Source organism: Lontra canadensis, unplaced genomic scaffold (assembly GCF_010015895.1).
Source record: "Lontra canadensis isolate GAN:19392208 unplaced genomic scaffold, GSC_riverotter_1.0 scaffold4, whole genome shotgun sequence".
Classification (NCBI taxonomy): Eukaryota; Metazoa; Chordata; class Mammalia; order Carnivora; family Mustelidae; genus Lontra; species Lontra canadensis.
The window spans coordinates 37,177,209-37,291,318 of NW_022630998.1; the positions used below are offsets into that span (position 1 = coordinate 37,177,209).

The following is a 114,110-nucleotide window of genomic DNA, read 5'->3' on the forward strand; positions in this document are numbered from 1 at the left end:
GGGGGGAGGAGAGCAGGCTCCCTGCTGAGCAAAGAGCCTGAGGTGGGGCTTGATCCCAAGGACCCTGAGATCAGGACTTGAGCTGACCTGAGCTGAAGGCGGAAGCCTAACCCACTGAGCCACCCAGGTGCCCCAAAATACTGGAACTCTTGACAGTGTTTAAGTATCACTGAATTATCAAGCTTTTATGAAGCTTTCAAAGAAGCTTCATTTAAAAAAAAAAAACAAAAAAAAAACCACTATATTTGCTTTTACCTACTCCTCTAAAGATAAAAGTGAAGGATTAATTTTTAAGAAGGGGTTGCTTTTGGGGCACCTGGGTGGCTCAATGGGTGAAAGCCTCTGCCTTCAGCTCAGGTCATGATCCCAGGGTCCTGGGATCGAACCCCACGTTGGGCTTTCTGCTCAGCAGGAAGCCTGTTTCCTCCTCTCTTTCTGTCTTCCTCTCCACCTACTTGCGATCCCTCTCTGTCAAATAAATAAATAAAATCTTAAAAAAAAAAAAAAGAAGGGGTTGCTTTTGAAAATACAAAGCACCATGTAAATCTCTCAAAATCATAAGTATGGATGGGCCGCCTGGGTGGCTTAGTCTGATAAGGAGCTCACTATTAATTTTGGCTCAGGTCATGATCTCAGGGTCTTGGGATGGAGCCCTGCGCTCAGTAGGGAGTCTGCTTCTCTCCCTCTGCCCCTCCCCCAGCTCGTGCTCTCTTTCTCTCTCTCTAAAATAAATACATTATGTTTTGTTTTGTTTTGTGTTTTGACAGAGTGAGAAAGAGAGAGCACAAAGGGGGAGTGGCAGGCAGATGGAGAGGGAGAAGCAGCCTCCCTGCTGAACATGGGAACCCTGATATGGGACTCAAATACAAGACCCCAGGATCATGACCTGAGATGCTTAACCCACTGAGCCACCTGGGCACCCTAAATAAATCTTTAAATAAATATATACATATATATTTGACCGCTGAAGAGTAACTTGAAAACTATATAAAAGGAATTGCAGACTTGCTATGACTGATTTAAGTATTTTTATTTTTTTATTTTATTTATTTATTTGTCAGAGAGCGAAGGAGAGAGTACACAAGCAGAGGGAGTACGAGAGCAAGAAGCAGGCTCCCCCGAGCAGGGAGCCTGATATAGGACTTGATCCCAGGACCCTGGGATCATGACCTGACCTGAAGGCAGAGGCCCAGCCCACTGAGCCACCCAGGCATCCCGCTACCTGATTTTTTTTTTTTTTAAGATTTTAGGGGTGCCTGGGTGGCTCAGTGGGTTGGGCCTCCACCTTCGGCTTGGGTCATGGTCTCAGGGTCCTGGGATCGAGCCCCACATCTGGCTCTCTGCTCAGCAGGGAGCCTGTTTCCCCTTCTCTCTGTGCCTGCCTCTCTGCCTACTCGTGATCTCTGTATGTTCAATAAATGAATAAAATCTTTTCTTTTTTTTTAAGATTTTATTTATTTATTTATTTATTTATCTGAGAGCGAGAGAGCAAGCGAGGTGAGGGAAAGGAACAAGCAGACTCTGCGCTCAGCCGAGTGCAGAGTCTAAGGCAGGCCTCTAAGCAGGGCTCAAACTCAGGACCCTGAGATCATGGCCTGAGTTGAAATCAAGAGTCAGACACTTAATTGACTGAGCCTCCCAGGCGTCCCTAAAATCTACCTGAATTCTTTGAGAGGAGCTCCAACTTCTTTATTATTATTGAGAGGAGCTTTCATCTTCTTGATGAAAATGCATCAAATAATACATCTTTTGTTACAAGTTGCAACCATACTGCTTGAGGTTTATCCAACCTTCTCATTTAAGGAACTCTGTGAACCCTGGCTCCAACTTTCCAGCTTCATGAGGCTGAGCCTAAGCAAGGTGGGAGAGTTGACCAAAGTCCCTGCAGAGATGAGCAGAGGCGCCCAGCTCGCTCTCCAGGCGGTGCCCCTCGTTCTAAGGTACAATCTCAGATTCTCGCTAGAGAGGAAACGGCTGACCTCATCAAAGTTGTCGTATCCTCTTCGGTGGGACTCGATACTTCCCCTGAAAGGATGTGTGTGAAACTGAACTACAGCAACAAATACATTTCAGTTTAAAATAAGGACCCTTTTCTCAAAATAAAAATTAATATTCATTCACAGGAGTTTGAGCTATAGTTACTAGCATAGAAGTATCTCCAAAATATACAATGAAAAAAGCAAATTTTTTGTTTTTTAAGATATTTATTTATTTATTTGACAGAGGGAGAGAGTAGCAGGCAGAGGGAGAGGGAGAAGCAGGCTCCCCGTTGAGGGGCTCCATTTCAGAACGCTGGGATCATGACCCGAGCCAAGGGCAGTCACCTAATCAACTGAGCCACCCAGGTGCCCTCAAAAAAGCAAATTTTAATACAATAGATACATTATGGCTGTGAGTTAAAAAATTTAAAGTCCAAGTTAATGTTATATAATAAGAATATATCTGTATGACTTGTATAATTTTTGATGTATTGTTCATTGTCTAGATTTTGGTAAAAATAGAAAATTTTATGGAAAGAAATTGCAAATAAACTACAACACTTCCCCCACAGAATAATTCCTGTCACCGTATCTGTAGATTTCCTTCCAGCTTCTCTCTTTCATCTGTCCTATGTGTGTGTGGATAGAGATATAGATATTGCAGTTGTAATTCTGCTTCACTCTCTTAGCATTGTATTATAAGCGTTTTCCATGTCAAAAATTGTACTTGAAAACACATTTTTAAGTGTTAAGTAATATTCCTTTATATTGAAATAGCATAATTTCTTTAGCTATCTTCCTATTTTTGCTCATTTCCTTTTTCCTGCTCTGTATCTTGAAGAATAGCCTGATATGCAAAACGTGTCTGTACTTTTCATCATTTACACTGGAAAATTTTCTAGCAGTAGGATTAGTTGTTCAGTAATTGTGAAAATTTTAAAGAAACATTAGGCCTTATTTCTCTCCTAAAAGGGGTTGTACTAACCACTGTGTCAGTGTACACTCCTACCAAGCCTATAGGTGTGCTTGATGTCTCTTTCCCTTCTTCTAACACTGGATATAACTCTCTTTAAAATTCTATACACAGGGGGCATCTGGGTGGCTCGGTCATTTGGGCATCTACCTTCGGTTCATGTGGTAGTCTCAAGGGTCTGGGATCGAGCCCCATGTTCAGGCACCCTACTCAGCAGGAAGCCTGCCTTCTCCCTCTCCCTTTGCCCTTCCCACCCCCACCCTCCTGCTCATGCTGTCTCTCTGTCAAATAAATAAATAGTCTTTTAAAAATAAAAAATAATAATAATAATAAAATAAAATTCTGTACTAGGAGCATCTGGCTGGCTCAGTTGGTAGAGCACACTAATCCTGATCTTGGGGTTGTGAGTTCAAGCCCCATGTTGGGTGTAGAGATTACTTTAAAATGAAATCTTTAAAAAATAATAATAATAAAATTCAGTACTAAACACACATGCACACACATCATCCTTTAATTTAAATTTCTTTAAATACTAGAGATATTGAAAAAGGTTTAGATGTTTACTGACTGTCTGTATTGCTACGTTGTTAACATTCAAGATTTGTATCTATTTCCCAAAAAAGAACAGTTAATTTCCCTCTGAGCATATGGGTGTTTTCCAGGCGCTAAGAGACCAATTACACAGAGTTACCACAAGAGGTCGCTAGCACACAAATGATATTGAAATCTGAAGCTTGTTGGGCTTAAGTCCCAACACTCAGCATCTTCATGAATGAACAGGTTCATTAATTCTGATTTTAAGGGCCTCCAAACAATTGTTTTGGCCTGTTAAGAACAGGCCTCTGCCATAGACAAAAATTGCTGAAGAGACAAGAGGCAGTAGCTTAGTAATTCAGAAAGCTAGATGCCGCATACTTGAACTTCTCTGCACACCACCTGCCCCAATCTCCTACAAATTGACATTTCTTGTTCGATATGGTCACTCTCAAATCTCAAAAGAAATATAGTCACTTTAAGTTTGAGATGCCCATCAGTCATTCATTTGATTGTTCAGCAATTCTCTTTGTGCTTAACTAGAAGAATGATGTCTTTTTTTTTTTTTTTAACTCAACAAATAATAATTGTACCACTGTCCTAGGTACTGGGAATATAATGATGAGCAAAACCGGACACTACCCCTCGGCTTGCAGAGCTCATACCTGCAACACCAGTCCTCGCGAGCAGCTCTGAGCAGACTCTAGAAATTTACCCGCAGATGCTTCAGCTTTGATAGGAGACCCTATGCACAGTCCATGCAGGCAGTGTCTGCTGCTCTGAGGTTCAGAATGTTGTCTCCATGACCTATGATTATATCCTGGTCTGTTCTGAGTATCAAACCATTTGGCTCTGTATGACATATGATTTAAATGGCTTCTTCAAAATTTTGCAATATTGGGGCACCTGGCTGGCTCATGCCAGCATGCAACTTTCTTTTTTTTTTTTTTAAGATTTTTTATTTATTTGACAGAGAGAGACACAGAGAGAGAGGGAACACAAACAGGGGGAATGGGGGAGGGAGAAGCTGAGCAGGGAGCCCGATTTAGGGCTCAATCCCAGGACCCTGGGATCATGACCTGAGCCGAAGGCAGACGCTTAATGACTGAGCCACCCAGTTGCCCCGAGCATGCAACTCTTGATCTTGAGGTCATGAGTTCAAGCCCCACATGGGGGGCAGATTATACTCAAAATGAAAACAAAGCCTAAAAAAATAAATAAATAAAACTTTGCAGTATAATAGACAAGTACCTTAAAGAATTCAAATTATACAGAAATATGTGTGAGAAAAATGAAAATCACCCATAATCACAATCTTCACAGATAGCTATTTTTATATTCTTTTATATATAAATCATTATATACATACATATTCAACAAACAATTGATGACTCACCTTGTAGAAAGCACATTCCAGGGGCTGTGTCAGAGTCAGCCTGGGCTTCCATTACCAAATACCATAGACTGGGTGGTTTAAATCATAGAAGTTAATTTTGTCACAGTTCTGGAGGCTAGAAGTCTAACAGATTTGGTGTCTGGTGAGAACTCTCTTCCTGACTTATATAGAAGGCTACCCTCCTTCTATGCTCTCACATGACCTTCCTCACGGTGTATGGGTTTTGGGTGTGGACAGGGTTCGCTGTTGCCTCTTCTTATAGGGACACTAATTCTATTGAACCAGAGCCCCATCTTTACAACCTCATCTAACATTAATTACTTCCTTACTCCAAATACGGCCACACTGGGAGTTAGGGCTTCGATAGATCAATTTGGAAGAGGGAAGTGATGGGTATTACACAAACATTCCCCGGTAACAGGCTATGAATAAGGCATGGTCTTTGCTCACATCTCACTAGTGCAGGAGTTAATAAACCCCATGTGTCTGCTTCATTGTGTTTTGTTTACTTTATCATCTTCTGGAACTTCCACTGAGTATATGAAGTAAATAAGGAGAGAAAATGAGACTCAAGAAAATTTTATTTCCCTCCCGATTTGGAAAATATTCTCTGGGAAAGGAGGTCGACACTCTCAGCTACTCCGAAAATCTGAAATAGAAGTCCACACTGAAGCATCGATCACAGCTTCGTCTCTCCTTTTCTGCTTCTCCTCTAAGGAAGGAGGTATTAACTGTATAATATGGGGGCCCCTCTGTACATTGGTCCACTCTACAAAGGAGAAATTGTTCCAAATGGGGCCAGATTCATGTGTTCAGAGCGTATTTACTGACGACTCACACCGAAATAGGGTCTCCACCCTTGGGGAGCTCATGGTTCCAGGGAGCCCGTAACAAGAGTGCAGGTTGAGAAGTGCCACCTACGATGGAAGGGAACCCCAGGAAACTAGAGGAGAGAGAAGAAACCCAGAAAGATTTGAGAAGAACCTGCACCCCCACAGAAGTCTGAAGAACGCTGGACTTGAGCTGGGAAGGGCAGGGGACAGGCAGTTCAGGTAAGGCAGCAGGTACAAGTGTGTGCACTGGTGACACCGTCAGTTCTGGGATGTGCAGGGGTGGCTGGAGCCGCCGGTGCTTGCAGGAGACGGAGATGCAAGGAGAGAGACATGGGGCCAGACCCCAAAGGGCTTTGTGTGCTGAGCCAGGAACTGGAATTTTATCCCGAAAGCCATGGTTACCGCTAAAATAAGCAAGAGAGTGACAGGATCTGATTTTAGAATGATGCCTCTAGCGGGCACCTGGAGAAGGCTTTGGAGAAAGGGGCGGGATTAGCAACAGTGGAACCAGCTGGGGGGCAGCATGGACGTTGACGGTGACCTAACCTTCATGCATCCTCCATGTCTTCTCTGTGAACAACAAGGAAAAGAACACTCTGCTACGTATCTACTTCCTATCGTCCCCTGCAACTGCTGTGACAAGTGTTGTGGCAAAAGTGGAAATCTGCTGGGAATTTCTAGAAATGTTTTACTTCTCTGATCAAGGAGCTGCCTTCCCTTCTCTCCACTTCTTCCCACCTGGAACGCGGAGATGAATCTGGAGGTCAGTCCTTTCTAACTTCTTAAGATACTGTACCAACTAGGTACTATTAACTTCTGTTTGGTTAGTCATAGAAGTAACCAAACTTCTGTTGGGTTTCTGTTACATGCAGCCAAATAGAGTCCTGATACGATTGGGATTTTTTTTTTTTAATTTCCAACTTTTATTTAAATTCTGGTTAGTTAACATGTATGGTAATACTGGACGCACATGTAGAATTTAATGGTTCATCACTTACGTGGAACACCCAGTGCTCATCACTCCAAGTGCCCTCCCAAATGCCCATCCACCATCTAGCCCATCCCCCGTCCTGATACGATTGTTATTACAGCAGTTCAGTTAAAGAAGTAATGAGACCCCAATCACCAATTTGACCTGAAGCAGGGAAATGAAGCTAGAGGTGATGGGGTTAATTCACAAGCTATTAAGGAAGCAGAATCAATAGCACTTGCTGACTAATTAGATATGCCTCCTGGGGATTTTCATCAGAGAGGTGACTTTTCTCTCCCTGAGTTGTAGGACCATGAACCACACTGTCCTCCTCCTTTTCCACCACCCCCGTCCCCCACCCACTGTCTTTTTCTTCCCCAGCATTTTCCCTTCTCCACTTCAAGAAGCTAACCAGGATTTTATGTGTCTTTGTTCAGGGGTTTATGTATAGTTTGGCCCTAAAAAAGATGTTCCATAAGACAGCCGCCTTTCCTGGCTTTTGTTAAAAAATCTCTATTCCTTTTGGGATCATGCTGCTCAAGGAAGGAAAAGGAGACTGACCAATCTCGCCCTTCAATGCGAAAAAATCAAACCCCCAAGAGCAGCTGGAGAGATTTCCTGAGGCTGAAAAGGGGTTGGGGGGTGGGGGGCGGAGGGGTGTTCTCCTCTGGTATTCCCTGCCTCAGGGAAGGACCCTACCCAGTAGTGCAATCTGCTGACTGACCTAGAAGTCATCTTTGACTCATCTCTCCTGCATTCTCTCTCATATTTGGCCCATCACCTCGTACTCTCTAGTTTATTCTCTAAATATCACCTGTGTCCCTCTGTTACCCAGAGCTGGGTTTGCCTCTTTGTGGGTATCCAACCAAGAGACCCAACAGGGCCAAAGAACAGGAAAAGGAAGGATTTCTATTTGCAACAAGTAAAGAAGAACACCGAAAATATTTCCCAAGACAGTGTCTCCTCAAACAGCAAACACAACAAAACTGAGGCAGTTTTAAGCTAAGGGTACATATGCATTCATGAGAAGGGTTGCGCAGTGGGGAACTCAGTGTGTAGTTGAGGCAAAAGTCATCTTAAGGTGGTTTTAGTCATCCAAGTCCTGAGGGCCAGACAGGGTCAGCATCATCAACTCCAGCCCTAGCTGGTCCGGGCTCTGAGTGGTCCCGGGAGTTTGGATCCCGCAAAGATAACTCAAGAATGTGCGTCAGGTTAATCTTTACTTTTTGAACCAGCACTGGGAGTTTTACCACTGATTTATTGTCCCTGATATGATTACGCTCTTTGCCGGCCTGACAGTGGCCAAGTGTTCTACATTCCTTTGTCCGCTTAAAATCATTAACTCCTGACATCTGTCCTTGCGCAGTTTCAACATCTCCCAAGACATTCTGCACGGAATTTGCTTTGTGTAAGTAGTGCAGATCAGGTAGAGATCACAAGATGGCCCAGGGGCCTACAGGGACTTTGTTAAGTCGAGAAAGCTATGTCTCATCTTTCTTTTTCCAGGGACCTCCAACTCTTTCTGCTTATACCTCCATTTCTTTTCAGGTGCACTGCCACGGTTCTAATCCGAACAAACATTTCAACCCTGGCCTGCTGCAAAGTTCATCATGTCACCTGACCGTAGTCCCTAAAATGATCTTTTCCAATTTAGAGTATTTTAGAAAGGATACAGATCTTTTCTAAAGGATTTTATTTTAAAGTAATGTCTACACCCGACTTGGAGCTCAAACTTAAAACCCTGAGATCAAGAGTTGCTCCACCAACTGAGCCAGCCAGGTGCCCTAGGATACAAATATTTAAACATCTTCCTTTTGCTCTTAAAATAAATAAAATACCTTTACCTGTCCTCCAGCAACTGACTTCCCTTGATCACAAGCCTCATATATTTACCCTCTACTCTCTGCCTGAACTCCCACCCTGGTGACCTGACATCACCTAGAACATTCTTTCCCTCCTCAAAAACTTAGCCTTTTCTGCTGTCTAGTAGGGACTGCTTAACTGCCACACACGTGAAAACACACACACACACACACACACACACACACACACATATACACCTCCTACCTAACTTCTATTCAACTTCAGACTTCTGTCCAAATGTCATTTCTTCCAAGAAGCTTCCCCTGACCCCACCTCACTGCCCAGCCAGACTAGGAGCCCTGTTTTAAGTCATGGGGTTTTTTCATAGCATGTTTTCAGTATGTATTTGTATGATTATATAAGAATCACAAGTTCCACAGAAGTAGGGACAGCATCCATGCTTGCCATCTCTCCAGGTTTGGTAGCGTGCCTGCCCAGAGTGGACACAGGATGGCTATTTTTGAAAACAAAAAATAAAGAAAGGAAAAGAGGGCATCCATGGGAACCGCTGGGCTTCCAGCACAAGCGAGTAGTGAATTGTGAAATTCAGTTCAGTGTAAAACAGTTTAATTCTTACAAAATAAAGCATGAGGATATGTGCATGTGTGATAGAGACTGGGAAGAGGCACTTTCTCCTCAAGCTCTCTGAGGATCCCGCAGGCTTCTCTGTGGATGGAATTTGCCATCATGTTATAACTTGTAGTACACTTGGGCAGAAATAAACTGTGTGAAAGCAGTGTTCTGAAAGGCCGTTTGCTCATTTAGGGGACCTATTCTGGACTCTATCTAGACAATATGATACATTGGAAGGTTATCTTGAGATTTTTATAAAGATGACACTTATTGATGATTGGAAAACATGTTATATAGACTTGGGATGATAATGGGGTATCACTGTAGGTTCCTGAAGTAATAAATGAATCACTGGTGTCTGATGTTGATAGTTGCTAGTAGTTGATAGCTGTGCATGTATATGGGGACACTGTAGTTGCTGCTCAGTTTTGCTGTGAACCTGAAACTGCTCTAAAAAAAAAAGTCTGGGGTGCCTGGGTGGCTCAGTGGGTTAAGGTCTCTGCCTTCGGCTCAGGTCATGATCTCAGGGTCCTGGGATCGAGCCCTGCGCCGGGCTCTCTGCTCAGCAGGGAGCCTGCTTCCCTTCCTCTCTCTCTGCCTGCCTCTCTGCCTACTTGTGATCTCTCTGTCAAATAAATAAATAAAATCTAAAAAAAAAAAAAAAACATAAGATAATAAAAAAAATTTTTTTTAAGTCTATTAGGGAGCCTAGGTGGCCCAGTCAGTTAAGCATCTGTCTTTGGCTCAGGTCATGATTCCAGAGTCCTGGGATGGAGCCCCATGTCAGGTTCCCTACATCTGCTTCTCTCTCTACCCTTGCCCCTAGCTCCTGCTTGTGCTCACTCTTGCTCTCAAATAAATAAATAAAATATTTTAAAAATACATGCTAAAGATAACTTACAAAAAAGATAAAATCATGATTCTCATTCAGAAATAAAATGTACACGTTTGGTTCCCCCCACCCCGCCAAATTAGGGAATCTGGCAGATGTTAAAACTGGAGAAGTCAAAGAACCAACACAACCAGGAAGCAGGAATGGTGCAATGAATGTGCAAATGGAGGGAAAATGAGCTTCCTCCACAGTCGGGGTGGAAGTCAGTTGAGCTTCTGTTGAACAGGGCAGAATTTGCATGTTCTGTTATCTATAAGGTGAAGAGTTACAAAATAGCTCCCAGAGAATCAGTATCTGTGAAGTGTAAGGGTGTATTATTATAGTCTGCCATCGAAGCCCATGTTCTTCCAACACAGACATACAACAAACCATTCATGTATAAGGCCCCACGGGGAAGGGTGACCCACTGTGTCGACACAGGCTGTGTTTAGTCCACTTGGATTGCTTCTTGGGGACCCCACAGAATTTCTATCTCACATGGTGGTAGTAGATGTAGGAAAAAATAGCAGCCAGACATTTCTTCTGAAATATCATATTCATCCCTCAGGAGGTAACAAGGCACTGACTTCCTTATTCCAGACTTTCTTCCTCTTACTCACCTGAGAGAGAGAAAGAGAGAGGGAGCACGCACAGGTGTGCCTGTGAGTAGGGGGAGGCGCAGAGGGAGAGGGAGAGAGAGAATCTCAAGCAGACTCCTCCTTTAGTGTGGTACCCACTGTGGGACTCCATCCCACGACCCTGAGATCATGATCTCAGCCAAAATCAAGAGTAAGTTGCTCAACTGACTGAACCACCCAGGCACCCCCAGACTTAATAACTTTTTAAAAACAGTTTTTTGGGGGCACCTGGGTGGCTCAGTGGGTTAAAGCCTCTGCCTTCGGCTCAGGTCATGGTCCCAGGGTCCTGGGATCGAGCCCCGCATTGGGCTCTCTGCTCCGCGGGGAGCTTGCTTCCTCCTTTCTCTCTCTCTGACTGCCTCTCTGCCTGCTTGTGATCTTTGTCTGTCAAATAAATAAAATCTTAAAAAAAAAATAAAAACAGTTTTTTTTGAGGAATAAATTTATATACTGTAAAATTCACTTGTTTTAAGCACACAATTCAATGATGATGAGTGAATTTATATAGTCATTCATCCATTTGCACAATCCAGTTTTAGAATATTTTCATGAACCCAAAGAGAACTTCCATGCCCATTTGCGGTCGATCTCTGTTCCAACCCAGTCCCTGGCAGTTAGAAATACATATATGTATTTTTTTATAAATTGTTTTTTCTGGACATTTTTGTAAAAGGAATTATAACAACATGTGTTCTTTCATGGCCGGCTTCTTTCCCTTGGTATGATTATATTTAGTATTGTCATGTTTTAGCATCTTTCAATAGTTCAGACTTTATTTCTGAGCATTCCATTGTATGGATATAACACATTTTATTTATTCATCCGTTTATGCGTTTGGGGGTTATTTCCACTTTTTGACTATTATGAATACTGCTGAGAACATCCATGTGATAATATTTGTGTGGAAATAAGTTTCATTTCACTTGGGGAAATACCTAGGAACGGAATTGCTGGATCCTGTGGTAAACAGATTGTTTTCAAATGTTGATTTTATTTTTTTTTAAGATTTTATTTATTTATTTGACAGAGAGAAAGAGAGATCACAAATAGGCAGAGAGGCAGGCAGAGAGAGAGGGGAAAGCAGGCTCCTTGCTGAGCAGAGACCCTGATGCGGGGCTCCATCCCAGGACCCTGAGATCAGGACTTGAGCCGAAGGCAGAGGCTTTAACCCACTGAGCCACCCAAGCACCCTGTTGGTCTTATTTTTATTCACAAATGGTAAGGCCAACAGATCGAGAGGTGATTTCCACTGAAAAGTTATTAGATTGCTTTTAGTTCCTAGAATAAGGGATCACTCCATGCCATAATGGGCCACCCGGGAAGCACCAAGCTGGTCTGGAGCCAGAAAGGAGAATACATGGACAGAAGAATTTATTACTGGATCTGCAGGAAGGTACCGGAGAGGCATGGTAAACAGGTTTAGGATTGGCTAGTTTGAATAATTTCAGGGAGCTCTGGGGCATTGGGACTGTTTCAAGTCGTCCTGTACTTACCTTGAGGTGATTAGGGCAGAGAAATAATGGCTTTTAGAAGTGAGAGTTCCACAAAGGAAATAGTTGGAGCACTGGCTTTGGATTGGTTGGTTTGCATATGAAAGGCACCTTGTTGTTTACTATCTCTAGGAATTCGCTAGACCTGATGGGGCAGCAGTCACTCTAGAGTCTGCAAAGCCACAGCTATTAAAACATTAGACTAAAAAGACATGTGTGATACACGTCTGTTTAACTCTTTAAGAAACTGCCAGACTGTTTTCCAAAGTGGTTACCTCATTTTACATTCAACTCAGCAACGTACTAAGGTTCCATTTTCTCTGCTTTGTCCCCAACAGTAATTTTTGTCTGTCTTTTTGATTATAGCCATTCTGGCAGGTATACAGTAATAGCTCATCGTGGTTTTAAGTTGCATTTCTCAAATAACTGACAATGTTGAGCATCTTTTTATGTGTTCGTTGGCCATTTCTATATCTTCTTTGGTGAAATTTGCCTGTTCAGAAATTTGCCTGTTTTTAAATTGGGTTTTTGTTTCCTTATTATTCAGTTTTAAGAGTTCTTTATATGTTCTGCTATCAGATATAGGATTTCCTTCCTCACAGCATGACCACTGGGTTCCAAGAGAGAGCATTCCAAAAGACACAAAGTAGAAGCTACTGATCCCTCTCTGTCCCGGGGTTTAACTCCCAGGATGTCCCTCCTGCCTCATTCTCTTGGTCAGAGTTAGTTACAAGGCAGCCCAGATTAAAAGGGAGGAGAAGCAAGTTCTTCTTCTTATAAGGAGCAAAGTGCATGCACAGTGAGGAACACGAATTGATTGTGTCTGTCTTTAGAGACTGGCTCTTCCTTTTTCATGTACTTTCATAATTCTCATATTTGTAATAAATTAAACATATGGGTATAATAAATGAAACATATGAATGTGGTGGATGTTATTTTCGAATAATCCGAAGTAATTTTCAAACTTACTAAAACCCATACCTCTTAAGTCAAAATTTCAAATCTAAGTCAATTATTCACTCATTTTATTTTTTAAAAAGATTTTACTTATTTATTTGACAGAGAGAGAGAGTGCAAGCAGGAGGGTGCAGCAGGCAGAGGGAGTTAGAAGCAGGCTCCCACTGAGCAGGGAGCCCAATGTGGGGCTCGACCCCTGGACCCTGGGATTGTGACCCCAGGGGAAGGCAGATATTTAACCACCTGAGCCACCCAGGCGCCCCTATTCACTCATTTTAAATTGAAATCACAAAGCTCATCAGTTAGATCCTCTAATTTGCCCAATTTTCTTAATGTTCCTAATACTTTAAATATCAAGCATATATAGATTGTTCCTGTGGTAGACAGACCCAAAAGTGAGCCCCAATATATTCCAATCTCCTGGTGTGCATTCTTTAGTTTAATCCCCACCCCTTGGGTGTGGGCAAGACCCATGACTTGGTTTTAATAGATAGCTTTAACAGATATGTCAGTCCTTTGATTAGGTCATAGTAATATGGAAAGGGATGGGACATCACTCCCATGATTATGTCATGTTGTAAAAGACTCTGTTACAGCAGAGTGGAATGAGACATTTTCCTTGGGTTTAATGAAGTAAACAGCCATGTTGGACTAGCCTGCTGTGGACTGAATATTTTTGTCACCCCTAATATTCCTATGTTGAATCCCAACCCCCAATGTGATGGTATTAGGCAGTAATTAAGTCATGAGCAGGAGCTCTCATGAGTGGGATTAGTGGAAGCCCAGAGAGCTCTCATGCCCTTTCTCTGCCATGTGAAGTTATGAGTGAGTAGAAGTCATCAGTGTGCAACCTGGAAGAGGGTCCCCACCACACCTCCACCATGCTGGTACCCTGCTCTCTGATTTCCAGCCTCCAGAACTCTGGGAAACCCATTTCTGTTGTCATAAGCCACGTGGCATATAGTCAGTATCAAAATAGCTGGAGATAAAGGGGTAATGCTTTTTTATTATTTATTTATTTATTTAAAGATTTTATTTATTTATTTGACAGACAGAGATCACAAGTAGGCAGAGAGGCAGGCGGAGAGAAATGAGGAAGCAGGCTCCCTGCTGAGGGATGCAGGGTTCGGTCCCAGGACCCTGAGATCATGACCTGAGCCAAAGGCAGAGGCTTAACCCACTGAGCCACCCAGGAGGCTGGGGTAATGCTTTTTTAAATTACCCTGTCAAGCCATGATCAGGTATAGGGGTGGATTAAGACACTCTCCTTTCTTAACACCTGCCAGAAATTGTGCTTCAGCAAATACAGAGAGCAAACCAGGGAAGAGGGTATCACTGGATCCAGGAAGAGGAAACACAGCAGAAGAGAAATAGTTTGATGGAGAAGGGAATTCTCAGGGTGATAGCTGAGAGTAAACAACCCACACAGACTGCAGTAGGGGGGTGGAGTGCCATGACGGGAGGCCTCCAAAAAAAAAAAAAAAAAAGAAATAGATTATCTAATATGCTTGTTCATTGTGGGGAAGAAAAAAAAGTCTTACTGAGAGTATTTGAAGACAGATGGACCACTTGGGAAAACATTAAAGATAGGTATTTAGAAAACAGCATTTTAAAGATTATTAATTCCAGGAAAGATAAAAAAAATTGTGAAAATACAACATGTAATTAATAGGACCATCATTAAAGTGTATTTACACAACCATAATAATACACTGACTGTCTTTTTAAAATGTATTTTATTTTATTTATGAGAGAGAGAGAGAGAGAGGCAGAAAGAGAAGCAGGCTCCCCACTGAGCAGGGAGCCCATTGTAGGACTTGATCCCAGGACCCTGTGATCATGACCTGAGCCGAAGGCAGATGCCCAGCTATCTGAGCCACCCAGATGCCCCTTCACTGTCTTTTTCAAGTTTACTTTTTTAAGTTTACTGAACATGAGGCTCAAACTCACAACCCCAAGACCAAAAATCTCATGTTCTTCTGTCTGGGCCAGCCAGGTGCCCCAATACTTTGACTATTGATTAATCTAGAATTTCTTATCCTGAAGGAGAAGGGGAGTAGGAAGTGGTAATGTAATAGATCAATTCATCATCTACCTAAGAGGAAGTTAACTGATACCAAATTGATAAATTAAAAAATAGCAGTATTAAAAAAAAGAACTAGAAGTATAAATATATTGGTTGGGAATACAAGGATAAATCCTAGATTAAAGAAAAAAAAACTAAATTAGTTCAGATTAGGTACCTCCAGGGACTAAGGGATGGAGATTTTCCTTAAGATCTCTTAATACTATTTTGAGCACCTAATATATGCCAGGCATACACCTCCTTCTCCTCAAGACCCCAGTCATCAGAGTCAGTGGTCTCCCAAAGACCCGTATGACCAGGCCTTTCATTGCTTCTTCCAAGACCCCGTTCCATTCATGACTGCTTTCATTTCGGTCATGAGTCAGTCTCTCCCTCTCCATTGGCTCCTTTCCCTTTGTTTATAACAGTATCCAAGAACTTCCAGCTTGGCAAACTGACTGGCCAACTTTGGCTTCTTTCCCTGGACTCCGATCTCATCTCTTGGCATAGAGTATTGTTGGAATGCTATCCACTACCGATGAGCCCTCGCTGGGCCTGCTCCAGGACCTCCCATGTACGGGTACTTGGCAGGTACTCTGTACACCGCAGCGTGGGGCACATAAAGCCAGCCCTACCTGCAGTGATGGGCATTTAGAAGTCAGAAGTACACTCACCATGGAAATAACTGGAAACAAGAAAGGAGGGAGAAAAAAGAGTCAAGGGTGACACCAGAAGATGACAGGGCCATTACTGACTTTGGGAACTCAAGAGCAGAACATCTGGTAAGAGAGGTAAAGAATATGATGCATTTGGCTTGAAACAAGTGGAGTTTGAAGTTTGTCGAATTGAGGAGTAATCAGAGTATTGCGGACAGATTAATCATGATCCAGAAGCAGTGACATACAGTGCGTAAGGTTTTAGAAGTAATGTATGCTAGATTCATATTCTGGCTTTACCAGTTACTAACTGAATGACAAAGCTGAGGAAATTACTTTGCTTCTCTGAAGCTCAGGTTTTTTTCATCTGCAAAATGGGGATGATATCTTGATGAGACAGCAGGCATGACAAGTTTGAGATGTAACCAGGGAAAGGCCATATGAATCAGAAAGAACAATCTGGCTATGGTTGGAAGACTAGATGAGAGATGTCAAGACGACAGGTCAGTATCCTGACTGCAGCACTGCAGAAGGTCAAGGATGACAGGCTCGAGGGGTGATGGAGGGAGGGGGCAACTGGGGGTAGAGAGAAATGAGACAATTGAGGAAATACTTGGGAGATAGAACCAGTAGGATGCACTGATTTATCGGCTTGGTGGGGGATGCGGGGTGGAAGAGGATGTCAGGGCTCCACCTGTACGTTTCCCAGATCCCTTTGCCTTTTTCAGGTTGTGCTTTCACTTCCAATAGCCAACAGGGGCAAGGAGAGCCAGAACTACCCAGGATTTACAGCTCCCTGAGGGGAACCCTAGCAAATGACCCCTAGTGCAGAAGTAGAACCACTCCAGATTCCGTGCTCCTGGTCCAGACTGCTCTGAGTCTAAATTGCCCTTCACGGGATTTTATTTGATGTCAAATACTTCCTTTGCTTCCTTCTCTTCCATGTCTCTCCTTCCCACCCTCATACCATTTTTTTCTTGGCAACACTTCCTGATTCATCATTTTCACATGAATCCTCATCCCAAGGTCTGCTTCTGGGGAGTCCATCCTAAGACAGTGTGGTAGTCATTCATGCTGCTTGTGAATTTTTCTTCTATCTTTCGGACACACAGTAGGGTTTTGCTTCCTGGCCTCCTGCGGTCCGGTGAGAGAGCCAAGCGAGGTGGGTGGGGGAGCGCTAGCAGAGGTGACATGGGTTGCTTCTGAGCTGAGAGCATCATATTGCCAGGAGGAAACGCCTCGGAGCTCTTTTTCCTCTGTTGTGTTGACCAAAACGGTTCCAGGGAGTGACTACTTTATCACCCTGGAACCCAGAGTCAGTGTGACAAAAGGGTGCAGAGCTCTAGCTCTGCCTCAGTAGTCAGAGTGAAAAATAAACTTTCATTGTGTTAAGCCTCTGAGAGGTGGGAGGTATTCACTGTACAGCAGTATGACCCAGCAAGTCTTTTTTTTTTTTAAGATTTTATTTATTTATTTATTTGTCAGAGAGAGAGGGAGAGAGCGAGAGAGAGCACAAGCAGGCAGAGTGGCAGGCAGAGAGAGAAGCAGGCTCCCCGCTGAGCAAGGAGCCCAATGTGGGACTCCATCCCAGGACCCTGGGACCATGACCTGAGCCAAAGGCAGCACCTCAACCAGCTGAGCCACCCAGGCGTCCTTGACCCAGCAAGTCTTAACAGAGGAATGTGATAAAGAGAAGAATTGAGGATGACAAGGATTTCTGACTTGGGCTATTGACTGGATGGGGTTAACATTCTTTGGGGTTGGGAAAAGCAAGGAGAATGAACTTTCTTTTCTTTCTTTCTTTTCTTCTTCTTCTTCTTCTTCTTCTTCTTCTTCTTCTTCTTCTTCTTCTTCTTCTTCTTCTTCTTCTTTTTGGTTGGGAAATTAAGTGCAGTATTAAACTTTCTGAGTTAGAGATTCTTGTGGAAATCCAAATTGAGATGTTGAGAAAAATGGTTGGTTTTGAGTCTCTGGATCATGATGCGGGCTTGAAGACAGAACCTTGGGACATAAGTAGTAAATGAGGAAATAGAGATAGAAAATCAAGACCAAGGGGAGAATGGAATGTATCTGCATTAATGATAAAAATTAACAAACATGCTACGATTGGAATTTAAACTGGTCATTGAGCTTCCCAACCCCGGAAACAGGGAACACATATTCTAACACATGGTTTCACTGTTGGAAAGAAAGAAGGAATATGCGTTCCTTCAAGAAACTCAAGTTCTGAGTGTCTCCCTCCCACTAACCAGAGTAGCTTCTGAATAATTTGTCTAGAGTAAGGATTTCATGACCAAAGAAACTTGGGAAACTATAGATGATCTCCCCTGAGTATCAATTCTTTGGGCTAGATCTCTGATGCAAATTGAATGGCATTAAACTCAGTATAACTTCTCTGAGGAATTCCAAATAGAAAAGAGTCCTGAGGGGTATCTAGGCAAAGCCAACTTTTCTCTGGGAAGAAGCTTTGGAACTTTCCCACCATTCACTTCAGCTATCTGAGTTGTCCTGTGAAGTGGAGTTCTGTGGCTTGTAGCCTATCTTGATCTCCCCAGGTTTGGACAGTGCTGCTCTGTGTTAGCCAGCATCTCCCCTGATTAGTAACTGCTCCTGCTTTTGTCACCATGAAACTTTCCCCACGAGTATTATAATGTCTTCAACAGAGCAGAAGGAAATAATCGACCACAAGAGGGGCTGGAAGTGATTTTAATCACTGAGAATGACATTGCAAAATGACTACAATACTTAGTTAATGTGATGGGTAAGGTTTGATTTCACAGAACAGCAAATCAACTCAGTTCACTGAACAGACACGGTCTTTGGTAAAACACTTGTAGACTTGTTTGGATATAGTAAGTTTTATGAGACCAAAAAGAGAATTCTGTCATGTATAAAAATATCAGCATTTGAAAAAAACCAATCATATGAAAGAAAAATGGGGAAGAGTCACAAAAAAAGTAGAGATTTTAAATTTAAATACCATACAAGAGCACCTGTATAAGCTCACTGTGACACCATGATTAAAAGTCTTGTTTTAGGGGTGCCTGGGTGGTTCAGTCATTAAGCATCTGCCTTCAGCTCAGGTCATGATGCTAGGGTCCTGGGATCCAGCCCCGAATCAGGCTTCCTGTTCAGCGGGAAACCTGCTTCTCCCCCTCCCACTCCCCCTGCTTGTGTTCCCTCTCTTGCTGTCTCACTTTCTCTGTCAAATTTAAAAAATCTTAAAAAAAAAAAAAAGATTAAAAAAAAGTCTTGTTTTATAGAGTCAATTCAGTGGACTAATGCATATTTTTGATCTTCATGACAATGTCCAGAAAAGCAGACATCATCTTTTGAAACACGGAAGAAATGATCCTCCTCCCCTAACATGCAGTATTTAGGAGATTTTTTTACTATTTATTCAGACTCCTGGTTATTTATTGCAGACTCTGTAAATGCTAGTTTTGTTGATGTAGGGTGGGGCTGGGAAGGTAAAAAGCAGTTGGAGACATAGTCTTCCTGAACTTCAAGGTCAGAGTCAGCATCCTCTCCACCACCTCTGGGACCTTCCTGATTCTCCAACAGGTGCCAGCTGGGCATGCTCTGAGCTCTGTACTGGAACTGAGTGGGAGGGAGACAAGAAGGCTGGTATCCTTGCAGGACTCTAAGACCAAGCGTGGCAGGCTCAGAGATACACTGCTCCCCAACAGCCTGGCTCAGCCTCTTCCCAGAACTTGTCAACTGGTGGTTAGTTCCCAGTTTGGAACCCTTTCCGGTGTGAAGTTTGGGCCACAGCTTGGGACCAAGCAGACCCTGCCCAGGACACTTGATGCATTCCTTCTTGCTTGTCCCCCTTCCCTCCTGGGGCCATACTGCTTGAATTATTGAGTTTAATCTGCCTCAGTTGCAGGCTTGGTTCCAGTGCCCTCTCCTTGATGCTGGGATGAACATCACAGGTGTAGAGATCATGTCAAGATTAGACTGAGCTCCCCAGTGGGGAACTGCCTGAGGAAAGGACCAGCCTTTGGTGATTTCTCCTCCCCAGACTCTCAAGGAAGGAGCCCGGAGAGCCTGAGTACCTGAGGCTTCCTGCTTGAGAAGCTGTCCCCAGGACTTGGGACTACAGACCAGGCTATGTGAATTCAGCAGGTCTCACTCCAGGGTCAGAATGTGAGTCTGCTTTTGTTTTTTCATCAGTTTTATTCCTTAAATCAGTGTTTTTGATAGCAAGCGGTCTTTAATGAGTCACATACAGTCTGCAAAAAAACAAAAACACGGAAGCAAAGAGTTAAGTGTTCTCCTTATTCTCCCAATTATAATGGGTTCCAGAGTGCTCGATGGAAAAGTTTTCAGCTGTAAACACACTCACAGAATTGGCAAAGCATGGAACAAGAATAAAAGGCTGGTGTTAGACACAAAATACATAAGCCATGGAGAATAAAATTAATAAATTTAGGCATTTTAAAAAAGATTTTATTTATTTGTCAGAGAGAGAGATAGAACATAAGCAGGGGGAGTGGCAGGCAGAGGGAGAAGCAGGCTTCCAACTGACCAAGGAGCCCGATGCAGGACTCGATTCCAGGACACTGGGATAATGACCTGAGCCAAAAGCAGATGCTTAACCCAGTGAGCTTCCTGGTGTCCCAATAAATTTAGACATTTTAACAAAAAATTTCCATTCACTAAGGAATACTATAAAAATAAATCTTTTTATCCAAAGACACTACTACTACTAATAATAATAATGATAAATGGTTATACAGTGTTTCCTATATGCTAGGCACTGTTCTTTTTTCAAAACATTTTTTATTTTTTTAATAATTTTTTTAAAAGATTTTATTTATTTATTTGACAGAGAGATCACAAGGAGGCAGGGAGGCAGGCAGAGAGAGGGGGAGGCAGACTCCCTGCTGAGCAGAGAGCCCGATTCAGGGGTTGAACTCACAGCCCTGAGATCAAGACCTGAGCTGAGATGAAGAGTGAGATGCTTAACCAACTGAGCAACTCAGACTCATTGTTCTAAGTATGTTACATAGATTAACTTGTTTAATAATAGTCTTTCCATTTTATTTTATTTTATTTTTATTTATTTATTTGACAGACAGAGATCACAAGTAGGCAGAGAGAGAGAGATGGGGAAGCAGGCTCCCTGCTGAGCAGAGAGCCCAATGCGGGGCTTGAGCCCAGGACCTTGGGACCATGACCTGAGCCGAGGCTTTAACCCACTGAGCCACCCAGGCGGCCCTAGTCTTTCCATTTTACACATGAGGAAATTGAGGCATAGAAATTGTTTTTAAGTGAAAAGCCATGGACCAGGAGAACATATCCAAAGTGTGTATGTGCACTCAACACACACACGGAATTCCTGAAAAACAATAAATACAATAAAAATAACAGAAAACTGGGCAAAGGATGGGAACAGAAGTGGGGACTCAAATCTTCCCTTGAAATGTAAAAGATGGAGCACCCAGGTGGCTCAGTCAGTTAAGAGACTGACTTTGGCTCAGGTTATGATCTCAGGGTCCTGGGATTGACACCCAGTTGGACGCCATGCTCAGCTGGAAGTCCACTGGTCCCTCTGGCTCTCCCCCTACCCATTCTCTCTCTCGCTCAAATAATTTTTTTTTAAATGTAAAAGATATGTAGTGTGCGTCAGTGGCCCAGTTGGTTAAGCATTAGACTCCTGATTTTGGCTCAGGTTGTGATCTCAGGGTCATGAGATCGAGCTCTGTATAGTGGGAGTCTGCTTGAGATTCCCTGCTTCTCCCTCTCCTTCCCTCTCCCCATGCTCACTCTCTCTCTGCCCCTCTCTAAAATGAATAATTCTTTAATAGAATAAGAAAAATGTAAAAGATGTGCAATGTCAGTAGCAATCTGAGAAGTGCTTATAAAATAATGCATTAACATTTCCATTGCATCCACTCGACCAGTGTTTAAGACTAACGACACCTAGGGGGCGCCTGGGTGGCTCAGTGGGTTAAAGCCTCTGCCTTAGGCTCAGGTCATGATCCCAGGGTCCTGGGATGGAGCCCCGCATCGGGCTTTCTGCTCAGCAGGGAACCTGCTTCCTCATCTCTTCTGCCTGCCTCTCTGCCTACTTGTTATCTCCGTCTGTCAAATAAATAAATAAAATCTTAAAAAAAAAAAAAAGACTAACAACACCTAGTGTTGGTCAAGAATGTAGAACGATCAGAATAAGTAATATAAATATATTCCTGGCAGCAGCATAAACTGCACAAACAGGTGAAAGAAAATCTGACCTTACATAGTATGAAGTCAAACAGCCTCACCCCTTACGATACAGTAATCCCATTCCTAAACATACACTCCAGAAAGTACAAATTCATGAAGGCAGACACATGGATGAGAATATCCATGGAGAAGGTTACAATGGCTGGTCTTGGAAACCATCTTAGTTTCTATCAATAGGAGACAAATTGTAATTGATTCATATGCTAGACAAATATACAGCAGTGAAAATGACTGACACCCACCCGCTAAGTTGTGTCTCTGTGCCCCTCCCCAATGCCCTTCCTCCACTGCTTCCTGGGTTTACCAGCCCCTTCTCTTTGCATGGTCTTACTGTGAACAAGGCAAACACATCTTTTAAAAAATATTTTATTTATTTATTTATTTATTTGAGAGAGAGAGAGAAAGCTTGAGAGAAAGATCACAAGGAGGGCCGAGGGGTAGAGGGAGAAGCAGATTCCCTGCTGAGCAGGGAGCAGCAGATCCCCTGCTGAGCAGGGAGCCCAATGTGGGGCTCGATCCCCAGGACCCTGAGGTCATGATCTGAGCTGAATGCAAATGCTTAACCAACTGAGTCACCCAGGCAACCGGCAATCAGAATTAATTGTGTTTCAGTCTATTATAGCTCTTCTTCATATTTTCTCTTTGAGTTTTCCCAATACTATTGTCTCCTTTTTTATGAATTCTTTAGAATTCTTCTGTCACATATTTATACACAGTTGGTTGTTTTTCTCGGGGGCTAACCACATCCATAGTTTATGTGGCTTACTTGTTTAATTCTGTGGCAGCCTTATTTCTAAATCACTGGGTGGGGGACATCTCACTGTGGTCTCCATGTAGGAGAAAACAACCTTGCACAATATGCTGAGTTTTGAAAGAGGATTCGAGTTTGCCTCATGCATGGTGGCAGGTGAGGGTATCCCAGCTTGAAGAAGGAAAAACACGTAAAAGCACAGAGAAGTGAAGCAGCTGGGTTTGTTCATGGACAGACGAGCAGTTTACAAAGCTCTCAGTGTGTCTGAAGCAGTGTTGAGCTTAAGTCCTCCCATGGGGTGTCAGTCAAAAAGAGGGAGGGCTTTGTCTCTTGGGAGTTGGGGAGAGAGCACGTAACACCAGCCATTGGACTTCGTCTCCGCATGTTTCTGGGCTGGCTCTCATTCTGCTTCCCCTAAGGTCTTTCCTTTATCGCCATAACAAGTCATGTCAACATAGTGATCTTGAAGACAGTTGCTGAAAGGACCCCAGTTTTGAAGAATGTACTCAGGAGGAAAACTATTCCTTTTCTCCCCAACTATTGACCCTTCTAGAAAGTAGCCAGGATGGCTGAAGAGGGGGCCAGAGCTGGGGATGGGGGCAGGCAGCCGCCTGACCACGTAGGGCTTGGAACAACGAGCGAACTGCTTGCACGTAGCAGGTATGTGAGGGGCAGTCAGCTAAAGGTTCCTGAGTTTGAGAGGAACACATACTTCCCCTCACACATAAACATATATGTGCATGTTTAGACAGACACTCTATATGTAGAGACATTACGTTCTCTATAAATGTACTAAGTACATACATAAGTATACATAGAATTGTTTAGTTTACTATACTCATACACACATATGGTGTGTATACACATATATACACAGACCTATACATATGTGTGTATACATATGTACAGTCTCATATGAACATTTAAAGAATATTATATGTGTATTACATATGTTTGTGTATATACATGTGTGTGTGTGTGTGTGTGTGTGTGGAGAGAGAAAGAGAAACAGAGAGACAAGGAGAGATAAACAGAGAAACTGGATGAATGCCCACACCCAGTGCTTACCTCTGAGGGATGAATTGTAAGAAGGAATTTCACTTCCTATTTTATATCCTGCAGTGTTATTTGATTTTGAAACAACAGCATACATTGGTTTGGTAATACAAAAATCTTAAAAGCATAAATATTTAGGGACCCTTATGAAGCTACAGGCTAATAAAAAAAAATGGTCATTTTTTTAATGAGTTGCCCAGTGTTCTGTGGAAATACAAGAGCTGTGGCTCCCTCAGATGGCAAGAGGCCTGCGCCACAGGAGGGTGGAGGTTGGAGCTGCCCAGGCTGGAGATCAGTCAGGACCCATCGAGGTAGATCCGGAGAAGAATGAGGTGTGAATTATGTGCACTTTTTCATTGCTGAGGTTTTGCTCCTACTCTTCCCCAAATGAGGAATCTGTCCTCTTACCGCATTTCTCCACCTACTGAGACTCTGTTCATCCTTCAAGGCTGAGTTCAAATCTTGGTTTCTGTGGAAAGTCTCTGCATTCCCACTGCTTGGTAGAGTGACCTCCTTAGTGTTTCCACGGCACTCCGTTTCTTCAAGTATGGTATTTCTTTCGCCTTGTTCTATCACTTGTCATTTATATCTCCTAACCAGACTCTAATAACTTTGGGGATAAGAGCCCTTTCTTAGCATTAAGGAAAAAAAAAAAAACAACTCACAGTTTTAGTGCAAGGCTTTGTACATCATAGATTCTCAACAAATGCTCATTGAATGAAAATCATTTAAAATAAAAAACATATTGAGGGGTACCTGGGTGGCTCAGTCAGTTTAGGTTTAGGGCATTGGCCTTTGGCTCAGGTCAGCATCATGACCCTGACCCTCGTCAGGCTACCTGCTCAGCAGGGAGTCTGCTTCTCTTTCTGCTCCTCTGCCTGCTTGTGCTAGCTTGCTCTCTCTCTCTCTCTGTCAGATAAATAGAGTTTTTAAAAATCTAAAAAAAAAAAAAACCCATATATGGAGATAGAAACCTTTTTAAAGCTATAATTTCATTTTTTCTCTGTTGATGTCACTTACCATAAATCCTTTGTTCCTAATTTTATTACACTTCAATTAAAAAGAAACTGATCATAATAACCATATCCCAAAATAAAAGCCTATTTTCCCAAACACTGTAGTTCAGTGTTATGCATATCAGCATCAACTTCGTGGGATTTCAAACTCTTGACCATAAAAATCACCTAGGGAGGGAGCCTATACACACACACACTCTCTCTCTCTCTCTTCCCCAGAGCCGCTTTCAGATATTTTGGTTCCATTGGTCTGAGGTGGCCCTTAATTTTAAGTTCCTCAGATGATGCTATCTTGTAGCCTGGTGAAGTTTTACTGCTTCGGTGGATTGACTTATGACCCAAGGGCATTTCGTTTGAAATCCTCTACCACAGAGAGATCAAAGATTTGACTTAGATTCACTTGAGATCAATCTCACTTGGCCTTCTGGCTGATTCTCTGGATCCTCCTCTGTCACCAAATTCTAGCAAGGTTTAAACTTCCTTTCACTGCCCCCACAGCACATGCATAGGTCGGTAGCTTTATTCTCACTTCACTTTTTACACTTTTTTTAAACTTCCCTCATAATTTGACAAATTATAATGAATTTTGTCTTTTTGCTTTTGTAGTTCACTATAGATGTCTTTTATTTTTTTTTTAAGATTTTATTTATTTGTTTGAGAGAGAGACTGTGAGAGAGAGCAGAAGTTCAGAGGGAGAAGCAGACTCCCCATGGAGCTGAGAGCCTGATGCGTGGGACTTGATCCTGGTCCTCCAGGATCATGACTTGAGCCGAAGGCAATTGCTTAACCAACTGAGCCACCCAGGTACCCTATAATTCTTCCAACTTTATTGTTTCATGTTTTTTCAAAAGCATACTGGGCATATTAAAACTTAGATACGCATGTACTGCATACATGCAAACACACATAGACACATATGTGTGTATCTGTCTAGCCTTATATTTTTCTGCACCTTGCTTTGCTTTTTTAAAACTTGTTCTGAAGTTTTTCAAACATATAGATGAGTATATAAAAAAGGAACAGTTAATAAACAGAGCTATACATTAAAATGGCCAGTAAATGTATGAAAATACTCTCAATCTCACTAGTAATTAGGAAACTGCATGTTCAAACTAGAGTCAGAATGCATTTTACATCAATCAGCCTAAAACTTTAAAAGTCTGACAAGAAGAGCTGTGAAGCAATGGAATCCCCAAATACTGTCAATTTGAGTATAAGTGAGTACAACTATTTTGGACAACAAGTTGGCAGTATCCAATGTATTAGTCAGCCATTGCCATAATAATGCTACAGGGGAGGGGGAGGAAACCACCTTTCCAAGTCAGCAAAGATTTTTTTTTTTTTTAAGATTTTATTTATTTATTTGACAGAGAGAGATCACAAGTAGGCAGAGAGGCAGGCAGAGAGAGAGAGACAGAGGGAAGCAGGCTCCCTGCTGAGCAGAGAGACCGATACGGGGCTCGATCCCAGGACCCTGGGATCATGACCTGAGCCGAAGGCAGTGGCTTAACCCGCTGAGCCACCCAGGCGCCCCAGCAAAGATTTTTTTTTAAAGAAAAATTTCCTTTATTTATTTGAGAGAGAGTGAGAAGAAGCCAGGGGAAGCAGACTCTGCACTTAGCTCAGAGCCTGATGGGGGAGGGGTTCCATCTCAAGACCCTGAGACCATGACCTAAGCTGAAACCAGGGCTTGGACACCTAGCTGACTGAGCCACCCAAGCACCCCAGCAAAGATGACTTAAGTAGGACAGAAAATGAAAAAATAAGTGAAAGAAAACTGTGCTAAGTTAAACTCCATTAACTCCTCATTAGGACTATTGAAAGAATGAAAAGAGAATCTACAGACTAGGAAAAGGCATTTGCTGTAATATGTTCCACAAAGGACTTGTATCTAGAGCATATAAAGAACTATAAGTCAATAAGAATAAGACAAAAAATTAAAATTAAAGATAGGCAAAGATTTAAACAGTCACAAAAGAGGATAGTCAAGAGACCAATAAGCATATAAAAGGATGTTGGTCATAAATAGGTTGAAAGTAAAAAAAAAATAGGAAAAGATATACCATACAAATAATAAAGGAGAACTGGAGTGCTTCTACTAATATCAAAGTAGATGTCAATACAAAAGTTAGCAAAGATAAACGGGATATTTTGTAATGATAAAAGGATCAGGAAGATATAATAATTTACCTACAACTGAGCCCCAAAACACATGAAGGAAAACTTCACAGAATTGAAGAATTGAGAAATAGGCAATTCAGTGATAATAGTTGGACTTGAATATGCAGCTTCCAGTAATGGATAGAGCAGCTAGAAAGAAAGGCAGCAAGGGAAGTGCCCGAGTGGGTCAGTCTGTTAAGTGTCTGCCTTGGGCTCAGGTCATTATCCCGGGGTCCTGGGATCGAGCCCCATGTTAGGCTCACTACTCAGTGGGGAGTCTGCTTCTCCCTCTACCTCTCCTTCTGCTCATGCTCTCTTTTCCTTTCTCTTTCAAATAAACAAATAAATAAAATGTTAGAAAGGAAGGAAGGAAGGCAGGAAGCAAGGAAATAGAAGACTTTTTTTTTAAGATTTTATTTGACAGACAGAGATCTCAAGTAGGCAGAGAGGCAGGCAGAGAGAAAGAGAGGGAGAGGAAGAAGCAGGCTCCCTGCTGAGCAGAAAGCCTGATGCGGGGCTTGATCCCAGGGTTTGATCCCAGGACCCTGGAGCCCCAGAAATAGAAGACTCTTAAAGACTACTCACCAACTCATAGACCTCATGGATATGCAAAGAACAGTCCTCGCCACAATGGCAGAATACACATTTTCTTAGGTACACATGAAATATTCTCCAGGATGGACTTTGTTGTAGACCATAAAACAAGTTGCAGCAAATTTTAGAAGATTAAAATCATGCAAGGTATGTTCTCTGATAACAGTGAAATGAAATTAGAAATTAATAACAGAAATTTGGAAAATTTACAAGGACGTGAAAATTAAACAATATGCCCTGAATAACAAATGGAGCCCAAGAAGAAACACCAACAGAATTTAAAAAGTACTTCGAAGTGAATGAGAACAAAGATACAACATAGCAAAACTTACGGGAAGCAACAAAAATAGTGCCAAGAGGGAAATTTATACCTGTAAACAGATCAACAAAGAAGAAAGATGTCAAATCAATAACCTAATCTCCCACCTAAAGAGACAGGAAAAAAAAAAAAGAGCATACTAAATGCAAAGCATGGACAAATGAAGTTAATAATTAATATTAGAGTGGAAACAAATGAAATAGAGAAGAGAGGAACAAAAGGGAGAAGTTCAACAAAGCCAAAAATTGATTCTTTGAAAAAACTGACAAAATTGAAAAGCCTTTAGATAGACTGACCATGACAAAAACAGAAGACCCAAATTACTAAAATCAGAAGTAAAAGGGGGCCACTAGGGGCGCCTGGGTGGCTCAGTGGGTTAATGCCTCTGCCTTTGGCTTGGGTCATGATCCCAGGGTCCTGGGAGGGAGCCCCGCATCAAGCCCTGCATCAAGCCCTACATCGGGCTCTCTGCTTCCCCCTCTCTGCCTGCCTCTCTGCCTATTTGTGATCTATGTCAAATAAATAAATAAAATCTTTTTTAAAAAGGGGGGTCACTACTATTCATCTTATAGAAATCAAAAACAGTATAAGGGAATACTATGAACAAATGCATGTCAACAAATTAAATAATCTACATGAAAAGGACAAATTCCTAAAACCACACAAATACTCAGAACTGATTCAAGAAAAAAATAGGGGGCACTTGGGTGATTAAGTGGCCGACTCTTGTCATGGTCTTATGGGTCATGGGATCAAGCCATGAAAGGAAAGAAGGAAGGAAGGAAGGAAGCAAATTCTTCTCAAAGTCTACCAAAAAACAGGAGTACTTCCTAACTCATTCTATGAGTTCAGAATAATGTGATAATAAAGACGGACATCACAAAAAAAGAAAACTACAGACCAGTATTACTTATGAACACAGGTGCAAAATTCCTCTGCAAATACTGGAAAACTAAATCTCACATCATATAAAAAGGATTATACACCGTGATGAAGTGGGATTTATTCTCAAGAGTGGCAGGGTTGGCCCAATATATGAAAGAGTCAATGGAATAAGCATATTACTAGAATAAAGAAAAAACATATGATCTTCTAAACAGAGGAAAAACATTTGACAAAATCCAACACCCTTTCATAATGAAAACAATCAACAAAATAGGAAAAAGGAAACTTCCTCAGCCTGATAAAGATCATGCATGAGAAACCCATAGCTAAAATCATAGTTACTGGTAAAATACTGAAAACTTTCCCTAAGATCAGAAACAAGACAGAGATGTCTGTTCGCATTGCTTCTGTTTAGCATTGTACTGGAGTTTCAGGCCAAGCAATTAGGTAAAAACAAACAGAAAAAAGAATCAAGATGAGAAAAGAGGAAATGAAACTACTTTTGTTCCTGAACCCCAAAGTTTGCCTGTCACTCAAGACCAGTACTCAAGAGACAAGTTTTTTTTATTTTGTTTTGTTTTTTAAAGATTGTATTTATATATTTGACAGTGAGACTGCGCAAGCAGTGGGAATAGTAGAGGGAGAAGGAGAAGCAGGCTCCCCGCTCAGCAGGGAGCCCGATGCAGAACTCAGTCCCAGGACCCCAAGATCATGACCTGAGCCAAAGGCAGACGCTTAGCCCAGATCCACCCAGGCGTCCCTCAAAAGACAGGTTTTGACTGGAAAGGAATTTGAGCTTTCTTTGGGAGGCCAGCCACGTGGGGAGAGGGCAGACTGTTGTCCCCAAACCAACTCCAAGCTTTCTGCCCAGCCCAGGGGTTTGTTTGTAAGGGGGTTTTGGGTGGTTAATTAGCAAAGGGAGCACAGTGGCCTGCAGCGTGTCTTGATCATGTGCGGACTGCATGATGCCAGTGACAGACGTTACCTCAGTACTTGGGGGATGTGCCAGGAGGTGCAGTTCCTGTTCTGTGATGTGTAGGAGTATTTTGTTCTCTCCACAAAGGAGGGCAAGGTCTACAGACACAGAAAGGGAGGTTAGTCTGATCATTTGTGTGACCTAAAAAAGAAAAACATTTTGCTAGAAAATTGCCAGGCTAATTAGAAAGCCAAGGCAGCTTTGGATGGGAACATCGGGTCCTTCCCTCCTCAAGACCCATGGTCTGTCTGCTATGGATCCAGGAATTTAGGTCAGCATGTAAAGAGTGCATTAGCCTGAAGCAGGTTCATCCTTAAGACCAGCTGGAGTGCTGTTACACTTCTATCTGCAGATGACATGATCTCATATGTAGAAAACCCTTAAGAATCCACCAAAAAACTATTAAAGCTGATAAACAAGTTAATTCAAGTAGCAGGAAACAAGATCAGTATGGAAAGTCCGTTGAATTTCTATATACTAGCAACGAACAATCTGAAAATTAAGAAAACAATTTCACGTATCGTAGCATCAGAAAGAATAAAATAGGAATAAATGTAACTAAGGAAGTGCAAGACTTGGATACTGCAAACAACACATTATTAAAAGAAACAAAACAAAACAAAGAAGATCTAAATAAATGAAAAGAGGGGTGCATGGGTGGCTCAGTGGGTTAAAGCCTCTGCTTTCGGCTCGGGTCCTAATTCCAGGGTCCTGGGATCGAGCCCCGTGTCAGGCTCTCTGCTCAGCGGGGAGCCTGCTTGCCTTCCTCTCTTCTGCCTCTCTGCCTACCTGTGATCTCTGTCTGTCAAATAAATAAATAAAATCTTTAAAAAAAAATAAATGAAAAGACAACCAGTGTTTATGTATCAGAAGACATGATATTTTTAAGATGACAGTACTTCGCGAATTGAACTATGGATTCAGTGGGATCAGTACAGGAATTCAGCTGCCTTTTTTGCAGAAACAGACTAGCCGATCCTAAAATTCATATAGAAATGCCAAATGATTTTGAAGTGATTAATGTCCATCTGTATGAGAAGGGGAGAATAAATCATGGCATTTTTTTAGTAATCTTTTTGAAAGATTATTTATTTATTTATTTGACAGAGAAAGAGAGACAGAGAGGGAACACAATCCGGGAGTGAGAGAGAGAGAAGTAGACTTCCCTCCAAGCAGGATGCCCAATGTGGGCGTCAATTCCAGGACCCTGGGATCATGACCTGAGCCGAAGGCAGACACTTAATGACTGACCCACCCAGGTCCTCCAAATCATGGCGTTTTTATACAATGGGATACTACACAGAAATTTAAAAAAAATTCTTCAACATTCAACAACACAGTTGATTCTTACACATGGGGTTGAACAAAGTAGCCAGACAAAAAAGTTCATAATATAAGTCACTAAGTTCTGTTTACATAAAGTTCAAAAACGCAAATCTATGATGTCAGATGTCAGAAGAAGGGTCACTTTAGGGAGAGGTTTTGACTGGAAGGGGGAATGAGGGAGCCTGCTGACATGTTGGAAATGTCTCATATTGTGATTTGGCTGATAGTTATCTGTCTACGTATTAAAAATTCATTAAACTATACATTTAGTGATAAAGACCATATGTACTATACTATAAATGTTAGACCTTAATACAAAAGAAAAAATCAGAAGTTTAAAGCCCTTCACTTTGCCATACATCTATGACATTCTGTCTCATCTCATTTTCTTTCTCTATTGTGTGAGTTAATCTCACCATCTGTAAAGCGTTTTGATAAAGATTATAGCTATGGTACTTATTTAAAATGTGGACTCTTGGGACACCTGGGTGGCTCGGTCGGTTAGGTGTCTGTCCTAAGGAACTGAGGGATCCATTGAGTCCCACACGGGGCTCCTTGCTCAGCAGGGAGCCTGCTTCTCCCTCTGCTGCCACTCCCCCCTGCTTGTGCTCTCTTTCTCTCTGACAAATAAATAAATGAAATATTTATTTAAAAAAATAAAATGTGAAATCTTGGGGCGACTGGGTGGCTCAGTAAGTTAAGCATCTGACTCAATTTCAGATCAAGATCTCAGAGCTTGGGGCGCCTGGGTGGCTCAGTGGGTTAAAGCCTCTGCCTTCGGCTCAGGTCATGATCCCAGGGTCCTGGGATCGAGCCCCGCATCGGGCTCTCTGCTCCGCGGGGGGCCTGCTTCCTCCTCTCTCTGCCTGCCTCCCTGCCTGCTTGTGATCTCTCTCTCTGTCAAGTGAATAAATAAAATCTTAAAAAAAAAAAAAAAAGATCTCAGAGCTTGATTTCAGAGCTCAGGTCATGAATTCAGGGTTATGAGATCGAGCCCTGTATCTGGCTCTGTTCTCAGCACAGAGTCTGCTTGAGATTCTCCCCTTTCCCTCCCTCTCTGTGCCTCCCTCTACTTGTGCTTTCTCTTTCTCTCTCTGAAACAAATAAATAAATCTTTAAGAATAATAATAAAAATTAAAGGGTGCCTGGGTGGCTCAGTCAGTTGGGTGTCTGCCTTTGGCTCAAGTCAAGATCTCATGGTACTGGGATTGAGTCCTGCATCAGGAGCCTTCTTCTCTGCCTTTCTTTTTTCTCTCTCTCTTTCTCTCTGTGTCTCTCATGAATAAATAAAATCTTAAAAAAAAAAAAGAGTAAAAAATTAAAAATAAAATGTGGATTCTTTGGTCCCATTTTGGATCCTGGATTGAAATCTTTAGGGAAGAGCCTTGGAGGATTCTGTATTTTTAGCCCAGGAAGGTGGAGAAGAGCTGCAACAGGGAGAGCGGGAGGGAGCCTTCAGGACACTGAAGGCCTAGTCCGCCCCATCCCCCGCCCAGCTCGAATCGGCTCCACTGCAGCATTTTTCAAACCAACGCCAGGCAGAAAAATTGAGTGACATTGTGTATTGTGTATTGTATCTGCAGAGGAAGCAGAAGACTGTCCCTCTTCTAAGCCTTGGCAGGCCAAGCCTTTCTCTGTCGGATGTGTCTTTGTTAGGGTTGAAAGTTCCATCCCTTTTGCTCCTTTCCAGCATAAAGGAGTTCAAGTATTGTGCTTGTTTTTGTTTTTCTCCCTCATCGTCCTAGTTGAGCTGGACGTTTGTTCGTTTAATTTTGAGTTTTGAAGGTGGAGGAAAGGAGTTTTTGCTTTATGTTTTTCTTAATTACAGTATCTGTACCTTCCTTATGTAAATCTTTGCTTGGAAAGCATTTTATTAGTTCTAGCGTTATCTGCAGGACAGAATATAGTCATTAATCGAGTCTCTTGTGTGGGTAGCTGACTTGAGGAAAGCCAATCAGTAACGTTGCCACTTTCTATTTTGCTGTATTTTTCTAAATCCGTAAATGAAGCTGGTGATGGGGTGTTGAACAGGTGCGTAGGAAGGTAAATGGGGATGGGTGAGATTAGAATGCCTGTATCTTTAGTAAACACAAGTGTAAGTACCGTATCCATTTTATTTATTTATTTATTTTTAAAGATTTTATTTATTTGACAGACAGAGATCACAAGTAGACAGAGAGACAGGTAGAGAGAGAGGAGGAAGCAGGCTCCCTGCTGAGTAGAGAGCCTGATGCGGGGCTCAATCCCAGGACCCTGGGATCATGACCTGAGCCGAAGGCAGAGGCTTTAACCCACTGAGCCACCCAGGCGCCCCACTGTATCCATTTTAGATAGTGGAGTGTTTGCATTTCAGTGTTCTTGGAGTGTGGAATGTGCCACCAAAACCCAGAATAAAGTGCTAGAAACCTATTTTCATTTAAAATGAGTTACACCAGGGCGCCTGGGGGCTCAGTGGGTTAAAGCCTCTGCCTTTGGCTCAGGTCATGATCTCAGGGTCCTGGGATCAAGCCGTGCATCGAGCCCTACATCGGGCTCTCTGCTCCGCGGGGAGCCTGCCTCTCCCTCTCTCTCTGCCTGCTGCTCTGCCTACTTGTAATTTCTGTCTGTCAGATAAATAAATCAAATCTTTAAAAAAATAAATTAATTAATTCATAAAATGAGTTACACCTTCTTGAGGGGCCCCATAAAGGGGGATCCCAAATTATCTTGAATCTCCTTTCCTGTGTTCACAATTCTTCACCTAATATAGTTAGGATCACCTCAGTGTAGAAAAACACTTCGTGTTGTTCAAAAAAAGCGCTCCTTCAGGATAGACAAATTAGAAAAAGGCACCCCGCTTTTGGGCCCAGGAAGCTTAGAGTTTAGAGTTAGGGGGCTTGGTCTGGCACACAGAACCCCAGCAGGGGGTCAGCTTTTTTCCTGTGCCCTCTCCAGTGTGTGGCCTTGTGCAAGGCCTGGCTGTGTATGGAGCCAATGGAATGATGACAACATGGCATGCATTCCCAGAAACTCTCTTTATCCATATACTGATTCTGCTAGGGCAAGAACTAAAGTGCAGGAATTCACTTATTATGATACTAATGGGTCAGAGGCCTTTACCCACTTGTGCATGAAGAGAACCTTCTCAGCCTCTTCTGAATCTGTTCCCACTTTTTGATTTTGGACACGTTGGTCCTGAGAACTACAAAAATTCTGGGCATGAATGACTCCATCCAGACCCCTGCATTAGAACTGACCAAACTCTAGCATGCCTTCTAGCAGCCCAAGGCCCTGGGATGATCTGGCCTGGCTGTCTGGAAAGGCTCACAGGGGCCAAGAGAACAGCTGTTTGTTCCAGCCAATACCTGACCAAAGACCTTGACCTCTGTTTCTTAGAGCATTTATTTAAAACAAAACAAAACAAAACAACTTCCAGGCACCTGGCTGACTCAGTCAGAAGAGGACGAGACTCTTAATCACGGGCTCATGAGTTTGAGGCCCACGTTGGCTGTACAGATGGCTAAAACAAATAAACTTGAAAAAATAAAAATAAAAAAGTTTCCAGCTATAAATGCTTCCTCTGTGAGATGTCTGTATATCTCCTGTAACCCAGGAGTGTCTTTATCAAAGACCTGAAAACCATTTATTTGAAATGTAATAATCTGGTTAATAAGGCCTCTGTCTCCCAGTCCACGGGAAGTAGAAGCCTAACTTGGATAAATTCCAGTTAGCAGACATAGATGGCTGAATCACATTGACATTAAGCACACTCTTGCCCACTTTCTGTAACTTTCCACATCTCCAGCTCTGATCAAAACACCCTTAGTCCTCCTTCCTACTCCCTCATTCTGTAACTAAATGGTGAGTTCTTTATTTGCAGCAAATTATCTTGGGGAATAACTTCCAAAGTCATGACTTCCTAAGCAGGGATGGGTGGATACTTTTTATTTAGGGTTTAGGATGAATATTCGAAAAGGGGAGCTTTGTCATTGCATGGAAAGGTGGGCATAAGGCTGTTCAGGCGTACTTAGAAAACGTGCCTTGCGGCATGTGGGTGGCTCAGTCGGTTTAAGCGTTGGCCTTCAGCTCAGGTCAAGATCTCAGGGTCCCAGTGAGCCGCTCATTGGGCTTCCTGCTCAGCAGGGATCTGCTTCCCCTTCTGTCCCCCACTCCTCTCTCTCAAATAAATGAATAAAATCTTAAAAACAAAAATGTACTTAAAAATAAATAAAAATGACTACTATCAGCAGAGAAATTGTTAATTGCATGTGTATGGTTAATAGCTCAAAGAAAGAGACCTCAGGCTTTACAAACAGGCACTGAAATGCTTACAGATGAAGTGATGTGATGTTTGAGATTTGCTTCAGAATACTCAGTGTCAGGTGAGTAGGTACAGGTATAGATAAAATCAGATGGATTCTGTATTTATGATTGTTGAAGCTCAGCGACAAGTACATGGGTTAATAATTCATTTCATTTTCTTTGGGTTTAAAATTTTTCGTAAGAAAATGATTATTTTTGGTTCATCTACAATAGGGTCCCAATTTTATGAAAGCACTTTTCTGTATTCTTCTATCCATACATATGATGGAAATATACCTGGGATAATACTCAGTTAGTGTTTATGATGCTTATGTCTGGGTAGTGAGATTTGGGATGGCTTCATTACTCACATCCTTGAATTTTCCACAAAACCTGAATTCATAATAATAATCATGTTATTTCCACCCCCCCCCCAAACAATGACCACTATCAGGATTCATTGAGAAAAAAGAAAACGTGCCTACACGCAAATCCTTTATTATGTTAATGAAGGTTTTTACTCCTCCTAGGGTGGAGACTTCAGTGTTCTGGTGAAGCTGAGGTAACCTTCCAGCCCGGGGAAGGGGCTGTGGCCACGCTCTGAGAGCTGGTAGAAACTGGATGGGGTCTTGGGCTCCTTATCTACAGTAAGGAATGCAGGGCGTTGCTTACTTTTGGAAAAAGCACTGGGAGTTTTACCATTGATTTATTGTGTCTGATGCGGTTAGGCTATTTCCTGACCTTGTAGAGACTTGTTAATTTTTGCATTCCCTTTGTTCCCTTGAAATCCTAACTAGTGATGGTTTTGCATTTCTTTGTAATTCTGATACCTCCTAGAACTTCCTAGTTCTGCTAGGGTGAGAAGAGCCTGCAAGTCATCTGGAAAATAGCTGGGGACCTAAAATGATTTGTCTTGTGCCACAAAATCTATGCCTGGTCTTTTTGTTTGTTTTGTTTTTCTTTTTCCAGGGACCATTAACTCTTTCTGCTTACAGTTCTCTTTTTAAAAACATCCAGTCGGGGCACCTGGGTGGCTCAGTGGTTAAGTCTCTGCCTTCGGCTCAGGTCATGATCTCAGGGTCCTGGGATCGAGCACCACATCGAGCCCCACATCGAGCGCCACATTGGGCTCTCTGCTCGGCAGGGAGCCTGCTTCCTCCTCTTTCTCTGCCTGCCTCTCTGCCTACTTGTGATCGATCTCTCTTTCTGTCAAATAAATAAATAAAATTTTAGAAAAAAAAAAAAAAGATTGTCTCTCTCCCTTTAAAAAGAAAAAAACGTCTAGTCAGGGCCTCCTGGGTGGCTCAGTCGATTAAGCTTCTGCCTTTAGCTCAGGTCATGATCCTGGGGTCCTGGGATCGAGCTCCTCATCGGGCTCCCTGCTCAGTGAGAAGTCTGCTTCTCCCTCTCCCTCTGCCTTCAGCTTCCCCTGCTTGTGCTCTCTCTCTAATAAGTAAAATCTTTAAAAAACAAAATAAAACATCCAGTGACCTCTGTGCGCATCAGAACTGAGCTCAGCTCTTTCCCTTCCTGTCTTTCCCCTCCTATACTAGTTACTGAGTAAAATCTGTCTTTACCCTTTTTAACCAGTGTGCATTTTTATCTTTTTTGTTGTTGTTGTTGTTGTTGTTGCAATTTTATCTTTGATAGTTCTACTGATCCTTAATCCTGGTTCTTTCTAAGTAATGTAACTTGCTGTAACTTAATGTTCTAGCACTCATAGTGTTGCAGGATTTTTTCTCCTTCACTGCCCGCGGTTCTTGGCCACGCCACTTCGAAGACTCAAGAGTAAACCAGGCAGAGGGGTGGGCAGAAAAGCAAGTTATTGAGTGACAGCAAAGTGATAGTTCAAAGCTTCCAAGGAGGGAGGGGACCTGAAGGGGTTGCTGTGGGAGTTGCTAAGTCAAAGGGTTTTTATGGGCTTGTTGGCAGGCTGTTTTAGTCTGATTAACCCTCCCTGTGCCTGTCATCCCGTCAGATTTTTGTCATGATCTATTGTGGGAAAGGGTGGAGGACTCCTTCCAGGGTGGTGTAAAATCCTCCTAAGGGTGGTTTCCTCTTTGGCTGGGGGGGCAAGGGAGGGAGCCCTTGTCCCGGCTGCCTGCCTTCCAACTATCCTTCATCAGTCGTTTTCCCATTGCTGTCTAGTTTTCATAAATATAGTACTTATTTTAAAAAGTTTTACTTATTAAAGAAATCTCTGCATCCAACATGGTGCTCGAATTCATGACCTCAAGATCAAGATCAAGAGTCACATGCTCTTCCAACTGGGCCAGCCAGGCCCCACCCCCTGTAAAGATAATACCTAATCACTGCCCAGTATGGGTTTTGTATTATAAATTTCTTAACCAAAAACCCATTCAGTTTTTTTATTATAAAAGGACACTATGTTCATCATGCAAAATGAGAAAATACCACAAGCAAATAGAAATCACCTATCCAGTAATCCTACTACCCTGTTTTTCCTTTTTCTAATCCATTTTCCAACCTTTGCTATTAACCTTTCATTATGTATCCTTATGGTCTGTATATTCTCTGAATATAATTGTATGATTAAGCATAATTCTAAGAGCAAAAGTGAGAATTGCACTTTTTAAATAGATGTCTTTTCTACTTAATATTTTCTAAGTAATTAAATACTGTTCAGAAATGCAATTTTAAAATGACACAACATTCCATTGTTGGTACATTGGATGTCCCATCACTTATTTAGCACCTTCTTGATGGACTTTCCAGCCTTTTCCCCACCACCAGTATTTCCTTTTTACAAACAATATTGGAATAGTCTTTTATAGGCAAATCTTTGTGCTCATCCTTAGTTAGTACCTTTGGATAAATTCTAAAGGGAGCATTTAACTCAGCTCCCTCTCTCTTTTGGCTTCTATGACCATAAATCTTCATTTCCTCTCTAGACATCTCTTTTTCCCATGTAGGATCTTTTTACGAAGACTTAGATCTTCAGAATTTAAATCCTATTCAGTTTTGGCTGGGCATGTGCTTTTTTCTCCCACTCTTCCTCAGCAAGCTCCCTCATCCCATGGCTTCAGAGACCATACCTGGGTTTGTGACTTCCCGTCTATACCTGTAGTCTAGATATGTCTTTAGAGCTCCGGTCCCTAAAGACCTATTTCATATGTCTCCACTTGGATGTCTCACAGCACATGAAACTCAGTGTAGCCAAAATGGAATTCATGATTTTACCTCCAAAATCCTCATTCTCCAGTGATTCCTATTTTAGTGAGCAGCCCCACCATCCACCCAATGCTTCAAGCCAAAATCCTGGTGGTCTCACTTGTCTTCTCTAGTACATTGCACATTTTCCCATGTCCCATTGACTTTGCTTTCTACCTTTGCGTGCTAGAATTCATTTACTTCTTTTCATCCTCACTGTGACCTCTAGACCAGAATGTCATCAGTCTGTGTCACTTCCATAATGGGCTCCTTGCCTCCAGTCTTACTTTCTTCAATGCATTTTCCACATTGCAGCCCAAGAAAGTTTGCTAAGATGCAAGTATAGTCATGTCACTCTGAAATTTAAACTCTTTAAGTGACTCTCTCATTGCCTGTGGGATTGTGTCCGTACTCTTTATCATGAGTGACCAGGACTTTTTAAAAGAGTAACTGGTCCTGCCTGTTTGTCCAGCCTTGTTTCTTGACACTCTACACTCTGCTAAAAGCCTTGGTTGTCTTCTCAGTTGTGCCAGTAAACCATTGTTCTGCACTCCATATTCACATTTCTTGTTCGCTGTGCCCGTCCCACTCATCACATGACCGCATCACAGAGTCCATTTAGCACAGTGCCTAACGTATTTGACATTTTATTTTATTTATTTATTTTTTTAAGATTTTATTTATTTGACAGAGCGAGATCACAAGTAGGCAGAGAGGCAGGCAGAGAGAGAGGGGGAAGCAGGCTCCCCACTGAGCAGAGAGCCCGATGTGGGGCTCGATCCCAGGACCCCGAGATCATGACCCGAGCCAAATGCAGAGGCTTTAACCCACTGAGCCACCCAGGTGCCCCCGTATTTGACATTTTAAAAGACATGTGCTGATTTAATAGATGTATAAATATTGGGCGAGAGGATGTTAATACAAACATTTTCTAGTAGCTAGATAGATACTAATTGAGAAGAGGTATGGTAAAATCTATAACCTAAAGTCTAAGTCTAGAGTAATTCAGAGTAATAGTCAAATTCTGGCTGTACACCTTGGATCAATTTCCTGCTCCGATACCTTGGGTCAGTTTCCATACCTCTCTAAACTTATTTCAAAACCTTAGTGTCTATCTCAAATATTGTGAGAATTAAGCAAGACAACTAAGGTAAAATGTTCAGTACTTCAGGGGAGGAAAACTTTTCCTTTCCTCCCTTCTAAGTTCTTTGGTTAGTCCAATAATTAAATTAACTTAAGACAGGCTCAGTTATAGAGCATAATGCTATTGATCTTGGGGTCATGAGTTCTAGCCCCACGTTAGGTGTAGAGATTACTAAAAAAATTTTTTAAACTTAAAAAAAAAATAGACATAACACAGATTAACAGGAGAAAAACTTAATTACAAGCTTCTAAAGCCCCACCAAGACCAGAGAAGCTCTCTACTGGTCAGGAAATTGAAGTTCATATGCCATCCTGAGCTAAAGAGAAGAGGGTAAAGATCTGGGATTTCACTGGGGAGAAAGGTAGTTCATAAGAAGGTGGGAAGAGCTAATATTTGGTAAACAAATATTTGCCATGCCATGAAGAGAAGTCTTTCTTACGCTAAAAAAATTGTTTTTGGTAATAGCTCTCTTTCTGATACAGGCTCTCTAGCTCAATTTCTTTAGGGCAGTTAAAGTGGTGGTCAAAAGCTCTTTTTCTGTCTGTTGGGCCTTGATTGTCTTTAGCTCCGAATAATCTGCAGGCTAAAGTGGCAAATTCTGGGGTGGTCTGCTCTGAGCTCCATCAGTACAGGATCTGGCATAGAAGCGCGTAATAAATGTAATCCAGCAATAATGACAATGGAGATTATGATGCATTGCCTCTGGATGGTTGTTGCATTTTGAATGCCAGGCTATTACACTGTTCACCTGTTTCAGTAAGCTTTCCCAGTTGCTATTAGACTATTAGTTGCTATTAAATAATTCCTCTTATTGCCTGCAATAAGATAGGCAAACATTTCACATTTCTTAAATTAAATACCTATACTTAAATACCTATTATTAGACATTCATGGTATTTATACATTTTGGCTTTCTTTTCTTTTTTTTTTTTTTTTAAAGATTTTATTTATTTTTTTGACAGACAGAGATCACAGAGAAGCAGGCAGAGAGAGAGGAGGAAGCAGGCTCCCTGCTGAGCAGAGCGCCTGATGTGGGGCTCGATCCCAGGACCCTGGGATCATGACCTGAGCCGAAGGCAGAGGCTTTAACCCACTGAGCCACCCAAGTGCCCCACATTTTGGCTTTCTTAAAAAAAAAAATACTTCGGGGGCGCTTTCCTGGTTCAGTTGGAGGAGCATGTGACTCTTGATCTCGGAGTCACAAGTTTGAGCCCCATGTTGGATGCAGAAATTACTAAAAGAAATAAACTTAAAAAAAAAAAAAGGTTAAAAAAAGTGCTTCAGTGACATCTTCACGAGCATAACTTTTTTCCTCTTCCTAAAAGAGTCCTTCAGAAAGATTTCCGGGAGTAGTATTGTGGTAACACATTCACATTTTCAGAACTTGTGATATGCATCACTAGTTTGCTTTCTGTGAAGTACAGACTCCTCATTCTAATTTTAGGAGCCTTCTCTAAATCCTGATTTTTCTACTTGTTTTTAATTAAAAATGAAAACCATGATTTTACTTTCCCTTGTATTTTTAAAAAATATTTTATTTGTTATCGAGAGAGAGAGAGAGAGAGAGAGAGCGAGCATGAGTGAAGGGGAGCGGCAGAGGGAGAGGGAGAAGTAGAGGGAGAAGGAGATGCAGACTCCCCACTGAGTAGAGAGCCTGACAAGGGGCTCCATCCCAGGACCCCGGGATCACCACCTGAGCCGAAGCAGAAGATTAATCAACTTGAGACTTCCAGGTACCCTTTCCTGTGATTTTTTATGTATATTGTGTGGTGATCACTTTGGCCAGTAACTTTGTTTCTAGATGATTATAGTCCTTTGTCATCCTTTCTCACAGTGATAGTAGAGACTGAGGTCATGTGTGAAATACGTTAAAATCAAATGTGCTATATATGATTAAATATAAGATACTCTTGGGGCACTTGGGTGGCTCAGTCCGTTGAGTGTCCGACTCTTGATTTCAGCTCAGGTCATGATACGGGGATCGTGAGATTGAGCCCTGCATCAAGCTCTATGCTGCCTGCTCTCTTCCCCTCCCTCATTTTTTTTTTTTTAAAGATTTTATTTATTCGACAGAGAGAGATCCAAGTAGGCAGAGAGGCAGGCAGAGAGAAAGAGGAGGAAGCAGGCTCCGTACCAAGGAGAGAGCCCGATGCGGGGCTCGATTCCAGCACCCTGGGATCATGACCTGAGCTGAAGGCAAAGGCTTTAACCCTCTGAGCCACCCAGGCTCCCCCCCGCATTTCTAAAAGAAATAATTAAAAAATAAGATATTCTTTTCATAGTCAAAAATTGGTGTTCTTTCTTTCCCACTATTAGGTAAGTCACAAAGAGCACTCATTTCTGCAAAATGCAGTTACTTAATACAGGAGCAAAAATCAAAGAAGAGTATTATGGTATATATACTATAGAAGAATGCTTATTTTTATTTATTGTATTTTTAGATATATCAAGAAGATAGTGTTTAACTTTGACTTCTAGTCAGGACTGCATTTGTTGGCAAGTAACAGAGAAGACTTGGAGGTAGGCAGTGTACAACTGTGTGGGCAGCTCCGTAATGTTGTCATTGTCCCGGGTTCCTATCTCTTGGCTTTATACATGGATTTCATTCCCATGGTCAGCTCATGGCTTCAAGATGGCTGCTCCAATCCCAGACTTAAGTCCTCCTTCCAAGCAGGAAGAAGAAAAAAGTACAAATGGCAAAAGGCAAAGGGATATCTGAATCCGTCTTTTTTTTTTTTTTTTGTAATCAGAAAACATAGCTTTCTTGGAAGCCTTACCTATGATCTTTTGCTTACATTCCATGGGCCAAAAATGATCATATAGCTATCCCAGTTGCAAGAGGAGTCTGGAGAGGAAAATAGTTTTAGTTGGGCACATTGTGAACAAAATTGGGCCTGTCAGAGAAAAGGGGAGAACAAATATTGACTAGGCAACTTTGTAGTATCTGCCAGAGATGTAAATAATTTTTCATTAGTAATATGAAAAAATACCATGTTTTTTCTCTTAAACCTAAACTAATCAAATACTCTGTGATTAAACTTGTTTCATATTAGAACAAACCAAAAGAAGAAACAAGTATAACCTAGCTTCTCAAACCTGTTATTTCTCTTGTTCTTCAGGTTCCTTCTACATTCCTCCAACGCACCGTGCAGAGTATTACTCAGGAATTTGAAATCTGTAGATAGTTGTAGTGCCTGACAAAGAAAACCCCATCAAACTGCTACATTTAATCCTGAAAGCATTCCTGTGACATATTTTATACACTGGAGAAAGAAACTAAAGCATTGTAGGATATGGAGTCTTTCTTCTAGTGTAAGGAGGAAAGATTGCGTTCTCATTTCTCCTTTGCCATGGCTGACATTACGAGCTAACTATTTAACTAATTGGCTAATATTTTGGATCTGTAAGTCCCCGGGCTGCCTCAATCATTAAAACTTCTCGCTGTAATTTTTATGAATTTAAAACACAGGTATTCTATAATTAGATCCTAACTCTACTCATGAAAATTTTTTGAGAGAGACAACACAGAGAGGGAGAGGGAAAAGCAGACTCCCCACTGAGCAGGAAGCTCCATGCAGGTCTCCATCCCCTGACCCTGAGATCATGACCTGAGGAGAAGGGAGATGCTTAACTGACAGAGCCTTCCACGTGCCCCATCTACCCATGTAAATCTAATAGAGGGTTAAAGATGGTAACAAATCTCTTCTGGGGAATCGTGTTTCTTTCATACACTAAATAAATATAAATAAAACTTATAACTGTGCTCTGGAACTTGAAAAGAACTTGGAGAACAATTACCCTTAAAAGATGTGAAAAGTGGGGCACCTGGGTGCTCAGTTGGTTAAGCTCAGCTGAGAGCCTGCTTCTCCCTCTCCCTCTGCCCCTCCCTCTGCTGGTGCTCGCTTTCTCAAATGAACAGATAAAATCTTTTTAAAAAATGTGAAAAGCTCCTCCCCCTTTCAAAAGCCAACAGCTTATATGATTTTTCTTAACATATATGAAGTCTTACAGGTTTTCTAACTAAGGGTTTAACTTCTCTCTTCACATCCAGGAATATACTAGTAGATCTAAGAAATAATTCAGCCGTGAAGGCATTGAGTATTTTTTTTTTTAATTTTTTTTTTTTTAAGATTTTATTTATTTATTTGACAGAGAGAGATCACAAGTAGATGGAGAGGCAGGCAGAGAGAGAGAGAGAGAGAGAGAGGGAAGCAGGCTCCCTGCTGAGCAGAGAGCCCGATTCGGGACTCGATCCCAGGACCCTGAGATCATGACCTGAGCCGAAGGCAGCGGCTTAACCCACTGAGCCACCCAGGCGCCCAGGCATTGAGTATTTGCTGTGTTTTAGGGATTCAAAAGCAAAATCCAATCATATGGTCATATGGCATAGGATTCTGTGCACATGAAGGGTGGGATAGGATCCTGGTTAAGGGAGTATGCTCTTGGGCCAAACTGCCAGGATTATTAGCTGTGGGATCATGAACTGTTTACTTAGCTTCTCTGTGCCCCTCAATCTCTATCAGTCAAAGGGGTATAACATTAGTATGTACTTCGAAGGATGATTATGAGTTAATTTCCACGAAGAAGTTAGTACAGTGCCTGGCCGTTTGTCAGCAGTGAAAAACATTAGCTATTATTTTAGCCATTAAGAGATTCCCGTTTTCCAGCGCAATTTAAGGACCCTTCTCTGGGTCATTTGTGTCAGAACCTCCAAAATCCAGTTGTGGCAAGTTTCTCTTAACACGGTTCCATTCCCCTTTTAACATATACTGAAAATACAATGGAAACTCTTACTGCGTTTCCTTCTACTTATAACTTAAAATAATTAAAGCAAGCATATGCAAAACAAAAAACAAAATAATAATCCTTTTACACTCTACAAAACTTTTCAGACAAAAGCCTCAAACATATTTCAGAACGTTTTGGTAGTGGTTTACAGCAGGTATTAATCTGATAAAGACTCACTTTTTTATGGCTTTGCCCAGTAAGGGCTCATGGATCCTCAAGAGTATGAGTAAACAGACCACCAAGATTTAATGAATCTCTGCCAAAATGGTGATTTTTTTTCCCCTTAAACACTCAACGCCACATAATGTTGCAAGTAGAGAAAAGAGAAGGCAGTCAGAGTGTCCTCATCAGACACTCCTCACATAAGTAGGAGACAGCAGTTCTTCAGTAGGTTTTAGAAGGTAGGATCCTTGCCATAGGAAGAGAGCTGGGTTTAGCTGCTTGAATGGGTTGGGTTAATGTAGTTCTGATTCCCACCACAGTGGCCAGACATGACAGGCCTTTCAGGCGCAAGTACTCACCTATAAAAATTATAGCTAAAAGTCAGTCACTCCCATGCATTTCAAACATGAACAGGTTGCCCTGGTAGCTTTACACTGAGACCTACGGCTTCAACAGCTGTAGCCTCTGGTAGCAAAAACAAAAAATCTTCCCAAAGTGGCAATTGTTTGGGATTATCATGGGAACTCCTACTTACATACAGCTCTAGAAATATAAATTCAAAAGTTTTGTGAGTTCAGTCATTCAATATTTGCTGTGCATAAAACCCAACTCTTCAAAATTCCTGCACAAGTAGGTCTAGTCTATGAAGGCCCACTACAAATGGTAAATGTTTGATGTGTAACATTTAAGATTTCTGCTAAATTTTACAAATTAAACAGAGTAGATGTGAGGTTAAGAGAAACTTGAGGCAGCAAAACCTATTTGATTTAAAAAATCTGAGTCCAATATGTCTCTTTCAACAAGTATTCCTTGAAGTATTTATTGATCTTGTTGATCACTATTAAATTTGTTAAAGATTAGTATTGTGATTGCTAAATATTTCCAAAAAGTTGATTAATTTCAAATTTACTGGATGAGATGGAAAGAACGCTATGGCTCCTGGAGGATGAGTTTATTTTCCAAAGTTTATGTATAAAAGGAAGTCTTAAAATTACATACAATACTGTTTCTCAATACGTCTCGTAAACATACTTAAACCCTGGCATGCATTACTTTTAAGAAATCTACCATGCTTTAAATGCGAGAGCTTATCTTTCTTCCGTGGGAGGGTAATTAACAAAAGGGCCCTTAAGTGAGGTGGAAGGGGAAAGGGAGGAAAGGAGGATGGGGCCGCCTTCCTTCTGGGTCACTGTTCGTTTGCGCGTGCTAGATTCCGAAAGAGAAAAGGTCAGCCCAGGAATGTAGTGATTCCTTATTATCTCAAGATGGAAGTCGGGGCTCTTGGGCTTGTCCAGGTTATGAATGGAGAGCTCGACTTCCTTCTCCCTGGCGTCTTCCTAGGTGGCAGTGGGTTTAGGAAGGAAGTGATAGGGCGCAGGCCCACAGCCCTCGCCCGCGCCCCCCGCAATCGAGTCGCGAGGCCGGGACGGTTCAGCTCACCCCAGTGTAAATTCTGGGAGGGCCCGCTGGAGGAGAGCTCCGCCGGGGTGTGCAAATGTTGACATTAAAGGAATACGCAAATTCAACGTCGTAGTCCCCGCAGCTTACCCGCACCTATTTTTATATCTAAGCCAAGGTCACTCCTTAATACCAGGCCACAGCCCTGAGCTGGGGCGTCGCGCTCTGCCTAGTGACGGCTGCCCGGGCGGAGATCGGGCTCCGGGGGCGAGGCGGGAGCAGTGCGGCGCCCCCTACTCCGCCCCGCTGTCGGAGCCCGCACCTGCCGGGCGGCCGCCTGAAGCCCGAGCCCGGAGGGAAGCAGGGCGGCGTCCCCGGCGCCGAGGAGGGGCCGCGCGGCGCGGGCGGGGGGATTCGCGGTGGGCGCGGGCGCAGCGCGGCTGCAAAGGCTGGAGGCGCTGCGGCGCGAGTGCGTCACGCCGGCGGAGGGCACGGTGGGCTGCGGCCGACCCGCCAGCTAGGAGCCAGGCGTCCCGGGCGAGGGGGAGGCGGCCGCACCCGCCCTGGCAGCCGGGAGCTGCGAGGCCCGGGACCGGCCGGGGGTCGCCAGCGAGCAGCCGCCGGCTCCATTCATTCCCGCGGCTCCGCCTCCTTTTCCTGGCTCCGGTAGCTCCAGAGGCGCGTCGGAGGTAAGTGCGCAGTCTGTCCCGGGCGGGGGCCTCGGGCTGAGGCCGAGGCTGCAGCGCCTGATCCCGCGCCCCGCCGACTCCGGACCCGCGCCCCCGCGGGCGGCGACGGGAGCCGCGGGCTGAGGGCCGCCCTGAGGACTCGGCCGAGGCGCAGGCCCACGCCGGCCTCCCGGGCCCGGGGCGCGCGTCCAGCTGCCGGCGGCTGGCCGGATCCCCCGAGGGGCGTGGGGCGCGCCCCCAGGTGCGCCGGCCTCCTCGTCAGCGCCACCATTTTGTGTGAGGGAATGCCGCCTTCTTCCCTGGCCGGCCTCGGATCGCGTTCGGCTCCCCAGCTGCTGCGTGCCGAGCCCCCTCCCCTCCCACTGCGCCCCACCTGGAGCCTGTCTGCGCTCGCCGGTGGCCCTGGCTGGGTGAAAAGCGGACCTGGTGAGGCGGCGCGCCGAGACGTTTAGACTCGGGTTCAGCCACGCCGGTGGCCTCCAGAGATGCTCTGACCACCTCCCTTACCTCCAGCCTCTCTAGGAATAGATATCGTATAGGTTCTCTTCTAGAATGCTGGTCGTTGCAATTTAGTTCTAATTCTTAGGTGCCCATTGTGCAGTTTTTCGAGGCCTGTGCCCCAGGAGATCGATGGGTGAAGCAGCGTGCCCTGGGTTGTTTATGCTTCAGGGACCTGGATTACGTTTACTCCCATTATTGTCCTTTGGGAGAAATGATGAAACCTCTTACTCCATTTTCGGCTCCTGGAGATTCGTGTGGGTATCTTAAAATTATTTTAGATTATTACAGTAGATTCCAAGATAACCACCTGATGCAGGCCCCCTCCCACCTTTGAGAGATTATTTTGAAACGTCAGTGAAAATGCTCCCTTGTGAGGATTTTTGAGGGGTTTGGGGCTGGCGGAACAGGTTACTCGAAGACTACCAGAAGGAGAAGTTGTAGTTGTGATTCAGAACTGTCACACAATTTGTCATTTTCAAGGTTCCTGAGAAATTGGTAATTGGGTTTTGATTTATCTTCTCACGAATGTACCTAAGTACCTAGTGGATTATACTTGAGCCATTTGTATTTTACCACTGCATCACAGGGATTAAAATCTGGCATGGTGGCTGTTGCATAATACACACGTTTGGGCCTTGGAGGGAATTCACCAGACTGGATCCAGGCTGATGTGCCTTGTATCATCTGCTTACGTTGATGGAATTGATAGCACCTAAGGTGTACTGGCTTTGTTTGCAGACTGTATAGCTTGTTTTTCTTCTACCGGAGGAGAGAGATTTTAGTGTCAATATGGACCTGGCTAAGTTTTCATGTTGTGGGGAGGAGGAGGAGGACAGGGAGTGAAATAGTGAGAGGAGCCTGGGAAATGACCATTTGTGATAAGACTTCTAGTACAAACAAAGATAAAATGGGAGTCTTTCAGTGAAAGCTTCTAGGTGTCATAGTCACCTCCTCTCTTTGAATTTATGATGACGATTGGTTTAGGGAACTTAGAAATAGATTATGAGTAGCAATATTAGCTTGCTGCATGAGTGATTATGATAACCCAAGATGCTTTACCTGTGGATTTAAGGTCTCATATTAGTCTGACCTGAAATTAGTCCAAAAGAGTATTGGAATCATTACAAGTGGTATCATTTTCTCATAAAGGTACAGTATATGCCAAACAGAGGGCTTAACTCTGATTTAGATAGAACAAAGTATTTTATAATAAGCTTTTGAGAGTAAAATTTTATTGTTACCCTTCTTAGGAAATCACTCTTTTTTTTCCTGAATAGTTGAAGACTCTTCCAATAATTCTTGTGACAAACAAGTAATTTCTTTTCATGTACCATTCCTAGCAGAAATGTCGTGCCTCTCATTAATGACATGTTCCAGGAGGAGAATTATGGAGGTGAAAGGGACCTTGGACATGGAGAGATGAGTCTTGTTTTAGGGAACTTAAGCAAGCACAGATTGTCTGCTAGGGGGTTGTAGTTGCCTTGATTGGGTCCGTCTTGGTTCATGGGGAACATGATTGATCCTCCCAGAAACTTCATATTTGAGCCATACACAGTTCCCACACCTTTGCATTGATTCTGTTAATACACGGATTACAGAGGTTCACTGAATTGGTACTATTGTATTTTATTAACTCCAACTTGGATTAATGTGCTTTGAGATTTTGAGCATCAATTTACCAATGTTTGAGAAATTAAAAAGGAAAAAAAAATCTTTTAATGATTACCTCCCACTACCCCCCCTTTTAAAAAGATTTTAAAGAGAGTGGGGGGTGGGTTGAGAGAGAGAGAGAGAGCAAGCATGAGCATGGGGAGGGGCAGAGGGAGAAGCAGACTCCCCACTGAGCATGGAGTCCAGAGAGGGGCTCCATCCCAGGACCCTGGGATCATAACTTGATCCAAAGGCAGATTTTTTTTTTTTTTTTTTTTTGGATAGACAGAGGTCACAAGTAGGCAGAGAGGCAGGCAGAGAGAGAGGAGGAAGCAGGCTCCCCGCTGAGCAGAGAGCCCGATATGGGGCTCGATCCCAGGACCCTGGGATCATGACCTGAGCCGAAGGCAGAGGCTTTAACCCACTGAGCCACCCAGGTGCCCCCAAAGGCAGATGTTTAACCTTACTGAGCCAGCCAGGTGCTGGCTGGCCCCCCTAGGAGAAGAATTATGGAGGTAAAAGGGACCTTGGATGAGGTCTTGTTTTAGGGAACTTTTACTTTGTGGGGTTGAGGGGGAGGGTCAGAGTGAGAGGGCAGATGGTCTCAAGCTGAGTCCCTGCTGAGTGGGGAGCTGGAGGCAGGGCTCATCTCACCACCCTGAGGTCCTGACCTGAGCCAAAAATCAAGAATCTGCCACTTAACCTACTAGCACCCAGTCTAACTCTTTTAAATTAAAAACCTTATGTTTGTTATGTTCAGTTACGTGCCTAAAAATGCAGAGATGTACTTTTTAAAGGTAATTAGAATATAAGAGGATTGAGTATTCAGGCGCAGGTTCCAAAAATACTTATGAAGGATTCTGTAGAAAGGATTGTTGGTTGAACAGGAATTGAAACAAAACCTTCATGTTTCTTCTCATTTCTAAGATTTTGTGATTATAACATGAAAAGGAATTGTGTGATTACTGTGTTCAAGATGATTTTCTCTTCATACATCTTAGGCTTTTGATTCATTGTATATTTAGCACTGAAATTAAAAGTTCTAAATTTAGTATGCTTCATGGGTAGTAGGATATTTCACAATTCTTTCCAGCAACAATGACAGCAAAGTTACTCAAAGTTGAATTTATTAAGAAAAAGGTGTCATGGCTTAAAAACAGTTAGGGAAAAGCTGATAATTTACTAAGGGCATCCTAAAATAATTAGACTTACTCAGTTTCAGAGCTGGTATATGAGACCTTAAGGGTTATCTGCTTTGTGGGGGGGAATTATTCGTTTAGCTCCACCTATTCTTTGTCTAGAAAGTTTGTGACTTATCACATATTTTTAAAAATATGTATCATTTTTAGGTACTACCTGCCCCAGTGAATGTTAGTTTTACGCTACACCAGAGGTAGCTTTCATTTTATTCAGTAAACACCAAGTGTCTATTTTATAGTTAAAGGAACACAAAAACAAATAGACCTCACTTTCATGGAGTTTATAGTTAAGTATTGTGGATTAAAATGTTAAAGAGTCCTTAAAATTTAAATACGTACAGAGTTTTGCAACTATGGATTGTGCAGTGGAGAAGGTTTATTTGCTCAAAGAAACTGTAGAGGGAAGGAACGAAGAAGTAGAACTGAGAGAGTGTGTGTCCCGGGAAGGAGAGGAATATTGATGCATTAGATCGTTGGTTGGCTTTGGTCTGTCACAAGGTCAGGAGGGGTGGGGGTGAAAATAATCCACTGAATCTGGGTGTTGATAGGTACTGGAAGCCTTACGAGGAGTATTGTCAGGGCACCTGGGTGGCTCAGTTAACTTATCTGCCTTCGGCTTGGGTCATGATGCCAGGGTCCTGGTATCGAGCCCCCCTCATCAGGCTCCCTGCTGGGCGGGAAGCCTGCTTCTCCTTCTCCCAGTACCCCTGCTTGTGTTCTGCTCTCACTGACTCTCACTCTGTCAAATTATAAAGAAAATCTTTTTTTTTTTTTTTTAGATTTTATTTATTTATTTGACAGAGCGAGACACAGCGAGAGAGGAACACAGGAGGGGGCAGTGAGAGAGGGAGAAGCAGGCTTCCTGCTGAGCAGGGAGCCTGATGCAGGGCTCGATCCCAGGACCCTAGGATCATGACCCAAGCCAAAGGCAGATGCCCAAAGACTGAGCCACCCAGGTGCCCCAAAATAAATAAAATCTTTAAAAGTAAAAAGCGCTATCATTGTCATGATGAGGGGAGGAGCCAATTGAGGAATGAATAAGAGTGTTGAAAAGGTCAGAGAGCTTGACTTTTTGTTATACAATGATTGATAAAGAAAGACTATTATTAAATAATTTTATAGTGTAAAATCTTTTACACATAAATACCAGTGCTTTCAAGTTATTAATACCTGATGAACTTACTCTCATTCGTCACTTAACAGTAGTTGTTATTCAGAGGCAGTATAATCAGAATTCAAGGCAAATAGACCTGGGTTTGAAACCTGGCTTTGGTGTTTCTAGCCATCTTTTAAAAGATACTTAATCTCTCTGGGCCTCAGGTTCCTCATCTGCAAAAGAGTAGTTATAACAGAGCCTATCTTAAAGTGAAGGCAGAAATAAGTGTGATCATGTCTCTAAAGGTGAGCTATTAGTATTATTATCATCAAGGAAATTAGGATAGTTTTCAGTACCAAGTTCAGCATTCCTCATTTTTTTTCTCCCTTTTGCTATCTTCTCATACCCACCCTGTGTATAATACAATACTTTGTTGAGGTATATTTCGAAGCAACAATTTACTTCTTCACCTTTAAAATGAATTGTGATCTGCCGCTGGTCAGAGCTTTGGTACTGCATAAAGTATAAACCCTTTAAACCCTTTGTAGCTTTTGTGGATTCCAGACTAAGAAGCTGTCTTGTTTTTTTAAGTTTATTTTTTTAGCAATCACTACACCCAAAGTGGGGGTTGAACTCATGATCCTGAGATCAAGAATTGCCTGCTCTTCTTACTGAACCAGCCAGGTGCCCCAGAACCTATCTTCTAATTTTAAATCTGGTCCTGTTTTCTATTATTTGTGCTCAAATGAAAAATACAGCTAAATTTAGCAAAAAGCAAGCACGTTTGAAGTCTCGATATTTGGCTTTGGGATATAATGTATATCTAAAAGTACTTGAAATTAATTTTAAGGCTGGGGAGGTTTATTGATAATGTTTTTTAAGCTATAAAAAAGAAATTGAAGTGATTCTGAATAAATTTTCTCCAGAGAATACTAACTTTTTGTATCTGAGCTGCTTCTCAGAATGGCCAAAAAAAGAGCATAGTTTTTATAAAATGATTCATATGGTTTTACAGTTCGATGTACAAATGACCGCTCAGCTGGGATCTGTGCTCTCTCGGGTGTCCTTTCTAGAACTCTGACACTGGCTTGGATGGAGACAAGGGACAGACATTCCTGTGCATGCACTTAACAGAGGGGTGGAGAGAGGTTTCTTCTATCCTGAGGTTGAGTATACCTCAGGATAGTTGAGTAACTAACAGTAGTCTTTGATTAGCTAGTTGGCTGTGCTTTCCTGTGGGTGTAATTCATTTGTGGGTAGCATTTATTTTGGAATGGCTCCTTCTTTTTACCCTAGAGATACATGCAGAAGAACTTTCTACGTTTTCATCTGCATGTTGACTCTTCACGTATTTGAAGGGCAACATTTTCTTGCCTCTCTTCCCCAAGACTTTACTAATTTCTACCAATTCCTGTTTCTCATCTATTTTACCATGGTATCTAGATCCTTTGCCATCCTGGCTGTTTTCCATTGGAGGCACTCCAGTTTTTCAGTGTGATTTTTCTTAAAATGTGATCATCTGAATGGAATCAAAGACTGTCGATGCTGTCTGATCCATGAAGAGTGCAGGGATGCTTTTCCATCTCTGGATCTGGACAGTCACAGCCTTAATAAAGAAGCTCTGTTTTACGGTTATTTTGCTTTCACTTTAGAAAAAGTTGCTCTTGGGGTGCCTGGGTGGTTCAGTAAGTTAAGCATCTACCTTCAGCTCAGGTCAGGATCCCAGGGTGCGGGGATCGAGCCCGGCATCAGGCTCTGTGCTCAGCGGGGAGTCTGCTTCTCCCTCTGCCTCTCTCCCTGGCTTCTGCTCTCTTTTACTCAAACACACTCTCTCCCTCTCAAATAAATTAATAAATCTTTAAAAAAAAATAACAAACTTAAAAAAAAAAAGAAAAACTTGCTCGTGGTTCATGTTGAATCTACTGTTGTCTAAAGCTCAAGGTCTTTGTCTCTGTCCTTCAGCAATGAATAATTTAAAAACTAATGTAACTAGTGAATTTCATTTTTTCTTTAGCTCTGTTTTGTTGTAATTAAAGAAATATTTGATAGGCATTTTACTTTGTCAGTTTTTATGTTTCCCCCCCTTTTTTAACTTTAAAACAATTGGCTTTGTTTCTTATTTTTGAATTTTTATTTATTTATTTAATATTTAATTTATTTATTTGACAGAGAGAGAGATCACAAGCAGGCAGAGAGATGGGCAGAGAGAGGGGGAAGCAGGCTCCCCGCTGGGCAGAGAGCTCAATGCAGGGCTCGATCCCAGGACCCTGAGACCATGACCTGAGCTGAAGGCAGAGGCTTTAACCCACTGAGCCACCCAGGCGCCCCTTATTTGTTTGAATTTTTAGAAGCTATTTCATAGCATTTACATCCTCTGAGGCCTGAAGTTTTTACTCCTCATTCCTTCCATATGCCCATTGTGAGGTGTGGCGGCACTGACTGCATGAGTTACCTACCAGCCTGTCATTTTACTCTCAAGTTTTTGATACTGCAGAGTGTTGCTCAGAATATTTTCATGTATGCACCTAGAATATGTCTAGTTGTGTACATGAGCAACATAATAACTCGAAACCATTATTATTTCTCAAGTGTTTGAATCCATTTACATTCTTACCGGCGTGTCTAAGTGGTCCTGTTGATTCACTACCTCTCCAACACTTGATAGATTTCTCAATTTTTGCTCATCTAGTGGGTGCAAAATGGTATTTAATTGTGGTCCCAATTTACATTTTACTGATTATGAATAAAGCGGAGAATCTCTTAAAAAAAGTTGGCTTTGTGTTGTGTAATAACCATTTAAAAATTCTCAAGACAGTGGATCATAGTTATTGGAACAGGCATTAAACTTTGAGGACAGAATATTGCAAGATTTAAAAAAATCTTAACTCCTGAGGAGTGACTAAACAATATGTTTGATGTATTCTATGGTATTTGTGTGATCAGAAATATCCTGGCTTATACTGGCCTATTGTCTTGACCTGGAAGTCTGGGCACCAGGTTAAATCCTTTGGAGACAGATTGCCTAAGTTTAGAGCTTGATTGCTGCTTACTAGCTGTGTGATTTTGGGCAATTTATTCAACCTCCCCACACCTGAGTCTCCTCATCAGGAAACTGTGTGTTAAGAATACCAGCCTCATAGAGTCATTTGGAGGAATTAGTGAGATAACGTGTAGTGCATCATGCCTGGTGCAAGGCAAACAAGCCAGAAATGATTGTGCTGTCATCATCATTGGAAAACACGTTTGAGTTTTAAAAAATAATTATAAATGAATTTTTGATGATAAAAATTATAAATTGACCTTTTTTCCCCATCTTTTTTCTTCAAGTAATCAAGTATAGACATGTAAGCTTTTTTTTTTTTTTAAGATTTTATTTATTTATTTGAGAGAGAGTGAGAGAGAGCATGAGAGGGGAGAAAGTCAGAGGGAGAGGCAGACTCGCCGACGGAGCTGGGAGCCTGAAGGGGGACTCGATCCCTGGACTCTGGGATCATGACCTGAGCCAAAGGCAGTTGCTTAACCAACTGAGGCACCCAGGTGGCCCAAGACACATTAAGTTATTAGTTAGAAGGCACATCAGGTAATTTGACCCAAATGGATTATGCTTCCCTGGAGTTCTGAGCCTGGTAGTATAGACAGATGAAGAAAAAGAAGTCACATTAACAGGTGATAAGTATGTTAAAAAGAAATACACACAAGATACTTAATCAGAGTTCCTCAACTTGTCTCCCTTAAGTTCTACCTATAAATCCGTTTTGTACAGCTGTGGGACAGATTGTCTAAAAGTATAGCCTTGAATGTCTCTTTCCTGCTCAAGATCCCTTAAATTGCCTCCTGTGTCCCAAATAAAGTCCAGTGCTTTAGTCTGGTGTTCTTGGCCTTTTATGTTCTGTCCTCATTTGATTTTCCTTGTGTTCCTTCCACTAATCCTAATACATCTTAAGTCTTCTGGTAAATCCAACTGCTTGCAATTTTCAGCATGCTTCCTGGCTTCCACTTAGTGTGTTCCCATCTTTTCAGAGGGTTTTCTGTGCTCTCTCTACCTGTTGAAGCTCCATATATTGCTTTTCATCCAGCAGCAGAACCTTACCTGTCTCATCTGTGGCGGTTCCTCCTCCTAGCACCATTGTGTGATTTGTTTTTACAAACTTTTGTTCATTAACTCATTTGTTCATTTATTCAGTAAATCTGTATTGAAGTTAGATAGGAAAGCTACTACTGCCACCTCCTTCTCTCCTAGGCTTACTGCCGGTGAGAGGTAAGAAAACAAGTTTTCTCAATCTGGGTGGGCAGACCCGTCTGAGGTTGCAAGAGGTTTGCAGAGACAGGTGTGTGGGGCCATGGATTGAAGTGCAGAGTCGGAGAAGCCTGAAGGGGAAAGAGGTGTGGGGAGCCTGTGGTTCTGAATCTGCTTTTTCCAAGTTGGTATTGTACTCTGTGTGTAGTGGCAACCTTTGGTTACATTTCTTAGTTGCCTAGTGAAAATATTAGGCGGTGGGGTGGTGGTGGGGTGGTGGTGGTCGTGGTGATTGTGACTCAGTAGAATAGTTCATAAATTGTATGCCAAAATTAAGCACCATGTTTTGTTTTGTTTTTGCTTTTGTCTTGGGCTCTTAGATGTATTTCTTTCAAAGTGAAAGCATCAGTCTTCTTTGTGGTTCGAAATGAGACAAGCTTCTGTGATACTTTATGTTGAAGATATCTACAACATTTTGCACATTGTTGAGACTTCTGTCTTAACAATTGCCTGTGTCCTTGAGTTTTCCTGTGCCAAACTCCTGTTAACTTTGATGAACACTATAAAATTAGATCTGTTATGGGGTAAAGAAGCCAGGTGAAAGGATTTTAGTTGTTGCTCTGATGTTGAAAGACAAAATTTTATGGCATATTTATTTATTTAGAATTTTATTTATTTCTTTTTTTAATTTTTTTTAAAGATTTTTTTTATTTATTTGACAGACAGAGATCACAAGTAGGCAGAGAGGCAGACAGAGAGAGAGAGGGAAGCAGGCTCCCTGCTGAGCAGAGAGCCCGATGCGAGGCTTGATCCCAGGACCCCGGAATCACGACCTGAGCCGAAGGCAGAGGCTTTAACCCGCTGAGCCACCCAGGCGCCCCTTTATTTATTTATTTCATAAGTAGGCAGAGAGACAGGCAGAGAGAGAGGGGGAAGCAGGCTCCCTGCTGAGCAGAGAGCCGATTCGGGCCTCGATCCCAGGACCCTGAGACCATGACCCGAGCTGAAGGCAGAGGCTTAACCCAGCTAGCCCCCCAGGTACCCCGGGCATATTCATTTAAATAGTTGTTTTGTTTTGTTATTTTTTGTTTTTTCCCTGAGTTTGGAAACTGCTTCTGTGAGTTTATAAACAGTGTTCGGTAGTCCAGGTCATGAAGTACTAGAGTAGCTGGCATGTTCTAGAGGAGAATTTCAGCCATGTAAGCCCTGTTTTGCCTCTCCAAGATAGAGCCCGCTACTCCCCAAGTCACATTCTCTCTCCTGTGCAGTTTGGATGCAGGCACGTAAACTCAGTTTGGTGTCACATGCATCCAAGAGAGACTGCATGTTCATGTTTGAAGGATTTCTTAGATCTAAGACCATCTTCCTGAATATGAAGAGAGAATTAATGTTCCTAGAAAGAAAATTTGTTAAGACTTCTCCTGATAGGTGTAAGCAGTCTTTAACCATCTTGGGACTCCTAAAATGCTCTACTTTTAGACCTAGAGTTGTGATAAAGAGTAGTTAGGCATCAGAGCCGTACTGCCTGGGTTCACATACTAGTTCTGCCACTTTAACTAGAGTGTGTCCTTGAACAAGTTTCTCAACTGCTTTGTGTCTTAGTTTTCTCTGCTGGCAAGTGAAGATCATTAAATTCCTCACTTAGTGTGTTAGTGATAAAAACCAGGCACGTAGTCCATTGTTGGTTCAGTGATTATTCCTTCAAAAGAAGATTTTGCTTCCTATGTAAAATAAAAATAAGCAACAAATATGAAATCTTTCCAACTTCCTGCCCCATTAGCCATAAACTTACAGGCAGTCCTCATCCATAAGTAGTCAGCGTTTTCATTTCTCAGAAGACAGAAGAGGATTTCTGAGCAATATTGAGCCCACCTGAGATTTGATAGTTGAAGTGGCTTTTTCCCTCGTTTCACTTTGTCCTATTCAGAATCTCAGCTCTAGTACTGGAGAAGGATTTAATGTAGGATTTAGGGCCTTGTGTAGGGCAGGAGGGATACAAGAATAAAGGGTAAAGATGAAGAGATCCTTGTGCTAATGTAGTACAGGGGCTAGGTTAGTTAGGGAAAAAATGATGTTAGGGAGAAAAGTGAAAAGGGAAGAATCAAGAGGAGAATCAAAATAAGGTTCAGAAACAGGCTTTTTGTGAAAAGCTTGAGAGCATTACCGATTATGTTGCCTGGATACCTAACCTATTTTCAATGTTGGGGAAACATCAGGAGAGGTAGGATCATGACTTGGATTGGTTGAGATAATTATTTTTTTTCTAAGAACTCTTCTAGCTCTAAAATGTCTGTATTTTTAATTATATTCCTCTCCCCCATAAAGCCTCCAAATGATGATAATCTATAAGAATCTTGAAAAATTAGGAACCGAATTTATAAAATACATTCCTCCCTTTAAGAGTATAGTTGACATCTAATAATTAACCTTAAATAGGGCAAAAAAAAGAGTAAGAATAACACTGTTTTCTCTTTTCCATATTCTCTTCCTAAGAGCATTTATTCTTTCAAATAGTTATATATTTTTCAGGGAAAAGGGGTGGAATTATTAAAAGATGGTTGTAAAATAGCTGATGGGCATCTTAAAATTCTTACATAAGAGATATTAGTATTGTGTTTTTATACAACTTAGCCAGGATTAATGAGCATAACATTTGCTTCATTTATAAATTAATTTGGACACTTTTTACACTTCATTATCCATTCTGCGTAAATTTTTTGATGAGTTAGTTTGCTTAAGGCAACACTAAGCTTTCTCATTCATGGAGAATCTAGTTAGCCCTTTGGTTTATCTCATGGGTAGAGCATAAAGTACTTGACAAAATTTGATCTGACAGTTTTACAGTTATGTAACACAGAACAGAAGCTTAAAAACAACAAAAAAGAGGGAGAAGTGAGTGATTTATCATAGCAACCTACATTTCTCTTTAGAGCCTTACCATTTTTCTCTTGCCTTTAATCTATAGGAGACCCACCATAAGGCTAGCAATTTACAGTCATAAGTTAACCAGTATTTTTTTATAAACAATTATAAACATTTAGAGGTGAAAAGGTCCTTAGGATTATCTTGTCCAGTTGCATCACATTACCAATGAGAATATAGAAGCTTAAAGAGGGTAAGTAACTTGCCCAGGGTCACTGATTTAGCTAGTGGCAGAGCTGACCGAGGAACGAGGGTCATACATAGAATTCCAATTCCAATTGCTCTTTTCTTGTGTAATATGTGAATAGAATATTTAATAACAAGGGAATTATTATAATATTTTATGAAATATTTCATATAACCATGACAAATAAGATTTTGCATATCGAGTAAAAATGATAATATTGGAAGGTATATTCAATTGTTTGGATTCCTGTTCTTTTAGCCCTACTAGCAGTATGACATTCTGTTTCTTCATCTATAGACTGGGGCTAATTGAAATATCTCACTGTCTTTTCAATGTGGCTGTCTCTTTAAAGTGTGGTATATGGTCACTTCTCAGTAAATGTTACTTGCTATTGTTAACTGATTTGTAATAATTTCTAAGTTCTTTCATCTTCATTTAATTGCTATCATGTGATCATTTAGCCAATGAAACTGAGCATTGAGAGCAACTGGTAATAAAAGTAATGGATTTAAGGACAGACTTGCAACCCAAAAACATTTTAGAAGGAGTGTATATTGAGGGGGAGGCTTTGGAATTAGAGAAATATTTTCTAATTTTTATTTTATTTTATTTTCAAAGCTTTTATTTATTTATTTGACAGAGAGAGAGATCACAAGTAGTCAGAGAGGCTGGCAAAGGGGGAGAGGGATGCAGGCTTCTCGCTGAGCAGAGAGCCCCATGTAATGCAGGGCTCCATCCCAGGACCCTGGGATCATGACCCGAGCCGCAGGCAGAGACTTAACCCACTGAGCCACCCACGCGCCCCTCTAATTCTTTTCATTTTAAAAACTATGATGCTACAGTTTTTTAAACTGAATTCAGGAGTCACAACTACTTAGTGGCGTTTCTCTCCTCAGTAATGCTCGTTATGCAAATTTCAAAGCTTTTAAATTGTTGGACTGTGGGAAAACAATTATTTTATTTTGTATGTGAATATTATTTAATAATTTAATATTTAAAATTTTAAAAAACAATTTAATAATTATTTTATATATAAAAGTTATTTAATACTATAAGCCCAGAGACAATTATTTTTCTGTTTAAAAATGGCCATCTAAAGAGGTTTAAGAATGAAAGATAATGAATTTCTGTTTTTACACCTTATTTAATTTAGTCATGTTGTACTTGCCTTTGATTTATAATATTATTTTCTTATGGTAAGCACCGCTATACCTATGGTGAAATGTTTTCTAAAATGAATCTAAAAATCTCTAACATAGTGGTGATTTAGGAGATTTTTTTAAGTGGTACTCTGGTGAACATTTAAATGATAATAGTTAGAAATTTTAATGCTGATTAGGAAAATGTATAATCTAATATATCACATTGGTGGTTTTATAGTTAAGGATGAATAAAATGTTTCTTAAAAAGTGAACTGAGAGGGCGCCTGGGTGGCTCAGTCCTTAAGCTTCTGCCTTCCACTCAGGTCATGATCCCAGAGTCCTGGGATCGAGCCCTAGTCAGGTTCCCTCCTCAGTGGGAAGCCTGCTTCTCCCTCTCCCATTCCCCCTGCTTTTGTTCCCTTTCTCGCTGTCTCTCTATCGACTAAATAAATAAAATCTAAAAAAAAAAAAAAAAGAAAAAAGAAAAAGTGAACTAAGGTTCTACGTGCTACAACACAGATAACCTTAAAACCACTATGCTAAGTGAAATAAGCCCTGCACAAGGGGACAGCTATTGTGTGATTCCACTTACAAAGTTCCTGGAGTAGGCAAATTCATAGAGACAAAGAATAGAATGGTGGTTAGTAGGGGATGAGGGAAGAGGGGATGGAGTGGTGATTGTTTAGTGGATACAGAGTTTCTATTTGGGATGGTGAAAAACTTCTGGAAACCAGAGAGTGGTGATGGTTGTACAACAGTGGGGGTATTCTTACTGTCACAGAATTATAAATCTAGGAATAGTTAAAATGTTAAGTGTCCAAGACTGTTTACTGCTTTAAAATTGTCTTATTCTGGGCTGTATCATTGGGCTCTTTATTCAGATCACCTACTTTGCCTATTTATTAGAATTATCTCCAATAATGGAACCAAAAACATGCACTTAAAACATGACATTAGCAGTTAAAATCTTTTAAGAACCATAATTATCATAGTAACAGTAGATGAAAAAGAAAGAAAATCACCAAAAACTTGCTGTTCAGTCCAATTTTTTCCTTCTACGTCCATTTTGTATTCTTTATCTAGAATGCCATATTATTTTGTATGATTCCAATCAACTGTGCTTTTTGTAGGCTAAATTTTTGACAGCTGACTTCAAACATTAAGTTTTATCCTTTAGATTATGATTACCGTTAGCAAATGAAATTTTTATTTTTATTACCTAAAAAAAATTTTTTTTAAAGATTTTTAGGGGCACCTGGGTGCATGAGTCAGTTGGGTGTCCAACTCTTGGTTTTGACTCAGGTCATGATCTGAGGGTAGTGGGATCAACCTGGCCTCTGCTTGTCCCTCTCCTCTGCTCCTCCCCTGCTCACTCTCTCTCTTTCTCTCAAATGAAAAAATCTTTAAAAAAAAATTGAAAGATTTTTAGGTAATCTCTTCAACCAAGGTGGGGCTTGAACTGACAACCCTAAGATCAAGAGTCACATGCGCCACCTACTGAGCCAGTCAGGTGTCCCAGCAAATGAAAAAAAAATATATTTTTTTAAGTAAGCTCGATGCCCAGTTTGGGCTCCCCCATGGGTCTTGAATTCACAACCCTGAGATCAAGGCCTGAGCTGAGATCAAGAGTTAGAACTGACTGAGCCACCCAGCACCCTCAGCAAATGAAATTTTCAAATGTATTTCATTCATAGCTTGTTCTGGTAGCTAATTTTCAAGAAAGTCTTTTGAGTTGGTTTAAGGGAAATGGTGTAATAGTAATCTTTCTTGAGCTTCATCTAGTCAGTGGTATGGTATGTTAAATGTCTCAATATTTTACTTGGAGTTAAGCTGGGATCTTGTCTGTAAGAGAGTAAAAACAATACATTCTCTTAACTAGCATCCTAATTCTCCTTCTTTCATCTACTACTATTTGGTTTATGTTTTTAGTTTTACCTAAAAAATTTTTAAAAGATTTATTTATTTATTTTAGAGCTTGAGAGCAGGGGGATGGGACAGAGGGAGGGAGAATGCTGAAGCAGATTCTCTGCTGAGCTCAGAGCCCCACGCAGGGCTCCATCCTAGGATCCAGAGATCCTGACCTGAGCTGAATTTAAGGAATTACTCATTATTTTCTATTTCATTGCCTATTTTTAATATAAATGAATGTTTCAAAGTTTTCTTATTTTTAAAGATTTTATTTATTTATTTGAGAAACAGTGAGAGAGAGAGAGAGAGAGCATGAAGAGGGAGAGAAGCAAGGCATATAGAGAGGGAGAAGCACGTTCTTGCTGAGCAGGGAACCTGATGTGGGTCTTGATCCCAGGACCCCGAGATCACCACTGGAACAAAGGCAGATGCTCAACCAACTGAGCCACCCAGGCTCCCCACAAAGTTTTCTTTTGATGTCTATTTTCAATCAGCAGGCTCAAATTGTTGTCTGTCTTGGCATAGTGAAAGTGAAGTTTCCTTAAAGTACGGTGTTAAAATAAGTTTTTCCTATGAGTAAAGAAAGATAACATTTCATATGCTGAAACATTTGTCCTGTGTTGGTTGTTGTAGAGGATGGCATTCCCTGTGGATATGCTGGATAATTGCAGTCATGAGGAATTGGAAAATTCTGCTGAAGATTATATGTCAGATCTAAGGTGTGGGGACCCTGAAAACCCTGAATGTTTTTCTCTTCTCAATATTACGGTAAGGTGTGCAAAAATGGTTTTTGTCAACCTTTTAAGTTGAGTTTACACATGAAATCAGTATCTTATTTTTTAATCATTTAAAAATGTTAACTGATCACTTTGGAAATTTGCATCAGAAGACTGTTCAGTAAAATGGTTAAGTACTGATTGGTTAGTACAGCAGCATGATCAAGTCTTAAAAAGACACTCTGTTGGTTATTGCTTAATATTTATATTTTGCCTTTAAAATTACATATAAGTTTTGCTGAGATGCGTTACTATATTTGAGCTAACTAAATTTACTTTAGATTTGGAATTTGTGATTTTAGAAAATTTATAAAATAAATATTAAATATAAAAATTTTATAATATAAAATATAATATAAAATATAAAATATATAATATATATTAAATATATAATATATATTATATATAAATATAATAATATATAATATATAAAATATAATATATAATATATATATAAAATATAATATAAAATATAATATAAAATATAAAATATTATAAAAGTTTATTTAACAAAAAAGTTAAATATGAAAATGCACATGGACCTGATTTTTATATTATAGTAGAACAGGTACTGTGGAGAGGGGACATGTGGAAGCAGTTGATTCTTCTGCTTGTTGATACATCCATTGTATATACTCGTTCTAAGGCTTCTAACAGGATGATACTATTTCCTCATATTATCACCATTCCGATATTCTGTTGCCCACTGGTTGTCATGTCCACACATTCATCTATCACAAGATTCATAAATGGATCGAACTCCCGCAATATTCCTTGGACATGTCTGCCACCATTTAATTTCATTGATAATTTCTTGTCCATAAATTTTTTCAACTCAGGAGAGTGAGCTTTGCTCATGGGGTCTACTTGGGGAGCTCAAAGATGCCTCCAATCAGAATTCATGGCATCCCTCGGGCTCCCGCGGTAGGCCCGGCCTAGAAATTTTTTAATAAAATAATCAAAACATTGAATAACACATTTTCGTGTCACAAATCTTCCTTTTTCTATCAAACTTCCTAATTAGTAAGCATGATATATTGTGATAGAAGGATTGTTAGCATTCCACTGTGAACCAGATAGTTCTCTAGCCTCTCTAGGCCTCAGAGTTTTCTCCTAGAAAATGATGTTTAAAGGCTTCTTTAAAGTCTGTTCTTCTAAAGGCACCATATTTTATAATTATCTGAATTGTAATATCTGTAAATGGGGAATTATGGTCAGATTAATGAAGGTAGAAAATCTTAAAGTATCATATGTATCTCAGTGGAAAAACAAAGGTACCTTTCTGATGTATTTTACTATAAAATGGAATCCCCCCCCCGAAGTGTCTGAATAACAGACGATAAACTATAGTTGTTTTTTAATGAGTTTATGTACCATATCATGCCTTTGTTTTTACTCAAGTGTGTGGCTAGAGCACAGTGGTAATATTTGTTGAAATAAACTTAAATTTTTTTATAATAAAGTTTAAACAAAATTAAACTTAAATTTTTTGCCCCAAGATAGTAAAATTCCTGCAAAAAGGAAGTCTGATTTACTTTTTTTTGATACTAGAAATATCTTCTATGAAATTAAGTTACATAATTAGCATTAATGTAGAGAAAGTTTAATATTTTGAAGCATGGTGTTTTTGTCTTATATTTTCTTAACAGACTTCACTAACCTCTAATCAATTGTCATTTCAGATTCCTATTAGCCTGTCAAATGTAGGCTTTGTACCTCTTTATGGTGGAGATCAGACTGAGAAAATTCTTGCTCTTTTTGCACCTGAGGACTCACTCACAGGTCTCTTTTCTGCTTAATCTTTATCAATTGAGGAACTTTTCTCCAAATAGTTATTAAAAAGTAGCTGCATGAGGGGTGCCTGGGTGGCTCAGTGGGTTAAAGCCTCTGCCTTCGGCTCAGGTCATGATCCCAGAGTCCTGGGATTGGGCCCCCGGCAATCGGCTGGCTATCGGCTGACTCTCGGCTGGCTATCGGCTGGCTATCGGGCTCTCTGCTCAGCGGGGAGCCTGCTTCCTCCTCACTCTGCCTGCCTCTCTGCCTACTTGCGACCTCTGTCAAATAAATAAATAATATCTTTAAAAAAAAAATAGCTGCATGAATTTAAAAAAGTGTTTCAAACTAAATTTTGGAAAATAAAATTTTCACTTGCTTGTAATAGAATGTTTAATGTGTGAAATAAGATAAAGTGGTATAAAATGGGGCCACATTGTATAATAAAGTGTGGGTATATTTAAAGTTACCTGTATAAACTTTTTCAAATAATAATATTATATACTGTAAAGCTTAAGTGTTAATAATCATTTATTCTGTTTTAGCTGTGGCACTTTATCTTGCTGATCAGTGGTGGGCTATTGATGATATTGTGAAAACATCTGTCCCTTCTAGAGAGGGGCTTAAGCAGGTAACAAAATCCTATAATTTAAAAGTGTTTTTTCTGAGATCATTTCACAATATATTTCCTATAGAAACTGATAATTGTTGAAATTATTGAGTACTTCTCCATTTTAGTATAACCGGGTTGTAGTAAACCATTTGAGTTTCATTGTTGTGATGAAACTGGTAGTTTGATTGGGCTTCCTCAATATTACATGGTTCTAAAAGGATAAGAGAATTGGGTGATGAAGAGCGAATACCTACGGGTCACTTGAACTGGAGTGACCTGTACTGACGTTAGCTTCTGATCTCACAGGGTAGAGAAAAAGTTGTTCTGTCTGTATATTTGCCGAGGTTCTCGGTCTCTAGGAGAGACTGACCAGAAAACTTCCCTGTCAGTAGGGCCATGTCAGGTGGTCTATTCAAGTGTGCTAATCAGGGGACCAGAAGGGAGATCCTTAGTAGCATACTGCCAGACTTTCTCCTTTTTTCTGCCGCAGTCATCATTTTATTGTTTACTTAGAGAAGGACACAGTGGCATGCTGATCATTTCTGCCTGCCACAGTTCTGAATGGGAGAACAGTCTGTGAAAGGCAGAATTAAGAAGCAAAGAGTGTGATGATCAAACATGAAAAGTAGTACCCAAGTGTTCAAACAATTAACTGCACATGTATACCATGAAAAACAAGCGAAAAGAGCATATAGGAAGATGATTGGGCTTTAGTTATTTAGAATTAAAACCAAGGTAAGCAAAAAAGCTAATAAAAACACTTAAGCTTATATAGGCAAAGCCCCCACCGTCTTAACAACATCTTCACTGTTGAGTTCTGTAATATCTGCAAGTCCCAGTGGAGAGATTAAGGATGTGGGGCAGTTTCAAGGGAGAGGACTAGAATGGCCAGAGTGCCCAAAATTGCATTAGATGAGTCTTTTCCTTTAGTTGTTCCTGTGGTATGAAATTTAGGGGAATGTCATTTTTTTTTTAGGCTGTGTGGCTCCAGGGTATCAAAGTCTAGTCTTTGGCTGTGGTCAGCTCAGGATGAAGAATTTTATACTGGTCAGAGCTGTTCAGGGAAGGAATGGATTGTCCTGAAAACTAGTGAACTTTGTCATTTCCTATGTTGTTTGGTATCTGACATCCTGTAGTGTGTAGTATGGTTAAGGTGAGAGTAGAGTGTGTATAGTTAATGCTTTTTTCCCCTTCACTCACCTAATTAGAGGGCACTCTTGTGCTTCTTTAAGGAGACGAGGAGAAATAAACCTTATGGATAGAACTCTTGTTTTTAGTAATGAAAGATGTCTATAGGGGAAAACCCCATCATTTGATGTCAGAAAGTTGGTGAGGGGGTCCCAGTGACCTTGTGGCCTTTCATGAAGGAATTGAGGCTCTGTTTCCATTCTGTGATTGCCCCAAGTTTGTTTTTATCAGATTTGCTTGTGCCACTGTCATCACTCATATGATCTAGCAGGAAGGGTCTGTGGGTTTGTGTGTGGAGTGAACTGGTAATTCCTTATAGTTACACAACCAGGACATGACTGTTAAATGAAAATTTTACCTGGAAAGATGAGAAAGGCCTTGCTCACCAAATAAGGTAATTGTTCCTAAAGTCTTAGAGGATTACATGAAGGCCCCCCTCCCCGCTTTTTATTTACTATTGAGGCTAAAGGAGTGAAAAAGTTGAAGCAGTAGAGGTGGTGGGGCAGCAGTTAGCTTGGGGGGAGACCTCAGATCTGGGCAATTGGAAGAAAAAAGAACACACTTGAACACTGAGGAAGAGATGCAAGGCATTGGTACATTAGAATCTCGTTTTACCTGTTTTAGAATTTTGCTGAGGCAGTATTTCATGCATTATATGTGTTTGTAGAAATGGATTATTACTCTTACGAATGATGGGTCTCAGCTGTGTGATGAAGGGTTTAAGAAATCATTTTGAGGGTGCCTGGGTGGCTCAGTGGGTTAAGCCGCTGCCTTCGGCTCGGGTCATGATCTCAGGGTCCTGGGATCGAGTCCCGCATCGGGCTCTCTGCTCAGCGGGGAGCCTGCTTCCCTCTCTCTCTCTGCCTGCCTCTCTGTCTACTTGTGATCTCTCTCTGTCAAATAAATAAAATCTTTAAAAAAAAAAAAGAAATCATTTTGAGTGTATTCAAAGTGCTTTGAATACTAGTCTGAGGTGTGGAAGCAGGGAGCAAGGTAGGTAGCATTCTGAATGGATATATATCATAACTGTTGAGCCTGGTGTCTGACTCTCTTTCCAGGTGAGAACTCTTGGGGAGAGAGTGGTTCTGTATGTTCTGAATCGAATTATTTATAGAAAACAGGAAATGGAGAGAAATGAGATACCATTCCTGTGTCACAGCAGTACTGATTACGCCAAGATTCTTTGGAAGAAAGGAGAGGCCATTGGGTTTTATTCAGTTAAGCCTACAGGTGAGTCTTTAAAAGTTATTTAAACTGTTTATTATGGAAACCTCCTTTTTAGACCCCATACTATATCGGTATCTTTTTGAGTGACTCTTTAGAGTTTAAATTGAGGTGATTTTGCTTAGTATTTCTTGGGAGTATTTCTACCTTTCTCTGTAAATGAGGGTTGTTAGGAAAGTCTTGAACAAAACAAAAATAAACGTTTGACAGAGGGTAAGATTTCTCCATGTATGTACAAAGAAAGTTGTGCATTGAGCCTCCTGTTTGACTGTCTTGACTCCCTACCACATCCTTCCCTTTATTTAAAGTGGTTGATTCCTGCTGTTGTCATTGTTCTGGGCTGCTTTTAAAATAGTTGTCTACCCGTGGACCAAATGCGTAACCTTTGTCTCCCTCACACAGCTGATTCAGCCTGGCTTATTAAGGGCAGTTTTGCTGATTACCATGAAAAACAAAATAATATATTTAGAGAATTCAAATAGCTTTGAAACTGTTAATCTATAAAGTTTGGATTTTTGATCCTAAGACCCAACTATACCCTATTCCTAAAAGATGGGTGGAGCTTCATTCTGCGTTACCTATTTTCCTGCCATTTCTGCTCCCTAGAGGTACTGGAGCCAGAAAGATTTAACTTGCTTTGATCCATGTACACATACACCCTACACCTTATAACCTCACAAAACAAAGTTGGCCTTGTCTGTACCTTGACCAGAAGACCTTTTGTAGAGAACACTCAAATTATTTTCAGCCTTTCTCACATTTTACACCTTGCATATTCAGCCCTTTTGGTCAGATCAAGTCTAAAGATGATACTGAATTCACTGTTGGTATACAGAACAGTTGTGACTGATGCCTTAATCACATAATTAGTACACACTTAAGAATTAGTTAAAAAAAAAAGATAAGAATTAGTGCGTGTAGTTGGTGAGAAGAAGGTCACTTTTTCTCAAAAATAAAAAACCGAGATCTGTATACTTTAAACTGGTTTGCTGTTTTATTTTTTTCCAAGATTCATTTATTTAGTGTAGAGGGAGAGAGAATGCACACCTGGGGGCAGGGTTAGAGGGAGTCAGAGAGAGAGAATCTCAAGCAGAGACTCCCTAATGAGTACAGAGCCTGACATGGGGCTCCATTCACAACCCTAAGATTATGACCTCAGCGGAAATCAAGAGCTGAATGCTCAGACAACTGAGCACCCAGTTACTCCAGCTGATTTGCTGTTTTAATAAATACTTTGGTTCTCCTCTCATTTATTCTTGTATAAATTTGAAGTAGAATCAATAATTTATGTAACTTCAGAAAGATCATTATACAGTGGCAGGAAAATAATGTTGGTTAAATGGAAGCATTTCATAAAAGGCATCAGGTTTTTTTTAATGTTTTAATTAGTTTGGGGTTGAGATATGTTTTAATTGCATTATGCTTTATTTTATACAAGGTGATTCCTAAGGTAATTGGAGGATTCCCCTCCTCCCCCCACTTCTCATACTGGCTCCAGGGGAGTTCTTACTGAAACTAGCTCATAAATGTTCGGAGCACGTATTAGTCTATACTTATTTAGAGCTTAAAGTTACACAGTTAAAGGGCATAGCATTCCTCTTTCAGTATTTCTGATCACTTGATCCAAGAGTGTGCTTCTTTTTCTGTCATGTGCTTTCAGGACTCCTCCTTTCCTCTATGACCTGTCCTCTCTTTTTGCTTGTTGTGGTAGTTAACTAAATTTTATATCCTTGAGTTTCCAAGTGCTACTTGTCTACCACTTTTAGCCCCTTCCATACTTCTCTACTAATTGCATCACCTTCTTACTGCTTATTTTAGTTCTTTCCCACTTTAAGCTCTGGCTGTCATCTATCAGGTAACAGTGGAATTAGGTGTCCTTATACTAGCCTTTGAATTAATAACCATTTAATTCAGTCTAGAAGCATTTTTTTTGAAGGAAACCCAGATGTACAATATTTTGAAAAAAAATGTCCAAAACAAATACTAAAACATTTTGTGGTAGAAGTATTCCTAATATATGTTTCAGGGAAAAAAACTGTACCAGTAACAAAAAGATTAAATCTTTATTAAACAGATTTGGCGTTGAATGAGAGCCTTATGGTATAACTTACTATTTATGATTTTTTTTTTAAAGATTTTTGTTTATTTATCTGGCAGATATAGATCACAAGTAGGCAGAGAGGCGGGCAGAGAGAGATGGAGAAGCAGACTCCCTGCCGAGCAGAGAGCCCAATGTGGGACTCGATCCCAGGACCCTGGGATCATGACCTGAGCCGAAGGCAGAGGCTTTAACCCACTGAGCCACCCAGGCACCCACTATTGATGATTTTTAAATCGAATAGCAAATCATTATATTGGGATCATCATTGGGATGTAAAAAAGAGTTTTGATGTATAAAAGGAGACTGTGGTTCAAATCCCATTAAGTACAATTAAATTTAAGAAACTACATGAGTTCTTTTTAGCCTGAATTAAAGAGATCACTGTGGGGGACTTAGAGATGTTTGTATGTTTTTGGGTTAGGTAGATGTCAGATTATTAAAAATAGTTCTTCACAGTAGATTGTTGTTTGAAATCTGGCACCTGACTCTGAGGGAGCTCACAGAATTGAATAGTGTCATCATAACAAAAGGTTTTCTGGTCTCTTCTATGGTTATTAAGCACTTTGATCTATAAAAAATGGAATAGGATTAATGCTAAATCTTGTCTCCTTCTGGTATTAAGTAATTTTCACTCACGGAATCATAAACCCAAAAAAAAAGTGAGCTCCATTTGTTTCATAGGAGATGTATGTTTATATTTTTGTACAGGTATGCTTTTGCAGTGAAGAATGGTTGGATAATAAATATGTAATCCAGGTATAAAAATACATTACATCAGGATAACATTCTGTAGAATAAGTACAATAGAAATAGAAGTTCAAGAAAAAGGAACATATACATTTTTTTTAAAAGATTTTATTTACTTGACAGAGAGTAAGATAACAAGTAGGCAGAGAGGCAGGCAGAGAGAGGCGGGGGAAGCAGGCTCCCCGCTGAGCAGAAAGCCCGATGTGGGGCTTGATCCCAGGACCCCAAGATCATGACCTGAGCAGAAGGCAGAGGCTTAACCCACTGAGCCACCCAGGCGCCCCGGAACATTACAAAATTCTTGAGTGTTAAGGAGGTTAGTTTAATAGTAAAGGAATAGTTTGTTCAGTGGATGATGAGGGTCATCAAAGTAATAATAGTTTTTAGGGTCCATTTGATACATTTAGAAGAGTGATAAAATAATTTTTATCTTTAATATTGTTTGTTAGCTGAAAAGAGAAAAATAGTGTATTTACATAGAGCATCATGACAGACACCGTGTTTACTAGATCACAGTTAATACCACCCGGAATAAGACCCATCAGTATCATGGACTGCTGATCTATAATGTACTGAGAAGGGCATAACATCTTTTTTTTTTTTTTTTTTAAATTTTTTTTTTTAATTTCTTTTCAGCGTAACAGTATTCATTGTTTTTGCACCACACCCAGTGCTCCATGCAATACGTGCCCTCCCCAATACCCACCATCTTGTCCCCCCAACCTCCTACCCCCAACCCCTTCAAAACCCTCAGGTGGTTTTTCAGTGTCCATAATCTCTCATGGTTCACCTCATAACATCATTTTTGCCCAAAACCCATAACCTTAATTTTATAATGAGAGGACATTAGACAAAGCCAGACTGAAGGTTATCTACAAAATAACTGATTAGTATTCTCTAAAAGTGTCAATATCATGAAAGACGAGGGTGGAGTAATTATCAAAGACCAGAACTAAAAAGATACTAAACTAAATCAGGTGTGGAATCCTGATTGGATTCCGAAACAGAAAAAAAGCATTAGTGGCAAAATTGGTGAATTTTGAATAAGGTCTGTAGTCAGTAGTACTTTGTCAATATTCATTTTCCTGTTTTGATAATAGTACTTTGGTTGTGTAAGATGTTAACATTAGGGAAGCTGAATGAAGGATATATGGGACTCTGTATTTTTGTGACTTTTTTATGAGTCTAAAATTTGTAAGATAGTTTCTTAAAAGTTAAAAGTGGATCATGGAGGCAATCACAGGACTGCTTTTTTTCTTTGCAGTCTAATAGGGCTGTTGTGCTCTAAACAATGTACACATTAAACTTTGATTAAAAACTAAAAGTGAAAATTTAGAAAAGTGGAACTATATCCAGAATCTTACCAGTGTCTACTGCAAAACTGCTGAACTTTTTAAGTCCTCACAGGATCTGTAATGATAAAAGGGCTGTGCTAACTACAGAACTGCTAATGAGAAATGTCCACATGCAGCTGAAAAGCAAGAATCCCCTTTGTTAATTCAGTGGAAATTTTATAACTCTTTGCCCTATGTCAAGAAATAGAGAAGGTGAAAATTTGTGTAAATCAGATACCACATTTAATATAGATGAGCTGGAGGGAACAAAATTGAGGACACCCATTAGCTGCTGTTTTAGAATTGTCCATTATTATCTGGCTTCAAGTATGAACCATCTTGATGAATTCGAAAACCTGTATTTTGTGAAAGCCCAATCAAAGAACCGAACGAAGGAAGCACAGTCTAATAAACAGGTACTGTAAATCATATTGTTGAGTCACAAGGGATTTACAGTCACTGCTAAGAGACACTTTTTTGGTTTTTGTAATCCTCAATTTGAAGTAATTCATATTTAAAGTGTTTTTCCCTCTCATCATTTGCTAGCCAGCTTTCCTTGTGATTTTTAGACTTTTTAACAGAGCTATGTCTGTGGTCTTCCCTCCTTTTGGACAAATCGCTCATGTCCTGTTCACTGAAATTCAGCTCTCTAGCCCTTCTGTTTAAAGATTTTTTAAAAAGGAATATCAAAATTGATATAAAATGATAAAGACTAGTAGTACAGCTAAAGGCAAAACAGTAGAAGTTTGTGTTGGAAGAATGAGGTTATATTGTAGGGTCTTAAGTCTGTCGAGGTGTAATCCTTTTTTTGAAGGAAATGAGCAAAGACATGGGAAAGTCCCAGCAACTGTTTTGCTACCTGAAATGTGTCATTTGGAAATGGCTACTTTGTTTGCATGTGAATTTCTAGTCACCCGAAGGGCCACTTGCTTTCCGATAAGCATTCTTTTATGAGGGTGATTGCTTCTCTTAGGGCTGATTGCATTGTCAGTGTAGACAAAAAGATAAGCTGGTCTTGTGTTCCTGTGCCTTAAAAGCACCAAAAATTTTGTGGATGAAACAGGAAATTACAGTCATTAAATAACTACTTATAATTCAGTTTGATAAATGCTGTCTTTGAGGTATCAATAACCGTAGTCATTGAAAAATGGAACAGTAGTTTTGCCTAGAGGAAGGTGTCACTGAGAAAGTGCTATTTAAAAGTGGCTTTGAAGGGGAAGGAGAATGTCAGTAGGCAGAGAAGGGGGAAGGGAAAGAACAATCTTGGTGAACATATAAATGGAATAGAAATATATGAAAGAAGGCAGAGTCATGAAAGTTCAAGGTGTAGTTGGGATGCCACCTTAGGTAAGCTAAAGGACTTTTAGGATAAGCTAAAGGACTAAAGGATAGCGATAGAGTGGGAAGAGGTAAAGATGGAGGGTCCTCTTATTTTATTTTATTTTTTTAAAGATTTTATTTATTTATTTGACAGAGACAGTGAGAGAGGGAACACAAGTGGGGGGAGGTGGGAGAGGGAGAAGCAAGCTTCCTGTGGAGCACGGAGCCAGATGTGGGGCTCGATCCTGGAACATTGGGATCATGACCTGAGCTGAAGGAAGACACTTAACGGCTGAGCCAACCAGGCATCCTGGAGGGTCCTCTTATGAAGGGTCTTAAATGCCATAAAGAAGTTTGTTTGGAATTTCACTGGCAAAGAAGCTATCAGTGAATTTTATGTAGAGATAAGAATTAAATATTTTAGTGAAGTAATTTTTTTAAACATTTACTTATTTGAGAGAGAGAGAGAGAGTGCACAAGCAGGGGGAGTGGCAGAGGGAAAGGGAGAAGCAGGCTCCCCGCTGAGCAGGGAGCCCGCCGCAGAGCTCAGTCCCCGGACCCTGAAATCATAACTTGAGCCAAAGGCAGATGCTTAACCTACTGAGCCACCCAGGCTCCCCAGTGAGATAATTTTTTGTAGGGCTTTGTGATTGGGTAGGGAACCTGTGTTCTGAAATCAGCGAAGTCTGTTATTTGGGAGCTATTTTAGTAGTCCAGGTGAAAGAAGGACCTATACTAGGAATGTAGCAATAGGGACAGAGAAGGAAACCGATTTGAGGGAGATTTTTGGGTGGACAGAGTGCCCTGACTCTAATGTCTGTATGTCCAAAGGGAGGGAGGGTAACCAGTGGTGACTCCTGGGGATTTTGGCTTGGGTGCGTAAGTGGGAGGGTGTTAAGATTGGGAATACAGGAGGAGGAGTGGATTTGGTAATACTGGAGTTCGGTTTTGACATGCAAAGTTCTATGACCCTAAGGGACAGTAAGTAGAGATACAATGTAAGAAGTGTAACTTTGATCACATGGGGGAGGTTTGGATTTTGACAAAAGTTACTGTAATTTTATATATTTATTTATGATTTTATGATTTTATTTTTAATTAATCTCTACACCCAACGTGGAGCTTGAACTCAGAACTCCCAAGCTAGCCTCAAGAGTTGCAGGCTTCACCAACTGAACCAGCCAGGTGCCTCAGAAGTCAGTGTAACTTTGAAATGTAGATGAGATCAGTCAAAACTCTTTTATATAAAGTGAGTGTTCATGAATATTGGTGTGAGGATATAAGTTACTGGAAACAGCCTGAGATAACCAAATGTAACTGTGGAGGGAGTCTGCCAGCAAAAGGTACTATCTTCTGAGATGTGCTCATTGATTTCCTGACAGTTAAAAAGGAAGTGTTAATCTACCAGAAGATAAGAGAAAGGGGAAAGTTAGCTGAGGCTGCCGACTGTTGACCAGAGATTTGTGCTTTCTCTTCTGTATTCTAGTCATTGGCCAGTAGCTGTCCAGTCAGGGATTATGTTTTCCTCTCACTTTCACAGCTTGGTGGGGCTGTGTGACTAGTTCTTCCTAAGGTAATGAGAAATGATACATATGGTGTTGGGTCAAAGTGGTTAAGATGCATTCTTTTCCTCCCATCTGCTGAATGCAGTGGATTGTAAACACCTGGTCTGTGCAGAAGCCATGAGACGGAAGGAACCTGAGTTCTATCACTTTGGTGGGCCCCAGTGAACCATGTTTCCATTATGTAGATGCTTGTGCCCTCTGCTCGAATCTGGGCTGTCCCTGTGACATGGTTTACCAGTAAAAGGCAGCACAAGTGACACTGTGCTAAACTTTAAGAAGGCCTGAGTGTTTGCATTTTGGTACTGTTAGAAGCTAAATCACCGGGTAAGAAGTATGATTACTTCAAGACTGCCATGTGGTGAGAAAGCCCAAACAGCTGCATTAAAGAGAACTGAAGCTATGCTTCCAGTCAGCAGCTGATACAAACTGTATCTTGTGGCAGTGAAGCCGTTTGGACTGTTAGCTGTTTCAGTTTCCCATATACATATGAAAGTTGTGATAAATAATGAAAATTTTTGTTTTCAGCTGGTACATTCTGGGATGATTTGTTGGGCCACAATAGGTAACAAACTGTTCTTGGCTGATGGTGCCTCAGAAAGACATCCACTCTGCAGTAGCACCTGTGTGGGACTGTTACCTAAGTAAAACTGAGTCTTATATTAAGCTTTCCATATTGGTTTGTTATAACAGCTGACGTTGCTATAACTGATTTATAAAGCATCAAGACTGTGATGAGAATACTTGTCTAGTGGTAAATGACAAAGTCTCTCATGTAGGTATAATCACGTTATTTGTTTAGAATTCACATTATGCATGTGTTCTGTGGAGATAGTCACCTACTGATGACTTTGCGAGGCATTAAACCAGTATTTATGAAGGTGAGGGAAGACGTACTCCCAGTGGACAAAGAGGAAGTAGTGATTTCATGAAGAGAGAAAGTCACTCAAGTGTGGTAGAATATCTGTGCTTGAATTTGAACAGATCCTGAATAGTTTTGTGAAAATTTACTCATCTTTCAGAAGCTGTTTTGGAAGATGCTGTATAGATAGGGAAGGAAAGAAAAGGGGAAGAAGGTGAGTAGGAGAAAGAGCAAGAGGGAGAAATTGAGAGAGAGTAATAAAAATTGTGTAGACTCCCCTCATAGAACTTAGATTCTAGAGGAGGAGTTGGTGGTGAATAGGCAAGTAGACAATGCTATGAAGAAAACTGAAGTGATAAGGGAGAGTGTGTGTGTGTGGGTACTGTTTTAAATAGAAAGGTCAGGGTAACCAACTCTGAAGGAAGTAAGGGGATGATGAGATAAATGAAGTTTCAGGAGAAGAGGTTTTGAGGCAAAGAACTGAAATGGAGAAGCCCTGAGGCAGAATTGAGTTCAGGGTGTTTGAGAAATAGCAAGAGGGCCCAGGGGCTAAAGTAGAGGGAGTGTGTGATACAGGGATGGAGAAAGGCAGGGCTATATCCTGAATAGTCTTATAGGCCAAGGAAAGAGTTTGGATTTATTCTGTGGGTAATGAGAATTCATTGGGTCTTGAACATGGGCATAACACAATCTGATTTGCCTTCAAAACAGGTAACTAACACTGTTGTGTGAACAACCGGGAGAGGGGATACTGGAATTGAGTTCAATTAGTTAAGAGGCTATTGCCTTGGTAAGAGGTGATGGTGGCTTGGACAAGGGAGATAGGGTAGAAGTCATCATATTTGAGATAGATTATGAAGCTAATGATGCAGGATTTCTGATGGATTGTACATGGGATATGAAAGAAATGAGTTAAGGATGAGTTCTTGACTTTTTGCTATAAGCAGCTGGGTGGGGGGTGATGAGGTTTCCAGAAAAATTCATCAGCTAAGGGAAGATCAGATTTGGGGAGTATCTGTGAAAAATATGATTATAAATGGTTTATTGGAATGCCACATAAATTACTTTTTTTAAAATTTTAAAAAATATTTTGAAGATTTAGAATGTTTTGAGAGAGTGAGCATGTGTGTGGGGAAAGGCAAAGAGAGGGAGAGAGAGAATCTCAAGCAGACTCCCTATTTAGCACGGAGCCCCATGCAAGGTAATCTCACTACTCTGAGATCATGACCTGAGCTGAAGCCAAGAGCTGGCTACTTAACCGACTGAGCCACCCAGATGCCTCTGTTCTTTTTAAATTTTTAAAAGTTTTATTGAGGTAGTACTCACATTCCATACAATTCATCCATGTAAATTATACAATTCCATTTTTTTTTTTTTTAGTAGATTCACCAAATTGTATAACTGTCATCATTATCAATTTTAGATCACTTTCATCAACCCCAAAAGGAAATCCTGTACTCACTGGCAGTCACCTTCAGCTCCCTCGGCACTGGCCTTGGGCATCCAAGTAGCTTGTCTCTCTAGATTTCTGTCTCTGTAGATTTGTCTGTTCTGGACATATAAATGGGATTATACAGTAATACAATCAGACAACAGTACTTTTTTGTGTCCGTCTTCTTTGACTTAGAATAGTCTTTCCAAATGTCATCCATGTTACAGCATGTTATCACCACTTCATTCATTTTTAATGGCCAAATAATATGCCCTGTTTGTATGGATGTACCAATATTGTCTTTCATCATTTGTTGGGCTTTTGAATTTGTTTCTGCTTTCTGGCTGTTACAAATAATATTTCTGTGAATATTTGTGTACAGGTTTTAGTGTGGATATCTTTTATTTCTCTTGGGTATATACCAAAGAATGGAATTGCATGGTCATATGGTAACTCTAAGTTTAGTCTTTTGAAGAGTTGCCAAATGGTTTTCCAAAATGACTGCACCATTTTGCATTCCTTTCAGCAATGTACCAGGATTGCATTTTCTCCACATCCTCACCAACACTTGTTTGGACTTACCTTTTTGATTTTAGGCTGTGCATATGAAGTGTCATGGCATTGACATTTTCAGTTTTATTTCCTTAATGGCTAAGGATGTCCAGCATCTTTTCATGTGTGTATTGGCCACTCGTATGTCTTCTTTGGGAAAATGTCTGTTTGATCCTTCGCCTATTTTTAATTTGGACTTTTTTCCCCCTCCACTTTTCTCCCCTTACCTTTATTGTGGTATAACTGACATAAAAAAAAAAAATTGCCCATATTTAAAATTTACAGTTTGTTGTGTTTTGGCATATGTTTACAGCTGTGAAACTATTACCACAATCAAGATAATAAAATAACCATTATCCCCGAAAGTTTCTCTTGCTTCCTGTAGCCATTCCTCCTCCTACTATGAATCCCCAAGCAAACACTTTTCTGCAGTCTGTTACTATAGAATAGCTTGTTTTTTTGGAATTTTATAAGATGTGATCATTACAGTATATATACATTTTTGTTTGTTTTAGCCTGGGTTCTCACTCACCTCAGTTATTTCAGGAGTCACATATCATAAGGTAAAATTCATCTGTTACAGATGAATTTTTACTTTATTGGTTTAAGAACACTTTACATTGGGGCACCTGGGTGGCTCAGTGGGTTAAAGCCTCTGCCTTCGGCTCAGGTCATGATCCCAGGGTCCTGGGATCAAGCCCTGCATGGGACTCTCTGCTCAGCAGGGAGCCTGCTTCCTCCTCTCCCTGCCTGCCTCTCTGCCTACTTGTGATCTCTGTCTGTCAAATAAATAAATAAAATCTTCAAAAAAAAAAAACAACCACACCCTAAGATCTACTCTTAACAGATTTTTTTTTAAAGATTTTATTTATTTATTTGTCAGAGTGAGCACAGGCAGACAGAGTGGCAGGCAGAGGCAGACAGAATAAGGCTCCCGCTGAGCAAGGAGCCCGATGTGGGACTCGATCCCAGGACACTGGGATCATGACCTGAGCTGAAGGCAGCGGCTTAACCAACTGAGCCACCCAGGCGTCCCTACTCTTAACAGATTTTTAAGTGTAGAATACAATATAGAATAACAGTTGACAAACTATGGAAATAATATTATATAGCAGATACATAGAATTTACTAATCTTACATTAATGAAGCTTTAAACCCATTGATTGGCAACTTCTGATTTCCATCTCCCTTGCCCTTGGTGAACACAGTTCTGTTTTCTGCTTCTTTGAGTTTGACTAATTTAGATACCTTACATGGTTGGAGTCGTACAGTATTTGTACTTCTGTGGCTGCCTTATTTAACTTAGCATAATGTCCTCAGGGTTCATCCATGTTGTCATGTATTGCAAGATTTATTTTTTAAATGACTGAATATTATTCCATTGTATATGTGTACCACATTATTTTTATTCATTCATCCCTCAGTGGATATTTAGGTTGTCATAACATCTTGGCTATTGTGAATAGTGCTGCAGTGAACATGGGATTGCTGATATCTGAGACCTGATTTCAGTTCTTGGATAATACCCAAAAGTGAGATTGCTAGATGATATGGTAGTTCTATTTTTGATTTTTTGAGGAACTTCCATACTGTTTTCCATAGTGGCTATACCATTTTGTATTCCCATCAACAGTGTACAAGGGTTCCAGTTTTCCATATTCTCATGAACACTTGTTATCTTTGTTTTTTGTTTTGTTTTGTTTTAGTAATAGTCATCCTGATAGGTGTGAAGTGATATTTTGTTGTTTTGATTTGCATATCCCTGTTGGTTGGTGACATTGAACATGTTTTTATATACCTGTCAGCCATTTGTATGTCGTTTTTGGAGAAATACATATTTAAAATTGGGTTTTGTCTTTTTATTATTGAGTTATAAGCATTCTTTATATATTTTAGGTACAAGTCTCTTGGAGATATAATTTGGAAATACTTTCTCCTATTTATTTATTTTTAAAGATTTTTAAAATCTTTTTTAAAAAATATTATTTATTTATTTGATTGACAGACACACACACACACACACACACACACGGAATATAAGCAGGGGGAGTGGGAGAGAGAGAAGCAGGATTCCTGCTGAGCATGGAACCTGATGTGGGCCTCGATCTCAGGACCCTGGGATCATGACCTGAGCAGAAGGCAGACACTTAACGACTGAGCCACCCAGGCACCCTATTTTTAGGATTTTATTTATTTGACAGAGAGAGAGAGAGCACAGGCAGGGGGAGCAGCAGAGGGAGAGGAAGAAGCAGGCTCCCCACTAAGCAGGGACCCCAATGTGGCACTCAATCCCAGAACCCTGGGATCCTGACCTGAGCTGAAGGCAGACATTTAACTAATTGAGCCACCCAGGCGTACTCCTATTTTCTTCCATTTTATAGGTTGTTTTTTCGCTATCTTGATCGTGCCCTTTGAAGCACAGAATTTTAAAATTTTGATGAAATCCAATTTATTTTCTTTATTGCTTTTGATATTTATCTAAGAAAGCTTTGTCTAATTCAAGGTGATAAAGATTTACTGCTGTTTTCTTCTAAGAGTTTTATAGTGTTAGGTCTTATATTTAGGTTGACAACCACTTACAGTTAATCTTTATATATGGTGTGAGGAAGGGAGTCCAGCATTGTTTTTTCCCTCTAGGTGACTATCTTGTTGTCTCAGAACTATTCAGTGGAAAGACTGTTGTTTTTCTATAGAATTGCCTTGGAACTCCTGTCAAAAATCAGTTAGCCATAAATAAGAGGTTTTGTTTTGGACCCTCAGTTGTATTCCAGTGATCTTTGTAACTGTTCCAATATGTATGGAAGTATGGTATGCCAGTACCGTAATGTTTTGATGAGTGTAGCTTCATAAGTTTTAAAGTGGCAAATGTGAGTCCTTAAACTTTGTTTTTCTTTACGATTGTTTTGGCTTTTTTGCAGTCTTTTGCATTTGTGTATGAATTTTAGGATCACCTTGTCAGTTTCTGTAAAAAGATTTAGTTGAGAATTTTGAATCTTTAAGTCAGTTTGGGAAATATCTATACACACACACACACACACACACACGCACACATACACAACATCTTTTTTTTTTTTTTTTCTTTTTAAAGATTTTAGAGGTGCTTGGGTGGCTCAGTGGGTTAAAGCCTCTGCCTTCAGCTCAGGTCATGATCCCAGGGTCCTTGGATTGAGCTCCGCATGGGCTCTCTGCTCAGCAGGGAGCCTGCTTCCTCCTCTCTCCCTGCCTACTTCCCTGCCTACTTGTAATCTCTGTCAAAAAAATAAAATCTTAAAAATAAAAAGAAAATTTTAATTAAAGATTTTATTTATTTGACAGAGTGACAACAGGAGAGGGAACACAAGCAGGAAGAGTGGGAGAGTGAGAAACAGGCTTTCCGTTGAGCAGGGAGCCCAGGTGTGGGGCTCGAGCCCAGGAATCATGACCTGAGCTGAAGGCAGACGCTTAATAACTGAGCCACTCAGGTGTCCCTAATTTGGGGAATATATTAATGTCTAAGAGTGTTAAATCTTCTGATCCATGAATGTGGATGTCTTTCCATTTATTTAGAAGTTCTTTTATTTCTTTTAACAATGTTTGTAGTTTTTCTATGCGTATAAGTTTTATACTATCTTGTTAAGTTGTAAGAATTTTATTATTAATGCTGTGATAAATGGAATTGTTTTCCCTTTTTTTTTTTTTTAAAGATTTTATTTATTTATTTGACAGAGACAGATTACAAGTCAACAGGCAGGCAGAGGGGTGGGGGAAGCAGGCCCCCTGCTCAGCAGAGAGCCTGATGTGGGGCTCATTCCCAGTACCCTGAGATCATGACCTGAGCTGAAGGCAGAGGCTTAACCCACTGAGCCACCCAGGCGTTCCTTGTTTTCCTTTTTTAACGAAAGATTTCATTTTAGGGGGAGAGAGCGAGCATGAATGGGGGAAGGGGGTAGAGGGAAAGAGAGGATCTTAAGCAGACTCTGTACTGACTGTAGAACCTGATTCAGCAGGGCTTGATCCCATGGCCCTGAGACCATGACTTGAGCCCAAATCAAGAGTTAGATGCTCAATTGAGCCATTCAGGTACCCCTGGAATTGTTTTCTTGAATTTTATTTTCAGATTGTTCATTGCTGGTGTATAGAAATACAATTGATTTTTGTATATTGATCTTGCAATCTTGCTGAACTGCCTTTAAGTTTTAGTAATTTTTTAGTGGGTTCCTTAAGATTTTGTATATACAAAAGTATGTATCTATAAATTTAGCTTTGCTTCTTTCTTTTTAGTCTGGCTGCCTTTTATTTCCTTTTCTTGCCGAATTAGAACCTCTAATATAGTGTTGAATAGAAGCAGTGAGCATGAACAGTTATGTTTTGTTCCTGATCTTAGGAAGAACCATGCAGTCTTTTACCATTAAGTGTGATGTTAGCTGTGAGTTTTTCCTAAGTACCTTTATCAGGTTAGGACATTGAGTATTTTTTATCATGAGGTATTGGATTTTGTCAAATTTTTTTTCTCTTTTGAGCTAATTGTGTGATTTTTGTTACATTCACATTTATGTGTGCTCTTCTATTCTTGATTTTCGGAAAGTCTCATGCATTATAGAAATTAAAGACTAGTGATTATCAACATTTGGATACATGGTAACAAGCCTTGAGAGTAGGTGAGATTTCCCAGAGAGAATATATAGAAGAAAGTGGTCAAAGAGGAAAATTTGAGGATTATAAATAAGTATTCAATATACCATGTGCAATGCTTAATTTAATTTAATTACAGTTGGTAAATTTAATTTAATGAGAACTTCATCTAAGTTAGGTTGTGGTTTTGCTTTACTAGTTAATTGTGCTATTGTCTACAGCTGTTGATGGGTCTGAAGAATGGTAACATGGGAAGTTTTTATGCTCTTTATTTGGTATTTCTGTGTACTGATAGAACACTTAAAGTACAGTTGCCCCTTGAACAACACAGGTTTGAACTCCATGGGTCTGTTATATGTGGTTTTTTTCAATAAATACAGTATAGTACTACAAATGTATTATCTCTTACGACTTTTTTAAGATTTCATTTATTTATTAGAGAGAGCATGAGCGGAGAGAGGAGAAGAGGAGGAGGAAGAGGGACAAGCAGATTCCGCACTAAGTGTGGAGGCTGACACAAGGCTCAATTCCAGGATCCTGAGATCATGGCCTGAGCTGAAAGCAAGAGTCAGATGCTTAACCAAATGAGCTACCCAGGCACCCCTCTTAGAACTTTTTTTTTTTTTTTTTAAAGATTTTATTTATTTATTTGACAGAGAGAGATCACAAGTAGGCAGAAAGGCAGGAAGAGAGAGAGGCAGGGAAAGCAGGCTCCCCGCTGAGCAGAGAGCCCGATGCGGGACTCGATCCCAGGACCCAGAGATCATGACCTGAGCCGAAGGCAGCGGCTTAACCCACTGAGCCACCCAGGCGCCCCCCTCTTAGGACTTTCTTAATAACATTTTATTCTCTCTAGCCTACTGTATTGGGAGAATATAGTATATGATAGATATAACATACAAAATATATGTTAATTGACTGTTACCGGTAAGGCTTCTTGTCAGCAGTAGAGTGTTAGTAGTTAACTTTTTGGGGGTTAAGTTATATGGGGATTTTCAGCTGCTCAGGAGGTCAGTGCTCTTAACTCCCAAGTTGTTCAAGGGTCAACTAAGTTTTTAAGTAAAGGAAGAGAATCAGCATCTTATTTTGCAATGAATATATACATGACAAATAAATATAGAAAAACTTGAAACTTTGTGAATACTGCTAGTTCCATAAATTTACCATTTTAACAATATAAGATGCTGGAATTTACCTCCTCTCTGGTAGAACAAATGTATGTGTGAAAAAAAAATCAAATTGTGGATTATTTCCATCATGAAATTATTATACCGTCGTAAGGAACCTGGAGCATGTACAGTAGGAAACAGCCATAAATCCTCAGACTCTGAATTGAGAATTAGAACTAGATAGTGCTTTCACTCTTCATTTTTGCTTTGTCCTTTGAATTACTAGTGCTTATAAGGTAATGTCTCTCTTTTTTTTTTTTTTAAAGATTTTATTTATTTATTTGACAGAGAGAGATGACAAGTAGGTAGAGAGGCAGGCAGAGAGAAAGGAAGGGAAGCAGGCTCCCTGCTGGGCAGAAAGCCAAATGCGGGGCTCGATCCTAGGATCAGGACCTGAGCCAAAGGCAGAGGCTCTGACCCACTGAGCCACCCAGGCGCCCCTCCTTTTTTTTTTTTTTTTTTTTTTTTTTTTTTTTAAGATTTTTTACTTATTTGACAGATCACAAGTAGGCAGACAGGCAGGCAGGAGAAGAAGGGAAGCAGGCTCCTTGCTAAGCAGAGAGCCCGATTCGGGGCTAGATCCCAGGATTCTGGGATCAGGACCTGAGTTGAAGGCAGAGGCTTTAACCCACTGAGCCACCCAGACGCCCCTAAAGTAATGTCTCTTGATTTTTGTAATCACTGCTAGCAGTTACTATGAAAAAACTCTGATTTCAAGGCATTAAAAATTAATTATGGTCATAGTAGTTATTGGTGAGACTACCTGTTACACTCTTACAAGTAACTTGTTTATATATTTCAGCTTTATTCAGTAAAATTTACAGTTAAAATGATACATAATTCAAGTGTACGGCTTGGTAATTTGATATGTATACATTGTGAAATATTCACCAAAATCAAGCTAATTAAAAAAGACTGCTGCACAGTTACCATTTTCTTTTTTTTTTTTTTGTAGAGATAACACTGAATATTTACTTTCTTAGTAAATTTCAAGTATATAACACTTTTTTTTAAAGATTTTATTTGTTTATTTGACAGAGATCACAAGTAGGCAGAGAGGCAGCCAGACAGAGAGGAGAGGGGAAGCAGGCTCCTTGCTGAGCAGAGACCCAATGTGGGGCTTGATCCCAGGACCCTGGGATCATGACCTGAGTTGAAGGCAGAGGCTTAACCCACTGAGCCACCCAGGTGCCTCTCAAGTATATAACATTGTTAACATTGTAGAATAGCCATTCTATAAGACCTTTTAAACTGTAGAAATATCCTAGCTGAATGTCAGCATTTAAGATCTAAGCAATGAGAATTACCTATTCTAAGCTTAAATTAGTTGATAGTCTTGGAGAGTATTGCAGAAAGTTACTGAAATTCTCCACAATTTAGTCATGAATAACCCAAATTATTTGGTTCATCTAAAAAAGATCTTGTTATATTGATCAAGTCATCAATGGTATGATTGGTTAAAGTCATTTTGTGGGATGTTTGTTACCTGAAATTTTATGTTTTCCTTGAACTGCATTATTAGAATTATCTGAAATCATATGAATAATCGAAGAACAATAGGTTTTTTAATTTGAGGCACAAAAAGAGTAGAATATTGACTGATTAACTATGAACTATTTCTAAAGTTAATAGAGAGTGGGATGCCCCACCGTGATGCCCACAACCTATATACTATCTTATAATGTGTTAAAGGAGCTAGCACATCTAACCGGAGGGTCGGAACACAAATCAGCATTCTTAAAAAGACAAATCAACATAGCTGTGTAATAGAAGATGCATATTTAGTGACTGTAAGTTATTTCTTCTGTTTAAGTATTCAAGATATTTAAAAAAAATGCATGTACAGCAAAAAGATTGTTGACTTAGCCATTTCTAAGAAATGTTTCTGTTTAGTCACTTTTCTAAAAATTTTTATTTATTTATTTGAGGTAGAGAAAAAGAGCAAGAGGGAGCAAGCACGAGCTGGGGAGTGGGCAGAGGAAGAGGGAGAGAAGGACCCTCTGCTGAGCAGAGAGCAGGTCCTTGGGGCTAGCTAGATCCCAGGATCCTGTCATCATTACTTGAGCCGAAGGCCGATGCTTAACTGGCTGAGCTGCCCAAGCGCCTCTGTTTCCGTTTAGTCCTATTCTGTGGTCCTTAAAAATCTGGAAAACTGACTTCTTTCTTTGCCAGCATGGAGTAGATAAAAATGAGACTACTCACTAGAGAAAAATGGATAGATGATTATTTAGGTACTGAAGTTGTAATGAGGTACTTCACGCATTTTACACTATATATAGTCATCACAAACACTAAAAAGAGTCATCACATACACTTTTTTAGTTTTAAAATGTAATAGGTGATGAGGTTTAAAGTTGTGCAAGTCTGTAGATAGCAATGCATATTCTAGTATATACTTAAAAAATGGTAATAGTGACTTCTATTAGATGATCCTGTGACAAAATACATAGTTCTATCATCATCACATCTATACATTGTGAAGTATGTGTAACAGCAGCTGGGAAGCATTTTATATTATGAAATTGATACATTTCTTTAACACTCTAAAGGTAAGAAAAACTAACCATTTTTAGACTGTTAATTATGTTCTTTAAACATATATACATGTATGGCCTTTTAATGTGAAAAATTACTGCGTTTCTTTTTTCATGACTGCAGGAAGCATATGTGCCTCATTTCTTACCCAAAGCTACCAGCTGCCAGTTCTTGATACAATGTTTTTAAGAAAGAAATACAGAGGCAAAGATTTTGGGCTTCATATGCTAGAGGACTTTGTTGATTCCTTTACAGAGGATGCGCTTGGCTTGCGGTATCCACTCTCCTCTCTCATGTACACAGGTAAATTAAGTTTAACAATGTTAAACTTGTTTCATTGTCCCTTTTAAGTTGTTTCTGAGGAATACTGTAAATGTGCATATATCACTATTAACTAAATTTGGGTTCTTTGGGTCCCTAGGGCTTCATTTTGCAGATGTGTCCTAGTCTCATGTATATGGCAATTTTTGGAGGTGTGGTGGCTTTTTTAAAAAGTTGACATATAATTCATACACCATCAAATTTCACCCTCTTAAAGTGTACAGTTCAGTGATTTTTATTACATTCATAGCTGTGTACCCATAACCAGTATCTAATTCCAGAACATGCTCATTACCCCAAAAAGAAACCCTGCACCAACTAGGAGTCACTCTTCATTCCCCCACTCCTTCATCCCCTAGCAACCACCAGTCTGTTTTCTTCTGTATGGATTTACCTGTCCTCGACATTTCATATAAATATAATCATGTGATATGATTATTTTATAAACCCTTTGTATCTAGCTTCTTTTATTTTGCATAAATTTTGTTAAAGTTCATCTGTGTTAATGGAATACTATGCAGCCATCAAAAGAAATGAAATCTTGCCATTTGCGACAACGTGGATGGAACTAGAGGGTATCATGCTTAGCGAAATAAGTCAATCGGAGAAAGACAACTATCATATGATCTCCCTGATATGAGGGAGAGGAGATGCAGCATGGGGGTTAAGGGGGTAGGAGAAGAGTAAATGAAGCAAGATGGGATTGGGAGGGAGATAAACCATAAGTGACTCTTAATCTCACAAAACAAACTGAGGGTTGCTGGGGGGAGGGGGGTTGGGAGAGGGGGTTGGGGTTATTAGGGACATTGGGGAGGGTATGTGCTATGGTGAGTGTGGTGAAGTGTGTAAACCTGGCGATTCACAGACTTGTACCTCTGGGGGAAAAATATATTATATGTTTATAAAAAATAAAATTAAAAAAAAATGTTAAAAAAAAAAGTTCATCTGTGTTGTAGCATGAATCAGTGCTTCATTCCTTTTTATGGATGAATAATATTCTCTTATGGATATGCTGCATTTTGTTTATCCATCATCAGTTGATGGACTTTTGGGGTTGTTTCCACTTTTTAGCTGTTAATGAATAATGCTGCTGTGAACATTTATATAGTTTTTGTATGGCTATTTCTCTGCACTTAGTTGTGGATAGAATTGCTGGGTCATATGGTGACTCTATATTTAACATTATGAAGAACTCCCAAACTATTTTCTAAAGCACATGTACCATTTTACATTCCCATAAGTAGTGGATGAAAGTTACCATTTATATTGTCACCAACACTTGTTACTGTCTTTCTGTTTTTTAAATTTTTATTTTATTTTCATTTTATTTATTTATTTTTATTGATATATAATGTATTATTTCTTTCAGGAGTACAGTTACTATCTTTTTGATTATAGCCATTCTTGTGGGTGTAAAGTGGCATCTTATTATAGGTTTGATTTGCATTTCATGTTGAGCATCTTTTCATATGGTAGTTGGCCATTTCTGTATTTTGGGGGAAATGTATTTAGATCCTTTGACCATTTCTTTTTTGGGTTCTCTGTTGTGGTAGCTTTTAAAATTAAAAAAAAAAAGGGGTGCCTGGGTGGCTCGGTGGGCTAAAGCCTCTGTCTTCAGCTCAGGTCATGATCCCAGGGTTCTGGGATCGAGCCCCACATCGGGCTCACTGCTCAGCAGGGAGCCTGCTTCCCTTCCCCTCTCTCTGCCTGCCTCTCTGCCTACTTGTCATCTCTGTCAAATGAATAAATAAAATCTTTAAAAAAATTAAATTAAAAAAAATAATTTCAGGGACGCCTGGATGGCTCAGTTGGTTAAGCAGCTGCCTTCGGTTCAGGTCATGATCCCAGCGTCCTGGGATCGAGTCCCACATCGGGCCCCTTGCTCGGCAGGGAGCCTGCTTCTCCCTCTGACTCTGCCTGCCTCTCTGTCTGCCTGTGCTCTCTCTCTCTCTCTCTCTCTGACAAATTAAAAAAAAAAAAAATAATTTCAGACGTATACAAAGATGTAAAGAATAAGACAACAAAAACTCATGTACCATTCAGCATGTGCCATCCATGAGAAATGGATCATTGCTAGTCTAGTTGTACACGTACCCAATTAACTCACTTCCTTCCCTGCAATAAGCACCACCTCCTTTTGGCATTATTTTCCCCATATATTTCTTAGACTTTTTGTTTTCGAGAGAGGGGGAGAGAGAGAAAAAAAGGAGAGAAAGAAAGTGTGTACACAAGCACGTGCATGAGGGATTGGGGCTGAAAGGAGAGAGAGAACCTTAAGCAGACTCCATGCCCAGTGCAGATCCTGATGTGGGGCTGATCTCACTACCCTGAGATCATGACCTGAGCCAAAACCAAGAGTTGGGCACTTAACCTACTGAGCCACTCAGGTGTCCCTCTTAGACTTACAAAGCTTATTTATATATCCTCCAACAATATGTCCTATTGTTTAACATATTTAAAAACTGGGGCTTTGGGTGGCTCAGTTGGTTAACTGTCTGCCTTTGGCTCAGTCATAATCCCGGGGTCCTGGGATGGAGCCCTATTTCAGGCTTCCTGCTCTGTGGAGCCTGCTTCTCCCTCTCCTTCTACAGCCCCTCCCTGCTTGTGTGCTCTCTCTCTCTCAAATACATAAAGTCTTACAAAGACTTTTATATAAATGATACATACTGTATGAATTCTCCTGCAGTTTGATTTGTATATTTATGAATTCATTCTTGTGGATTCACATAGCTCTATTTATTCATTTTCAGTGCTGTTTAGTATTCCATTGTATGAATATACACTGTGGTGATATTTAAAAACTATTGGTGGAGGGGCGCCTGGGTGGCTTAGTGGGTTAAAGCCTCTGCCTCAGCTCAGGTCATGATCCCAGGGTCCTGGGATCGAGCCCTGCATCAGGCTCTCTGCTCAGCAGGGAGCCTGCTTCCCCGCGCCCCCCACCTGCCTCTCTGCCTACTTGTGAGCTCTGCTTGTCAAATAAATAAATAAAATATTAAAAAAAAAAAAAACTATTGGTGGATTTATATTTGTACCTATAAATGTTACTCCCAAACCACTGCTTTTCTCTTAATGAAGTAAGATTTAGTCCCAGAAGGTAATTTACTTGAAAGCTTTATTAAAACATAATTTACCATTGATTTTCATCTAACTAGAGATCTTTATTTCCACTGAAAATATGGTTTTGTTCTTAGTTTGCTCCCCCTTTTTAAATATCAGAAATCCAGAAAACAAGAACCAAGTGTTGCATGCCCATTGAATCATAGTTTCTGTGTAGACCCATACATGCGAATGAAATGAACCCTTTATACAGCTGGATAATCTGAAAATAGCTTTCCCCTTAAAATCTGATTATAGCTTTACTGAATTTGGGAAGGAATGTAACATACCCACTGTAGGCAGAATCTCTTAATACTTACTCTTTTCTGGGGTGCCTGGGTGGCTCAGTCGGTTGGTCAGCTGCCTTTGGTTCGCTTGGGATCCCAGGGTGCTGGGATTGAGCCCCATGTCAGGCTCCCTGCTCAGTGGGGAGTCTATTTCTCCCTCTGCTCCTCCCCTCTGCTTGTGTGGGCTCTGTCTCTCAAATAAATAAATAAAATCTTAAAAAAAAAACTTTTCTAATTCTTTTTTTTAAGAAAAGATTTTATTTATTTATTTGACAAAGATTTTATTTATTTATTTGACAGAAAGAGATCACAAGTAGTCAGAGAGGCAGGCAGAGAGAGAGGAGAGGGGGAAGCAGGCTCCCTGCTGAGCAGAGAGCCCGATGTGGGGCTCGATCCCAGGACCCTGAGATCATGACCCGAGCCAAAGGCAGAGGCTTTAACCCACTGAGCCATGCAGGCACCCCCTCTTTTCTAATTCTAATGATAAATTGAATACCAAATGAATTACAGGTGTATGTCTATTTTTGCATAGTCTGAGTGGGCTTTAGCTCCATTTATCCTTCTGTTTAGGCAGGAGGTTGCCGTATAATGTTTATGAATGTAGTGTGAAAGTAAAGGAATATACTGAAAACAGAAAATTTTAGACTATATGGCATCTCTATTTTCTGTTTCTTGCTCTTCTTTCTCTCTTGTACAATACTCATTATATTTGAAGAACTTGGATTTCCATTTGATTTTCTCTTACAACTTAATTAGTAGTTCCTTATGGCTGCTAGATGCCCAGTATTCTTTGATGACCTTTGCTTGTTTCCATTAACATTTTTAATGATCCAGGAAAGATTATAGTGTTGTACGTTGTAAGCTTTAGAAAGAGAATTTGTTTATTCCACAAATAGTAGTGCATGCTAAGTATGGATGGGGTTGGCCTCAGGCTTGAGTAGATGATTTAGGTACCTATGAAAAGCTGATTTACACAGTACTATCACGTACTGATACCTAAACACATAGAATGAATAAGGTCTCATGAATCTTACCCATTTGGCATTTATCCTGGTGTCCCATATGAGGTGTGGTTCCAGTTTTATTTTACTTGACAGGTATAGGATTGCTCTAGTATTATTTGTTGAATAATTTATCTTCTGCACTGATTTGCATTAATATCTATATCAGATCAGCAGACAGTGGTCACTGACTTGATAACTCTTTGTAAAAAAAAAAGTTTTAGGGCGCCTGGGTGGCTCAGTGGGTTAAAGCCTCTGCCTTCGGCTCAGGTCATGATCCCAGGGTCCTGGGATCGAGTCCCACATTGGGCTCTCTGCTCTGCGGGGCGCCTGCTTTCTCCTCTCTCTTGCCTGCCTCTCTGCCTACTTGTGATCTTTGTCTGTCAAATGAATAAATAAAATCTTTAAAAAAAAAGTTTTATTGGAACACAGCTTGTGTTCATTCATTTACATGTTGTCTATGGCTTCTTTTGCGCTAAAATGTTAGAGTTGGTTTGTTTTGACAGTGCCTATATGGTCTGTAAGTCTAAACTACTTACTGTCTGCCCCTTTAAGGAAAAGTATCCTAACTCTTAACCTAGATCATATATTAAATTTGTATATGTATATGTTTGTGTATATATATATATTTTAAGATTTTATTCATTTGAGAGGGAGAGAGAGTGAGCATGCAAGCTCAGGAGCAACTGGGGGGGGGTTAACCGGGGGGGAGGGGTGGGAGAAGCAGCCTCCCTACTGAGCATGGAGCCCAATGCAGGGCTTATCTCAGGACCCCGGGATCATGACCTGAGCCGAAGGCAGATGCTTAACCGACTGAGCCATCCACACACCCCTGTTTCTGTATATTTCTTATCTGCTTATTTATTTCTATTAATCTTTTAAGTTCCAGTACTTCGCTCTTATATTTATTTTAGCTTTTGGTTATCTAAAAGGACTAGTCTTCTCCCCCATTTCATGTTTCTGACCTTACTTCTTTTCCTGTATAGACTTCAGAACCCACTTACCAGATTAAAAAAAAAAGTTTTGTTGGAATTTTATCGGGATTACTTTTAAACTTACATATTAGCCCCTAATAAAATGTAAGACCCGCCAAAAAACTATTAGAACAAGTAGGAGTGCTTCAGTCAGTGGAGTATGTGACTCTTGATATCAGTGTTGAAAATTTGGGCCCCATATTGGGTGTAGAGACAATTTAAAAATAAAATCTCAAAAAAAAAAAAATCTCTTAGAACTGATAAATGGATTCAGGGATCCCTGGGTGGCTCAGTTGGTTAAGTGTGTGCCTTTGGCCCAGGTCATGATCTCAGGGTCCTGGGATGGAGTCCCACATTGAGCTCCCTGCTTTCAGGGAGTCTGCTTGTCTTCTGCGCTTCCTCCTGCTTGTTCTCTCTCTCTCTCTCTCTTTCTCTCTCTCTCACTCTGTGTCTCTCTCTCAAATTAAAATAGATAAAAAAAAAATGATATGGTTTCAGTAAAGTTATAGGATGCAAAATCAATGTGCGGATATCCATTTCATGTCTGTACACTAACAATGAGGCAGCAGAAAAAGCAGTTAAAAAAACAATCCCATATACAGTCACACCACAAATAATAAAATACCTAGGAATAAACCTGACCAAAGAGGTGAAAAAGATCCATACTCTGAAAACTATAAGAAACTGATGAAAGAAACTGAAGATGACACAGAGAAATGGAAAAGACATTCGATGCTCATGGACTGGAAGAACAAATATGTGAAAAATGTCCATACTTACCTAAAGTAATCTATAGATTTAAATGCAATTCCTATCAAAATATCAACAGAATTTTTCACAGGACTAAAACAATCTGAAAAGTTGTATGGAATCACAAAAGACCTCAAAAGGCCAAAGCAACCTTGAAAAAGAAAAACAAAACTGGAGGTATCACAATTCCAGACTTCAAGTTACATTACAAAGCTATAATAATCCAACCCCCCAACCCCCACGAAACAAAGCTGTAATAATCCAAACAATATGGTACTAGCACAACAGTAAGACACATAGATCAGTGAACAGAATAGAAAGCCTGGACATAAACCCACAATTTATGGTCAGTTAATCTTTGTCAAAGATTAAGGCAAAGGAGGCAAGAATATGCAAAGGGGAAAAAAAATAATCGCTTCAACAAATAGGATTGGGGAAATTGGACAGCAACATGCAAAGGAATGAAACTGTACCACTTTTGTATACTATATACCCAAAATGGATCAGGGACCTAAATGTGAGGCCTGAAACCATAGAAATCCTAGAAGAGAACATAGGAAGTAGTTTCTCTGACATTGGTTTTAGCAACATCCTTCTAGATTTGTCTCCTGAGGCAGTGGATACAAAAGCAAGAATAAACTATTGGGACTACATCAAAATAAAAAGCTGCACAGCGAAGGAGACAACAAACTAAAAGCAAACCTACAGAATGGGAGAAGATATTTGCAAATGACATATCTGATAAAGGGTTAGTATCCAAAATATATAAAGAACTTCCACAACTTAACACACAAAAAACCCAATGCAGTTAAAAACGGGCAGAGGATGTGAACAGACATTTCTCCATAGAAGACCTATAGTTGGCCCATGGACGCATGAAAAGCTGCTGAACATCACTCATCATCAGAGAAATGAGAATCAAAACCACAATGAGGTATCAACCTCACACCTGTCAGAATGGCTAAAATAAAAAACTCAAGAAACCATTGTTTTCAAGTATGTAGAGAAAAAGTAACCCGCTTGAATTGTTGGTGGGAGTGCAGACTGGTACAGCCACTATGGGAAACTGTATGGAGGTTCCTCAAAAAATTAAAAATAGAACTACCTGGGCCACATGGCTGAACGCAAAAAGGTAAACTAAATAATGCCTTATGGGGTTTATGGACATAGATCTCAGTATGAAACTGTGGACAGGAAGGATATACACAACTTTAGGGTCATAGTTACCTCTGGGGAGAAAAGGAGAAAGGGGGATGGGGTTAGGGAGAGGTCCAAAGAGAACATCAGCTGTATCTACCAGGTTTTATTTAGTTCTCCCTAAAACTAAGTTAAAACGATACGGCAAAATGTTAGTACTATTAATCTGGTTGATGGATATACTGACACTACGATACTATTCTCTCGTTTTTTTTTCCTGTATGTATAAGCATATAAAACATGTTTCTTATGTTTTTTGGTTTTAGTTTCCATACATATTTAAAAGGGAGAAGCTGGAGAAAACAAGCACAATAGGCCACAACATTGAGTTATTTGTCTGAATTTAATGACTAAACTAGTAAGGAATGCCTTCCATAGTCAGTATGAAGTTTAAAAGGAGCACTTGAGAAAAGGTGACTAGAGCTCCCACTTCAGATTTGTCTGTTCCACAAGAAGGAACCTCTCTCAGCTAAGCAGCATGAACTATTCACTTCTCTACAGATATTCTTCTGGGCTAAATGTCTCCCAACTATTTTAACGTTCTTTGCCTCATAGAACCTTTTTTCATAGCCATTTATTGAGCACATTCATTCCATGCAAAGAACTAGACAGAGTGCTGTCACAGAAGAAGAGATATTCGTGGAATCTATGCACAAGGAACTCGCAGTCTAAACTGGTATTAAAACGAGAACCTAAAGAAATAGATTGTAAAGTAGAACATACTTTAAGGAGCTTAAGAGCACTACAGGTAAAGCACCACAGGATTTAAAGGAGGACAGATGTACTTTTGTTGGTAGAGATCACGAAAGGCTTTCAGTCTTGGCCCTAACAAAGAAGCAGATTGTCGAAAACTCAAGAAAATTAACCCTAGACAAAATTAATACGTAAGTAAATCAGTATCTTTCTTGTATATGAGCACTAGAAGAAATAATGTTTAAGAGAACACAGTATTTATTATGGTAACAAAAGATAAAGTTCTTAAAGGTATACATTTTTCCTATGTTAATTCTAAGAACTCTGTGGAGAATATGTAAATGCTAACTGATTTGAACAGAATCACAGTTGTACATATTATACAATTATAATATTGTTGGACAGAAAAAAAGATAATGATGTCAATTTTCTGTAAGCTAATTTGTGAGAGGTTATTTTTTTACATTTTTAAAAATTTTAATTCCTGTATAGCTATTTTAGGTGTACAATCTAGTGATTCAGCAGTTGCATATATTAGTGATCATGAACATAAGTATACTCTTTTTTAAAATCATTTTTATTTTTAAAGATTTTATTTTTATGTGATCTCCATGTACAGTGTGGGGTTTGAACTGAAACCCTGAGATGAACAGTCACATGCTCTACTGACTGAGCTAGCCAGGTGTTCCAAGATAACTGTACTCTTAATCTCCTCACCTATTTTGCCCATTCCCCCGCCCACCTCCCCTCTGTTAACCATCTGTCTGATCTTTATACTAAAGGGTCTATTTTTGTTTTTTTTTCCCCCTTTGTTTCCTTAAATTCCATATATGTGTGAGATCATACAGCATTTGTCTTCTCTAACTTACTTTGCTTAGCATATACCTTCTAGATCCACCCATGTTGTTGCAAATGGCAAAGTTTCATTCTTTTTGATGGCTGCGTAATATGACATAGTATATACATGCCACATCTTTATCCATTCATCTGTCCTCTGGACACTTGGGCTGCTTCCATTTCTTGACTATTGTATGTAAATAGTGCTGCAGTAAACATAGGGGTACCTATATTCTTTTATTTATTTATGTTTAAATATTTTATTTATTTGTGAAAGAGAAAGCGTACAAGCAGGGGGAGTGGCAGGCCCAGAGAGAAGCATGCTCCCTGCTGAGCAGGGAGCCTGATGTGGGACTTGATCCCAGGACCCTGGGATCATGACCTGAGCCAAAGGCAGATGCTTAACTGACTGAGCCACCCAGGCATCCCATCCCGCCTATAGCTTTTTAAATTTAATGTTTTCATATTCTTTGGGTAAATACCCAGTAGTGCATTTACTAGGTTATAGGGTAGTTCTATATTTATTTATTTATTTTTATTTTATTTTATTTTTTTTAAAGATTTTATTTATTTATTTGACAGAGATCACAAGTAGGCAGAGAGGCAGACAGAGAGAGAGGAGGAAGCAGGCTCCCCGCTGAGCAGAGAGCCCGATGCGGGACTCGATCCCAGGACCCTGAGATCATGACCTGAGCCAAAGGCAGAGGCTTAACCCACTGAGCCACCCAGGCGCCCCTATTTATTTTATTTTTATAAAGACTTTTTTTTATTTGTCAGAGCGCATGCATGCACAAGCAGGGGTAACAGCAGGCAGAGGAGGAAACACTGAACAGGGAGCCTGATGTAAGGCTTGATTCCAGGACCGTGGGATTATGACCTGCACCAAAGGCAGAAGCTTAATGGCTGAGCCAACCCAGGTGTCCCAGTTTTTAAAGATTTTATTTTTAAGTTATCTCCACACCCAGTGTGGGGCTCCACACAATCCCAATATTAGGAGTTGCATGCTCTACCGATTAAGCCAGCCAGGCACCCCTAGTTTGCTTTTTTATTTTAAAAATTTTTAAGTTTTGGGGGGGCTGTAATATATATAACATATTTATCATTTGAACTATTTGTAGTTGTGGAATTCAGTTGCATTAGTCACATTCATTCTCAGTCTTTATGAATTTGCCTATTCTAGGTACCTCATAGAAGTGGAATCAGTATTTGTTGTTCTGTGTGTACTTTATTTCACTTGGCATAGTATTTAAGGACCATCCATGTTATAGCATATATCAAAATTTCTTTCCTGGGGTGCCTGGGTGGCTCAGTCAGTTAAGTGGTGACTCCTATTTTTTTTTTTTTTTTTTAAGATTTATTTATTTGAGAGAGAGAGTGTGTGCATGCATAGAAAGGGGGAGGAGCAGAGGAAGAGAGAAACTCAAGCAGATTAATGCACTGAGCATGGAGTCCTATGCGGGGCTTGATTTCACGCCACCTGTGCCAGAACCAAGAGACACTCAACTGACTGAGCCACTCAGACACCCCACATCCAACTCTTGATTTTGGCTCTGGTCACAATCTAAGGGTCATGGGATTGAGCCATGTGTCTGGATCCTTCCTCAGTGGGGAGTCTGCTTGAGAATTCTCTCTCCCTCTCTGTTTGCCCCTCCCTCTGCTCACACGCATTCTCTCTCTCAAATCTTTAAAAAAAATTCCATTTCTTTTTATGATTTTTTTATTGTGTATATATGTCACATTTCATTCATAAATCTAATCATCTTCTGATGGATGGACAATTGGGTTCTTTCTACCTTTTTGCTGTTGTGAACAATGTTGCCGTGGACATTGGTGCATAGATGACTGTTTGAGCCCCTGCTTTCTGGCTGAGAGTGGAATTGCTTGAGTTATATAGAATTCTGTGTTGAACTTTTTGAGGAATTGCCATATTTTAATGTGTTTAAACACATTTAACATGTTTACTTGTTAATGTGATTTTACACATTAATTTGTTTAATGTGTTTTCAAACTTTATATAAATGACATCATTTGTACATATATTGTTTTTTACTGATCTTTTAGATTTATCATTGTTAATATGTAGCTGTAATTTGTTGTAGTTTCTGTATAGTATTTTATTGTATACATTTTGTAATTTAATCATGTATCCCTTAATGGTGGGCTCTTAGGTTGAACTCTGCACCCCTGTTTAAAAACAGCTCTGTAGTGAATATTACAGAAATCTTCTTTTGCATATGTGCAGGTCATTAGGGTATATACCCAGTAGTAGAATTGGAGTATACAATATGTTTTTACAACTCTACTAACTGTTGCAAAATTATTCTCACACAAAGAGAATGTGGGAGTTTCTGTTTTCCTTATTCTTTGAATGCTTAGGTTATCTGATGGGTGTGAAAATGGTGTTTAGTTGTTTCATCTTGCATTTCCTTGGCACCTAGTAAGGTTTGCCGTCTTTGCCTTTGTTAAGTGACTTGTCAGTTTCGTTATGTGTAAATATCCTTTTCATAACATCTACCAGTTCTTTTTGGGGTCATTTTATCTCTCTAATTAAATTTTAGGATTTTTGGGGCGCCTGGGTGGCTCAGTGGGTTAAGCCGCTGCCTTTGGCTCAGGTCATGATCTCAGGGGTCTGGGATCGAGTCCCGCATCAGGCTCTCTGCTCAGCAGGGAGCCTGCTTCCCTCTCTCTCTCTCTCTGCCTGCCTCTCCATCTACTTGTGATCTCTGTCTGTCAAATAAATAAATAAAATCTTTAAAAAAAAAAAAAAATTTTAGGATTTTTTTTTATATGCTGAGAGTACTAATCCTTTGTCTTATTCTGAAAATCTCCCAATTTGTGTTTTTATGATATCTTTTTAATGTAATACTGTGCAGTCCAGTTTGGCAGTCACTAATATAAATTAGATTTAATTTCAGTTTAATTAAAATTAAATTATGCATTCATTTCTTCATTAGCCACATGTGCCTAGTGGCTACTCTCTTGGACATTGCTGATATAGGACATTTCTATCATTAGAAATTTCTGTTGTGGTGCGCCTGGGTGGCTCAGTGGGTTAAGGCCTCTGCCTTCGGCTCAGGTCATGATCTCAGGGTCCTGGGATGGAGCCCTGCATCGGGCTCTCCACTCAGCAGGGAGCCTGCTTCCTCCTCTCTCTCTGCCTGCCTCTCTGCCTACTTGTGATCTCTGTCTGTCAAATAAATAAATAAAATCTTAAAAAAAAAAAAAAAAGAAATTCCTGTTGCCTAGTTCCTGATAGAAAGTTTTAAACTGTAATGGGTTTATCATAATATTTCATTATGGATTGTGGTTTTTATATCTTTTATGAGAAATCTTTGAGCACCATTATGTCTAGGAGGTATTCTCTTAGATTTCTTTTAAGTATTTTGCTTCTCTTAGTAGGTCTAGACTCCATCTAAAATTTAATTTTATGATGTGAGGTCAGGATCTGCCCTTTTTATATAGATTTTTGTTCTAGCATTATTTTTTTAAAAATAATTTATTTATTTGACAGAGATCACAAGTAGGCAAAGACGCAGGCAGAGAGAGGGTGGAAGCAGTGTCCCTGCTGCGTGGAGAGCCCAATGTAGGGCTCGATCCCAGGACCCTGAGATCATGAACTGAGCCAAAGGCAGAGGCTCTAACACACTGAGCCACCCCGCATTATTAATAGTTAGTCTACTCTGCCAGGAGATGTAATGCTGCCTCTGTCATTTGCCAGGTTCTTGGTGTGTCCTTCTTTCCTCATGGGCTTTTTCCCCTGGTATTTCAATTTTTCTTTTTCCTTTTCTTCATCTTTTTTTTCCATATCCTTTTTCTTAACCCTTTCTTCCTTCATTTTGAATTTGGGGTCAAGTTTTGATAAGTTCCCTTAAAAAACAAACTTGTTGGGAATTTGTTTATAATTGCATGGAATTTACCAAATGATTGGTGAGAATTGGTGTTTTTTTTTTTTTTAAGTCTTAATGTTTTATTTTTAAAAAAAGATATTGTCAAAATGTTACATGTGATTTTTCACCTACACATAAGCAAACCATAAAATACGGGGCAACGAAATCAGTGATGAAAGAGCCGAAGATTCGTATGAGCAAGGATTATTCCCAATTCATCGCAAGCCTCAATCACAACTTTGTCAGCAGCAGAACCAGAAGGAGCAGCAATGTAGGCCACACCGCTCCTTTTAGCTCTGTCTACATTATCCCTGAAAGGAAAGAAGGCATCAGAGCTGAGAGAAACTTCACTAAGTTTGTCAACCCATTCCTTCTTCTCTGCTTCAGTTAATAATTCAGGCACTTCTTCAAACAATGCCTTCCACTTTATCAAATCCTCATCCTCGCCAATGGTTCCAGTAACATACTGATCAATGGCATTGGAGATTTCTGCTCTCTTCACTCCAGTTTTAAACTTCACTGAAAGGACTTGTGGATGATGTCTAAGCCACCAATAATTTGCTTTATCCCCTGCAAGGCGTGTGCAGTGTATTCGAGACTGCTGTCCTGCTCCAATGCCGATAACCTGACCATTCTTGGCATAGCACACGGAGTTAGACTGCGTGTACTTCACAGCAATGGTGGCTACAATGAGGTCTCTGAGCGCAGACTCTGGCAAATCTTTATTCTTGGTCACCACGTTGCTAAATAATGACCTGTCGATGACACCATTATTTCTCTTCTGACTTAAACGAAGACCAAAGAGAGTTCGAACTTCGTTTTCATCTGGATTGTAGGACTGATCCATCTGAAGAACACAGTAGTTTCCATTTTTTTTTTTAGAAAGTATTTTCAAAGCTTCATCTTCATATCCTGGGGCAACAATACCATCAGATACCTCTCTGGAGATAATTTTGGCAGCAGGAACATCACAAACATCAGATAATGCAACAAAGTCACCAAACGAAGACATCCTATCAGCCCCTCTTGCTCTTGCATATGCAGTTGATATGGGTGTAAGGGTTTTATACAGATCATAGACCATGCAGACTTTGGCCTCGTCTTCACTGAGTGGAATTCCAACAGCAGCACCTGCTGGGCTGACATGTTTGAAAGAGGCAGCAGCTGGAATGCCTAAAGCTTCTTTGAGTTCCTTCACCAGCTGCCAGGCATTCAAAGCATCACACAAGTTTATAAATCCAGGGGCTCCATTTAGAACTGTGATGGGAAGCTTGGGCTTCAGCGTGTATAACTGGGCAGGAGTTTGATGAAGGTTCATTCCATACCTCAAAGGCATCTGAGATATTCCTTTACTATACTGTCTCCTGAAGTAATCTGAAATTGCTTCATCATATTGTGCCGTATGAGTGAAGGCCTTCAAGGCTAACTGACGTCTGGTCTCCAAGGAGGTGTCTTTGCTGTTGGAGCTCTGCATCTCTGTGGACACAGCTGCATAGTCCTCGGGTTCACATACTACTGTCACCCGAGCATGGTTTTTGGCTGCTGCTCTCAGTAGGGTTACTCCGCCAATATCAATCTGCTCAACAGCCTGTTCAACAGTTACATCTGGAGAAGCCACTGTCTTCACAAAGGGATAGAGATTGCAGACGACAACTCTTATAAGACTGAAATCAAGTCTGGCCATGTCAGCATTATCTTCTGGGATATTACGAGCCAAGATTCCAGCATGGACTGCAGGATGCAATGTTTTCACACGCCCCCCTAACATTTCAGGAAATCCTGTCAGCTCAGAGACATCTCTGACTGCCAGACCTGCATCCCTGAGAGCTTTTGCAGTCCCTCCAGAGGCGATCAGATTCAAACCAACTGAAGTTAGGTTTCTGGCAAATTCCACAAGGCCCGTTTTGTCAGAGACACTAAATAAGGCGAGCTGGCTGGGTGCCATGGCTGCGGGCGGCGGGGTCTGGGCCAGGCGGGGGCGGCAGCGGTAACACCACGTGCGGAGGGGCGCCGAGCCGGTCGAGAATTGGTGTTTTTATACTATTGAGTCTAATAATCATTTTATTGTAATTTTATGCCCCTCAGTAATATTTAGTAATTTCCTCCTTAATGGTGAAACACATCTTCTAATAGGATTTTTATTGTCTGTTCAGGTTAAAATTTGCATTAATGAGACTGATGTGTAAATGAGTTGCATTGGTGTTATGCTAGCCCCATTAAGTGAGCTGGGCAGCTTACTTTGTGTCTTCTTTCTGTTTTCCAAAATAACTGATAATTTGGGGTTTCTAGAAAATTCCAAATGTATTTTTCAGCTTGCAAGCAGTACTTTGAAAAGTATCCAGGAGATCATGAACTCCTTTGGGAGGTTGAAGGTGTTGGACACTGGTACCAGCGGATACCAGTCACCAGAGCATTACAGAGAGAAACACTTAAAATTACAGGTAAGAATTACAGGTTTCAAGTTGAAACACATGTCAGGGTTAAAGAGCAGAGCCTTTTAATGTTTGTGGCTCTTAGTCTGGAGTTATGGTATATTGTAATGTGACCTCTCTAGTAACAGATCCTCTTTTCTAAAGTTTGAATTTTTGTTACGTATTAACATTTGAGTCACTAATAATAAGAGGATTTAGAATTATAATAGCCCAGCAGAGTCTAACATTCTAGGAATTGGTGGGTAAGAAGGAAACACAGATACTAAAGCAGCATAGAATAGGCATCAAGGAATCAGAGAGTAGTCCCTGGTCTTTCCTCAAAGTCACGAAATACAGATAACTAATACTTTTATAATGGCAAGTTTTCATTATAAGATATTGGTGAAGGAGATACTCCACACCTAAGTTTTCAACACCCTTCTGTTCAGGATGCTATTCAGGGCTTTTGTGAAAAATCAGTACAAACCATGTTTAGTTAAAACCAAATACTGATTGGGTTACAATTTTTAAAATTCTTCTATACACAGCAGTTTCTCAAAATGAAGCTAAAAGACCTATGTCTGGAGAATATGGTCTTGCATCTGTTCCAGAATATGAAGCAGAAACTGAAGACAATCAGTCTAGTGAGATGCAGCTAACTGTAGGTACACTGTGTGTTTATTGTAGGAAATAATAATTTTTGTTTCTTTAAACTAGCTTCAGCTAATATTTAATTTTGTAAATGTTAGTGTTCATCAACTTATGTAATTTTAATTTTTTACTGTGTTAGTTTTCTTGGAATCTCCTGTTAATGGCTTACTAAGGACTTAGTTTTCTTTGAAAAATAATTTGGAATCACACAAAATAATATAGAAGAAATAGAAGAAAATAAAAATCTCTAATCCCACTACCTCAGATACAGCCACTGTTAACATTTTTCTATTTGTATTTAATATATATTATAGAACATTGTCTGTATATATTTTTGTTTCCTGTTATGCTGCTTCTGTTTTTCCTCCACTAACATAATATTATAAGCATTTCCATGGCATTGTTTCAAAACATGATTATTAAATAGCAGCATACTATTCTATGTAAATACCATTGTTTAGTTCTATAACATATTACTTAAGTTTTTTGCGTAAGTGGCTCAGCAGTGAACGCATTCATATATGCATCTTTTTGCCTATGTAATTCTTTCCTTGCACTGATAAATTTCTAGAAGTGAAATTAGTAGTAGGTCAAAAGTTATGAAGTTACTGTGGAAAGTTTGAGTCTCTGTGCCAGGTCTTTGTAGAATGTAATACATTTTGAAAGTACTAGGTAAATCTTCCAGGGACAAGTGCTTTGGGGAATTATTTGTGCCTCTTATTTCTGCCTTGATTAGTGTGAGTGTTGACTGAACTTTTTGGAAACGTTTTTAAGGATAATGTAAATCATACAATCCCATGTAAGGAGTTAGATTTTTCGTTGTTATTTTTTTCTACATTTGGAAATTCAAGCTAAATGATAACCCCAGGTTTGATAATATTGAGGTCCAAATTCCTCAGATACTCTTAAACTTAATTAGTATTGGTCAGACATCATAAAATCAGGGAAGGTAGACAAAAAATCTTTTCCCAAAATGTGGTGAGAACAGTGATTTACCTTAATAATAAGCCAAATAATTTTAAATGGGTTGTGTAAATGAGAATATATATTAAACCATGTCACAAGGGTGGCAGCATAAATTCAGTTTTCTTTCATTTTAGAAATTCATATTCTTCAAATTACTCTAAGATTTTAATTAGTTCAAGGGAAATATTTTTCACATTAAAATATTTTATCTCTCAAAAAAATATCTTATCTCTCTTTTTATTGCTAACCAAATGGGGAAGTGGTCTTGTTTATTTTAACCACATTGTTTTTAGCTTTGCTGAGGTATAATTGACAAAGATTGTACGTATTTAAGGTGTACAACTCGATGTTTTGAGATACACTGTGAAACAGTCACTATATGATTTATTCTTCAGGCGATGATGGTATTTCTACTTGCTTTTTCCTATTTTGTGACATAAAACATTACATGTACTTATACTCTTTGTACCATTTTAAAATGATTTTTATATGTGTGTTAACCTTGTCTAGTTCAACTGCAGGCTTCTTGAAGACAGGATTTTTGTCTTAACTGTCCCAGTTTATCCTTTTTTGTGTCCTGTCAGTGGACCACCTTAAAGTCTCAGTGCCTGCTGTGTCGTAGGGTTTCAGTAAGTGTGTGATGAACGAATGAATAGTAATTTATATAATGAAGTAGATACTTTGGCAAGTGCTAGATGTACAAAGATGTGGTTCTTACAAGCATGGGAGAAGTAGATGGTCCATTATTGGAACCAGATTAAATAAACAAACTACAGGATTATAATTGTCTTAATAGGGCAAATAGCAAATGACGAAGGTACATAGCAGAGTGAGTAACTCTACCCAAGGAGTGGAGTAGGTGAAGCAGCAACCAATCTGACTTTCAAGGGGCAGGTGTGAGTTTTGTGACAAAGGCTAAGGTTTTCCAAAGGCTAGTGTGTTTAAAAAAAAAAACAACAAAAACCAATCAAGTGTAAATTGGTTTTGAAGAGGTTGAGAGTTTATATTCTAGGCAGTAATAAACCATTAAATGTTTTGTTTTTGTTTTTGTTTTTTAAAGCAAAAGAGTAGCACAGTTTGTGATTTGGAAGCATCTTTGCCATCAGGTTGGAAGGGATTACAGAGCATGCGATAGAGTGAGGGATACCAGGGATGAGGCTCTTGGAATAATCACATTAAAGATGATAAAGGCCTAAACTAGAGAATCAGTAATACAAAGGAGGGGGCATTTGTGAGAGAGTCTTCAGAGTCAGAATTGAAGGCTTTGCAGTTCACTTAAGGACGGTTAAGAAGTCATTACTGACTTAACAGGTTTTTGGCCAGAATGGTTGACTGAACTGTTACTGCCATTAACCAAGATAGGGAATAATATTGGGAGAAGAGTTTAATTTGGAACAGGTTGGTTGTGAAATTGGATGGAGCATCCATATTTCTTTGGAAATCAGGAAAGAAGTTGGGGAGATGAAATTACAAACCTGGATTCATCAGTAAATAGATGTTGAAGTAAAGGTAGTAGATAAAATTACACAGGAAGAGCATGTAGACAGAGAAGAGGAGGTAGCTGAGGACAGGACACTAGGAAACTTCAATGAGTTGTACTGTAACGTATTAGGTGGCTTGGTACGGGCTCAACATCAGGATAAACTGAGGCTGTAACATCACCTTTTAATTTCTTCAGGTGAATGGTGAATAGTGAATACAAAAAGTACTATTTGAAAAATGTTTCATAAGATTTTTTTTGGCACTGACTAAAATAGATTCATAGGGAGGAAAAAACTAAAATGTTTGGTTTTAATCTGTATTTCTATTTTAGATTGACTCTCTAAAAGATGCCTTTGCAAGTACTTCTGAAGGTGAGAAATTGAGCTAATCTACCAGTATTTGAGATGATTAAAATTTAGGGGTGGGAGATGTCCCGTAGAGTAAGTGAAGACTTACCCACTAAGAATAGAGCTGAGTTCTAATGCCACCACTACCACTGGTCTTGCTATGTGAACAAAGTCAGCTACCGTACCTTTTTTGTCCTAATTTTCTTACCTGTAAAATAGAGTTATGTCTGCCTTGTTTATGTCCCAGGATTATTGGGAGACAATATAAGTAAAAATGCAAAAATACATTGCAGAGCTCAGGGCAATATGGAAATGTGAGGAATGAATAATGTGAAGTTATTTCATAAGTTAGAAAAAAAACTGACATTGTTTCTTGGCCTGATACAAGTGAGAGAAAGAAATGTGTAATTGTGGGAATATATGTAAGCTGTCATAGTTCTTACATTTCTGTGTATTATAACATAATCCTTTCAGGACATACTGAATTAATTGTAGTTTCGCTATTTTTTCTCAGGTCACGATAAAACACCGGTTTCCACTCGTACTCGAGGTAGTCATCTGAAGCGACCAAAGATTGGGAAGCGGTTTCAGGATACTGAATTTAGTAGTTCTCAAGGAGAAGATGAAAAGACACCCCAGACTTCACCTACAGCTTCAATAAACAAGTAAAGTATTGGTTATTTTACTGTCATTATTTCATTATTCTTATTTTCATATTTTTTAAAGGTTTTATTTGAGAGAGAGAGCACAAGCAGGGGGAGGGGCAGAGGCAGAGGGAGAGGGAGAAGCAGGCTCCCCACTGAGCAGGAACACCCCCAATCTCATGCAGTGCTCTATGCTAGGACCCTGGGATCATGACCTGAGCCAAAGTTAGATGCTTACCAACCGAGCCACCCATGTGCCCCTTACTTTCATGTTATTAGTATTTAGTATTTAAGGTAGAAGTTATTATTATATTATTTGTATAGCACATAACCTTGGTGTAAGACTTTGTATTTGAATTCTTGTACAGGATTGCTGATTGTACTCACTTCGATGTAGTATAGGGAGAAGTTGCTAGTGAGAGAATAAAATAAATCCACAATTTAATCTCTCATGTCTGAAAATCCAAGAGAATATTCTAGTAATTATATTATCCCAACTTTTATAGTAGCTACAGATTTTAGTACTGCTGAGGATTAGTCAATTTTTTAAAAAACCCTAAGTTCTATTTTATAATGGATTCATTATACTGGGTTACTGGATATAACACAAATTAGCGATAACCGTAAGCCCGTTCGGTCCCCTTCTCTAGGAACTTATTAATAGCCAGCTGAGACCAGAGAAAACTCAGATCAGAACTTTATCCTCTGTCTTCCTTGGAACCTTAAAGAAAGCAAGATTTCATATTTTATAAAAAAAACTTGACTTTTTTGTCCTAATAGTCTTACCAGTTAGTTGTTCTTGAGTTAACCATTCATAGCTTTGGCATTTTATCTGTGAAATTATTTTCAAGTAGAAAATTCTGTAGGTATGCTAATTTCATTATGTAAATAATCTAAAATTCGGATAATTGGGTAATTATGTAAATGTTTTAGTGATAAAGGCAAATATAACTATTTAAATCCAATAATTTGTGAAAAGAGGTTAGATAATTAGTTTTCTTCCTGTGTAACATTTTGATGTAATATCCTTTTTATTTTATTTATTTATTTATTTATTTATTTATTTTTTAAAAGACTTTATTTGTTTATTTGACAGACAGAGATCACAGACAGGCAGGCAGAGAGGAGCAGGGGGAAGCAGGCTCCCCACTAAGTGGAGAGTGGGATGCGAGGCTCCATCTCAGGACCTTGGGATCATGACCTGAGCTGAAGGCAGAGGCCTTAACTCACTGAGCCACACAGGTGCCCTGTAATATCCTTTTTAGAAGGGAATGTAACAGTGCATTTTATATTGAACATCCCAAATTATTGTGGAATTTTGTTTTTCCTAAGTAGAACAGTAACATAAGACTAAATGGTTGAATTCTTGCTCAGCTGTTATGAAGAACAAAATTTCATCTTTGTCCTTGAAGAGTTGACTGTCCGGTTTCTAATTCATTAGCTATACCTGTGACATAGGTTAAGAAACTGCAGGGTATGGGGCGCCTGGGTGGCTCAGTGGGTTAAAGCCTCTGCCTTTGGCTCAGGTCATGATCTCAGGGTCCTGGGATGGAGCCCCGCATCGGGTGCTCTGCTTAACAGGGAGCCTGCTTCCTCACTCTCCTCTGCCTGCCTCTCTGTCTACTTGTGATCTCTCTCTATCAAATCAATAAATAAAATCTTAAAAAAAAAAAAGAGAAACTGCAAGGTAGATTGTAGTAACAGAAGTACAAAATGGTATAGATGCAGAGGAGAGATTTGATTAAATGTGAGAGGATAGAGAGATTGGCATTTGGACCAGGTCTTCAAAAATAAGTTGAAACTCAACAAGCAGAGTTGAGAGAGAAGGTGTTCTAGTCCAGGATTCCACAAATTATGGTCTGTAGCTCAAATCTGACCTACTGACTATTGTTGTAAATAAAACTTTGTTGTAACAGTTCCACGTTCATTAACTTACATGTTTGTATGGTTGCTTTTGTATTACAGTGGCAGAGTTGAATAGTTATTCGGAGACGGTATCGCCCATAAAACCTAACGGAAAAGTTGGTTGATCCCTGCTGTATACCAGGGTTGTCCAGAGAACTTATTGTGATGATGAAAAAATGTACTTTATCTGCCCTGCCCAAAATGGCAGCCCTACTTTAGTATGCCCATTGAGCACTTCAAGTATGACCAGTGCATGGAACTTAGGAACTGAATTTTAAATTTCATTTAATTTTGATTAATGTAAATCATGACATGTGTTGTGGCTACCATATTGTACCATGTAGATATAGCATGAGCAAAGACAAAAAGCTAAGAGTAATATTAATAAGGATAACTGATGTATGATGTAAATGTTACCATCTAGTAGGAAATAAAAATATGAGAGTCTAGGTCCAGGCCAGCTGGGCGTTGTAGCAGCATGAGCGACTCAGTGAAGTATTTAGCAGTAGGATGAGCAAGAAGACCACCTTTGCCTGGTGGATGAGGCCTGGTAAGATAATTCATGCAGGGGAAGCAAGTAGCCATACTCTGAGCAGCCCTATGAGGAGGGACCATGTGGCAATAGTCCCCAAGGAATTGGGCCCTCAGTATGTTGGCCTGCATGATGAACTGAATGCTACCAGCAACCACATGAGTGGGGGGAGTTCAGGGTGGTTGGGGGGAGCACTGCCAGTCAGACTTTCAGATGAGTCTGCATCCCCAGTTGCTGGGTTGATTGTGACTCCATGAGACCGTGAGACAGAGGTACTCAGCTAAGCCCCACCTGGATTCCTAACCCCCAGAAACAAGATAATAAATGTTCGATGATTTCAGAGGCTAATGTGTAGATATATATGAGGGTTTGGTCATGTTAGCCTTTGTAAGGAAATACACTTTATTCTCTAAGCTGTAGAGAATCATCAGAGTTTTCTGAGCTGGACTGTCACAGGTATGGATGGGTTATAATATAACAGCTCTTACAGCTTCACTAAACAATGTATGTACTGCAAGTTCAGAGATGAGTTGGGACAAAATTATGGTGGTCCAGAGAGGGCCTAAAGGAGGATCATGAAAATGGAAACAAAAAAGTAGGGATATGTTTGAAAGGCATTTGGGAAGTAGAACAAAACCGTATCATTTACTGTCCAAACTGGTATCTTTGAGACTGAAAGGGGCATTATTAGTGATATGCCGATGCTGAGACAAAAGCTGTGAACTGGACTGTCTCAGGTAAATTGGGATGTGTTTTCTTTCTAATAGAATGAGAATCAGTGAGATATGGTTAGAGTAAAAGAAGATTCTAGCTTACATGATTGTGGAGATTGTGGTGTTACTATTCAAACTAGAGAACAAGGTAGCAAAGAGGACAACTTTGTAAGAAGAGGAGATTGGTTTTGGACCTTTAATATGGGAAGTTGTTCATTGGACGACACTTGGTTGATTGTCTGAAGTGTTACTGTATTAACAGACTTCTGAAATTTTATATTCATCCTTAATAAAACAAGTAAGAGTGGTTTTCTTTCCTAGATTGGAATCTACTGCACGTACATCAGAGAGCTCAGAAGAATTCCTGGAAGAAGAACCTGAACAAAGTGTGATTGAATTTGAGGATGAAAGCAGTGATAAGGATGCCCGGCCTGCACCGGAAACCCAACCACGCCTGGAAAAGCAAGATGGTGAAAAGGTATGAGATCCTGCTTATTACTAAATAAAGTGAATTGAAAGTAAACTAAATTTAAACTTTCTTAATCATATATTGTTAGAAAAATGTGATCTATTTTAGAGTCCTAGTAGAAGTTGTGCTTGATGCTAAAAAGCATAGCTCTATACTAAGCAAGGTCAGGTACTGGAGTTGGGGAGAGGATAAAGTTACAAGTATTGTTGCGTGTTTCACTGAATTTTTTTTTTTAAAGATTTTATTTATTTATTTGACAGATCACAAGTAGGCAGAGAGGCAGGCAGAGAAAGAGGGGGAAGCAGTCTCCCTGCTGAGCAGAGAGCCTGACGCAGGGCTGGATCCCAGGACCCCGAGACCATGACCCGAGCAGAAGGCAGAGTCTTTAACCCAGTGAGCCACCCAGGCGTCCCTCAATCTGAATTTTTAAGTGTGACTTACAGCAAAGGTAAAATTGAGGATTTTAGGTAGTAAGATCCCTCTGTATATTTAAAATACAAATTAATTTGAGAGATTAAACATAGTTAAGAAGTGACACAAATTATATATGATTATAAGATACACCTTATAGAACCAGTTAGAATGCCGTAAGGTCGTTGAGGCCACAGTTGCACCTGTATCTTGGCTAGAAGGTTAAAACAAACATATATATATATCATATATATATGTATATGATATATATTATATATATATGATATATATCATATGTATATGATATATATCATATATATATGATATATATCATATATATATATGACTAATTGATAATTTGACTACAATTGATAACTGAATTCATTTTTTTTAAAACAGTGGAAAACAAATGGGAAAATCCTTTGTGACCAAGTAAATTCTTTTTTTTTCCTGATTTCTGCAGCTCTTCTAGTATTTGTCCTTAACTTTTTTTTTTTTTTTCTCTTCTCTGTTCATTCCCTGTTCTCCTCTTTATCTTTAGTATCTTCCATCTTTGGCTCTGTAGAGATTTCTTATTTCTTCTTTCCTAGGTGCTTAAGATTCTTTAAAAGTCTTTTACCTGTTTGCCAAGTCCAGCCAGCATCCAAAGAAGTGTCACTATGTTACCAATTTTATTTCCTTAGCGTATTCCAGGTTAGCTCTTGCTTTCTCTGTTTCATGAAACTGTATTTTTTTTTTTTAAAGATTTTATTTATTTATTTTTTTGAGAGAGATCACAAGTAGGCAGAGAGTCAGGCAGAGAGAGGGAGGGAGGGGAGCAGGCTTCCTGCTGAGCAGAGAGCCTGATGCAGGGCTCCATCCCAGGACCCTGGGATCATGACCTGAGCTGAAGGCAGAGGCTTAACCCACTGAGCCACCCAGGTGCCCCCATGAAACTGTGTTTCTAAGTGGCATTTTTTTTCTTGTGAAAAATTTGGACAGTAAAGCACATGTTTAAAAATGTGCATCCAGACATTTGTGGGAATATAGTTATTTTTCTTGTAAAAACTTAAGATTATGCTATATATACTTCATGTAATGGGTTTTATTTGTCCAGCTGTACATTGAGCACATACTCTTATAGGTCACCAGTGACACTTGCATTCATTTCCAGCAGTTTTCCTCACCTAGATTGACTACTGTGTCTTCCTTAATATTCTCTAGGCCCCCATGAGGTAAGTTTTATAACACCACTCACTGTACTTTGGTTTCTTGGTTTTCCTACCTGAAGTTTGGTTTTGGTTTTATTATTTGACTGTTGTTGCTTTTTTCCCTTTATTCGTGGACATTCTAGAAGTCTAGAAGTCTAGAACTCAGTTCTTGGCTTTCTGCTCTTGGTTCATGTTCTCTACATGAAAATGCATCCAATCTAATGGTTGAACTCTCATTTCTGTGGGATGACCAGCAACTCTAGACTTTGAATATTAATTGAGACTATAATGCTATAATATTACTTATCTTTTGAATATTCTATGTAGACAGATGTCTTTTATCATCTTAAATTCAACATAATCTCTGTTCTTAGCACTCCTATATTAGACCTTGTGTGTGTGTGTGTGTGTGTGTGTGTGTGTGTGTTTAATCTTTCCTTCTATTCCCAAACCTAAAACTTGAAAGACAGGTTTTTCTCTTCTGTTGCTTCTCACTTTCAGTTAATTACCAGTATTCTGGGGTTTTTAAGCTTTTGCTGTGTTTTTTTCATTTTCTTCCTTTCAGCATTTTTTCTACCCTAGCTGATCCTTTTATGAGCTTTATTATTAATTACCTTCTGTATGCAGTCTATTTTTTTATACTGTCTGGCCAGATAAATTTTTCTAATCCCTGATTTCAGTATCCCTATGACTTTAGAGATCTTATGTAAACCAGACAAACCTATTTCTGAGCCCTTGAGTGCATCATTTTCTAATTTTTACAATGGTAATAAAATGCCCTCTATTAGAATGTCACTAAGATTCATTAGAACTATTAAACATTAAATATAAGTATTTTATATTGATAAACATTGGCAGAAGAGTTTCAGAATTGGAAGGTTTGTGTTACCTCCTCACTGATACTTCCGTATTTAATGTGATATAAAGAGTAGGATTGTTCCAAAAATGGCCCAAAATTGACTGGACAATGAGGAAACTGAGACAGAGTTTTCTTCTTCCAGCAAGAAGCTGTATCCAAACTGAGCTTCCCACAAGACTGGTAGTGCTTCCTCCCTCTGGCAGTGTAACCTGTTAACTTCCCACAGGCCCCAGAGATTCCAAGTGCTCATCAGCCGGTGTTTTGTAAAGAGCTGGCATCAAATCTAGAGTCTCTGGTGCCTTTTTACTGAAAAGATTTCACTCCTGATGGCCCTGTAAAGAAGAACAAGAAGGGGACAGTGTGTCTTCACTGCATCTCAGACCTGTCCTGTGTCTACAGAGCATCACGGTCTGCTGTCTCCTGTCCTGTGTCTACAGAGCATCACGGTCTGCTGTCTCCTAAGAACAGAGGGAGTTTGGGTTACTTGTGCCTTCTTCTCTTTTACTGACCCTGCCTGAAAAATTTAATCTTTTCTCAGTAAGACTGTTCCTTAACTCATGCCTTGCAATGTGGTAGACTTTATCTTGAGTCCTGGTGGAGACCGAGAATGGACTCACTTTACATGACAAATAAATTAGCCTGTAATTGTGTCTTGACTTATTTTTCCCCCCCAATGATGTAGGAATCTGAATTAGAGCCTATGAATGGTGAGATAATGGATGATACTCTTAAAACCTCACTTATAACTGAAGAGGAGGACTCCACTAGTGAAGTTTTAGATGAAGAAATAAAATTGCAGTCTCTTAATTCCAGCGAAGACTCTACTGCTCTTGTTCCACTGGTGGTAGAATCTTCAAAACCCCCTGATACTGTTGCACAGGATAAGGTAAGAAGGGAAATAATTTGTTTATAGTCAGACTGTTCCAGTGTTGGTTACATGGAAGGGGCATAATAATATATATATTTTCCTCTCCCTTAATATATATAGTTTTTCAGGAAAATAAATTCTATATTAATTTTTATGCTAGATTAGGTATTTTAAGAAAATACAATCAGTAATATTCCACAAATTCACATCTTTGTAACCTTAAAATACATACCTGACTTCTGGTAACAAAACAAATTTTATTTTGTAGATTTAGAGAAATGCTTAGGCAAATAGATAAAGCATTATTTACCAAATACTTGAATACCTATTGCTTACGTAGTCCATGACGAATAGTCATTTTAATTTGTTTTAAACGGAGACAAATTAGATTAGTGGGAAAAACCTAATAGACTATTTTTAAAGAAACTTCATTTTTACTTTCAGATATTCCAATTTAAGGCTAAAAAACTGTTGTATAGCATTAATTTATTAGTGTCTCAAATAAATAAATGAATAAAATCTCCATTGCCCTTCCCTGTCATCTAATGAAACTGTAGTCAAACTTTGTGTGGTGGCACAGTGTCAAGCCCCAGAGGACTCTTGGTTCTGGCTCCAGTAATACCAAGAAACTAAAAACTTGTAGTTGATTCATGGTTTAAAGAACTTTGATAAGAAGTTTGAAATGTTCTAATACTTTTTGAGGTAAAAGAATTACTTTTATTATATCTTTAAAGCAAGAACCAGGTTATCATGTGACAGTTTTGAAATAATAGACTTGTATTCAGAATATGTACACCTGATGAATGAAAGTAATGAGTCCTGAATTCTTGAAAATGCAGTTCATTATCATTGCATATTAATGTGTAATTTATATAAGAGCTACACTGCAAAATTTTGCTCACTGAGTTTTTTATTTTTAGATCTCGCATATAACTGACACAGAAATGTTGCTGGACGAAGGCCCATCTGATGAAAAGGGACACACTGAAGAGAAACTGCCCCTAGTTTCAAGAAAGAAAGCACATTTTGGGAGTTCAGACAATGTGGCTACCATCCCAAATGAAGAACGATCCGACAGTGGTTTTCCAAACTCTGTGATAGCTGAATTTTCTGAGGAATCAATCTCTGAAAATTTATCACCCAACACTACTTCTTCATTGGAAGACCAGGGTGACGAAGGGGTGCCTGAGCCCCAGGAAACGTCTACAGCTCTTTCTCAGAGCTCTTTGATAGAGGTTGAACTTGAAGATGTGCCATTTTCACAGAACGCGGGACAGAAAAACCAGTCAGAGGAGCAGTCCGAAGCGTCTTCTGAGCAGCTGGATCAGTTTGCGCAATCAGCAGAAAAAACTGTGGATAGCAGCTCAGAGGAAATAGAAGTGGAAGTGCCTGTGGTAGACAGGCGGAATTTAAGAAGAAAGGCCAAAGGGCATAAAGGACCTGCGAAGAAGAAAGCCAAGCTGACATGAATGAAGAAGATTTGCAGATGATAAACCCTCTTCTTTGTAACGTAATTGTTGTTTTTAAAATATGGTAATTAATAAATGGCATGGGGCACAGGGCAAAAATTCCAAAATTTCACTTTGAACTTATTTATGATGCCGGTTTTCCGTCCCCCTTAGGACCTAGGATTCACCCTTCTTTTTGATTTTTCAGGCTATTTTGTGTAAATACAATTTTTTTATTTTTATTAACCATGTTTCAACTTTGGGAAACCAGATCATACTATATTTTCTTTAGCAGTTGGGGATGTCTGGCCATTAATATTTCAGAAAATATAAATTACAGTGAAAGTAGTAGGCTTTACATTACTTGTAAGGATCACAGAAATCTTTTATACTATGGATTTTAATAGTAAACTTGGTGAGGGTTCTAGTAGTTTTATCTTAAAACTAATCATTTTTTAAAAATGTAGGCATGTCTAAACAAAAATGTCAGTAAATGAAAATATACTTCAACTAAGTGAGAGCACAAATAGAAATTTATGGTGAAAGGTTTGTGAAGGTGGTATTTTGGCCTCTTAATTCTTAGTTGTGTAGGTGGAGTTTCTTCGAAACTTTGACTTCAGTGTCTGAGGAAAGGTATAAAATCTGTTTCCACCTCAATCTTTATGACATCCAATATATACAGTACAGCTAGGGATTTAACTCTGGCATGTAGACACTAATATAATTATATAAAATATCATTTGAAGCTGGGGACTATTACTTTTGTCCTCATTCAATTAGCATA

The 114,110-nt window shown here is 40.0% G+C and overlaps 3 protein-coding genes across 6 annotated transcripts; 1 reads left to right on the forward strand and 2 right to left on the reverse strand.

Moving 5' to 3' along the window:
• The first annotated feature begins 46,464 nt into the window (after positions 1–46,464).
• Positions 46,465–113,771, forward strand: FAM169A (family with sequence similarity 169 member A). 4 transcript variants are annotated; one of them, XM_032848397.1, is made up of 13 exons: positions 46,465–46,745; positions 62,221–62,355; positions 64,046–64,145; positions 64,682–64,767; positions 66,996–67,167; positions 85,511–85,690; positions 100,743–100,871; positions 101,393–101,502; positions 104,272–104,311; positions 104,802–104,952; positions 108,403–108,559; positions 111,693–111,896; positions 112,799–113,771. In XM_032848397.1, the coding sequence occupies exons 2-13, from the start codon at positions 62,224–62,226 to the stop codon at positions 113,345–113,347; spliced, it is 2,010 nt and encodes a 669-aa protein (XP_032704288.1). In that variant the 5' UTR covers positions 46,465–46,745; positions 62,221–62,223; the 3' UTR covers positions 113,348–113,771. The 4 variants fall into 4 exon arrangements, with proteins under 4 accessions (XP_032704288.1, XP_032704262.1, XP_032704279.1 ...); XM_032848371.1 differs by having other exon boundaries at positions 46,466–46,745; positions 101,390–101,502; XM_032848388.1 differs by lacking the exon at positions 46,465–46,745 and adding an exon at positions 47,037–47,171 and having other exon boundaries at positions 101,390–101,502.
• On the reverse strand, positions 63,036–63,221 carry LOC116861656 (small nuclear ribonucleoprotein G-like). The gene has a single exon (XM_032848422.1). The coding sequence runs from the start codon at positions 63,219–63,221 to the stop codon at positions 63,036–63,038; it is 186 nt and encodes a 61-aa protein (XP_032704313.1).
• On the reverse strand, positions 98,520–100,439 carry LOC116861653 (bifunctional purine biosynthesis protein PURH-like). The gene has a single exon (XM_032848408.1). The coding sequence runs from the start codon at positions 100,373–100,375 to the stop codon at positions 98,597–98,599; it is 1,779 nt and encodes a 592-aa protein (XP_032704299.1). The 5' UTR covers positions 100,376–100,439; the 3' UTR covers positions 98,520–98,596.
• Positions 113,772–114,110: the final 339 nt, after the last annotated feature.

Coding starts and splice junctions, on each gene's coding strand:
- LOC116861653 (XM_032848408.1), bottom strand. CDS start 100,375: ATGGCACCCAGCCAGCTCGCCTTATTTAGTGTCTCTGACAAAACGGGC.
- LOC116861656 (XM_032848422.1), bottom strand. CDS start 63,221: ATGAGCAAAGCTCACTCTCCTGAGTTGAAAAAATTTATGGACAAGAAA.
- FAM169A (XM_032848371.1), top strand. CDS start 62,224: ATGGCATTCCCTGTGGATATGCTGGATAATTGCAGTCATGAGGAATTG. Junction 100,872..101,389: donor AGAAACACTTAAAATTACAG/GTAAGAATTACA, acceptor TTCTATACACAG/CAGTTTCTCAAAATGAAGCT. Junction 104,312..104,801: donor CTTTGCAAGTACTTCTGAAG/GTGAGAAATTGA, acceptor ATTTTTTCTCAG/GTCACGATAAAACACCGGTT.